The sequence below is a fragment of the Haliotis asinina genome, chromosome 14, assembly GCF_037392515.1.
Source record: "Haliotis asinina isolate JCU_RB_2024 chromosome 14, JCU_Hal_asi_v2, whole genome shotgun sequence".
NCBI lineage: Eukaryota > Metazoa > Mollusca > Gastropoda > Lepetellida > Haliotidae > Haliotis > Haliotis asinina.
Genome location: NC_090293.1, coordinates 3,258,292 through 3,402,470, shown reverse-complemented (window position 1 = coordinate 3,402,470; position 144,179 = coordinate 3,258,292). Strand labels below are relative to the sequence as shown.

The following is a 144,179-nucleotide window of genomic DNA, read 5'->3' as shown; positions in this document are numbered from 1 at the left end:
GTTTCTGGTAGTGAGATTTAGGTTCAGCACTGGAGGACCTTTCACACCACATCTGTTTGTAGACAGCAAAACCGTTATACTAACATGAATAGTTACACAGTACCTTTGAATTCATCCTACAGTGACACCTGCTGACACCGGCACCTGTCTAATTCGACACTGGCAAAACCGACATACAATGTTGGTCCCGCCATATTACAACGATAGTATAATCATTAAAACATACATTGTCTATTATTTCGGGCCCATGGCAATACTATACAGACGCACGCACGCACGTACGCACACATATCATCCAAAACAGTTCCACGGGAGATATTTCCTAGGAGACTATACAATGCCCTGACAATGCTATGACGTCTGAAGTTGATGACGTCACAGTACTATGACATCGCTGCACTGCAAGTCTAATGGTAGTACAGTGTTGAGAGTTGTACATATTTCACTGAAAACTAATGAAGAATGAATTATGATAATACATTTAAATCTCACTATCGTGTCAACTGATATGAGATATATGAACACGCGTTGGTAAAGTTAAACATTTCCTCGGCAAGCCTCAGATATTTGTAACTTGTTCAGCTCTTGTTGATATAATTGACATCGGTAGACAGTTGGGTGAGACTAAGCTCTAACTATGGCACTGTGGTAATATTTTCCATTTGGAACTACTCAGTAAACAATAGGAACTGTGTGACCTCGCGTCTTCGTCCTAAACACATAACGTGTGGAAACAACAAGTGGAACATGTTTTATAGTTTGACAATTCTGTGTTGCAATAGACGTCAATTTTGGGTCGTACATGGCACCACATGAGCCTCAAGAAAGCTGTTAGTGGAAGTTAACCAGCGACGACTGGCCGACTTCTGGCAGGAATGTGAATACGATTAATGCGAATCGTCTGTTCACTCTCTCTAACACATGTAGGTCTATGAATCTCATCTCAATTGTTAAGAGGCAATTTGTCCATGGTTCCCACTCATCTAAGACCAGTATCATATGTTATACTGCCATATTGCTACACTGTCATACTCCTACACCGCTATACTGCTACACTGCTAGACGGCTACACTGCTACACTGCTATACTGCTACACTGCTATACTGCTATACTGCTACACTGCCATACTGCTACACTGCTATACGGCTACACTGCTACACTGCCATACTGCTACACTGCTATATTGCTACACTGCTATATTGCTACACTGCTATATTGCTACACTGCCATACTGCTGCACTGCTATATTGCTACACTGCTATACTGCTACACTGCTATACTGCTACACTGTTATACTGCTACACCGCTACACTGCTACATTGCTACACTGCCATACTGCTACACTGCTATATTGCTACACTGTTATACTGCTACACTGCTACACTGCTACACTGCTATACTGCTACACTGTTATACTGCTACACTGCTATACTGCTATACTGCTATACTGCTACATTGCTATACTGTTACACTGCTATACTGCTACACTGCTACACTGCTATACTGCTACACTGCTACATTGCTGACCCGTGAAGGTCCCGGGGTAGAATAGGCCTTCAGCAACCCATGCTTGCCATAAAAGGTGACTAGGCTTGTCGTAAGAGGCGACTAAGGGGATCGGGTGGTCAGACTAGCTGACTTGGTTGACACATGTCATCGGTTCCCCATTGCGCAGATCGATGCTCATGTTGTTGATCACTGGATTGTCTGGTTCAGACTCGATTATTTACAGACCGTCGCCATATAGCTGGAATATTGCTAAGTGCGACGTAAAACTAAACTCACTCACTCACTCGCTACATTGCTATATTGCTACACTGCTAGACGGCTACACTGCTACACTGCTATACTGCTACACTGCCATACTGCTACACTGCTACACTGCTATACTGCTACACTGCTACATTGCTATACTGCTACACTGCTAGACGGCTACACTGCTACACTGCTATACTGCTATACTGCTATACTGCTATACTGCTATACTGCTACACTGCTATACTGCTACACTGCTATATTGAATCGTTTCCTAAATATACATCCAATAATACGTCTTGGCTCCCACATAATATCCTCTCAAACAAAGTATTCCCTACCTTGTACAGGTATACCGTAATTAACGGTTTATTATCTTTCCAAAATTCATATTTGAATCCACGACCATTTACACGTTTAAATTGCAACGCAAGCAGCATGTGGGATGTGTGCCAGCTGGTGTTGTCAGATCATTAGACGGTAGCCAGTCTAATGATGTGGTTGCTGTTCAGTGGTTTCAATACTAAGTCCCGTGAGCATGCGCGTATTGTATTTCTGTTTTCATTAAAACCTGTTCATACGCAACATCACCGCGAAGGACAGACACACGAACGATGTGTCTCAAAATAAGCTCACTTTCATCTCAAATGTTCATCAATGTAATATCCATACAAAACCAACAAAATTCACCATTAGTTGGTTTGTTGTTTATCTTTGCCAGTGAATACTTTTTAAGCCCTATAAATTGCAAAAATAGGTAAGTCATGTTTCTGATGTTAGCTCTGGGTTGCAAATTCACTGGAAGCAAGTCATAAGTTGTAACATGGACATATTCTATGACTGTTACATTCGTATCATTTACCACCGTAGTACACCATGCTTGTCATCTCTAATTACACTAACACCACCACTGTACACATAATGTCATTAACAAGAGGTCAAACGTACTATATGCTATACTTGGAAATACACTTTCTCAGTAGAGTACAGACTCTGTTACCCTTGTTGGGTTCGAAGTCCGCATGACTTTACCGAGAAAGTGTACTCTCAACTTTAATATGCGTTACACAGGACCAGCAGCCAATGAAGATCGTTACATGTGACAAGGATATTCACCTGGAAATGTTGTAGAAGCTTGGCTAATATTGCAGCTCGCTGAATATTAGGATCTCGCACTTTATTGCAACAACCCTGTTGTACAGTGCAATAATTAGTACTATAAATTTGTACTGCCACTAAATTGCGTACTGTCATTGTCATTCTTGTCATGAATTTCTACTGATTTTAAAACTTAGTTGATTTTAGAATGGCCAACAATTATGACACAGCGTTACATTGTTGTCATGGCGCAGTAATTCATTGTTTCACTAGATTCCATCAGATACAAATATGTTGTATTATGGTTGAGTCTAAGATATACACTGAATCTATATATGGTGTTGCGCCCTAAGAAGGAATCTTTGAAATGTAGGAAAAATATGTAGTTGTCTCCCTTCCCCGCCTGATAGATAAATTATTCAAGTTGTTCGGTTGCTGGGTCTCAGGTAATCCTGGTCCTGAATTCTCTTGGTAGGTTGTTTTAGGGTAAGTAGCAGTAAAGCTGCATTCCAGTCCGTAATCACTCAGATACATGAGGGATCACCGTGACGAGGACAGTGACGTCATTCGGGGTCAGCGGGTCTCACATCGATCTCCACATTTCCATATCGACTCGATCACCGTGCGTGGGTAGACATGTCCTCCAGCCATTGGTCGGTATCCGAGGCATTGACCAATCAACGCCATCCACTGGTATATTTACATTCCAAAGCTGTGCGTGTTTACCAACCCATTCATACATCACGTGACATCCTGGAAGTTTACTATCAGCTTGGGAATGTTTCTTATTGCATCATACAGGCTGGAAGGTTTCCATTACGCTCTAACTCGCAAATACGTTTCACACTTTTTGACCGCAGTTTATAATCGCCTTTGTCCTATATTGACTAACACTTGTACCGCCCCACCTTGGCGATAATCCTAAATTAAGAGTTAGGTGTTGTTCTTGCTGTCTACAGATCTAGGTGCGGGTTGATGTAAAACTATGTCAAGAGGTGAGACCACTGTAGTGTGTAGAGTGGCTTATTGCATCATGGTGTGATAGTCATACACCTGGTGTACCTGGGCTAATGTTTTGTGTACTACTCATAGCGTCGGGTTATGGTTTCTGACGGCAATTATTACTGAGATAGACATTGTGAAAATACTCGGATATGGCGGTTTGTGTATAGATTGTTTCCTTTATTCATCTATAGTGCGCCATGTTGTACAATTGCTACTGTGATACCCGTAAAAAGCTTAATTGTTCTTAATTGAACGTCCGGCACCCATAACACGAATAAGCAATTCTTGAGAAATTATTCATTTAAATATGTCCGCGTTGCCTAATATCTGCCTCCATGACTTAATGAGTTATATATACCCACACCCATCCCAAATATGCACTTACCTATTTTTCGTAAGCAGATCACCCAGCCAGATCATAAACAATATGTGTTATTGTATACAGACGTTTTCGGATAGCTCAGTGTTGAAGACAATTGTCAGGAACAAGCTAATGAAATGTTTCAGTTTGGGTGTTAGTTCAAATGAGCGGCTAGACATCAAATGGCAGTGAACGAGTCAGGGATGCCATTGACAACTTACGGCAGACATCCACCCAACCTGAAGATTTTAAATGCCACACCCCATCTAAACAGTCTGAATATAAATGTATTGATTTATTTACATTTTCCCCAACCAACCCTCTATTCATGATTGTTCTGTAAAAATGTAACCCATTTGAACCTTTGCTGCCCTGATTTGTAAAATCACGAACGTCATTTCTGGTCGTTGGTTTACATTTCAACTGACGATTAATCAACCTCTGAAAGTTTATAACTTGAAAATTGGAAGCATTAACGGTGATAGGGGTGATACAGAGGCCATGAAGAAAATGTACACTTCATCTGTTCAGGGCTTCCATATTACAATAAGGGCTGCGTAGCTACCGCGAGGTCCCGGAACAGTGAAGGGTTTACATCCGCAATAGAAACACAAATATCACGAAACAAATTGCCCTCTCAGTAATGACATGGGCAGTTTCTATCCGTTTCGCTCACCGTAGTGCCAACTGGCACCAGCACAACAGGCGCCATCTGGGACAGATGCATGTGACAGTTTGTCATTGGACATATGTTTTTCTAAATGCTAATCGACTAAACATGTCTTAGTCTAAACTAACTTAGTCTGTGTAAGGGCTTTAGGGCGTGCTGTTTTTGTTTCAGTGTAAATATGTCAGTGAGTACTCGTTTCCAATCATTGTTTTAACGTTAGTGTCTTGCCAGCTGTTTCATCAATCATGGGACGAAGATAACGATGTTTAATGTTACGTCAGGGTAATCTTTGTGTTTTGACTTAAACTCTGCAATTTTTGCCGCCTTTTTCTTCCAGTTGTTGATATAATTCACGGTTTAACTCATATGGACATAACAACAAATGTAGCTATCAGAATACATACTTTAAGGGATTAAGCACATACTATGGGGTAGGTGGACTGGCACTGAAAAGGGTGAACAGGACAGACTATTGACAGATAGTGCTGGACTGTGATTGGGCAGGAGATTGGGGGCTGGTGGACTGTGGCTGGGCAGGAGATTGGGGGCTGGTGGACTGTGGTTGGGCAGGAGATTGGGGGCTGGTGGACTGGTTGGGCAGGAGATTGGGGGCTGGTGGACTGTGGTTGGGCAGGAGATTGGGGGCTGGTGGACTGTGGTTGGGCAGGAGACTGGTGGCTGGTGGACTGTGGTTGGGCAGGAGATTGGGGGCTGGTGGACTGTGGTTGGTCAGGAGATTGGGGGCTGGTGGACTGTGGTTGGGCAGGAGATTGGGGGCTAGTGGACTGTGGTTGGGCAGGAGATTGGGGGCTAGTGGACTGTGATACTAGTCATCTAATTAGTAATTAGCAAACGTGTGTGAATACCAAGACGACGGGTGTACAAGACTAACCCAACCTCACTAGCTCTTCACAGCCCCACCGCCACCCCCCTCCCCCTCCCCCAAATCAATCAGCCCCAACACCTCCCCACAGGCCCCAACACCTGCTCCCAAGGACCCCACACCCCGACCCTTCTCTTCATTCATCCGCCTTGATCTTACATAACTGCACAGGTACTGTTGAGAAAATTCTTCTTCTGATCTTTCCTCCCGCTGGCACGAGCACTGTATCCCCGTCGCCAACACCGACATTTACAGCGCGACACCCACAACATCACTGCAAAGTGGCGACCTTCATCCCGCCGGATCGATTCCTCCCTTACACTAGTGTGTTATATATAGTACGGAATGCTATTTGTGTCTAAAATCAATAGTCAGATCTTTTAAAAAAAACCTTCAGTTCCCTCTCTTGATGTAATATTAATATTTTACAGAAAATGTGTCCACTGCAAAAGACAGCTTCAGCACTGTATCTTATGTACATAAAACAAATCTAACTAAACATGCACCTGTGAAGGACAGCTCACTCCCCTTGAAAACAATAACCTATGTATGGCATAGATCACCTCGATAACATATCAGAGAAGGAAGCGGGTATACAATTACAAAGGAAGAATTAACGGAATCCTCTGTTACATAGCCATAAACACCACCTTCGACAACAACAACGACGACGACGGTAGTAACAGTGGTGATGGAGTAGAGATCAATATTATTATACTTATCACCAGTACATAAACACGCATAATCATGCAACAATCTCTCTAATTTGGCATGACCTTGTTTACACATCTGAACACCATATACGGTAGGAAGTCTGTTTTTCCAGTCATCGTTCCTAGAAACGTATCCTAGATTATAGAAACCAGCTGTCACGAACTTGCATCAGAAACGCGCAAATAAATAATAAACATTAATCACCAAACCAACACTGTGTATCAAGTGAACGATGTTGTTTCTAAATTACACACCATCAACTGACGCGTAAATACCGTAGTTTTCATCATCAAAATAATGGCGTGTAGAAGCTTGTGGTAGAGAGTTCGTACAAAGATACCTACCGTGAAATGACAGTCTTAACCTATATACCTCCTCTCAATGCTAACCTGTCCTAAATAACCAGTTTCTCTTATTTCATCACATACTTGAAAAGCGACGTCCAAATTATACGCTCTTGGAGTAATTTCAATAACGAACGGAAAGGTACAGTAGATATGTCGTAATCGGGATTGTTTGTAAACATCAAAGAAGGTCGTGGTGAATGTAGTCACGTGGTCATGACGTCACGCCGTCTATATAAAGCCCACGCATCGCCATGTGTTTATATCGTAAAAGTCGACAGCCACGCGGGTTTGGCGCACACGAGTAGCTGAACATTCACTTTAAGGCTTCGTCTTCAGTGTTTTTGAAGTAGTATCACTCGAAATGTCTAAAGAACTGCTACAGGTTGTCAATATAGAAGAAGTGTGTGAACCGATGCTCGGTGGGAACGAGAAGGGACAAACGATAAAATATGTGTTTCATACAGTTCAGAAGGTAAGAAAGTTACATTTTTCTGTTCATAACAATTTCAAATGATAATATCGCTGTAGTTCTGCATTTGTTTCACAATTATTTCACAACATTTTCATTTTTCATGTTTATTTAAACAATTCGCTGTACTGTTTTCTCTTAGACGACCATTACTAGTGTAAACACATTCAAAAATTGAATTTTAAAGACAATATGGAGGCAGTTTTGTTGGAATGACATAATTTATTTAACTATTGATTTTGCGTATTCGAAAACACTTAACATGATTTTGTCACCGTGGCAACTACACCTACTGATGGCTGGAAGTGAGGGGGAAGCAGACGACATTTAGTTCAGTCTGGATTTGACCGGACTTGGAAAGTTGCCAAGGAATGGTGATTGATTTTTCTTCAATCCTGATTATTTTGTATGTCTTGGAGACAAAAATCGATAGCGCTAGGAAGCTTCCAGGGACGCGTAATCTTGAAGGAAGATTGTGACGTATGTCGTTGCCGTAGAAACCAATTCTTCAAAAACGTCGCCGATCGGTCTCTACACCGAAATATTGATTTTTTATTAAGGTGTTTGGCTGGACAGGATGAGGTTTCTATCACTGCGCCTCTAGTCATCTATGCCCGTCTGGGAATTAATTCCCAAGCCACACCTTAACATTATTAAACCAATACACGTGAATCTTCGCTAAGAGTGCCAGTGAATTCAGCATGCGCACAATTGTATTCATGTAGTTGATAAGTAGACACCTCTGATACAGGTGAGATAAAGTGCATTTACGTAGCAAGTGTGTGTTGGGGGGACGCTGGAATGGGTGCATGCTTTAGTCCGCACTAAAATCCGGTTTTACAGTGCTAATAATTTTTCAGGTCAACCCACTTGGTAGAGCAGATATAAAAAAACTGCTGCCATGAAGCGGAACTGTAACACTGCGTTTTAAAAGATATCATTGAGAGCACCTATTCATCTCTCCATTCTTGAACTTCAGAACTTTATATTGTTGATAGCTTTAATAGTATCGTAATAAGTTACAAATACATACGATCATGTCGCATATAGACATGTTTATCTGCCGGGTGTGTTTGGTTTTCCAAGTCTGCCTTTATAAATGTAAGTTTCCTGGTAAAATCCCACTTTATTTAAAGTCAGGGTGGATTGTGTGAAGGAAGTATCACAGTTAAAACTTCCTTGTTGGTCATGCAACAAATTTCAGAAGAGAGCCTCTCGTTAGTGTTGTCATAGTTACATCAGTTCAAACCCGCCACATACACCATTCCAAAACGTACGGGATATTGGATTTACAAGACTGAAAAAATTGCAAATGATGGTTGAATAAGTGAGTGAGTTTAGTTTTAAGTCGCAGCAATATTCCGTCTGTATGGCGGCGGTCTGTATGTAACACGCATAGTTGCCCTTTTACGGCAAGCATGGGTTGCTAAGGCCTATTCTACCCCGGATCGTCACGTGTCTGCAAACAATGAAGCCAAGGAGGAAACAGATGATAAAGAAACATCAGGGAAATGTGACAATTTATTCCATACCTTTGGAAATGTTTCATCTGTATGAATATATATTACCTTTTACTCATATGCATTGGCAATGTCTTGCGGTATGTTCTCAAAGTTAACTGTGCCTAGTCCGTTTAAGTTGGCAATGCAGTATGTTTCAAGTATTTATCAACAGCATTCAAGTGAGCATTGACCATTTTCCTGGAGGCTTATACACATTGTTTTGTAATGTGGAAGGGCACGTGTCTGTAAGGACAATATGTTGAAACCTGCAAAGACCTGGTATTTATATTGGTACGCTGACATATCTGGTGACTGTCCCGAAAAGAGTTTCATGCTGGGAGTAGATAAAACAAGTGAATGACTCATTATTATAACCTCTGACAAACTTGCCCGGGCCACTCATTACAGTGAGTGAGTGAGGGATCGAGTATTGTTTTACACCGCTTTTAGCAGTATTTCACCAATACATCGACGGGGGACACCGGAAATGTTTTTTACATATTGCACCCATGAGGGGAATCAAACCCGAATCTTCAGCGTGAGGAGTAGACGCTTAAACCACTAGGTTACCACATCGCCCCCTCATTACAGATAATCGGGGTAAATTATAATTCATTTGTGTCAAGGCTGGTTCTTCATGTTCCGTGCTTCCTTTGAAGAACTACCAATAAGATTTTGTCACAAAATACATTCGGAACTGTGAATTCATGGTCCATTTCTAAAACATTATTATGCATAAGGAAAAGAAATTTATATGTTGACATTTTCAACCCAGCCACTACAAGACACTCCTTGTAACGGTTCGTTGATGCTCTGATGCCATCCATGCCGCACTGTTGTCGCCATCGTTTGACTTATCTAACTATATTGACATACTACATCTATCTACCTAATTCAAAACATGGAAATACATCTTCATGTAACTGTGTTTCTAGTACATATACCTGTATCTTGGGTACATGCCTTGAGCATTTAGTTACCTAGGCGCGTCTCTCGTCGTCGAGTTATCCCCCTTAGTTGATTGGTTCTCAGGACTGTAGCTGTGTGCTTCGATGTAATTGTGTTAAACCCACGCAAGTGTATTGATCCCCCCGTGATCGCCCGTTAACGCACAAGCCCCCTCGTATCTGAGATATTTTCGTCAGCAGTTACTCCAAGCAGATCACTAGAGCTCACACGTTGGCATAGCGCCAGTGACGTCAGTTGATTCACTGAGAGCTCTCAGACATCACTCCGTTAAGTCAGTGCTGCCAAAGGTGATAAACGTTACTGGATATAGAAACATTAATCCATGGAAGAATCGCATTGATGTTAAACAGGGAAGTAACGTCACAGAGGCGATTGTTACATAGTCTGGGACCCATCGGACTAAGCCTGAAGCCAGGTGGTCATGAACTTTAATTAAATCCATATATGGAAAAGACGTTTATTTCCACATCGGAGAAATTAATCAGTGGATTCCATTTTTATTTGTACCTTTGCATATAACCGCTTGACTCTGATTGAGTTCGAACCACCCCCACCCCCACCACCACCACCCCAACATGCATGCACGCACGCACGCACGCACACACACACATCCCCACTTTGAAAAAATCCTGGATCAGCCTATGATGTTACAAACATTATCTGAATATTTGATGTATGAAAGTCATGAAAGGTCACGGCATAATTAGGGATTACATTATTACATCGCTGAACTGTACTGATGTATCACTGGTCAGTCTGTACGACGCTGTTTGATTGAAATCTTGCATTTAACGTGAAATCCATAATGGAGGTTTATCAGATATATACACATATACATGTAATATATAACTTGAATAAAACAGGGATGTAATTTACATCGTATACATAGTGCGTTAATTAATTTCAGGAAGAAAAAAAGGATGAAGTGGACAGTACTACGACGGCGGACACTGTCGACAGCAGCACGGACGTTAAGAGTGGTGAGGCGGATCGAGGTGCCTGGGGCGGCAAGCTGGAGTTCATCTTCACCTGTATCGGCTATGCAGTAGGACTAGGCAATGTCTGGCGGTTCCCCTATCTCTGCTACAAGAATGGTGGAGGTAAGACTGAATAAAGATAATAAAAATATATTTGCACTTAATAATTACCACACTACCAATTTTGTTAGTGAGTATTTTCGCACCATACCAAAACAAAACTTGTGTCTGGGCTCATCTTACTTCAAGCGCCTCATTTACATCCGGGTAATGAGTCACGACGTATTTGAATGACGTTATTGTTTTGTTTGTTTGTTGTTTCACGCCACGTTAACCAGACAATCCATGAGCATGGGATACGGGATCATATAAACCAACAAATAATTCATGGATATGTTTAAGGCAAGCATCACCAAAGAACAGGTTTCACCAACGACTACAGCCATTCTGTTGTCCATTCGATGTCTTTGTTTGTAAATGGCGTAATTAAGACTTGAACGACCCACTTGTAATGCGTGTTGTTATCACATGACCGGGAAATAATAGGAAATATGTAGCAGAAGGTAGGAAATTGTATTGATGGCGCGAATCGCCCTAGGCGACTGTGGTTGTTTAATTGAATATGTATTTACGTAAATCCTTGTTAGGAAACAGATGTACACTCACGACAGATCTCGCTCATTGAATTTCAGTTGGACATCCTCGTTCTAAAGGACGAACCAACATAGCGGTAGCTATACGTTATATTTGCCGGACATCACCTACTTAATCATGACGTATTGTGCCAAGGTCACATCTGGGGTTAATTTGTTGCTATAGCTACCGCCTCCAGATCAAGAGTAGAATTTTTTTATTCAATTATTTATTTAATTAGTTAGTTAGTTGACGATTATATCACATCGATCGAAAAAACGTCTGTATCATGTAAACACCGTCATTTAGATATACAAAAACAAGAATATCGACGAACTCTCCCAAAGATGATCAATATTCAATTATTTGGTGATTTGTTAACATTTTAAGCGAAAATGTCGTTTTAGAAACACAGAAATGATTCGAAATTGTATAATGTATAACACTGGATATCAACCGTTAGGATCGGGGTTTTAAGTGACATCATAGTGACATATAGATGTTAACGTTGTTTTGGATTCCGGAGGTGGAGGCGTTGTTGAATATATGAATGTTGAATAGCCGTTCCAGATTCAATATACCAGCAACAAAATACAAACAAACAAATACTTGAGACTAATCCTCCGCTTCATTCGCAGGAGCCTTCCTCATTCCATATGTCATCATGCTGGCGGCCGTGGGTCTACCTCTGTTTTACATGGAGCTGGCGTTCGGGCAGTTTGCAAGTCTCGGACCTATCTCTATCTGGAGAATCAACCCGCTGTTGAAAGGTAATGGATTTTCAAAATCTAACTGTTTTACTGTAACTATTGAGGGGATGTGTTTGCCCCAGATTCTGTTCTTCATGCCATATTGTTTAATTGTTCGATCAGCCTATTCTTTATTACTTCATAAGAATGTCAAAACAACCCCGTTCTTTCCCAGCCAGAAAACTGAATAGTCGACTCATTCACATTGATCTGATAGGGATATTTTATTAACATCGTTACTCCGACAACGTTATTTCCGTTATCACGAGAACAACAAATAAAATATTTATTCCATGAAAATGACAATACTCAAGGGTATGTCAGAACAATATGTCAATAAGATGGTGTCTGAAATACAAGAGCTTAAGTTGTCGACTGAACTGTCGCATCCGTTGGCTCATATTTCACACAGCAGCGAAATCGTGATTAAGATGCACTGTTGCTATGGCAACCGATGTATTCTTCTATTTGTATGTCTACAGCACTAATGTATGTCTCTGGGACACAGTGAGATAACGCAGGTAATATTAGATTTCCTTACAGAATATTGATTTGTATATTTCAGGTCTTGGGTACGGCATGGTACTTGTATCATGGCTGATCAGCTTGTACTACAACGTCATAATTGCGCATACGCTGTTTTACCTCGGTGCCTCCATGACACCCGTGTTGCCATGGACAACATGTGGAAATGCATGGAACACCAACAGCTGTCTCCCCCATAACTTCTCAGACAATGGTATGTATTCAGGTTTTACTGATATTGTAAAGATTGGAATACGCAGTGTCGAAAAAGATCATTTTTGTATTGTGTTGACAAATATAATAGGGTTATCTCCCCTTAAATTGCAGCCGTGGTGCCCCCATTACACCCCAGCAACGTAACGGTCAACACCCCTGCGGAGGAATATTATAAGTGAGTTATTGAGCAGCGAATATCATCGTACATTTCATCAAGGTGTTAGATCGGCTTGCGTCAAAAAGCAACCAAAGGTTTAATACGACCAAAAATGAATTTTAGCTCCAAAGTAATGTTACATGGTGATGTTTGATATATATGGAACGATTAGCTTAGCGCTGGTGTAGCGTTGTTTCAACAGCATCCAAGAAGTTCAGACAGGCTAACGCTGTTAATGTTTCATTAGATTTTAATAATTTGCGTGAGTGACTGCGTGGGTACCTTATGTCGTCCAGACTACGATTCAGGGGCTAGATTTTCGAAGCTCTCTTAGCGCTAAGAAAGTCGAAGTTGATGTTAATGTATGGCACTTACGACTATTTTAGCGATGAGAGTACTTCGAAAATGTAGACCCAGGTTCGCTTCCTGCGTTGGGTGCAATGTCTGAAGACTTTTCGTGCTGTTATTGTCTGGATATTGCGTGAAGTCGAATGAAACGTCTGCATCTACTTCGAGTGTCCCAGTAACGCTCTGACTTGTTTGTTTCAGATACTTCGTTCTTGAACAGAATGACAATATTGGGGAACTTGGGTCGGTTAACTGGAAACTGGCGCTTTCCCTCCTCGGCGCGTGGGTCATCGTTGGAGCGTGTTTAATTCGGGGCATACAGTCCCTCGGAAAGGTAATTGTTACAGTTTCACTTGTTATTCCTTTAGGTTATCTGTAATGACCCGATACTGTCTTTGGTTATTGTTCAAACTATCGTTAATACTTCACAAAACAGTCCTAACCGTTGCATGTACTGAACACTGCCTTATTTGCCAGGAACTCTTAAATCCCACCGCGAAATTATTTATGAAATACTTGAATGTTAATGAAATAATAAGGATGGCCCCCACATCTTGTGAGTGAGTTAGTTTAGTTTTACGCCACACACTGAGCAGTATTCCAGCTATGTGGCGGCCATCGCCCCTCACATCTTAGCTTTGTTGAAGAGAACACCTGTACGGCACTCAAACATGGGGACGGTTCAGTTTTGTTACCAAGTTGTCTCCCTTTGACTCTATGCGTTGCTTTTACAGCCGCTTGTGTCAATTACAATGTGGTCACCTTTCCTGCATGTGTTTCAGGTGGTGTATTTCACTGCTGTCTTCCCTTACATCATGCTTACCGTTCTTCTCATCCGGGGTGTGACGTTAGAGGGTGCCCTCGATGGCATTATCTACTATCTGGAACCCGACTTCTCCAGGCTTGGCGACCCGCGGGTAAGTCCTCGTCTTCTCGAGTTAGTGAATGAGTAGGATTTTAATTCAGCAGCGCCCTGTACAGAGAGTGTTGGATTCACATGAAAAATATGTCTGCGGATGAGGCAGCTAAATCAATGTCATGGCCCCTCAATAGTCGTTCCCTTATTTCTGCCTATCAGTATGTTTGTGAGGATATCCACCTTGGTAAGCTGCATGTGAAGTTGATCCTGTTGGGCTAGTTGTGATACTGTGTAGCGCCAGTAGGCAAGTATTTTGCCCCTTTCTGCTGGTGATGTTGGTCTGATGTGAGGCATGCTTGTATGTGCTGTAGGTGTGGAGCGACGCGGCCACGCAGATCTTCTACTCCCTCAGTACCTGCACAGGTGGGCTAATCACCATGTCAAGCTTCAACAAGTTCAAGAATAACTGCTACAAGGACTCCATCATCGTCGCCCTCATCAACTGCTCTACCAGTATCTTCGCTGGCTTGGTCATCTTTTCCATCCTTGGCTTCATGGCCAAAGAGAAGGGTGTCTCCGTTGCTGATGTTGCTGATGGTGGTGAGTGTAGATACTGTCAACTGTAACAGAGTCTATAATGGACGTTCTGGAGTACTTTCTGTCTGGTGTTGGCCCTGTAATTATCACCCCACCCCCGTGAAACAGAATCTCTTGTAACTGGATAAGCAACTGGAAATGCAATGTTAATATGCTTCTGAACTGTGCTCCAAGTTACTAGTTTTGCAATGGGAAAATGTAAACGTTGACAGTGACTTAGCGGGAAAAAAAAAATTTGTTTGTGTTTACAAGAATGTATTGAAAAAGAGTGAAGTATGTGGTTTGCCTCTTCTCCAGGTCCGGGGCTGGCGTTCGTTGTGTACCCAGAGGCTATATCCCGTATGCCCGTCTCACCTCTATGGGCGGTCTTCTTTTTCCTCATGATGGCGACTCTCGGATTCGGATCTCAGGTGATACATCTAATATTATTGATCGCAGTCATAAAGATAATTAATAAAACATAGCAATTGCATTAAATTTGTTTTATAATTATTAAGAATAGTTAATAATCAAAATGATGGTTCTGTTGAATGAATTGTGATCGTCACAATAACGCCAGCAGCGACGACATTGAGAAAATATTTGTAATGTTGATGAAATTATTATACACAGTAATTAACTTCAATTAAATAACGAGGGTGATTTTGACTATTCTAGTTTTGTGTCATGTTTTCGTGTTTATTTGTGGCCAAACCAAATAGTTTCACTTTGCACGTATATGTTTTCAGTTCTCCATGGTCGAGTGTGTGATGAGCGCCTTCATCGATGAGTTCCGCTCCTCCCTGCCCGGCAAACTGGCCTCAACAATTTTCAGACTCGCTATCGTCATTGTCAGCTTCCTTCTCGGGCTCCCCATGGTGTGCAAGGTACACAGCTAACACAATCACAATAATAATGAGAACGGTTACGTTAAATGAGCAATACGCATGCCCTAAAAGTTGTTAACGGACATGTGCAGTTATTATCCAGCCAAAGGAGAAATATATATATTTATATTGCATTCACAGCTCCAGCTGAATACAGTTAACAATTGAGATCAAAACCAATTGTGTTAATCAAACCACCCCGTTCAGAATGACTGATAAACGTGCTTGATTGTTACGTATGGTTAGGTGGACAAAAGCAAACGACTAGGTGGCGATATTCTTGCATATGCGGGCGGTGGCGGCGGGGCGGCGGACTTCGATCTGAATAGTTGTTATAGTCGACAACAACCAGTATTCTACATTTAGAAAATGTTGAATAAGTACAGTGAAAATTCAACAGACGTTTTTAGCGGAGTCATATCTTTTCAGGGTGGTATTTACCTGTTGAATCTGGTGGACTACAGCGTGGGCGGCTTCCCTCTCCTCGTCGTTGGGCTCATCGAGATCGTCGCCCTCAACTGGATCTACAGTAAGTGGGCATGCAGTCCTTAGGTTGTTATGGGGATCCTGGATACAATATGCCTCATGCGCCCTATGTTTGTCGGCATGGGGTACATGACGAATCAGTGAATTGGCCAGTGTCCTTTGGTTGTGAGTTTTTGCTCATCATACCAGCCACAGATTGTTGGCAGACCGTCACCATGTTTCTTGTAATGTAATACATTATAACATGTCCTGTTTCATTGTGAATGATAATGTGTGTCAGTGGCACAGTTATATATTATATATACAAATGACATATAAATGAAAAACGCACCGTCCTTGGTTCTCCCAGTGATGGGTTGCATACTTTAGGTAACAGGATACACAGTTTGTGGGTTCGAATCTGATTCCTCACTGTTATGAATCTCTGGTTTTCCCTACAATATCCCTGCTTGTGTGCTTCATCAAAGTGGTGATCAATATGAGGTTTCCGTCCACATTACTCCATAACCAAACAGCGTCAAACTCGAACCCTTCATTCATTCAACCGGGGCGTTCTGGTAGCCTAGTGGTTAAAGCGTTCGCACGTCACGCCGAAGACCCGGGTTCGATTCCCCACATGGGTATAATGTGTGAAGCCCATTTTCTGGAATCCCCCGCCGTGATATTGCTGGAATATTGCTAAAAGCGGCGTAAAGCTAAACGCACTCACTCATTCATTCAACCAAAACACTGTCTGCAGGTTCATACTGATGTACGCATTGTTCACAGAATTCGAGCGATTCTCTGAGGACATCGAAATGATGCTGGGCATGAAGCCAAACCTGTACTGGAAGATCTGCTGGAAGTTTGTCTCCCCGCTTGTGATCGGCGCCACCATCATCTTCAACATGGTGCTGTACAAGAGTCCCACCTATGAGACAGCCTCGTACCCCGCGGCCATGTTGTCAGTCGGCTGGCTCATCGTGATGTTTCCCATCCTTGTCGTGCCTCTCTACTTCATGTACAAATACTGCGTTGAGGGCGGATTCTCGGTGAGTTCTCTTTTCTTTCACCACTGGCTTGTCTCTAAGGGGCTCGACCAACAGCCGACCGGGTTGGTTTGACTTCCCAACTCAGTCAGTTTAACATCCAGTGTATGTAGAAAGAGCATGAATGTTGTAAAGAATGATGTTAACCTCAAGGGGTGAGTGAGAGACACTCCGAGGATTTGTGTCAGTCCGTGGACAGATGTATTTATAGCGTACAACCTGATCAGAAGCATTGATTATATTAGTGAAAGTATTGTCCTTATGTGATTTTCCATCTTCGTTGTGTGACCTTGCACCTCTTTTTCAGCTGCTGGTCTACAACATGGCACCTCTTCCCCAGTGGGGTCCCAACAAGCTTGAGGATCGTCAGAAACACAGTCGGTACGCCCCGTCAGAGGTCCAAGTCGACGATATTCAGAAAGCACGCCCCACCTTCCTTTTCGGCAGCAACGCTTCCACTATGACGGCCGACACGAGGCTCTCTCCGGCGTCCTCCGTCATCAACAGCCGGGTGTCACTCAGTCCCAGCGTCGCCAATGTTTGAGAATGGAACCGAAAAGAAGCAGACGACAATCAATGCAATGTCGGAAACGGCGGGAAGATTAGAAGGAGCTTTACTGGAAGTGGAAAATAGCAGAATATGCCTGAAACTGTTCGCACGGCAACAGGTTATGAATGAAGATAGCGCGATGCGCAAATAGTGGTGCTAGGGGGTATCCTTGGAGCGGCCAAGAAAGTTCCAGGGCATCCAGGTGTAATTAGATTCAGGCAGTCTGTGTTAGATTCAGACTCCCGAAGACGTCCTGACGTAGCCTCTGATCGTGACTGTGATAGATTCTCACAAGCTGTGATAGTATCGGACACACACGTTGAACAGTATGTGATAGTATCAGATTTTACAATCTAGGCATTACACTGTCTTGTGACGTCACGCGCATAGACGGTACACCTAATGACATATCTTTGTGTTGTGTGTCACGTGCGACGAGGATATGACTTTTATATCCATGAAAAGACTCCCACATTCCCGGACACCAACCGACATTATAGTTACCATAGAAACTTGTGCGATGTCAAGGAGGAGGAGTACAAGAAGACAGTCTCCACAGAACATGTTTTTGTTTGACTGATCTGTTATATTTTGATGAATTTATAGTGTGTCACATTATCCGGTCCAACTATCCGATCAATGACGGGTATTGAAATGCTTTTATGTACCTCTGAGAACAAATTTTCTTCGGATTGATGGATTTAACTGAGCAAAAACAATTTGGCAATGTCTTTTCACCACCTTACTAAATGAATCCAGATTCTAAAATGGTTGTGTTTGAAGTACTTTGCACAAATTGCGATCTGTCCAATGTATAGACAAGAAGAGATTGTTTATGTAGCCTATTTAAGAACATACGTAAACATGCATTTACAAATGACAAAAACCAGAAGCATTCCATAGTCAGGTGCTTTTGTACGCCGTACTGGTTGTGCCACGTGCAGAATGTACCAAAGCTATTATTTTTATATAGTTATTATACGCCAGATTATTTATGATACACACATGTTTGTGTCTTGAACACGGGTATATCATACGCATTTTGGAGTTAATGCATGGAAGTATGCTGTTCTCTCACAGATGGGCATTATACCACAACATGACCACTTTGCTGATTACTCAACAGATCTGCTGACTCTGAGACTCCTGATAATAACACTTCATTCACGGCCGTTCTCAAATTCTAAAATGTTGTTTACTTCTATTGTTTCCAAGACAAACAAATTCATGATGAGAATCCTTACAGCCATTCCATGTATGAGAACAGATATGTCAATGTTGAATCTGCCCCATATTTTTCCATGCTGTTACACTAAAGGCTGATGAAACCAGACCGATAGTAAGTGTCTTAAAAGGTGTAAATATGAAACCTAACAGACAAGTTTGTGACGTCCTAATTTGTTTCCCAACAACGAGTACACTGGTATGATTTGTGTCTGATGTATTTATGTGATACGTTTAGGCTGCTTTACATGTCAAGCACTGCCAGATTTGCCAAAATATTGTCAAACCATATACGAGAGGCGCAGCAGTAAAATCTGTCGAAACTCGCTAATCTGAATTCCTGTCTACAGCAGATAATTGTGTTGATTTCTTATTCATGTATGTAATGTCAAATACCATTTCGGTCATTAAGAAGCCCGTTTTGACAGATTACGCTGTAAGTTCTTTCACTGGTTCCATCCTATTGCTCGGATGGCTTTTATACCGCTATGTGTTCCCGTTGGCAAACTATTTACTGCCAATGTTTGGGTTTTCTTGTATTGAGAACTATTTTGTAATAAAACCAATACTTATATTTTAATTTTGATTATTCAATGTGATATTTGTTTTATATCTTTAGCAGTTATTTTCAGGCGTTGCCTTTCGAACTATATCCCATTTAGGGAGTTTACCATCTACATCCGAGGCATCATTTACACCATAACTACACCAATGTAACTGTATGCTAAAACACAATTCTTTATGGGAAAGTCGGCGAGTTATGCTTTCTCACACGTTTTAAAAAGGTCTTGGAATGCCAAGTAAAAGCTCTTGATAGGCACCAATCGAAGAATTGATCTCCATTGAAAAAATAAACTACGACCCATAGAATTAGCCACCAACCATGGGATAATTACTTAAAACCGGAAGCCGGTTAATTTCATGTTGACGCAGATGTTCACCAACAGCATCAAACGGTCTCATCGACTCTATCTGCATAATGTTGACACATCTACCTAGGAGATAAAGTATACCAGATGCCAATACGATTCTTCAGTTTGGGCATTTTATCTTTTGAGCATTTGTACTAAACGGTCTGTTTTATTTCCTTAAAGTTTATTTACAGTATTGTGTAATTTTGAATTCCTGTAACAATGCATAACAAAACGAGTGTCAGATATTGTGCCACCGTAACCGTGATGCCGCCGGAATTGTACAGTGAATATAGCCTATGATTGGACAGACTTTGTGACTTATATTTACAACACGCTCACTGTTGGCAGTGTCGGTGTATATGTGTATATATTACCATGTGTATATTGTGTATATAGCTGCGTTTAGATGCTTTTTTGCTATTGAACGTATGTACGTTTTACTGCTGGATATGTTCATGGAATAAAGTGATCAAGAACATATTTCCCATGTGCTTCTATTGTTGACGTTGTGGTGATTGGTTTGACATGGTCAAGGCCGTCTGTGGCTGATATGGGAGTCTGTGAGCCATCGAAATGTTTGTATATCATCGTATGATATAATAAAGTGAGGCAACTGAGGGTAAGAAGGAACTGCTAAAATATGTGGCATTACATGAACACTGGATTCCACACAATACCAAGTGTCAGGATTGTTATGTAATGTGTGCATGTAAGCGATGCAAGAGGGTTTATCAGATGAGTTACAGAAATAAACATCGATCTAAGGATTAACCGATAACACGCTGATTGATTAATCACTTCCACAGTGTCTTTGTCAAAAGGCAGTGTTCATATGTGTGGATTTACTAATCTATACTGACTACACCCTGTCGGAAAGTGCGAGTGTAAAAACAGCATCCTTCATTCAAAGAATTAACCGCCACTACCTTAATTGATTGATTGCTCATTATTGGCTAACTAATGGCGGACATCATGCAATTAGTTGACAGGTGTGCTATCCTAGCGTGACCAATGAGACTACAGTGTGAAAAATTCTGAAACGATGTGTCACTTTTTCACATATTGACTGCTGAACGACACAAGACATAAATCAGGATCATATTATAATCAAGCTTTTGACCCGTGTTTGGGAACTTGATTATACCTTAAGAAGAAGAACGATTACAGTCAAAAAGTTTACTGTCAGTGGTGTTGTGTGTTACAGAATTGGATACAATTGATAAACAGAAATACATGGCGTCTGGATTAACAGTAATATCAATGCATGAATTATACAGAAATAACAGAAATACATGGCAAGGCATATGGATTGACAATAATATGAATACATGAAATGGCGTCTGGATTGACAATAATATGAATACATGACATGGCGTCTGGATTGACAATAATATGAATACATGAAATGTATGCAAACAACTTAAAGGTCACATGCAGCGTAAAACAAAACTTTGCAGATTCTGATACCTTTCGGTATGCACTTACAGAATCAAACCATCAAAAATGCCAATTCAACCTATAAGGTTGAAAGAACGCGAAGAAAAAAAGACCGCGAAATCAGAGTTCAAACGATTCACCAAATTTCCCCTAGCGCTGTGTGAAACAGTGGTTTCGACACCTGTGCTGCGCTGCTCCCATAACGCATGCGCAGTGAATAGGTTCGCCGGTCTTGAAACAGTATGCATACCCGGAGTATGAGGTCGTGAGCAGTAGTTTAATCTTGGTTGTGTACACAAACAAGTAAATAATCTGCTCGTTACATTATACAAACTTGTTGATTGTTGTAAGCAGCCTGTCACAGAGAAAGCTCAATGTCTGGTTGTTGACGGTTTGGTCTACTAATGCCTACAGGGACAAATAGCTACAGGGAATAATAGCTACAAAAATTGTTGTGACAGCGATACGCTTACCTGCAACACGCGTGGACTTTACCGGTTAGTGTGCACTAATGCTTACAATGGATTAGGGGAGTAGAGGACAAAGCGCAGTTAGCGGAGGTTATACTCCATCTCGCACGGTTGAAGGGTAGAAAACATATTTAGGGATAGAACAAAGTGAGAAGGAAATGTTCTATTTATTGAGAGAGATTTTTCTTATTGAGAAGGAAATGTATTACTTTAGAATGCTTGTAACCAAAATCCTCTTTGCTAACCATGGCAAACCCAAAGAAAGTCGAGTACTTCCCATCACAGAAAGGACAGCAGATACTACTAGATGGCTACAGATACAGACTCAACAGACAGACCTGTGTACACTGGAAGTGTGTTCGTGGAGGCTGTCTTGGTAAGTGCACCACAGTAGGACAGTTTGTTCGAAATCAGTCCCCACACAATCATCCACAGGAGGATCAAGGTGCTCTGAAGATTGCCAGTGCTCTCCGGCGACGGGTTCAAACTGAGACAACGCCAGTACCGACTATCTACGACGAGGGGATTTCACGACTCAATCGAGATGAAGCAGCGCCAGTCAAGTCCTTCTATTCAGTGAAGAGCGGACTGAACAAACAGAGACGAAAGATGATGCCGCCACTTCCTTAGACACTCAGCGATGAGAATCCACCACACCGCTTCAAGGAAACTTCTGATGGACTGCCTTTCCTTTGCATTGTCAACGGAGACGACGAGAAGATAATCTGGGCCCTTATTCTCGAAACGTTCGTAGCCCTCAGAATTCCTGACATTCAAGTGACCTGGGCAGATCCACACAAACAGACTCGGGCCATCCTTAATGAATGCATGTAACTGTTGTGCTGTGACGACTGATGAATGCATGTAACTGTTGCACTGTGACGACTGATGAATGAACGTAACTGTTGTGCTGTGACGACCGATGAATGAACGTAACTGTTGTGCTGTGACAACCGATGAATGAACGTAACTGTTGTACTGTGACGATTGATGAATGAACGTAACTGTTGTGCTGTGACGACTGATGAATGAACGTAACTGTTGTACTGTGACGACTGATGAATGCACGTAACTGTTGTGCTGTGACGACTGATGAATGAACGTAACTGTTGTGCTGTGACGACTGATGAATGAACGTAACTGTTGTGCTGTGACGACTGATGAATGCACGTAACTGTTGTGCTGTGACGACTGATGAATGAACGTAACTGTTGTACTGTGACGACTGATGAATGAACGTAACTGTTGTGCTGTGACGACTGATGAATGCACGTAACTGTTGTGCTGTGACGACTGATGAATGAACGTAACTGTTGTACTATGACGATTGATGAATGCACGTAACTGTTGTGCTGTGACGATTGATGAATTAACGTAACTTGTGCTGTGACGATTGATGAATGCACGTAATTGTTGTGCTGTGACGATTGATGAATGCACGTAACTGTTGTACTGTGACGATTGATGAATGAACGTAACTGTTGTACTGTGACGACTGATGAATCAACGTAACTGTTGTACTGTGACGACTGATGAATGCACGTAACTGTTGTGCTGTGACGACTGATGAATGAACGTAACTGTTGTACTATGACGATTGATGAATGCACGTAACTGTTGTGCTGTGACGATTGATGAATTAACGTAACTTGTGCTGTGACGATTGATGAATGCACGTAATTGTTGTGCTGTGACGATTGATGAATGCACGTAACTGTTGTACTGTGACGATTGATGAATGAACGTAACTGTTGTACTGTGACGACTGATGAATCAACGTAACTGTTGTACTGTGACGACCGATGAATGAACGTAACTGTTGTGCTGTGACGACCGATGAATGCACGTAACTGTTGTACTGTGACGACCGATGAATCAACGTAACTGTCGTACTGTGACGACTGATGAATCAACGTAACTTTTGTGCTGTGACGACTGATGAATGCACGTAATTGTTGTACTGTGACGATTGATGAATGCACGTAACTGTTATACTGTGACGATTGTTGAATGAACGTAACTGTTGTGCTGTGACGATTGATGAATGCACGTAACTGTTGTACTGTGACGATTGATGAATGCACGTAACTGTTGTACTGTGACGATTGATGAATGCACGTAACAAAATGTAACAAAACAAAAAAGGAAAGGCATTGTATATTCAACTACGTATTCAGGTAATAAGATATACAAATCGGCAATGTGTATCTGCGTTATGTAAAAACAAAAAGCCATTGTACGTTCAAGTAATAGGAAATACAAAAAGGCATTGTACGTTCAAGTAATAGGAAATACAAAAAGGCATTGTACGTTCAAGTAATAGGAAATACAAAAAGGCATTGTACGTTCAAGTAATAGGAAATACAAAAAGGCATTGTACGTTCAAGTAATAGGAAATACAAAAAGGCATTGTCTATTGAAATAACACGATATACAAAATATAGCTAATACTATTTTTTTTTAAATGTTTAGATCTGAAATATGGAGGTATTTGTATCAATTCTGTTGGCAGATAGGTTGCGCTGTCCTTGTCTGCTGGGAGTGTTTATGTCGGCGGATTGGCACTGCTTCTGCCAGTTATTTGGTCATGCCCTGGAGGTCGTTTGATGTGATCCAAGATGGTCGATTTCCGGTCTAATATGGTTGTAGATGGCACCTGTTCTTTCATTATGAAGTTTTGGGAAGTTTAACATACATAGGCGAGTGACACTTGACTTTGTAGACAAAACTTTCTTGTTTTTTAACAATAGTCTTCCTACCACTGGGTGTCAATGGGTGTTTAAGAAGTGTACAGTTGCCGAAATGGGTTTCAGTGTCGACTTGTTCCTGCGGGAGACGGCTAATGAGTGATACAGATGGGCCCCTGCAATGTTCATCGTCATGTCAGCCAGGTTCATATCCACGCCAGCACCTTCTCCTGAAGCTCTGCCCACCAGTTGTCATCACTGTTTGTGTCCAGTTCCATGGCGGTGCCCTGGTCAAGAAGTTGATCCAACGCAGGCGGCAGGGACGTCCCCTTCTCCAATACGTCCTGGGTGTATAGAAGAAGGACACGTTTCGGCATCAGCGTTGTGGTGGAGTAGAGGGCAGACGACAGCGTAAAGAAACACCATTCATCTTCAAGGAAGTTTTCAGTTACAAATATCACAGTTTTCCAACTGTTGTTGATGCCCATAACAATCTCATCTGCTGTGGACACACCAACATCAAAATTGCGGTCAGGGATGCACATACGCAGACATCGCTTGTCCTCCATTTCCTGTTTGAAAGTGGTGAATATCCATGACAATAGATCATGATCCTCTGTTGAGGCGTAGTAAAGGAATAGATCAAACTGGAAATGCTTCCTGTCAGGCTTATCAAACGGTAGACCACACGTCCTCAAGACGAAGAGCTTCCACGGCAGAGCATAGCTTTTCGCAAGCTTTGCGATCAGGATCACAATCCATACAACTAGAAATGCAGAAACAGCAGTCGGGAGCCATATTCTGCTGTAACACGCACGCCAGAGGGTGTTGTAGTGAGTCCATTCGGGCATTAATGGGCCCACTGTGCCCGCTTCATCTATACACCTATACGTCAGCACGTCAACGAACACAACATCCGTCGTCATCATCCATTCAATGAAGCCAACACTATTGCAACCACAAGCTAAGGTATTTCCTCGCAACGACACACTTAAACGGGGAGATAACTGCTGTATGTCGTCTAGAATCTGTCTCGTTTGGGGTTGAAAGTGACTGATCAAGTTGTCTGAAAGTTCAAGATGTTGAAGACGAGTTAAAAATTTGACAGAAGTTGGGAGATCAGTTAGTCCTGTGTTGGAGAGTCTGAGATGCGTTACACTGCTCAGGTTAGTGAACATACTTTCATAAATATTTGGCTTCATATTTCCAGATAAATCCAAATACGTCAGCTTTGTCAAAGGTTCGAAGAGTGTTTGGTAGTCTGATCTGGCCAGATCCATCTTGCTGTCTTTCAACTTCAGGACTTCTAGATTGGGCAGACTATGAAACATATCAGAGGGCATGTTCCACAGGTCGGCACCAGAGAGATCGAGAGACTTTAGCGTGGCTGCTCCATAGAGGCGAGTCCCTTCCAAGACGTCTGAATCCGCAGCTACTAGTTCAGTAAAGTTTGGGTTGTGAGTTCTAATGTGAATTGAACTGAAACGTTTGCTCAGATGACCGTACATGTATGTTCCAGATATATTTAGAGAACGGATTGGACGGGGAAGAAGGATCATCAGGGAAGGTTTGGCCCTGACGTCAGCAGATGCCTGGAGGTCTGTTGAATGTAGTTTTCTTCTTTTGGACCCGTGGTAAGAAAATGAAGGATATGACACATCCATGACTTCTAATTGCTCAAAGAAAAGTAATTTTCCAGCCACAGATAGCTCGCCTACCATCATATTTCCAGAGGCATCTATGTATTTCAAACATTTTTTTAATAAACATGTATCGCAAAGATCTAAAACATCAGCCTCCACCATGACAATCCTATTTTGACTTAGGTCTATCTTTTCGACACATATATGATTTAGATATGTCATCATTCCTTTCGTGAGGACAAGTGTTTCGTTGTTTTTCAACTTAGACATACTATTCTCACCCGTCTCTAGCCCAACAGCACAGAAGGTGATGAGTGACATGTTCTTCCCAGCAAGGCCATAGAGAGATCGTAAGGCTGGCTTCAGACCAATTGACCTCGCCTTCTCTATGTATAAAACTCGGAGGCACGGAAGGTTTCCAAAGGTACCAGCTTCGAGGGTTGTAAGAAGACAACCAATGATGTAAAGTTCCTTCAAAGGTGTATCCTTTAAGGGCTGAAATGTGTCATTTCTGAGGGTTGTAAGTTGACAGGCTCTTGTGTGAAAGTAAAGACATTCAAAATGTCTCAGTTTACCGAACCCTGGTCCGAAGACGGGCTCTGATGGAGAGGCTAGCCACAATTCATTCAAATTTACCAAGTCTGCAAGTGCTTTATCTGGAAATGAGATCTCATGCGTTGTTCTGAGGTCATCCTGCAACTTCAGCTTGGTGAGTTTGAGAAGATGCCTGAAGACGCCAGTGGGATAGGCTGATGGTGGTAGGTTGTTGTAACTGAGAGATAACTCCAGCAGTGAAGTGAGGCCATGGAAGCTGTTGACTTCCATGAAACGAATCTCACTAGATTCAAGCAGTAACCTTTCAACATTTGCTAACCCACTGAAAGAATAGTTTTTCAGGGTTGTGATATTATTAAAGCTCATGTCGAGATGTGAAGTGTTCCTAGGGAGATTATTTGGGACTCCAGTCAAATTTCGGTGTCTGCAATCCACGTGCGCCCCATCTTTGTGGTAGGAGACACGACAAGGGATAGAAGTTAGAGCTTCAGTGACGACCACCACTAACACCATGACTGTCAGCAGACCATTCATCGTTAGTCCTGAAGGAATACCAGTCATGTTGCTATGACATTGCCAGCATGGATGCATCTGTGGGCATGGAACATAGGCTCTTTTATAATAGCGGTATCCATGAGGCAACATTCATAAACATGAAATATAGACGCTGTCATAATAGCAGTATCAGTGTGGCAACATTCATATACATGGAATATAGACGCTGTCATAATAGCAGTATCGGTGTGGCAACATTCATATACATGGAATATAGACACTGTCATAATAGCAGTATCGGTGTGGCAACATTCATATACATGGAATATAGACGCTGTCATAATAGCAGTATCGGTGTGGCAACATTCATATACATGGAATATAGACACTGTCATAATAGCAGTATCGGTGTGGCAACATTCATATACATGGAATATAGACACTGTCATAATAGCAGTATCGGTGTGGCAACATTCATATACATGGAATATAGACACTGTCATAATAGCAGTATCGGTGTGGCAACATTCATATACATGGAATATAGACGCTGTCATAATAGCAGTATCAGTGTGGCAACATTCATATACATGGAATATAGACGCTGTCATAATAGCAGTATCAGTGTGGCAACATTCATATACATGGAATATAGACGCTGTCATAATAGCAGTATCAGTGTGGCAACATTCATATACATGGAATATAGACACTGTCATAATAGCAGTATCAGTGTGGCAACATTCATATACATGGAATATAGACGCTGTCATAATAGCAGTATCAGTGTGGCAACATTCATATACATGGAATATAGACGCTGTCATAATAGCAGTATCGGTGTGGCAACATTCATATACATGGAATATAGACGCTGTCATAATAGCAGTATCAGTGTGGCAACATTCATATACATGGAATATAGACGCTGTCATAATAGCAGTATCGGTGTGGCAACATTCATATACATGGAATATAGACGCTGTCATAATAGCAGTATCGGTGTGGCAACATTCATATACATGGAATATAGACGCTGTCATAATAGCAGTATCGGTGTGGCAACATTCATATACATGGAATATAGACGCTGTCATAATAGCAGTATCGGTGTGGCAACATTCATATACATGGAATATAGACACTGTCATAATAGCAGTATCGGTGTGGCAACATTCATATACATGGAATATAGACGCTGTCATAATAGCAGTATCGGTGTGGCAACATTCATATACATGGAATATAGACGCTGTCATAATAGCAGTATCGGTGTGGCAACATTCATATACATGGAATATAGACGCTGCCATAATAGCAGTATCGGTGTGGCAACATTCATATACATGGAATATAGACGCTGCCATAATAGCAGTATCGGTGTGGCAACATTCATAAACATGGAATATAGACGCTGTCATAATAGCAGTATCGGTGTGGCAACATTCATAAACATGGAATATAGACGCTGCCATAATAGCAGTATCGGTGTGGCAACATTCATAAACATGGAATATAGACGCTGTCATAATAGCAGTATCGGTGTGGCAACATTCATATACATGGAATATACGCATTGTTATAATAGTAGAATCAGTGTTGCAACATTCATAAACATGGAATATAGACGCTGTCATAATAGCAGTATCGGTGTGGCAACATTCATATACATGGAATATACGCATTGTTATAATAGTAGAATCAGTGTGGCAACATTCATAAACATGGAATATAGACGCTGTCATAATAGCAGTATCAGTGTGGCAACATTCATATACATGGAATATACGCATTGTTATAATAGTAGAATCAGTGTGGCAACATTTATAGAGATATAGAAGTGGAACATCCCATTTCAGGTTGCGCTACGTGGGGTCAACTTAAACAGGGCGGTGGGGTAGCATAGTGGTTAAAGCATTCGCTCGTCACGCCGAAGACCCGGGTTGTATTCCCCACATGGGTACAATGTGGGAAGCCCATTTTCTGGTGTCCCCCGCCGTGATATTGCTGGACTATTGCTAAAAGCGGCGTAAAACCAAACACACTCACTCACTCAACTTAGTCAGCATGTGGTTCATTCAATCAGCAGAAAGAACATTACCAAGATGTGGAAAGAAGATCCCCCTCTTGTATCCTTACGATCAACGATGTGATGTCACCGTGACCAGGCCAGCCTCTGCAGGTTGTTGTTATTGAGAAACTTGTGACAAAAGACGTAATACACTACAAGATCAACACTGCACACAAAAGCCTGGATCACGTGGACGTACCGCGTGTGAAAGACCAAACTCACGGTGACGTGCACCTTGGAAAAACATCCGCCAGTGACCTGCTACAGTACTTCAATAACAGTTACGAGGAAAGAACAGCTGTCTGTAAACAGTCTGCACACTTTCCTCATCAGCTTCTTTCAAAATGTTCATCAGCAACAAGAAGGCAGTGAATTCTAAATTTATATATACTGTATACTGTTTTCTATGGGAACGCTGAAGTGACCTGATGAATTAAGGTATAAACTAAGGTAAGAGTTAGTATGTTGAGTCCACAAGTTAATATATTGCGCGCTCAACTTAGTATCCAGAGATACTAAATAGTTCATGTCTAAGCAGTGGAAGAGCGGAGTTGATTTTTGCACATTTCAGTCTTGGGTTCCAATACAAAAATATAACACATCTTGTCCAAATCATGATCTAGTAGTGTTAGTACTGCACTTGATGCGTATGCTAAGGCCTATGTCCCTCTGTCACCCCAGATACCAGATGTGCCCCAGACGTTATTGTGGACAACTTCTACAATCTGGACAAAGACATGGTTATCATAGGATGCATGACAAATGTATCCGATGCGGTCTATCTTTCCCAACAGTAATGGAGCCGGACGGTGTTTGACGTGGTTTTAGAGCTGAATTTTAGGCATTTGTTGCACATACAAAATATTATATATGTAACTTTATTAGGTTTTGTGTGAGAGAGAGTGTCTACATGTGAATAGTATGTATAGACATTAGTTGAGACATAGGAATCTGCCAGTCCCTGCTGCCACCAGGTGTCCGAGGCTGCTTTCCTAGGATTGTTGACCGCTGTGACATACCTCTGTAACTAGACCTATAGCCCAATTGTCTCTTGTGGGGCCTTACTGGTTCTTACCTGATCAACAACGATGAGTGTCCGACAGAGAATTTAAGATAGTTGAAACGGAAGGGTGTGATAAAGAGGGAGAGAGCTTTGGTGTGCTGAAGATCTAAGGGTAAGTTTTCTAAGAGAGTGTTATAAGATTGTGTATTCTAGGCTTAGAGGACATACGCTTTTTCAGCCTGTCCAGTCACTGTCCAGTCACTGTCCAGTCCCTGTCCAGCCACTGTCCAGTCACTGCATAGGCATTTTCTAGTCGCTGTCAACTTAATGTTTATACTGTAATTCTTTGATTGTGTGGACTGTTTAGAAGAGGTTGCATACGAACCTTGGAACTTGACATTAACGGACATATGTTGAAACCACGGGATCGGGTTGAAACTTTTACATCCTCTACCCCCAACAACGAGATAATTGAAGAATCGACACGTGGTTTTTTTAGTGAGAATTGTCGGCATTTGAACTACACTTGCACATACAAATGGATCAAATATTCTGGCCAGTTTGATGAGATAAACTGTCATTGTGCCCACTTTAGAAAACAGTTATTGATACCTGCAAACCAAGACTAAAGACTATAGTTCCCTAGTTTTATAATTATGTAACTGGTCATGCAATATTACATGAACATAATAAAACCGTAGCACCATCAGATTTCCAAGCGTGTTGATAATACTGTTCACGTTTAGTATATGTCGACAGGGAATTAACTCATAGTAAAGATAAACAATACGTTGACGAAGACGAAGGCTTAGTTGAGTCCAAACGTCTTCAGTTGGTTCCACAAGACATGACAAACAAGTATATGGATGAGGTGCAAGGAGTTTCCGCTCATCCCCTGTGCGCTTCCTACGAGGGATATTATCTTGCTCGCCGTCGTCTCTAGCTTCAGCAACCCATGCTTGCCATAAACGGCGACTATGCTTGCCATAACAGGCGACTATGCTTGATCGGGTGGTCAGGCTCGCTGACTGGGTTGACACATGTCGTCTGTTCCTATTGGCGCAGATCGATGCTGTAGATCACTGGAGTGTCTGGTTCAGACTCGATTATTTACAGGCCGCCGCCATATAGCTTGGATATTGCTGAGTGTAACTAAACTTATTCACTCACTTAACCAGTGCCCTCTATATATTAACTTGTGCGCCCTACATACTAACTAATGCTTTCAACATACATTCTATTTCATCAAATCCTTTCAGCGCTTTCGCTGTTTTCGGCCTCCTGAATGCAAAGGGTCTATTGAGGTCAATCCAGCTTACATTAGAGAACTGATAAACCAGTGACTATAGAATACCATAATTACATTGCCTCAGCATACGCCCAAATATTTATTATATCAACCGGCATGATCACTGGATGTGGCAACAGCCGGATCTTGCTTGTGTCCCAACCTGGAATACTCAGTGACTAACGCCTTACAAATTCCATTACCAACGATTTGGTACAACCTACTTGTCAGCATCAAAACTGACAAAAATATCAACGAATTCAAGGGGTACGTACGCTCACCAGTGTACGCGCACACAAGTACACACGCACTCACTCGATTTGATAATTATGTTAACTTACGTAGGTCAGCAGGTCTTGAAAGATAAGACTGTCTATATATCCGTGTGCATTAAACTTGCAAAACCACATACTTACGTCAAGGATGACTCAATGTACTTGAGTCATTTCATGAAATTTCATTTCTGATTAATCTGTATGTGTAGTGGACAGGGGTTTGTGACGTTAGGCCACTCTGGGCACAGCAAGTGCCCAACAAACAAGTGTAAATGCTTCAAAGCCAAACATAAGTGCAACAGTCGCTGCCACAATAGTTTTAACTGTTAGTGACAATAAATGATGTGAAATTGTGATTCAGTTATGTAGATTAGGCTACTGAGTGAAATTTCACGAAATCGTGGAAGTATATTGACTGTTATTACACTAATTTACATCAAATTTACATGACATGTTCAGTCATTGCACGAAACGACTTATTTCAAAATCTGATTGCAACATATATCCGGTGAATATTGATTAATACTCTATATAAGCAACTGTTGGAGACAAAATGCACCTGTGGACTAGATGAACCTTATGAGAGTGACTCCGACAAATCAGGGTGTGTTGACTTGAACGCCCTCAAGAGCACAAGAACCTAACAAAGAGGTGAGTGGTTACGGGTACAGAAAACACCGGGTACAGGAAAAGATGCTTTAAAACATCCACAAAATATAAATGTTCACGCAATGACTTAAAAATAGTTATTAGACTAAAAGGCAAGTGGATGTATCTATGGCTCAACCCGATAAATTTATAACCTCCCTTGGCAGGCATTTTATCAAATCAGGTGTCTACGGTTGGAAGTTGAGCGAACCAATCACGACTCGTTTTCGCTTTTCAAATTATCAATTAAACTTGGCAACACAGACTGTGCAGAGGTTCTCGGAAGCTGATTGGCTACTGCGTGAATGCGGAGCCGGCAAAAGGGAAGTAATAGAAGTGCACCCAGGGTATAGTGCAGGTTCATAGGAATGCATACCCTGGAGATACCGAGGGTGACACGAACCTGGCCCCGAACATAATCCGAAAGGTGTTCAGTGGAGTTTATATCGGGGCACCTTGCGGACCATGGTAATGTTAGGATGGAAATGCTCTCTAGCAAGGATGAAGACGGTCTTTCTTTGTCATTCGCGATTATCTGACGATTGGCAAAGTTAACAAAATGTGGCCCCTTGGCTGTGTCAAGTACTTCCTGTCAAAAACGCTGACCGTTGTGGTTCCCACGTTTCGTAAAGAGATCCAACTTGCAGCCATACGAAACGCAACTCCACACTATTCCTGGTGGGTTCAGCTGTATAGATCATCTCAAGATCATACGATGTAGGCGGCGTGTAGAGACATTCATAAGACCAGTGAACCCGACGTCATATCCTCAAGTTGAAGTTCATGGAGGTTGCACCACACCAGGCGTTTCTGCGTGTTTCTAGCTGTGAGGAAGGGACGTCTGATGCGACGGCGTACCTTCAAACGTCGCAGTCTCTTTCTGGTGGTAACTGGTGGACTGTCTGAGAGACTCCCACTTCCCATTGTTGTTCCTCGGTTCAAGCTTTATTAAACTGACTTCTTGCCAGACGAATTTACACCCGATCATCATGGTCACGATTCTTCCTCGACCTACCAGTCCTTCGAAGACACTTTGCTTCACCCGTGGCCACGTGGTTGTTCGTAGGCCGCAAGATTCCTCTTGCGTGGTTAATGTACATGTCATCCCCGTTGTTGCCACAGGACATCCCAGCATCATCCTTGCCCATGCATAGCATGCTATCATGTGAACGTTTGCGTTTGCATTTCAGAACAGCTAGTGCAGTGCACATGCTGCAGTTCTGAAATGTACACTCCACTTTGCAGGGTACCATGCGAAAACGAAACTCGTGGGAAAAGAGCATTTGGAGACCTTTACCATGTTTACTATGGAAATATTGTTTGGACAGAACAAAGACAAGTGACAGTATGGGTCATATACACGTTACTTCAACTTGATCACTGTCCAAACGTTGAAACCTGGTGCAGTCTAAGCGTTTGGTGAATATGTCTTCACTTGTCCCTTGTAGTCATCAAGAAACGGATACTTACGTCATTATTCATGTTGATCATTCTGCAAAACATGGCCATGAAAAGCTTATGTTACGGAACAGCAGCTACAGATGTTGTAGAGCTTGCAGTAACGCCTAAAACATGTCATCCTACGAACGCATGCAGCTCGTGCATGTCATGTTAAAACCCAGCCTTACCAGTCAGGGACACGTTTCAAGAAGTGATCGTAACTGTACGTTGATCGCAAGTCTATGAAGTAGCATAAGAGTTACGACAGTCGTTGCACTACGATCGCTTTGTGAAACGGGACTCAGGCCCTAGATGGGGTACGTCACTTTATCCGCACCCTTAACTCTGGGTACAGCTGGGACGTTGTGAATATTACCCAACACCGCAACACGCATTTATCAACATCTTGTCAGGCGATGGCATCTTGTGGCTGTAGAAATGGGTGTAACAGCATATACGAGTGGAAACAGTCCTTACTTAAATGCACGGGACTTTCTAGATGTGTGAGTGAGTGAGTTTAGTTTTACGCCGCTTTAGCAATATTTCAGCAATATCACGGCGGGGACACCAGAAAATGAGCTTCACACATTGTACCCATGTGGGGATTCGAACTTGGGTCTTCGGAGTGACGAGCGAACACTTTAACCACTAGGCTACCCCGCCGCCCTTTCTAAATATGTAACCAGAATACAAATGTATGTGGGTATTTATTGTTTTGGTTACCCGTGTTAGAATATTGGCCTTCCGAAACCCATGCTTGTCGCAAGAGGCGACTAACCTGGCTTGGATGGTCAGGCTTGCTGACTTGGTTGGCACATGTAATCCGTCCCCCAGTTGAACAGGTTGATGTTCAAGTTGTTGATAACGGGATTGCCTGGTCCAGACTCGATTGTTTACAGACCGCCGCCATATAGCTGGAATATTGCTGAGTGCGTCGTAAAACTAAACTTACACTCTCATTTATTATTTTGGTTAAAATTGATCTTCTGGATCCACGTATGTCGTGAGAGTCGACTAGCGGAATTGGGGTGGTCATCCTCATCTCCCAGGTAAAGGCCAAGGTCGTCAGTGGCGAACAGGCACGACACATGTCCGTTTGCTATGAATAAACGTACGTAAACTCATTATGACAGAATGGTGTAAGTGTCTCTGAAAGAATGGTGATTAGCGCGCTGGCGGCTGACATCAGTTCATGTTTTGGAGCACGTCATTTGTGTATAACACAAGAAAATGGGTGAGTTACTGCTACAAATTCTGAGCAGGGATTTTGGCTCGGAATTGAGAAATCAGGATGTTTTCGAGGTTACGGAGACCTATTTCGACTTTTGTGTTAAATGTCTCATTTCGTGGGTAAATCAATTAGCTAGAAATGTGTGCATATTTTTAATGGTATAGATACAGTGATCATTGTTGAATTCGCCCCGAAATGAGCTTGATGTGTTGACCTCGTTACATCCCTTTCCTTTTCTATAGTACTAATACCCCGTGAGTGCCAGTATACACCTTGATGGCGTTACAAGTCCCTGTATATGCGTGAAGACTCGTATATGCGTGAAGACTCATTTGTGAAACTCGAAGGATGTTTATGTCAAATTTTAGACCCATGAAGATTGGGTTAGACAACAGGATCAGGAGGTCAGGTAGGCTGCCTTGGTTGACATGTTGCATCGTATCTCATGTTCATGCTGCCGATCATTAGAACGTCTGGTCAGTAAGCTCTATATAGGCTCCCTGATTATACCCATATAGAAATGGTGTGCGTGTGAACTTTTGTCTGGTCTTCCCACCGCCATTGTTACGCTTGATGTCCAACTAGGAGAGGACACAATTGAACCAATCAGAAATGCCATAAAAACACCATTTGGACACATAATTATTTCGAGCGGACATCTGTCATTCCTACTTTACAAACTGGACACATTTGGCTCAAGGTCATGTAGTCAATAAGTAATGAAAATAGTTCCCGAAATAATTTGCGTTTCGGAGGTATGTTGATTTTTCACAAAACATTCCAGATAATGCGTGAGTCACAGGTTTCAATTCGATTAAGCTTTAATCTAATGCATAAACACTTATTAGGGTTCAAAGACAAGTTTGTATACCCGCAACCTTAACCCTTGTTTTCTCCACTTCTCCACCAGCTTATGCCTTCAAAACACATAGAGGCAAATTGAAGGATTTATATACGATTTTTGTGTAAAATATTGAGTCGTTAGTGCAGCCAATAGTTTCCGCCCGTCTCGGTCTTAACGGTCTTCATTGTTTTCAATCCTAGGTCTACCTAAGACCCGTGTTACAAGTTTATCGTGTCACCCTTTAACCTGTCTCATCAGATGCTTCTGTAACAGTGTATGTCACTGTGGAATATGAGACAAATCCATGGCAATGACAGTCAGGCTTGGTTAGATGAAAGTAAACAACATTAAACATTATTTGTAAAAAAATGAAACGTATTGGAAAGATACCACAGGTAGTAAGTTATGTCTTGCTCATGTGAAGCGATTAACGCGATGCGTGAACTCTACCGACTGACAAGTTGACCTATAACCCGGAAGTATTATCATAACGTGCAGATACACTTGCGCGTTGTACACTTCCGCTGTTTTCTAATGGTGGGTCGAAAACCTTGTGATGTGGAAGGTCCCAGCTGACACAGAAAAACAAGAAAGCATTCTTGAAACAAATATCAGTTAGTTTCTGACTGCCGTCGTTTGTAGTGCATCTGTACTTCCCAGTCGACATAATGATGGAGGTTTTAACATCTGCACAGCTGAAGCGACTGTCAGAACACAAGTATAGTTCCGAAGGGACATCCATTTTGGAACCACCTATGCAAGTGTTTTGGAGATGGCTTATAGAACAAATACCCACCACCTGGGCCCCAAACACTCTGACGATCGTGGGTTTGCTTGTCAATATCTTGTCTACTCTCGTCCTCGTTTACTACAGCCCCGATGCTAAACAAGACGTAAGTAGAAAGTCGAACATGTATTGTATATGTTAACCAGTATGGGACGCTCAGTAAGTTGAGTAACGCCTTCTATTGATGTGACATGGTTTACATAAACATATTGGGCATTATGATACCCTTTCTTTAACTAGCCGAGAAAAGTTCTGACGTAACTTTCAATTTTGAGTAATGTAAGTTTGTCACAGGGAAATATGATCTTGGTATGAGTCATCTGCTTTACATGTCAATGTGGGTTTCCTCAATAGTCATAATACCTGACCTTACAGTTGCTGCATTTATCTGCCAGATATATTAATATCACTATCTAGCCAGTAGGAATAAAGAGTCAATACCTCAAGGAGATACACAGGTATATGTATTGTTCCTTAGAAACAAATACATGTGTCTGAAAATGAAATCAGCTTATGTCGGTGGATAATATGGTGCTCAGCATTTGTTTACACAGAGGTTTCTGATTGGACATGTAAATACAAGCCAGGGTACAACTTTATTCTTTTACCACTTACACCAGGTGCAACAAAACCCTGTTGTCAACTCTCTTCAGCAGCAGACGTTTTCTTATCAGCTTACTGAGATATTCTTGAGGAACTTCACTATCACCAGAACTACTAAAAAAACTGCATACAGGAAAGATTTTTATTACTAATTGTTGCTTTTATCTGATATTTTTAGTCATTAATTCAATTTCATTTTCACTTGAACACTGCAAAATAATACGCTTTACCATTCCTCATATTATGACACAGTGACTTCCAGCGTTAGATGAAATTTTTGAAAATTTATAAATAAGCATGAATGCTGACTTGTTTACAGTTTTTATGTGAGACCCACCATGTTGATCTGTGCAATTCATACCAGTAAAACTGCCATGCAGTGATGATGAAGAAGGTTACTTGCATTGGGTGCAACATGACAATATAAAGTGATCTTCATTAGCTGTATATGGTGTGAATTTGTGCAGTATATACAAAGCAAAAGCAATCACTGTTCAAATGCCAGAGAGTTGTTAAAATGTGTCCAGTCTTGTGAGTTTGGCAAATATGATATTCTGTGAATGTGCTGTACTAAGAATGCCAAGATGGACTGATGACTGCAGAATCCAAACCACCATGCTTCACGCTGACAAGTCAGGAACTGGTCACCTTGCAACAAGATATATATTTGTTCAGAGTAATGACTGATGTGTGACAGATATGAACACACATGATAAACTGCATGATTATGAAACAATAATACATTACAAGGTGTAAAATGAAAGGGGATGTTTGTACTATGAACGTATGCTTTAATCTAATGATGTGATAAGTATTATTAAGAATCTAAAGAAGTTCATTATGCTCCGTCATCATGGTATGACATGTATGTGTTTAAACCCAGCAGTTTGGCAGTTTTCTGCTCTTTACAGATAAATGATTGAATTTTATATGGTCAAAGCAAGATGTACTAAATCAAATATGTCCTAACAACAGCTGGATAATACTAATAGTAAACACTCTTATCTATTTCATTTCACAATGGTGTGGTGTCATGTCATGACAAATAATCTCTGCCAACACGATAAAAAAATATCAGATAGTTTATTTTCTTACTATTTTACTGATAAAAATGTACAAAAGCCTCAGCTGGCTATGTGGTATTTGTGAAACATATTTGTATTTGTTACCATATATATTTGATATGTAACATTCACCTCCTTTAATTTGCTTGTAAGGACGAAGTATATTTCCAATCATGGGTGATGTATTTGAAGAGTATTTCTAATGTCCACTGCCATAATGTTGTTACGAGTAGAATATTGCCATTCCCTTAAAGTGTCACTCTTGGCATATTCATTGTCGCCTGAGTGTGCACAATATGCACACTCAGCAAATTTATCTCAGTATAGACAGATAGATGGACATATTGCCATTATGTGTATGTATGCATAATGTAGAAATTTTCAGTCTGCATATTGCAGTATTGGCTATTTGGAATGGGAATGTGTGTTCACCTCTCAGATTGGCCTTTTTGTCATGTTAATCAATTAGTTGCCAAATGGTCTTTCACCAGTCGCAAATAATCATCTTTCACCTCTGGAAAACATTTAGGAGGGCACAGGTGGCCTTTTCAAGTGACAGCATAGTTCACTGTGCAGAGTGATGTCCCTTGATAGACCATGGATTCAGTTCCTGCTTTTTCCCTGATCGTGTTTCTGTGTTTGTCTGCTCCGCCTCCGTGTGGTGTATTTTACCAAGATGCTTGATGTCTGAGGCCTGTTCTCCATGTTGCTTTTCACCATCAAGTTGGCATGAAGTGATTCAATTTGGTAAACGGAAATCATATCCACTGTTGATTATCAGAGAACTTGTCATGAATGATTATCGATTATATTCAAATTTATTATCAAATTTTTATGCGTTTTAAATGTAGTCACCAATTATATGGGTTTTTTTCTAGCTAATACTGTCATGCAATGAAAAAAACCCACTGGAATTGTTATTAAACAATAAAATTGGTTGAATATTCATTAAATTTAGTGGTTAGTTTATTTCATTTAACATGTTCAAGTGTGCCATACTAAAACAACACAATTTTAATTCATCAAATATGTTTTTTAAAATCGATAATTATTTTTCATACTATTTTTGATCATCAGAACACCACTAGCTGTGATACTGACAACTGAACTGAACTGGACAACTGTTCAAAGCTTCATTAAACCCGCAGAAGTTAAATGGATCCTGTGGTTGTTGAAGCCCTACAAAGGTTGATTCTAGTGAGCCCCTTAATGATGAGTTAATCTGTAACTTTATACATAGCCCCTTGAGTTGCATGCTAAACTTCAGCCACTGTGTAAACAGTATTGAAGGCTGTTAAAACTCTGTTTGAAAACATGATCATCATTGTTGATGATGAACAAATTGAATAAACAATGTTAATGGTGAATATGATTTGTTAGTGCTTCCAGGTGTTACCCAGTGTATGTTCATTTCAGCCACTAACAACAGCTGATGCACCAGCTGTGTTACAGTGTTAAGCTGCCCATTGACACTGACTAGTTGTTTACTTCACTAAGATGTAAATGTATTTTCACAGAACCAATTTATGACTAACAATTTATAATGTACATTGCAGATGTAGTAAATGGTTCTAATCATATTAGTCTGCAGAGACATGTTTATGTGTATTGTCAATGTCCTACTTTCCTACAACTTGTTTAGCTTACTGTGTGTGGTGCTGGCAGGAGATATTGACATGCATAACATATCGTCCATGACATTAGCTAGTGATCAGCCCCTTAGTTTGTCCGTGGGAGAGAGGTGATAGAACATACATCTATTTGTGTACAACATATGATATGATTTACAAATGTGTAATATTCTAGGCATCAAATGTTGAGATACATTAGTGTAAATGTAGCCACTTACTTCAGACAACTCTTATAAACTAGATTTGTAAAAGATTCAATACTGTTTTAAGGTACTGTTTACAGTTGAAATGATATATGGTAAAACACATTGATAATGTTGAAAATATTATTGTCACGAGTTCAATAAATGATTTTAAGAACTCAGCTAAAATGGGAGAATTCTTAACAAAACTGTGAAGATCAGGGGTAGAATATGTCTTCAGCAACCCATGCTTGCCACAAGGGTGACTATGCTTGTCGTTAAAGTGACAAACATAATCAGGTGGTCAGGCTCACTGACTTGGTTGACTCAGTCATCTGTTCCCAATAGCGCAGATCAGTGCTCATGCTATTGATCACCGGATTGTCTGGTCCAGACTCAATTATTTACAGAACTCTGCCATATAGCTGGAATATTGTTGAGTGCAGTGTAAAACTAAACTCACTAACTCAGCAAAATTTACTCCAAAACACAGCTGTTCACATGCATGATATTTGCACATGCTTTTTAGCAATTTGATGTATGATCCCCCTACAGTTCATCTGCATAAGGTTTGCGTTAACGTTTGAACTAAACGTCAGACATGTTAAGTCTGAGTTCATTAAGATTTAGAACTACATATTAGACATGTGGGGTAATTAATCAGAAACATATGAACATTGGCTGTTTCATTTTCTAAATCAGTTTATGATGACTTTCTGCTTGCCAAGATCCTGTGCTGTGCTTCATTATATGTATTAATGTAAACACTTTGTCTAACTGTTTAAAGGACGTGTCACAACACTTGTTCAAGATTTAACAGTTGCTGACATTCAGGAAATGTCACAGAAGTGCGAATGTCCAATGTGTCAAGTGTATGTGTATGGTGACCTTTGGCAACAATTCTTTTACAGTGTGTTATACCGGTTATATCCGGGTCAGAGATAGGAGCTAATCACACAGCTATTATATAACATAGAGATATTCAATGGTCATTATCAAGAATGTCATGAGTGTCATCACAGGGTCACATTTCCAAGTTAATTTATCTGGCTTTTGGTATACATGGTACGGATCTGCATATTTATGAATTTCAGGCTCCAATGGTAGTATTACAGTAGGGGGGAAAGTATTGAACATTTAGGGTATGACTATGGGATTCTTGGTAATGATGAAGTAGGTTCCAGGTATCGAAGAGGAAGTAAGAATGATTGAAAAGAGGAGTCCCTACCTCCACTACTCAGGTCATTGCACATGTTGTTACTTGTGGTATTATTGTAAGAAGTGACTGATGGTATCAGAGGGTCAGGCTTGCTGACTTGGTAGACACATGTCATCAGTTCCCAATTGCTCCAATGAATGTTCATGCTGTTGATCACTGGTTTATTGCTGAATATTGCTGAGTGTGGCGTAAAACTAAACTCACTCAATCACTGGCGTTGTTACATGTAGCTTTACTTGTGTATGTATTTGCATGACCAGCAGGGGTCTGATTCACAAAACATCTGTAGTGCTACAACATTTGTAATCTTATGATAAGACATGTAGTTACAGTAGGTCGTAAGTTCGTAACATTACAAACGCATTTTGGATTGTGTCCCTGAATCCCTTCTTTGGTCCTTACTTGTTATGTTTCATTGTTTCCATGTCCCATAAACATTACATATGTCCATATTTGTCTCTGTACTTGTATCCCAGCTTTGATCCCTCTCACTGGACCTGCTTCTTTGTGTATTTCCCTACTTGCAGAAAGTCTTTACTCTTGTCCTTACGTGAGACCAATATTGCTTCTTTACCTATGTCCTTATATGCATTTACTTGTGTTCTGAATTGCATGAGCCTTGTACCTCTTGCCATTACTTGTATCTGTGTGTGTGTCCTCTCTACAGGTCCCATCATGGGCTTACTTCCTGTGTGGTTTTGGACTGTTTGTCTACCAGTCCTTGGATGCCATTGATGGCAAGCAGGCACGACGGACTAAGTCCAACACACCACTTGGGGAGCTGTTTGACCATGGGTGTGACTCCGTGTCAACAGGTAAGTCTCAGAATCCACAAGTGTTGCGTGTATTCTCCCAATGTACTCGGAGGTAGATCATCACACGGTAGACATTTTGAAACTTTCTTCAACTTGTTTCTATCGCAACTGACGTGTAGTAATTAGTGGTGTAATGATTCGTCAATAGTATCGATTTTTACATCATCACCTACGCAAGACAAAACACATTAGGCAAAACATCAGGATATCTGTATCACAAGGGTCTATGGTGCATTGGGATATCTATATCACAAGGGTCTATGATATCAGGATATCTGTATCACAAGGGTCTATGATATCAGGATATCTGTGTCACAAGGGTCTATGATATCAGGATATCTGTATCACAAGGGTCTATGATAGTCACCATAGTCACAAAGTCTCAATTATTGTCACATCACCACAGTTACAAAGGGTCAGTATGAGCGATGCCTTACTTTTGTTAAGAGAGTACAAAGAGAAGTACAAAAAGCAGACTTACGAGGTTTTTTTTCAGTGATTTGGAATTCTGATATAAATTACATTAAGTTGTTTGTTAAACCATTTGTGTAGAAACAACATCCCAAAGGAAACTTGACTTTCAAGTTTCAGATTTATGCGTGCTAGATTAAGGTATACTGAATATGTTTGGCTGTACTTTCTTAAGCATTAACAATTAAATGCTGAAATGTTATTAGATGAACAACTGTTTAAGTGTGTGTGGATGTAACACAAGTTCTGCTGCATAACAAATGAAGTTTTAGGCATTTTGTCTATTATATCTGTACTGTTATTAGAAAATGTAAATTATCAGGATACATGTGACATCGCCACTATTGTACCTTGATGATAATTGTCTCGCAGGTTCCTTGCCAATGCTAGAATAGGTCTTCATCAGTTCATTCTTGTAAGAAGAGGTGACTAATGGGATCTGGTGGTCAAACTCGCTGACTTGGTTTACACGTCATCTTTTCCCAATAATGCAGATTGATGCTCATGCTGCTGATCACTGGATTGTCTGGTCCAGACTCGATATTTACAAACCACTGCCATATAGCTGTTGCTAAGTGTGGTGTAAAACTACACTCACTTGCTCATTTATTCTTTTGGTGCCCCGTAATGTATTGGTGACGTTTCCAAAGCTATAACTGTAACGACAAAAGGCAAAGTGGTATTTACCTTCGTCAATGGCAAACAGGCATGGCACAATCTTGTTTGTGATGAATAAATGTACGTGAACCCGTTATGACAATAAGGTGTAAGTGCCATTATGACAGTAAGGTGCTGAGTGTCATTATGACAGTAAAGTGCTGAGTGCCATTATGACAGTAAGGTGTAAGTTCCATTATGACAGTAAGGTGTAAGTGCCATTATGACAGTAAGGTGTAAGTGCCATTATGACAATAAGGTGCTGAGTTTCATTATGACAGTAAGGTGCTGAGTGTCATTGTGACAGTAAAGTGCTGAGTGTCATTATGACAGTAAGGTGTAAGTGCCATTATGACAGTAAGGTGTAAGTGCCATTATGACAGTAAGGTGTTGAGTGTCATTATGACAGTAAGGTGTAAATGCCATTATGACACTAAGGTGCAAGTGCCATTATGACAGTAAGGTGTTGAGTGTCATTATGACAGTAAGGTGTAAGTGCCATTATGACAATAAGGTGTTGAGTGCCATTATGACAGTAAGGTGCTGAGTGTCATTATGACAGCAAGGTGTTGAGTGCCATAATGACAGTAAAGTGTTGAGTGCCATTATGACACTAAGGTGCTGAGTGCCATTATGACAGTAAGGTGTAAGTGCCATTATGACACTAAGGTGCAAGTGCCATTATGACAGTAAGGTGCTGAGTGCCATTATGACAGTAAGGTGCTGAGTGTCATTATGACAGTAAGGTGTTGAGTGCCATTATGACAGTAAGGTGCTGAGTGCCATTATGACAGTAAGGTGCTGAGTGCCATTATGACAGTAAGGTGTTGAGTGTCATTATGACACTAAGGTGTAAGTGCCATTATGACAGTAAGGTGTTGAGTGCCATTATGACAGTAAGGTGCTGAGTGTCATTATGACAGTAAGGTGTTGAGTGTCATTATGACAGTAAGGTGTTGAGTGTCATTATGACAGTAAGGTGTTGAGTGCCATTATGACAGTAAGGTGTAAGTGCCATTATGACATTAAGGTGCTGAGTGCCATTATGACAGTAAGGTGCTGAGTGCCATTTTGACAGTAAGGTGTAAGTGCCATTATGACAGTAAGGTGTAAGTGCCATTATGACATTAAGGTGTTGAGTGTCATTATGACAGTAAGGTGCTGAGTGCCATTATGACAGTAAGGTGCTGAGTGTCATTATGACATTAAGGTGCTGAGTGTCATTATGACAGTAAGGTGCTGAGTGCCATTTTGACAGTAAGGTGTAAGTGCCATTATGACACTAAGGTGTAAGTGCCATTATGACAGTAAGGTGTTGAGTGCCATTATGACAGTAAGGTGTTGAGTGTCATTATGACAGTAAGGTGTTGAGTGTCATTATGACAGTAAGGTGTTGAGTGCCATTATGACAGTAAGGTGTAAGTGCCATTATGACATTAAGGTGCTGAGTGCCATTATGACAGTAAGGTGTAAGTGTCATTATGACAGTAAGGTGTAAGTGCCATTGTGACACTAAGGTGCTGAGTGCCAATATGACAGTAAGGTGTAAATGCCATTGTGACAGTAATGTTGTGAGTGCTGCATAAAACTAAACTCTCAACAGCCTTTATTTCCGTAGATTATGGCCGTCAAGGCCTGTGGTACAATGATGTGCTTAGTATGGGGAAATCATGATGACATGAGCACCTGTTCATAGATTCAAAGAGTAAACATTTTAGTCAGATAGATGGCAGTTATTATGCAATAACAGACTTTGGTCGGTGTCCAGATGTCAAACTATCTCTCCATTCCACTTGACTAACCAATATTTTGTTATTTCAGTGTTTGTCATGCTGGGAGTGAGCATCGCAATGAAGCTGGGGAAAAACCCTGGATGGATGCTGTTTGAGAACTTAATGGCTGTGTTTTTATTTTACTGTGCACACTGGCAGGCTTACGTCTGCGGCAAACTCAGGTTTGGCCCGTGAGTATTGGCTTTGTTTAGATAAAGTAACAGTTAGCCTCCATTAGTGTAAGTTCTTGAATACTGAAAGATTTTATTTGAAAAGTTGTTTTCCAGGAAGCGAGGGGATGTTACAGTTTGAATCAAACTGCTGTACAGGATCATGGTGTAGCTTGATATTTTATCATGAAGTAGATTTTGATTTTTAAGACTTTTGCTGGTCAAATATCCTTTTACTCAAATGGCGTATTGTATACAGTGTTTGAGTGAAGATAATCCAGCTGTAAGAACAATCCTTATGGTAATTAAGTCTGCCTGTGTGCAACCATGTCCCTGCTACTTGAAACACAGTCTTATAGTTGCTAGCTTTAACACAACCTTACAATTTATTATCCCCTTGGAAACGTTTACAATTAAACAACTCAAGATCAAGATACTTTATTTGTATTGTTCGTAAGGCCTATGGTCTGTATACATAGTATTGTAATGACCGGCAAAGTGTTGACGGTGCAAATGGTGGAAATCATCACAATTTTGTAGAATTAGTTACCAGAAGAAACCCGACTCTTCCTAAGTGTCAACTATGGCTGGCCTACAGCACCATGTTGGTCAGTGTTTCAGGTGATCCTGTGTAAGATACTATTTACCCCTGTAACCATGGTGAAATGATGTATTTCATTTCAGCCTGGATGCCACAGAGGGCCAGTTTACAGTTATGTTTGTGCACCTAGTGTCTACAATAATGGGGGATTCATTCTGGGATATACAGGTAGGTGCAGGATCAGTCTCCCTCAGGCTGTCTGGACACTTGTTTCGCTTGAACGAGATGATTTAACCAATCAGATAGTCAGGATGGTTCATTGTTGGTCATCCAATACCCATGCTTCAAACAGTTCCAAATTAATACAATACAATCAAGTTTCGTTAATCCACTGTCGCCCGTTACACAGCAAATTGTTGGCTTATCGAGCATGTCAGACTAAATAATTGTGACTAAATTACTTTTATTCTATTTGTCACCAACAAATGCGTCTGATAAAGCCGATTGTTGGATAAAAAGAAGATGGATTGATGAGACTTAACTGTACTGTGGTGTTCGGTAAGATAAATAGGTTGTTTTCTGGTCCCTCTGGGCCCATTATAACTTGTTCACGGGTCATGTATCATGAGGGGGCTTATGGACATAAACAAACATCAACCTGTGGACCCCGATAGGCCAGTGAACAATGTATTCAGCCTACCAAACACCTCAGTATTAATTTTGAACTGTTTGAAGCATGTGTATCTTACACTTCAGCCAACCGGTGCAAATCAAACGATTCGAATCTTGCATCTTGCTGTTTTTCCTGTAGGTATAGTCTTGGTAAAATTGCCACGGTATACTTCCGCTTCTTAATATTCACAGGGATTGCATCTGAACGTTTTGTCAAAATTTATTGATAGTCACAACAATTATCTATTTATTGACAGTAATTCATATTCCCAATCAATTAATTGCTATTGATTCCTAAACAATTGCAATGCATCGATAGTTCAAAATCTATCCTTACACCCATAATCATTTCCAACATATGATGTTCCTTGCAGATCCCAGTCTTAGGGGTGGAGATGAAGATTTTAATGATACTATTCAGCCTGTTCGGAGCATCAGTGGCGTTGTACCGCACCTACTTGTGTGTCATGAAGGGCGGTGTGGGCAAGAACGGATCCACTGTTGCGGTAGGCCTTTCTCATCTTGTCCCGTCATCCACTGTATATTGTCTTTTTTTCAAGGTCAATGACCCATCAGCCACAATAAGTAACACCAAACAAAATACCTGTTTCTAAGAATAACTTTGTAGATCTGTAGAATGTCTGCCTCGTCCATTGACTCTTAAGGTGGAAAAGACTTGTTCGTTTGTATTATTTTAATTGGGTATAGTCCTATTCAGTAAGACATTTGCAGTGGTATTTGAGATATCTTTCTAACAAGCGAGTCAAGTAGGGGTGAATGTGCATATGGTTCTTTTCCAGTTATTTTAAATTAATACAGGAATATATCAGCTCCATCATTATCCTTGTCATAAGGTCAGGAGTTAAACGTTTAGTGGGAACTGTTTATGACAAATGGTGGCATCTTTATAAGACTTAAATCTTGTGTAGCATGAAGTGTGCAGTATTATATTCTATGAGAATGACAGCAATGTTGATGATATATACCAGTACAAATCAGAGTAGCTTTATGATGATATTGTGTATATTTCCAGGGCACCAGTACAATATTCCCAGTGTTCCCCATCATCCTGGCCCTTGTCCTGGGCACCCTCATCCAGGCTAAGTCACCCACTCACGTGTTTGAGCGTCATCCATGTCTTTATATACTTAGTTTTGGGCTGCTGGCAGCAAAAGTCACCAACAGATTGGTGGTGAGTTGAATGTGTTCACATCATTTACCTTGTCCTTTAGCTTGCCATAAAAGGCGACTCAGCTTGTCGTAAGAGGCGACTAACGGGATCGGGTGGTCAGGCTCGCTGACTTGGTTGATGCGTGTCATCGGTTCCCAATTGCGCAGATCGATGCTCATGTTGTTGATCACTGGGTTGTCTGGTCCAGACTCGATTATTTACAGACCGCCGCCATATAGCTGTAATATTGCTGAGTGCGGCGTAAAACTAAACTCACTCACTCACTCACTTAGGACAGACCTCTCATAGTCATACAAGACTTTGCAGAATATTTAGCAGAGTTATGTTCCTTAACAGTGCCAGGAACTGTTAAACATGCAAACAGTTTCAGGGTTTGCTAGCGTAGTGATTTGAGTTTTATGAGATGATAATGGGATAAGATGACTGCAGTACTCATCAATGTGACTGTAAACTCAGCAATATTATAGTTTTAATGTCATGGTGACATTGGCTAAATTATAAAGATCGATAATCATTACCTGAGTATCTGTCTATTCATAAATATTTGAGTGTAACTTTGGAATTAATGGAGAAAAGAGAAATCAGCATGCTTCACATTACAGGTGAGGTGACATACCTATGCTTGGACAGCTGAGTCTGTAATAGAATTTAGAAGCATCACAGTTTATGTATATCATCAGTCATTATTACTAATCTAATACATGGGATGTTGCAGTCATTGCACTTGTAACTATACTAGGCACATAAACAAACTGTGCACACAAAAATTTAAAATCTAAATTTTTTACTTACCTTACCATAGGGCTTATGCATATTACCTCAAGACCTATGGTAAGGTAAGTATTTAAATATCTAAAATATTTAGATTTTAATAAAAAATTTTACTTACCTTACCATAGGTCTTGAGGTAATATGCATAAGCCCTATGGTAAGGTAAGTATTTAAATATCTAAAATATTTAGATTTTAAAAAATTTATGAAACCTGTGTAGACACATAAGGATTCAAACTCAGAGATTAATGACATGTATCCAACATGCATGCACATGTCAGAGTCCGTGACCTCGGTGGTTGTGTCCTTGCGATATGCAGTGTGTTGTTGCACGTGTATTCTGGGAAACAGAGACAGAGCAAATGAATGCCACACATATACTGTCACTTTGGAAAGCTCAATCCCTGCCCTTGCAGTTGTTACAAAAATTGAACAGCTATTGAAACACATATCATGCCAAGGCTAACGTCTGCACAACGTCATGAGGCCATTGGGATGGGGGAAAGTCTCAACGACAAGTGGATGCACTGCCTCCGGAACACCATTTCTGTAAAGGTGAGACGCTACAAGAACATAAATGACGTCATTCATCGGCCACATTCTGGATGTCCATGTGTAACAACACCAAGTCAGGACGGATGGATAAGGGTGACCCATCTTTGCCACAGGTTTCAGAATGCAGTGATAACAGCCCGGACCATCCCAGGACTTTGCTTTATTCACCCCAACACAGTTCGGCAACATTTACGTCATCGCGGGATCAGACTACGATGTCCCGCCATACAACCTGACCTGACACAGTGTCATCGACAAGCTTGCAACGTCATGGCCCTGGGTTAACATTCCAACAGGACAATGCCCACCCTCATACGGCAAGGGTTGCTATGGATTTCTTGCAACATCACAACATAGACTTACTTACTGTTTCTCTGCGACATAGCAAGTTTAGGAAGAGATGGATCTATGTCTGCGTTGTCTTCCTCATCCACGAGATAACGTCCATGACCTTGCAAATGAGCTTGAGAGAATCTGGCATCACATCCCACAAGCCTTCCTTGTACATTTGATAGGCTATGCATCGTCGATGCTCTGCTATTGTCAGTGCCAATGGTGGACAGAGCCCTAAATGAGTCATTTGACCTGTCTCGCTTGTGAACTTGTGACTTCTTTATGATTGACTATTCAGTTGAAATCCCCCGACTTGTTATGGTCTCATGATCCCTCCATTAAAGTTTATATGTACCTCTGACATTGTTATTGTACTTATCACCTGGGATAATACTTTGACAGTGCACAGTTTCTTTATGTGGCTAGTATATTTGGTAGAATACTGCAAACTTAACACATGGTGTCCATAGTTATGGACTTGTGTATTTTTCAGGTGGCGAATATGACGAAGAGCGAGATGAACTTGCTGGACTCAGGGTTGGTGGGACCCGGATTGATGTTCTTAAACCAGTACTTCAATAACTTCTTTAATGAATACTTCCTGTTGTGGATATGCTCTGTAAGTATGCATGACGTAATTGGAGACTAAGTTGTCAAACCCTCAAGACTGCTGGTTTGCATAAGCCTTGATAGTCTTTAATAATGTTTGATTATCCTGAAGAATCCTCAATAAGCCAGTGTATCTCTTTTCCATTCTGCTATAAAAAGATGCCTGGGAAAATTTACAAGGTGTCACCACTGCAGCTTTTTGGAAGTGACGTCATCGATGGGGCGGTGGTAACCAAGTTGCTTGTGTCACAACACCCAGATTCGATTCCCACATGGGTACAATGTGTGAAGCCCATTTCTGGTGTCCCTCACCATGATATAGCTGGAATAGTGCTATAACGACGTAAAACTAAACTTGCTCTCTCACATCCTCCTATGGGGCCCTTGTCATTGAGGATGAAACAGTACTCCACAATGTGTATCTGATGGTGACCAGTGTTTCAAGATATGTGATGTTTCATGGCCTTTGGTATTGTGGCAGTCTTGCATATCTGTTTGGGGTTACTTATGAGGTTGAAACCAACAACATTACCATTCTCAATACAAGTTGCACAAAGATCAACATTCAAATTCTTCAGGTTGTACAAGTGAGCCCTCTGGATATATTAAGTTGAATCCAATCACAAAACCTATTTATTTATAACAGTGACTTTCACTGTGGACGTTTCAGATCCAATTTTCTTTGGATACCATGGCAGTCATCTTGAATTTGTATTTTTTCCATGATCATATTGGCAATTTTCAGCTCGATAACAGGTGAATTTGAATGTAGCAATGTATACATGTTTGTCATCTGCCTGTACAATTAATACATTTCCCTTTTTTTCCAGCTCTACGTGACAGTAGACATTGTAAAATATTCTTACATTGTTTGTCAAGAAATCTGCGACTACCTTGGCATATACTGTTTCACAATCACCTCGAAACCCCCTCCAAAATCTACTACCAATGGCAAAGACAAGAAAAGCTGAGACACTGACTGACTGGAATTACCTCCCTTGTTATTTTCTTATATTTATTGAATTGTAGAACAGACCTGATGTTGTCACTAGTTGTTGATTTTAATCCAAACTGATCAAACATGCACCTTTCTTTTGTGTCATTCATACTGCTCATCCTCTAGTAGCTGTGTTAGTTGACAAGCTTGTCATACGTGCATGTGTTTTGCTTCATACATGTTTTTAGTCCTTAATTTATTGCTAAATCAAGATCAGATAAAAATTGCATCAACATAAAGTGTAGGAAAACTTAAAATATGATTGTTAAAGTGAAAATTGAAAACAAAATGGTTGTAGGTGTTTTGTTTCTCTGTTTCTTATGAGATATGTACTATGTAACTCAGAGGATGGAAGTAACTCAGTAACTAAGAAGGCACTCCCAACATGGGTGCTTGCTAAAAACAGATTAATTTGAAATGTTGCTTATTTAGATTAGTGCCATAGAAAAAACATATTCTTAGGCTTTCTTAGGCATGTTTGAAGAAGGTTGCTGTGGTTTCCTTAGCAGCTGGGCATAGCAATGTGAGAAGAGATTTTGTTGAATACAAGTGGTTCACTTCCGCGTAACCTTTTGTCCAGAAACATGCTTTTTCCTTTACATATTTAATTTGTACTGGAAATATTATCATACCCACCACAAATCTTGTTATTCATTAGAGCTCCTGGAGGAGTTGATTTAACGGTAAAGTGTTAAAAGCCACAAATTTAGAAATGCACTATTCTCATCCATATCTCAGGCTTTCCATCACAAAAATGTACCTCTTGTTGAACAACTGGTGAGAGGAGGTCCTTATTATCATGTTGGAGCCTTCTCTCTTAAACTTAGGAAACCATTTAACTTGACTTTGAACTTAACAGAATAACATCCAGCTCTGACAGTCTTCTACTCTGCTAACTTATGCAAAGCCAGGAAACAAACAATAAGTGTCTGTGTCATATCTGCACGAACAAAGCATGAATGTTGATCATGTGACCACTTCATTCCTCAAACGTTGTGTACTGACATGCTGAGAGTACACTGACAGTCAAACTGTGCGAGTTGCTGAAAGTTGTTTATGTCATCTACATTACTTCACACATGGTCTAATACCATCAAGCAATGTTTGTTGCATGTTGATTCTTAAAACAATGTATGGCCTCCATTCACAAAACACGAAGGTGATAGGTAAGTGTACAGTGTTAAGAAATGGGTGTTAAGGTCAACCTTAGTATACGTTGCTTCGTGTAAGGGACTAATTTCTGAAGTCAGCTGAAGGAACGACAAGCTTAACAGTGACTTTCTCCAGATTCTGATAATAGATAAAAAAATTATAACTTCTGCTAGTGGAGTTATTGAAAGCACCAATTTCACCAGGGGGACATATTGTTGCAAACACTGCAATGTGCAGTTAAACTTACTTAGTTTGAACAGCATGGAACCTTTGGAAGGTATTTACTTCAAGATGAGCAAGCAATGAGGCTAGGTGAGTGGTTTACTGTGAATGGAAACCTGCCAGTGCTTGCCATTTTGGTTTTATGTGAAATTATTGTAAATGTCAACATTTTGTATTCATGATTGATTGCTTATTTATTTATGAGTTTGTATAATGGAAGTAAATTTTGAAATAGTTTGTACATTAAAATACTTATGTATGGTTTCCATCCAATATGCTCTATCTGTTTTCAGCCTTTCCCTCACATCTGTATCCTAATTGCACTTCAGTCTCATGATAATCTCTCAGATACGATACCTGTCTGCAAGATTTGATTACAAACTTTGATCACTCAGTCAAAATGATTGCCAGCACTATTTTGAATTGTTCTCTAATGAAAACATTTATGACCTTTGTAAAAGAAATTTGTCTCAAGAAAACAGAACCTCAATAGTGCTCTATTTGGGGCATAGATTTCATTGTAGATATGAACAGCTCAATTCATGTGTGTGATCTGTAAAATGTTTTCAGAAAAATAGTAGCACAGGTTTTTCAGTATTTGGCAGTGCTAGTTATATTGAGACATGCAATTATGAATGCATGTACTAATGGCAGACATGGGTAAGTTGGATCAGTGCAGAGAATTCATTTATGAGAAGTAGGCAGTGTATGGCAATGAGTAATCTAATTTGATTTGTGAAAGGGAGAGTAGATGTGAGGCTAGTGCACATGCAGTGAATGGCAGTGAAATTAATTCTGTGCTTAGCTGCACACATGTTGCTCATAAGGCTCCCATGTGGTCACGGACAACATGGGGCCCTTTTGCTCACTATGGCAAACACCAATTGGCAGCACTCTTACATGCTAATATGGATCATTTGTCAGGTCAGTGTTTAACTTATCCTTGTTTGCCAGTAAGGATGTAGAAGTCACAGTTGCTGACTGGATGGTGTCAGTTATTCGAACTGAAGTGACCTCCTATGGAGCTGGCATCAGAATTTCTTGCAGAGGTATCATTTTTGAGAACAAAATCTGGTATCAGTCAGGTTGATCTTATAAGTTACTGTGTGCTTAATGTGTCAACCAAGACCATACTCTAATGTTCATGTTTTGTTCTTTCTATCATCAGTTAGAAGTTTGTTTTGATTAGATTGTAAGAATTATTAAGAGATTGTTAGTGAAGTCAAGCTGTTTGCCTCATGGAATATTGATTGCCTCATATGGAATATTGACAGGCATGGCATTAAACAACAAACCAGTGTGTGTTACCATGACCACAGTGACAGTGTTACCATGGTTACAGTGATCTCTCACACAGCATAATATCTCATTTCAACATAATAAACACATCTGATGATTGGAAAACTGAATAATGCGTGCACATAGTCGTAGTTACCCATTCATATGATTACTTATGGGGTTTTTGTATGGGATAAAAATGCATTTTTTCATATTGCATTTCAGCCTGTGCTGGCCAAGTTCAGGGGTTCTGTGTCATTGTTTAAACTTGTATGATATTTCAGACATATTTGTTAATTTTACATTGTACATGTATGAAGATGTTTTATCAGTAACATAATCTGTTGTATCTTGTGTTGCCATGGTTGCTAGTGGGAGGTCTGCAACAGGACATGGACAGAACTCCTGTTTTGAAAGGCATCTCAATTCACAGTTATGTCCCTTTTGTGTGGCAGACTCATTGGATCATACAAGACTGACATCACTTTTAGGGTAACAGTCTGGGTTTCATCAGGTTTAAGTTTGGGTAATGGTTGAAGTCAGGGTTATGTCCGAGGTCAGGATGACACTGAACTTGTTAACAGGGTAAAAGCAGTGAGCCATGTGGTTGTGTCAGGACAATAGGGGTGGTGGGGGTGGTCTCGTGGCAAAGGCGTTCCCTTGTCAAGTCGAAGACCCAGGTTCAATTCTCCACATGAATACAATGTGTGAAGCCCATTTCTGGAGTCACTCACCCTTATTGCTGGAATATTGCTAAAAGCAGCGAAAAACTCACTCACTCGCTCATGGCAGTACTTCCTGCCCTGTTATTGGCCTCCCTTTTAATAACAGCTTCTTAATGGCAGACACATTTTTGATTGCTGGTGGACACTTTTTCAGGGATGGAGCACTGCTATCATAATTATGTTCATAATTTTGTAAAAATATTTTTGTATTGAAATGGATCATTGATCACATGGTTTCCAATAATTTGTTATGTGCTTTCATGTGAATACTATCAGGTATGTATAGCAGTCTTTATGCAAGTTCCCCAGGATTCAGATTTTTCATAGATGAGAAAATAACCGACTTCTATATGTCTTTCCAGTTTTTAATCCCAGTGAAGGTAGAATACTCACAGATATTGATAACTGTTTTATGGAAGTATATTGTTGTTTTAGTGTGTGTTTGAAGTGAATTATACACTTATAAAATAATGATATAATTATGAGGAGGTGTGCATGCAGCAATAGCTTAATGTGCGCGTGTTTATTTGATGTTAGATGTAATATATATAGATATATGCCAAGAAATAAGTTAAGCACCACAGCTGCTGTTCAGGGTTTGTTTACATGACATTGATCTGCTTTTGACAAATCTGGAATACCACAGATAGGTAATGGGTTGTTGGGAAGCCAGCACCAGATGGGCAGGCGTATTGTATGAAGAAGTACAGGAGGCAGTTGGCGAAGCAGACAAAGATTGAGAGGGAACAATTACAAAGCATGATGGTAGAGTCAGATTCGGCTTCTATGTTGTAACCAAACTTAAATATTTCCTTGGTTTTTGTAAGATGCAGCTTCTTAAATTACTATTTGACAGTACTATTGGACAGTCACTGACAGTCCACGAATATATTTTACAGGTAATTTCAAGTCGGTGTATGAATTTGGTATGAAACTCGTCCTACATAGGGGTGTTCAGTTTGGGTTGATGGACATAGGTCAATGGTTCTCTAGTGGGAAAATAATGTGTAAGTGCAGGAAGTTATTTATATTTTGATAGGGGGTATATAACTGATTGTGTCAGTCTGTGTACAGTTAGTACAATCTGGAAACGTTATTTCATGAGACTTCAACTGTTATCAAAATTTTTAGTCATATATATGTAGAGCTTCATGAAGAACAGTGACAATTTTACCTCAAAAGTCTGTCAGAACATTTCCTTGGTCAGTTCATTGTTCCCTGATCGTGCTAATGATGAGTCTGAAATCTAGATAGTTAAAGAATTGGCAGAAAGACATGGATGATCAATGATGCATTGTATCTGATGATGTTTCATATGACACAGATATGACAATCTAGATTTCTTTCAATTGTTCACTCTATAGATACATCAGTTATAGATGTATTTCAGATAGTCAGCCATGTTCTATGTACAGGTCTAGCAATGTTGTGTTGGAGTCAGCTGATTCTTTATCACTATCAATTGATTAACATTAATTTACATAGTGCGAGTCAGAGTAACTGTAGGTTGCAACAGTTGGAACAGGTGCTTCTTGGGGAGTTCCTTTTTACATACAGTGACCATGGTGAGGGTTCTGTGAAATATATATTTTATTTCATTTTATTTATTAGTTTAGTTATTTAATTGTTGGTGAGGCATGTGGTCATATTCTGTGGTTTTACTACATACGTTTACATAAGGATGCTGTTCAACCAAACAATTCCAGCAGTAAGTCCCTTGTAGATTGTAAGCACAGATACTGTTAACACTATACCATGGTGCCACAGTTAACTCTACACCCATTGTGACACAATGAGGACATCAGTAGTCAAGGTTAATTGTGGTGTCAGAGTCAGTGTTAACACAAAGAATAATGGAATTCACTCTCACAGCAATGACAATTACAAAAGGTCTGATCCAACTTGCACGACTCTGACCATGTTAGCACTGAGACATTTTGTAAATTTTTAAACTTATCCTTTCTCACGTTATGCATCTCTCTTCCTCTCTTCGACCCAGTGTGGAAACATGCTGTCAGCTAAGTTGAATCAAACCTTCTTGGCCTCTGACCACCCAGCCTCTGCCCCTGCAATAGACATCTGTCAATCATCCTGTACGCGTAGGAAGAGAGATGCATATATAAATATACAGTTTATAGTTAAAATTTCCAAGTTTGTGTTAGGACAATGGCCAGGTTAAGACTGTTTGAGCAGTGACATTATATGATTATCATAGTGACGAATGTCATCTTGTTAGACGTAGGTAGATTCTGCGTTATTGTCTCACTAGGTTGGTTTCTGTCAGGGATCCCAAGTTAGAATAGTCTGTGATGCTAATGTGATACATATATTGCCACGGCAATCATGCCAAATTGTTGTCATGGCAGCTGGAAAAGTAGTCTTCAGTTGAATCTAGTAATAATTCTTTCAATCCATAACAAAGTATGAAAAGTCTTGTGTTACATGTGTGGAAATAGAGCTATTTATTTAAAGTGGTAAACATCCAGTAGTCAAGTAGAGAAGATGAATGGGAACAGTACATGCTTTGTTTGGTAGAAAAACCCTTATCTTAGTTTTTAAATTTTACATTCTTTTCAGACCAGTACCTGGGAAGTAAGCATGATTTTCTAAATACTACGATATGCCACACAACATGCCAAACAGCTGTTGCATGTGTTGCATGTGTTACATAACATACGATTAATGTTCTCATTAATGGAAGAGAGGTGGCCATCAGGTTCAAGTGTTGGCTCATCTTACAGTCAGTCAGGGTTTTATTCTTTTCTATGGTTAAGGTGTGATAAGCCCATTCTTGTGTACTGTAACCTACTCATGGATTTGATAACATAAAGCTGGGTGTAGGGTGTACTGAAGTGCATTTTGAAAGCCATCCAAATATTGTTCACTGTAAGGTGTGATTGCTATTTTTATTTCTTGACTGTTGCAGTGTAGATACAGTGACAAGTTTTTACTTATTACAGTTTTTGTATTTAGTACTTTACAAAGTATTTATTCCCTGACCTACTTTGTAGATTTTACCTATTTTCAAATGTCTTTTCAAATAATATTTCCTGTTTTTCTGGTGCTATTGGAAGGGTATTACTGTACTATTTTTTGGAGGAAAACGCTGTGAAGAGTGAACAGAATCACTATGACTAGTGCCATGAATCTGTAGAATTCCAAGATGTAGATGTGTGAGGCTAGAGATGAGAGTTGTAGGTTGTATAAAATGTCAGTTTGTGATTTTCATCCATGTGCCATGTTTACTTGTATTCTGTGCTGGATGTAGACAGGTAACTATGGACTGGTGATGGCTGGTAGAAATAGGGCATACAAAATGTATCTATATTGACAAGCATAGTGATCTCTGCTTCATATAAAGTTATAAATATATTCAGATTTATGTGAAATATGATGCATTGATTCCTGTTGGAAGAATAACTACTCTTTTATGTTTTGGGGTGTTTTGTTTTGTTTTCTTTTTTTTGTTTTAGCATTTGATTTCAACCAATACAGAATTTCAGACGAAATAAGCCAATTTAAAGATATGATGTCAAGCAGTGGATTTAGTGTTTTTTGTTTGGTTTTCTTCTTTTTTTCAAATCCTTGCCCCTGGCACATACAATATTGATAGATTGAAAACATACAAAAGTTATACTGTTCTCAGAGATCACATGGTAAAATTGGGTTTCCACTGTCCATGAAACTGCAGGGTATTTGATAATTATTAGATTGTCAGAAGATTTGTAATACTCACAAGCAATGCAAGGTTATGTCGTTTTTACTAGCTTAGTCCCGAGCACACAAAAACTACTTACACACTCATCTAGAAGCTGGTCATGGTGTTGCAGTTTTACATAGTGTTTATCAATGAAATTGTTGCTGTGTTAATGCATGTGAACCAGATGTAATTTTCACAAACTGTTCTTCAGACACTGATATGTTACAACTTTTTAAAGGTGAGAGGCTCATTAACATGTCAGTCAAATTGTGGCAAGAACTACAGATAACTCTGCACTTTGATGAAATTGCAATTAGACACTTCCTTAAAAAGAAAAAACAGAATGAAACTCAAGAAAATTTGAGTATTTATATAACCTATAACCTTATGTTTTATGCCCTGTGTCTGTGCTGTTTTATGTTGTGAGAACCAAGACAGGTTCGTCTTTTACTGGTGAAGTGTGTTTTTGTCTGCTACTATTGTGAAAGTGTAGTCGTATTGTTTTCACAACATTGTGGTTTGTATGACATCTTTCTAGATAATAGGTTGTCTGTGTTGTACCTACTATACTCTTCATTTTCTATATGGCACCTAAATTGAATCTATTTTAATAAAATACAATCAAATATTGATCGTCATGTTCCCTTATGTGTGACAGATGGTGACGTCAGGATAGAAACACATGGACTGATCAATATCTTGGGTAGCTACTGGGTGTTTAATGTTATATTCAACTATTGATGGATTCCATTTGTTCAGTGTCCGATAGCAATTAATCAATGGTAGAAACGAAAAACTGTTGATGCAACAATTGATAGTTACTGAATTATTGATGGTCACACTGTCTTCCGTTAATAAATGCTCAGCGTGAAGTACCAGTTTCGTTCACTTTGATTTAGAGTTATCTGCCCTTGTTACCTGTTACAAAAATGATCGGGGCTTCAGGTTACTTTACAGTCTTTAAGAGGGACTGAATTCAATAAGCTTTATTTCATACTATGAACAATACTTTCATTTGGGAAATGACTTCATTTGAGACAATTCACTTATATTGTAGGGGAATGAAGAGTTACTGGGTTTCCTCCAGTATCCAATGACCATGAGATATGAGGCACAATTTCCAGCTGTGACATTTGTATCAGCATATAAAGTCGGCATGCCCCATTTATCAGTGTTGTCTGGATGGGCTGTGATATATCTCTCAAACTCTGTGATTCTGGAGTGAAGGCCATTTGGTGTGAGAGTAACATAACTTTTGTGATTCAGCTATTAACTGATTGAAGAGCAGAGAGTCTTTCCCTCCAGAGAACCTACAAATGGGCACTGACAAACCAAAACTGAACTGAAGCCTTCACTTCATTAACCTTGATAAATGTCACACATATGGAGCAGAATGCGTAAAATGAGCAGGTATTTTATGTAGGATAACTTGTCCTTAATCTCTTTCACATTTGTGAATAAAATATGTTTAAATCATTTATATCAACAAAATGCCAGTTACTGCATCTTTTATTAATGAAAATAAAGTAAATTTATTTTTTTTAAAATGGTATGGAAAGTTACAGAAATTGAGGAAACAGGGTAGGTAGTTTCTCAGGAAGAGAGCTATTGCCAATGAAAATAAACTGTTTACTCGACACTGTGCAAAACATGGGATACATGACAGATTGCCATTGCAGCAGTGTCTGAACTCTCATATCATAGCAATAAAGATTTCAACAATGCAAAATTCACACATCTCAAATAGTTTCAACAACAAGCATTTCATATGTATTCATTTCATACATATTCACATTTTGCTGGTTACAAAAAACATGAAAATTCAAAGCTGCAGTTCTAAAAAAAACAATACTCTAATGTTGTCGTAAATTGACAACCTCAATGCTTTTGTTAACACATACTGAGAAAGCAAGTATGCAAAAGGGAGACTACCCCACGTGTGGGTATCTCCTCAATATGATTTTTCTTTGAGCAGGACGAGTGGTCTGTTGTTTTCTCAAATTTGACAAGAAGGTGCTAGGATAAGAAAGATGCACACTTTTGACAATTGAATGTTGTTTTAGTAAATAAAGGCTACATTTGAAATATTACAAGCACAGCAGCAAACTTTGCTCTTACTGGTTATCACAGAAATTTGACAAAAATAAATATTTAATGAAGACAGGAACAGTCCATGTTGGACACATATGCAAGAGCATAGTCTTACTAGAGACAAGCTATCATAGAACAGTAAGCAATGGCAAGCATAAACCTGGCTTTCCTGATTAAAATAAACCCGGTATTCATGCTTATTATTATCTACCTCTGTTTAAACATATGATTCTGAATAACAAGATCGATACTGGAGAATCAAGACATTTCCTATCAGTTACATAAATCAGACATATTCTTCAATCTTAAACTACAGACTTCAGAGTTAGTTTGTTGTTTGTGTAAAAGATACTCAATATCACCACTAACAAGACTTTTCGACATTTCAGTAAAACTAAAATCATTTTATCATGATTTAATCTTCCTCATACCTAACAGCTTCTTTGAAACATTAATTTGCATAACAACATCGTAAAGTAAAATCATGTAACAAATATGATTGATTTCCGATATAAACATCTCAAAATATAAACCAATTTATTAACTAAGTAGCAGGTGTCATCTGTCATGTTGTTGATGACGAAAGTAGTGACACATAGCTAGACTGGCATCCAATCCTAACAGTTGATGATGGCGTCACTGTCAGCGCTGAGATCAACCATGCCCACATCCTTCATTAATGATTATCCCATAGATGCCTGAGCCTCCTCACGCCAATCTGGAGACTTCATTCATATATGCCCCAAGAACCTTCACCTGTTGGAGGATGATGAAAGCCAGTAAAAGAGTGAGTGAGTGAGTATGGTTTTACACCACTTTTGGCAGTATTCCAGCAGTATTACAACAAAGGACAAAAGACACAGGCAACAGATTTTTTCATGTTAGTATAGTTAATCTGCCATGTTTGTCCTGGACGCCATCTGTGTGTGGTAACTGGAGCTAAACACTCTGCAATTTGATTAATCGAAGGACAAGGAGTAGCACTTGTCTCCTAGGCAGCATATTGTCATAAAAAACAATAATAGTAAAGATTGTTCAAAGTACTAAGATACTGAACAAAAAAGGCAGAAGGGCTGAACTTTAAGGATAATCACATTAATCACTCACCCCGTTAATGTAGTTTTCTCTGTTGATCTTCTCGTTCTGGGAGTGTGCTCCGTCATCACATGCACCAATTGGCAACAACATCACATTTTTGCCTGTCGCTTCTTGGAAGGTCAAGGTTACGGGAATGCTTCCTCCTTCACGAGTCATGTCAGGTTCGACACCGAACACTATAACATATTGAGTATGGATTAATCCTTGGGAACTCAGTCAGTCTTATGTTAGTAGCCTGTCAGCGTCTCGTCCGGAGCAGGCAAACCAGCATCCCCGTGACTGTCACCATCAGTCAGTCCCCGAACATATCTACTCAATCCATGAATCCTTTTTCATCTATAAGTATGAAGTATCTAGGTAGCTGATGAGCTGTGGGGTTCAGTTGGTGCACGGATTTGATCTAGAAAAGAGTACTGCTCTTACTCATCATGAGAAAATTCATGAAGCATCTGGAGTTACCTACCCTTTTTCATTGCCTGCCTGCCTGCCACATAATGGGGATGGTTGAAGTCACTGAGCCAGTACCTGCCACCATGGCCCATGGAGACTCTGAATAAACAGTTGATAAACATTGTCACATACAGCACATTGTTTGCTTGCTGGATGTTCAGTGCTGGTGAATATGACAATGGACAGTTTAAACACTCAGCCTGTGCTTGAAAAAACCAACCACAATCCACTGTCACCTAAGTCACTGAGCCTAACAACACAACCCTATGGTATTCTCTAGCAATACTCAGCAGGTACCCATGAAGATCTGGGTCAGAATTGATCTTAAGTAAGCCATGCTTGTCGTAAGAGGTGACTAACAGCATTGGGTGGTCAGACTCCCTGACTTAGTTGACACGTCATGGACTAACAGATCGATGCTCATGCTGTTGATCACTGGATTGTCTAGATTACTAGACTAGATTGTTGTACTGTGTGTACTTCCATTATATTTTAAGGATATCAATGAATGACATCTGACCCAATCACAATATACAGTTGCACCAACTATCTGCTGCATGACCTTATTTGCATGTTTATTAGACAGTGATATCCAGTTTTGACCACACTGAAACTCTTAACATCTTGAACTGGGGTATATCTGGGAAAATACAGTAAGTATTAACACTCTTTCAGCGAAATTAACCATATCCACCCTGTGCCTTACTTTATCTTGTTGGGGCTGCCGCTCTCCTTGTGGACCTTCTCCAGGTGAGCTACAACCAGCTTCTCAACCTGTGCTGGCTCCAGGTTGGGAACGATACGGATGGAGAACTTTCCGATGACCTTCTTTGGGATGACAGTCTTGGCTCCTGTTCCACTAAATGCTCCCTCCACACCTGTGCACAAAGATTGCGAGATATCATATCATGATGCACAGAAATAACATATCAATATGCACAGTGAGTGAGTGAGTTAATATTTAACATCACATCGGCAATATTTAAGCCATATCATGACGGGAACAAAACACTGAAATGGAATACATGTGTACTATAAAAACCTGTCAACAAAGGACAGTAAAACAACTAGAATATCACAGGAAAGAATGTAAAACTAGTAATTATACCTAAAACAATACAATGCAATATAAAAATGGGCTATAGATTGCTAACCACTGTCAAGATGCACAGAGATAACATACTACTATAAAGAAAGATAACACAACATGCTACCATGTACAGAGAGAGATGTCACAACATAAAGTTGTCCACTGGTCATGAGGGAACATTGTAACTCTAACTGGAGTGCACTTCCACCATTGGAATTTGTAGAGACACTCTTTGTCTTCTGGACCCAGACTTGCACAAAACTCTACCCTATTTTTTATGGCTGTGGTGGGTTGCAGAGGTCATTTGGAGGCCCCTAGCCCCTGGTACACCTCTGCAGTCCAGAACCCCCACTACTATACTACAGAGACAGATGACAACATATAACCGTGTACAAAGGGAGATATCACAACATATTACCATGTACAGAGAGAGATAACACAACATATTACCGTGTACAGAGAGAGATAACACAACATATTACCATGTACAGAGAGAGATAACACAACATATTACCATGTACAGAGAGAGATAACACAACATATTACCGTGTACAGAGAGAGATAACACAACATATTACCGTGTACAGAGAGATAACACAACATATTACTGTGTACAGAGAGAGATAACACAACACATTACCATGTACAGAGAGAGATAACACAACATATTACCGTGTACAGAGAGAGATAACACAACATATTACCGTGTACAGAGAGAGATAACACAACATATTACCGTGTACAGAGAGAGATAACACAACATATTACCATGTACAGAGAGAGATAACACAACATATTACCGTGTACAGAGAGAGATAACACAACATATTACCGTGTACAGAGAGAGATAACACAACATATTACCGTGTACAGAGAGAGATAACACAACATATTACCGTGTACAGAGAGAGAAGGGAAGCGCCATCTGGACATAAGTACTTGTTCCTTCTCTGAATGGATAAGCTTCTCAGCACCAAGGTCTTTTCTGTAGTCTTCCTGCATGTATCAAATGTACGGCAGAATCAGACTAAACTTAGGCATAATCCTAAGTTACGAAATTCAGAGTGTTGAAGCACATGAAAAACTGAAGGGGAATTGCAATGTATCAGTGGTGACAGTAATAGGACATCAGGTACAACAGTCATGAGCATGTTTGCTGTTGGTTGTTTAATGCCGAAATCAGCAAAGAGCCATACCTATGGTGGATGTCTGCAAGTAAGTCTTGACCACATAATCCAGTGATCAACATCATGTGTGTCAATGGGATAAATTACATGTAGTTGGGATACCACGGCGTGTGTTAATCAAGTTGGCGAGACTGACCATCCAGTCTGATTCTGACCCAAATCTTCAGATTTCCCAAGACCTTGTAGTTATGACAGTCGTAAGGCCAGACCAATTTTATTTCTTGTTTTACGGATTCACCTACCGTATTTTTTCAAGAATAAGACAAAAAAATTAAAATAAATTTTCCCCGCTCAAAAAATAAAATCCTAATGTTTTCATTGGCTAAAAACGTAAACTCACACCAAAATACTTTTTAGGTTGTTTTTGACCCATATTCACTTCATAAATTGCCAAAAGTAAAATATTTAGAAGGAATATTACTTTGATTGGAAATTTTATTTTATTTATTTTCCCACCTGCCTTTAGGTTTTCAGAGGACAAAAAATCAAGAAATAAAATTGGTCTGGCCTAAGCATGTAATGATGAAAAATATAAGTACCACATCAAAATCAATCGGCCTATAAAGATGTCTTTCCTCGTCTGTGACAGGGGCCACTCCCTCGTTGATGCCAGGGATGAGTATCTCTCCCTTGTTGTTGACCAGCGTCCCCAACAGGCCGACTAGATCCACCATGGCCTCATGACTGCAGTTGAGGAACAACACAATAATCTCATAGTGATGGTGAGTGCTCTACAACACTATTTCATGTGATCTAAATTTCAAGATTCATTTCTCTTGAAGACTTCAAATCGTTCATGTGTGTGTGAACAGTTTTGAGCCAATCTAGGTCATGTGAACTTTTCCAGAACTACTTTTCAAGTTTTCCCAGGATGCACTCTGTCCAGCTTGACATAAACAAAATAAATATTATTTGTATTCACACTCCCTTCAATTTCTACATACAAGTTACAGTTTAATGGATATTATACATCAAAGGAGCTTCAATTCAAATGATGAATTTGTTGTTATGTTTTAAGCAATATTTTGAGAATTAATTCTTCAAAGGTTGGGAAAATTGCCAAGAATAGAAACATTACGAAAATGTGATCTTGAACAGAATGGCATTACAACTTTTCACAGGTATTAAAACGCATCACTGTAAACAATGATCATGCAGACGTAGGTTAAAAACGTGTGTGTAAACTTCAAAGTACGAAATTACAAGAACTGAATGTCAGTTTGTGTGTCTGCACTGAAAAATGAAAGATGCCAAAGCGTTGTTCAAACTCCCTCATTCACACAAGTTTGAACCATGCTTTGACATAGTTCATTTTTCAGTGCAGACACACAAACTGACATTCATTTCCTAAATGATCATGGTCTCACACGATAAATTGCATGATGCTACACCTCCGAGGCATCTGTGTTACATTAAGAAAGTAGTAACGTCTGGGCTAGCAGTGGCAGTGATTACTGGTTCCCGCAAGTCAGGCAGACGTCGGATTCATGATCACAAACAAAATGTCACTTATTGTATTCATAAGCTGAAGCAGCAAATCACAGAATGGGGGAGAATTTCACTGTACCCAAATATTACTGTACCTAAAATGCAAATTTTACTCTCAGAAAAATGCACAGTTTCAGATTAAGTGTGTTTGTTGTTCATCACACCAGTGAGAAATACCTGAGCCACATGAATATGGCCAATAATTAATGGACCCAACAAAAATGTGACAGGGCTGTCCATGTTGGCACAGTACAAACTAGGGAAAGATTTATTGTAGGCCACTTACTTCGGATGACAGTGCAAGGACTTTACAAGACAGAAGCTACATTTAAGGACAAATTAATGTCATATTAAAGGCCTGTATAAACCCCTTGTTCAATTGTTATGCCCGATTGTAAGAAATCAACAGCTATGGTCAGAGCTCCAGATAGGCTGCATAATTTGCACATAATACGCCATAGAAAGGTTTCTTTAAACATGTCCTGTAAACAACTTATGATGTTGAGCAAATGTGGTCAAAAGCTGAAACACACTCAAATTAAAATATCTACTTTTGATGCTACAAACAGAAAACTATTACATTAGAGGACTGCTAGATAAATTAATAAACAAGTGATCAGATTCAATTGATGGTGAGTGAGTGAGTGAGTGAGTGAGTGGGAGAGTTTAGTTTTACACCGCACTCTGCAATATTCCAGCTATCTGGTAGCAGTCTGTAAATAATTGAGTCTGGACCAGACAATCCAGTGATCAACAACATGAGCATCCATCTGTGCAACTCAGAACCAATGACATGTGTCAACCAAGTCAGCGAGCTTGACCACCCGATCCCATTAGTCGCCTCTTATGAAAAGCATAGTCACCTTTTATGGCAAGCATGGTCGCCTTTTATGGCAAGCATGAGTTGCTCAAGGTCAATTCTACCCCGGGACCTTCACAGGTCTATATGATGGTGATATCATAATATAACATTAGCTGTTCGTGGCATCAAAACACTACATGAAGACACATACTATTTCTTTCAGAATAAGTGGAGAAAGCAAATATTAGCTATAACCTATGATTTATCATTAACAGGGATGATTTTGTCATATTTCTATAATGAAATACCAAAAAAATGTTGCAGCTCTTAAACTTGTTACTTGAAAAAAAACACCCAGATTTTAAAAATATTGTAGGTATCAAAAGTATAGACACCCACTTGAAATAGGAAGTATGGTTATATGGTTATCATACCCACATGGTCAAAAACTGGAGCTCTGTATGGTTTATGAAGTCCCAAATCATGGTCAAGGCTTATCCGGAGCTCTGTATGGTGTATGAAGTCCCAAATCATGGTCAAAGTCTATCTGGACCTCCGTATGGTTTATGAAGTCCCAAATCATGATGAAAACTATTCATGTCCCTCTGATTCTCATTTCAGAGCAACAACCTCAAAATGCATCATAACCTTTTGCATGGCAAGTGAAAACATTAGTACTTACACTGTTCCCCCAAAGACACCAGAATGGAGATCCTTTGATGCACACTCAACTTCCAGGAAGAAATAACAGATGCCTCTGGAAACATTGAATTTGGAGCATGCACATAAAATCTTAGAAATCTGCTATTCAAAATAAGGAACCATAAAACAAGAATCCTGCGGCTTTTTTAGCCATTGTAGTGCTGTTTGCTTTGAAAGAGAAAGGCTGTTGACCTCACTTATAGGAGGATATAGGGTAGAAAACTAATCATCCTCCAGTTTGAAGGTAACATAATCAAGATGACATCAACGGTGAAAATTTATGGATGCAATATTTACAGTATGAGCAATACATTTTGGAGTATATTGTTACTACTTCATAAAGAGAATAAAAACTAGGAATTAGATAGTTGTATGAGCCCCTGGAAGTTGAGATTGATAATGTGCGTTGATTGATGTACATTGATTGATATAAGTTGAGAATGACATCTGGTGGTCGAGGGAAAAAAAACCAACATCTTGAGAATGTTCAAGTTGCATGGGTATGTGTGGTATTTGGTTAATGTAATTTTCTGAATAAAATTGATGTTTTATACTTATCCTGACTCATGCTGAATTGCTTATCTCCTCTTCCTGGCAAAGGTAGTGGAACACCTGAAATCCTTTGAAGTTCCCTTCTAAAAGAAGCTGACGTAAAATTTACACTCACCCATGAGAAACCTCCCCTCCTGTGCACATGGTCAGCTGATCGCCATGATAATTGCCTGACAAGAGAATGTGAGAATATGAGGATTCAGCGTGTCCTGGAGGGGCAGCTGGGAGGGTTTTCATCATGAGTCAGGATAAGTATGAAATATCAATTTTATTCAGAGAATTACATATTTTTCCTTATCCTGACTCAGGTAAGCTTAACTGCTTACAGAAACCGACGAAAACGGCGGTGGGTCAGACCATGCTGGATTCTGCTGGCCGTTCAAAATTATGTCCAGGTATTTCTCCCCTTGATGGGAACTTGTAACAGCAATAATTTGGTCCTGTTCTTCTAATATTCATTGTAGATTCTGGGGGGATCACGTCCAGTCAAACTTGTCTTCCGTAAAAGGCATCGTTGACTGGCACGTGATGACATCAAAATAACTAGTGTCCTGCTAGTTTCTGATGCAACTAAATGTTAAGATATAGCAACTGAGACTAGCTGTGACCCTTCTTCAGGTACAAGTATCTTCATTACGAGTACAGGGTCATTAAAAAAAAAAAAATAATCACTCATGCTAGTCTGTTCAAGACTTGCGCATGGACTCTCAACCATTATACTCCGCAGAGCGTCTGGCTTCCATAAGTCACGTGATAAATCGGGTGAGTGAAGTCAGCGTCTTCGGGAGACTGTTAAATGCAGCCCAAACTGATGAATGCCAGTGACATCCCGTGGCTGTGTCACGGGTTGGCAAACACCATGTTTGACTCCCAAAAGCAGCCGTCCATTATAGTTGATGGCGAGCAATTTCAGCGCTAGCGTAGAGGCTAGGCTCTGACTTCATGTGGGTTAGAGGCTCGTGGAGGTTCTAATCCTGCTGCTTTATATGCTCTAAGTATAACATCTCTGATCCACACTGAGATAGTGTTGCAGGATACTTCCATAGGTGTCTCGGTAGATATAGGGATAAATAGGCACTTGAACCGTTGTCTTCTAGACTTGGTATGTGCAGGGTATATCTTCAGTGCTCTGACTGGACATAATGATAAGTCTCGTGTATCATGAGGTCCCAAGATTGAAGACAAGGTTGGTATATGGAACTGTCTGTCCGGTTGACCTGGCAGTTGATTCCTTGCGATGAAATCCCTTCGTAGACCCAGATGAGCCGTTTCTTGGTGACTTGTCTAGAGCATGAATTTCTGACATTCTTACAGCTGTAGCCAAGGCAAGTAAAAATAGTGTCTTTTGAATCAGCATTTCCACTGAGGTCCGATCGAGCGGCTCATACGCATCACTTGTAAGATGTTGGAGTACACTTAGATCCCACGCTGGAACTCTAGATCCGCGTTGTTGATTTTCCACCTTGAAGGGAGCGTAATAAGCTTGGTACTTTAGTCAACTTGGTCCCAGTTCCCATGGTGATGACTGAGCTGAGGGCTGCCAAGTATGTAGATAATGTAGAGCCTTTCAGACCTCCGGAATGACATACATGACATAGATAATCTAGATAATCTGCTATCTGAGGATGTGTCGCCTTCATCACCATGAATCCCTTCTTCCTGGCATTTGCCTCAATTCGTTTCCACTTGTCATCATGTAGAGTACGAACGGATTCCTGTAAGGCTAATTTGGCGGGTTTCGCTGCTCTCATCGAATATCTTCTGTTTCGACAGGTTTTAATACGGTCCATACATGTAGTCGCAACACAGATGGCTTGCAGTGCACCTGTTTTGTGTGAGGATGGACGAGAAGATTCTTCCAATCTGGCAATTGTAGCACTGGTTGTCCTAACTCTTCTATAAGTGTTGGTTTAAACCAATGTCTCGTTGGCTAGTAAGGTGCAACCAAGATCAGTTGTAGCCCCTTCGCCCCTGATTTTGTAGATGACTTTTTGGTAGCAGCACTGGAGGGGGAAACGCAAACGCGTTTAGTCCTTCCCACAGGATGCTGAGTGTACCTCAGACTAATAGATCTGGCACCGATGACACAAAGGTTGTGGTCTGTTTGTTGAACCTTGTTGCAAATAAGCCTATTTGCAGCGATCCAAATGTTTGGCTGATTAGTTGAAACGCCTCTCGAAGCAGCATCCACTCTGTTGCTGATGGACGAAGAGGAGGAGATATGGCGTCTGCCATGATGTTGCAGACTCCTGGTATGTGACAGGCTTTTATTTGGAGTTTCAAACTGTTGACCATGTCGAAGAGTCGAAACAACAGGTATAGCAGAGATGGCAATCTCATTGACCCTTGCTTGTTTATGTAGAAAGCCTTGGAGTCCTTGGATGGTGAGACTAAGTCCACGATGTAACTTCCAAGTCCGAGAAGAGGGCTTCCTCTGGTGATGAAGATCAGTAGTATCTGTCTTCATCCATCTGTGAGTGCAACGCATTGGATGGAGACCGACAATCCCTCTTTTGTGATTCCATGTCTGAAGGGGACGATGAGTGCTAACAGCGCCTTCGAGGAACTGAGGAGACTGATGAAGATCTTCTGCGTTGACAAGTAGACCTGTGAAAGCAGTCACTCACATGAGTGCAGTCACCCGTGCGGTTGCACCCACTCAACGTAGGTGGATCCCTCTCCGAACTGCGACGGGATGTGAGAGCACTCACCCGAGTGAGCATCCTCATTCACGCGAGTGTAGTCACTCATATGAGTGCACTCACCCATGAGGGGGCACTCTCTCGACGTAGGTGGATCTCTCTACAAACTGAGACGAGATGATAAGGACGATGGTGACGATCTTCTTGTTTGTCCCCTGGAGTGATTGTAGATCTAGTTGAGTGGTCACATGGAGCGGCAGTTGCAGCAGCCGGAAACGATCTTGTTGAACAGGTGCGTGCATACGCCTCCTCTTGATCCCCTGGAGTGAGTGCAGATCTAGATGAGTGCTCACACGGAGCTAGTCTTCATTCTTCTTCAAAACGACGCTTCCCCAAGCTCATGTAGCATGAGGGTGTCTGCGTGGAACGGCTGCGATGAGTGTAGTGATGGCTGACTCGTAAAGTTGTCTGCTGCAATAACACTGCAACCACGATTTCATCAACTGAATTACATGCTGTATAAACACACAAATTTAACTAATTATGATACATATTCATAAACCAAATGTTGCATACAACATAAATTAGTTAAAAGACCGAATTACTTGAAAAACTTATCGCCATAATCTGGACCCCAGGCCTCCAGCCGCAATCGTCGGGTGATATGGAGAAAGTGATTGTCATGGCGATCAGCTGACCATGTGTGCGGGAGGGGAGGTTACTCATGGGTGAGTGTAATTTCTATGTCCACTTCTTTCAGAAGGGAACTTCAAAGGAGTTCAGGTGTTCCACTACCTTTGCCAGGAAGAGGAGATAAGCAATTAAACATGAGTCAGGATAAGGAAAAATTGGATATGTGTGGTATATAAATATCCGTCAATAATATTTGAAAAAATAAAAAAAAACAATGGACAGATTATGACTGCAGACAATGGTAACAGGTCAGTGGAGGTAATATGCGATTGCAAATGGAAACATGGAAGACAGGAGTAAAGTTTGGTGGTAAATCGAGTTGTTAGCACCTCTGGTACTTATGTGCATGAGGGTTCTAATAGTCTTATCCAGGAATTGTTACATCCCTACATTATCACCTTGATGTGTATCACTTCAAAATGTCATTCAAAGACTAATAACTTTGAAACTTTGAAACATAAACAGTTTGGGAATATTTTCCTCCACCCAACCCATGACACATCCTGGGATTAGAACTCGGTATTACTGAGCTAGCACAGTATCATCGAGATGTTTTGACTAGGGTGACAGACCTGAGACCATACGTGATGCATGGCTTCTTCTTCCCCAGCCAGTAGTTGTCTGAGATACACACAAAGTCAGTGCCCTGTAAAACACAAGTGAGTGAGTGAGTGAGTGAGTGAGTGAGTGAGTGTGTGAGTGAGTGAGTGAGTGAGTGAGTGAGTGAGTGAGTGAGTGAGTGACTGAGTGAGTGAGCGAGCGAGGTTTAACTCTGTGTTGAACAAATACTCCAGTTACACTGCAAAGAGTCAGGTCAAAGTGGAGGGCAGCTTAAGGTTAACGTTGCAAGGACTGGTGTGATAAAAAGAATCGCAAATTACAATGATCTGAACCACAATTAATAGCATATTTCCTTCATTACATATGGCAATAAATGCAGTGCAACTGGAAGTTGGTTGTTGCAACAAGGTTATCATCTCAGGCTGCACTTAAATCGAACCCTGTGTGTGTCCTAGCTGTAGCATTTTATACTAACATTTGTATAGTAGCAATATTTGGTTCAACTGCTCAAAGGTGCTTTGATTTTCCCTCGATCAATAGATGTCCATCACAACAGAACATCATATTTATAATCTCAACTCCCTGTGGAAAATACAACTCTTGCAGCCCACTAGGTGCACAGAGTTAGTGGGGCTTTTCCATCCTTATGATGTACCCATTCACAGCTGGGAGGACTGGGACACATAGTCACAGTAGATTGTCTAAGTTTACTGCACATTGCTGCATGTATTCAAATGGCCACCATCTGGTCATCTACCAACAGATTCATGGGTTCTGTTAAGTGCACAGGGTTGTGTACTGTACACTAGAGGTTGTGACAACACAGAGGGAGTCTGCACACAAACTTGACTCCAAGGTAATTACACCTGGTCACAGGTGGGGACAATCCCAGCACCTCCAAGCTCACTGGATTACAAGCCTGGCGCCTTAGACAGCTTGTTCAAGACGCCCATTTCTGTGAATCCTGGTTTTTTGAGAGGTTTACCCATTCAAAAACTGGACTTGCATCTGGTGTATGTTAAACTAACAACCAGGTTGCACTGTGCAATATTGGGTTGCACCAGTCTAAGTAACAAAGCAGTAAATAGAGCCCTGACACATCCCACTCATAAAACATGAAAACTTTCAAATCATGAGGCAATGAGCTCTTCATATTTTAGATGTCAGATTTGCCTTTCCTACAGTTTTGCTCCATAAGCAGTTTCAAAACTGAAGTATAGGCACATTTATCAGGTAATTTTCCCCTTCTGTATGTCTATTTGCTGATCTCACCTTCAGGAAAGTGTCCTTCTTTGAAAACACAAGATCATCCAAACCCTCTGAACCTGATTCTTCCATCCCTTCAAAGCAAAACTGTCAAGAAAGAAGATAAAACAATAATTAATCATTGAAGTTTTCCAAATGAAGTTTCCATAATGGTAATATGTATGTTCAACATTACAAAGATGTCTTCAAATTTACTGATAACATGAAGAAATTGCTTGCTTGATCAAATGATTTGGCTCAAATGCATACAGGGAAAATACAGATCACAAAATACATATATTCAGGTATCATAAACTTTGTGTTGATATGGTTGTAGAACTAAACTGACAACAGACCAACAAAGAGGAAAGTGGTTTTAATGCTTTGTTTAACATTACTGAAGCACCTGTATAACTTTACACATGCATCTTAAAGTTTAAAATATTCCAATTTTGAGCAAAATTATCATTTACTTTTCAAACTCACCAAAACAGCACACAGTGTGTCACTGGATATTCAATAAAGATTAGAAACTATACGAGACGAGAAAACATACGAGATCTTAGGTTTACAAGAGTTTTGTGAAAGGGGCCCCAGGTCACAAGCCGAGCAGCCATACATAACTACAGTCTGCAGTCACACGACTCGGACAAGCAGCAGCCATACCTTCATGTTGACTGGGACCTCCATATTGAGTTCTTGCATTGCTTCGATACAGTTGATCCAGTCCAGCACAGGACCCTAGGGAGACATGATAAATACACATGACAGCTACATGTGGTACCTGTGTTGATGGGTTTCCTGTATCAGTATGGTCTTGTATTAGGGGATGGTTTCAGCAGTCGTGGTAGGGGACACCAGGAATACAACACGCTGTAATCATGATGGGAATAGAATACAGGCCTTCAGACACAATCTGGAGACAGAGAACCTGTTTCATCATTCAGGCTTAAGTGATTGAAGCATATTAATTCAAAGAGTCAGCTGGAGTTCTCAGTCAAATAGAGTTTTGATATTTGATCGACAGCATAAAGTATACATTGAACAATACTTGATGGAGCTGTTGATTAAACAAACAGGTTACCATATGTTTATGATGAAATAACCCATATGTACAAGGCATATGTCAGCACTTACAGATACATATTTGACACATCAAGAGTTTTACATGCCACAAACAACTCATCCATCACTTCTCTGCTAGATTTGCTACGTCTTTGAATCAGAAAATAAACTTGTAGTAGTATATACAATGGGGGTTCTGGACCACTTTCAAGAAATGTCTCTACAAAGCCTTATTTACTAAATAAGGCTTTGGTTGCGTCATTAGCTCTTGCTACTATTACCCCTACTACAAAAAAGTTGGCGGTAATTACTATGCCTACTTTGTGTTGGTAGGAGGTAACACTGTGCCGTACGGTACGATCAATAATTCTTCTCTTACAAACCCCCTACCCGGCCCACCCCTCAAGTAGTACAAGTTAGGTTCGTCGGCTTTCATATCCACTTTATCTATGTTGTAAGTTCTGACTGACCATATAGGATCGGTGGCCCGCTTACGGCTATCGCCCTCGTGTTCCCCTATGTTATGTTTATATCGATGAAACAGTTTAACGTGAACCGCCTACGATCTCTTTGGTGTTCATAATAAAGGCTTGCTGGGCTTTTTGTATCCCCTGTTCTATGTACTTTTTTTTCTCGTCCTCGCTGATAGCAGACTTACGAGACTTGGATCGAATATCTTGTTTCATTCCGTTATATTTTTTGAGTTCAGAGAGGATTGAACGAAACTCCTCTTCTGAGATCTTACTATCAGAGAGTGCCGTGGAAATACGCTCACTCACTGTGTTCAGCTTTGCTTCGGCCAGAACCCTGATCTCATCGTGTTTCAATGCCTTACGATTAAGTCTGCGTGATACTAACTTAAGCGCCAATCCTGCTAACCCTGCCACCCCTGCCGTTATTTCAATACCTAGCACTATAGGTGCGGCCACGATGGTAGCCAACAACCCAACACCTGCCGCCCCTAGTCCCATGCTGGTTGCCATAAGGGTAGTGTCAGCCCCGTCCACGATATTGAAAGCTCTATTGTACTTTTTACATAGTGCTTTCCGCGTGTCACGGTCTTGTTCTAGTTGGCGTTTCACATCACATAACTGCCTCAAGCGGAACCCATCTACGGTTTCCAACGTCTTCGCTACTTCCTCTACGACTGGGTACAGACCCATCCTATAATATATATTTTGAAAGATATTTTAATTGGGTTTCATTTAATAGTCCTTCAATGTATTTGAAGTCTACAAGTTGTATACTAGTATTCAGGGTAATAGGTGAGAGTCTAATAGAATTTTCTGTTGTAATAAAAACCCCACTGAGATTTATTAAGCGGTTTATAGGACCCCCGTAGGTATCCCGTTGTATAATACGACAATATTTTCTTGTGTGTTCGTCAAACCAGTGTATTGACACCCCGGGTAAAATTTGGTGTACTTTTGAGGTGTTTTCATTACCTAAAAATACAAAGAAGACTTCTATGATGAGTGTGAAAGGGGAGGATGTATTAAGACTTACGTTAGGATTATAATTGATAAATGCTAATTTATTGTCTTCTCCAGGCATTAACCTATTTTTTTCGGTCTCAGAAGTTGCTATGAATACCCTATCCGGAATGAAATCCCCGGTCCAGATACCGTTGTTCCTAATCTTAGTGACATATTTTGTATATGTATCCATTGTGATATAAGGTGAGGCGAGTGTTAAGTTGAGCAGCCATTTTGGCTCTTTAAAATCTGATAACGGCACCCGTCTGTACACGTTGTCTTTGAAGTGCAGGATATATAATTCATCTTCCTCACCAGGCTGATCGAATCCCTCCGTATCTCCCAGGTCGTTAAGTGTAGTGTTGGGATGATGATTGGTCATTATTATACTATTACGATATAATTTCCAACTGGTTTTCTGATAATAATTCAGGGGTGAACTTCATACCCATGAAGTGTATGTTGTCAGGCAGGAAGATATTGATTAGTGATATCTTGTTTTCCACGATCACGTTGACCCCCTGCAGACTGGTGTTGGAGCCGACACCCACCCGCACGTAAACGTTGCAAACTTGATACTGGTGTCGTTTCACCCACCCGAGTTTGATCCCCTTCACGATCTCGATATCATTCCCCGATGGTTCCCCTAAGTAGACTTTGATGATCAGTGTTGAGTTTGCCGGTAGACTCTCTAGTATAGTGACCACACCTTCGAATTCAGACACCAACTGCAATTTCACGTTTTGTATGGCTGGTTTACTCGATAGCATGTGGGCTGCCATAGTGTTGAGTGGGCTGACGACTACGGTACGTCTCTGAGTTGGGACGTAAGCCACGAGCAGGGTTCCATTGTTCACGACTTTGTTTAGGTGGTTGTCTTTGTTATCAGTAAACACGTAAGGGGAGACGAGTCTAATATTAAGAAACCAGTCGTTATCGGGTAACAACACCCACTTGTCATCTTCGGTGAAGACGAGCATATATGGCTTGTTTCGGGCGACGGTAGTGCTCTCAACATCGTCTAAGTCGAACAGTTTACCCCCGAACGATGGGTATATTATCCAATTATTATCACCGGTGTTGACAAGGGCGTACTTAGTGTTGACTGTTGCTCTTGTGGTATCTACTATATCACTTAGGGTTCCACCGGAGGGGATTTCAACGCGTTTGTAAATGTTGTTTTTCAGTTGCAAGGCGTACGATTTACCATCTACTCCGGGAGCGTCGAAACCGCGCGTGTCTCCGAGGTCGGAGATCCCGATATTGACGCATTTTTTCACTCCGGGCCCTTGTGCGCTGGTCATTTTACATGAAGCGTTAAGCTGAGGTATCCTATATTTACAGGATTATGATTTATATCTAACACCGATATTGTCAGCTCAGGTATGTTGCCCTGGGTTAATCTCTTATACTGCCGTGGTGAAAACGACTCGGTTCTTCCGTCGTTGTATTTCTCAGTTTTCACCGGCACTGCTCTCAGTATAGTGGAAGGGTGACCTCCTTGAATGTTGTACGTTGTGCTCACCTGACCGAGATGAATGTACAGCTCTCGGTACGGTACTAGGTCGGGTAACTTCGTGCCTGTGACGGTTGTTGTTGGTTTTATTTCGTCAGGAGACATACCGAGTATCCTCGCTAATGGTCGGCCGAGCCTCAAGGGGTTTCTTCCGTTGTTGATTAACACCACTGTACCGTTTGAGTCGTTCATCTTGAGTTCGGCTCCCAGGGGTTTGAAGACCTCGTCGTTTAGAGAGCACACGCTGTAGTAGCCGTCAGTTATCTGGCTGCGAGTTCCACTAACGAACAGCTTATTGTTGCTGATATTGATGTTAGTCCATTGCGGTAGGTAGGTGATATCGCAGAGTGCGACTTCGAGTTGGCCTGACGTGTTATCGATCGCGTGCGTCAGCTGAACGGCCTCACCGCTCGTTATTCCTGGAAGTGTTATGTACATATTATAATATATGAATTATATATTATAATATGGATTTAGCACACTTGAAAATCGTGGTGAATGCAGATGGTACGGGGTTTAAAACAACCTTTATTAATATCTTTGAAAAATATGTCGTGTCCGTTAATAACGCGCAGGCGGTGGTAAACTGGAATCAAAACCCAATGCAGTTTTGGCAGAACCAACTCAACTTTGCTGTGTGGTGTGCGACGACAGGGTCGGGTGTGACACCAGACTACGGTATAGACGAACTGAATAAGGCGGTTATTTTGTTTCATATTTATTATCAAACGAGACGAATATTAAAGGAAATAAAGGCTCCTCTTCCCCAAGATATAGGGTGGAGTATGACGAATAACGGCTATGATAGACGCGCTTATGAACGTATTTGTGGGGAGTTTGAGATTCCAACGAATAAAGACTTTCGCCTTCCTGGTGTGAACCATGGTCTCGGTATAGTTCTCGTGTACTTCTACAGGTCCGGAACATATTATGCCGGTTCTAAAGATGGTTCATACAACCCAAACCGTCATACATTTACAGGCCCCACAACGAATGAAAAGATCCATGTCAGCTGTATAAAGCAAACCAATCCTGATGCAGCCACAGCCTGGACTAAAATGATCTCAAAAACATCGAAAGGATTCACTCGTGCTGGTACAATACGCTTGAACGACTCGATTCGAACGTACGTGTGGGCGCTGTTGGGTGCGCAGTCGATGACGCGTTCCAACATCCTCGGTAAGGGAACTGCTTACGACGCTCAGACACAATTCGTTTCCAACGTTGAGGATGCTATCAATTCTCCAGTTGATCTCCCGCGGGCCATCGACCGTTACCAAAACGTGTTAGAATACGCCAGATCGAAAGTCAATTACGTGTTCGGCGTGGGGTTGTACATGGCTCCGAGTGATATGCAACTGAGAATAAAAAAAGTGGTGGGTTATAACAACAAAATAGTCATAGCCACGGCGGACCAAAAGTTGGGTATCAACCCCGATATTAACACCCCCTATATCCCACACATCCCACCACGTGAAAAGGGTATAGTGGCGCCACCCCCGGAGTCTAAAGTTCATGTGCCCCCCACACACCCCCATATACATGTGGGGGTACCCCCCTATCAGCAGCATATTGATAATAAAACAGCCCTAGTGGTTGGTGGGGTAACTTTGGGACTTATTTGGTTAAAGATTTCTTAGCCGCTACGTACACCAGACCCGCCACGGCGACGATGGCTGCCCACAGGTTTTGACAGAGCCACATGGCAGTTTTAGACAGAGCGCTCAACAACCACGAGACGATGCTACCCAGGATGCCGGGAAGGGCTTCGGCGGCTTTACCAGCCAGTTTAGCTAGGCCTTCCCCGAGTTTTTTTATCCAGTCTTTAACACCACCGCCTGTGGGAGTGGGAGTTCCCCCGCCGGCAGGTGTGGGGGTTCCCCCTGTCAGTGACACCACCAGGGTTGATATGATGAAACCCAATGCAGTTAGAATGCTGACGATGGTGATCCCTTGCTCCCGGAACAATATCCGAATCCTGTTGGCTAAAGTTGTATCCTCATTCAGTATTCTATCGATTGTTTCCCGAATACGACTGATCTGGGATCGAAGCTGTTCACGATTCGAGGAAGCGGATTCCAATCGTGTACGTCTCTCGTCTTCTAAATCGCGTAGTCGTTCATTGATACGACGCTTCATATCATCGTTTTCAGTTTCGTTGAGTTTGGTTTTTTCCCTAGCGATGTGCTCGTCGATTTCGTTCAGTTTCCCCATGTTGTTCACGAGTTCTCCACGCACGCGTTTCACGGCTTCGTCTAAGCCGCGCAGTTCCCTTACCGTAAAGTCAAACCCCGGTAACGGTTTGTCCCAGTAGGTGCTCAACAGTTTTTCTATGCTGTCCGAGGCTTCTGTAGCACGCTGTGGTGTCATTTCATCTCTAATGGTGAGGTGGGATCTGGTAGCTTGTAGATCTTCTTTAACGGCCTTAGGTATTGCACCACCGTAATCATTCATGTTTAGATTTTTACGGATAAATTCGACACCATGGCGGCTGGCTAGAGTTGACAAGGCCAGTGGTTTTTTATTGCTCTTGTTAAAGAGGTCAACCCCTGGGTCAGACTTAAGGCGTAGAACACCCTTTGTATCAATAAAAAAATTCTTATGGTATCGACCCTGTGGTTCAACGTAGTTTTTATCTCTTCTTAAACTTTCGTAATAATCATTTACCGTTGTTTCCAAGAGTTCTTGGTTCAATGGTGAACTAGTAAATGAGGTCTCCTGCTCATCATCGAATGCCTGGGCACTAGCGCCCGGCATCTCCGTCATATCTATGTCTTCATCCATTAGTATTAAAAATATATTTCTTTTATATAACAATGTACGGCAGAAAATTAGATCCTTTCAGAAGATTGAGAGAGCCATTAGGGGCCAGAGCCGCGCGACAGTCGGTGACCATCACCAACAATCCCAGCAAGATAGACCAGAATCAAACTCTGCTGGTTAGATTTCCAAACCTTGGTGAGAATGACCTCATTGTACCAGGCACTGTTCGACTGGCGTTCAATATCACGTTGATCTCCGACAACGACAAACGCGAGCTAGTGCGTAACGTGGGTCGAGCTATCATCAAGAAAACGACCGTCAAGATCAGCGGTAACGAGGTGCTGAGCATCGACGACAGCGACGTGTTTCACTGCTACAAGGATCTCTGGAAAAGCGAGGGAGAACGAGTCAATGATGTGTACCAGGGTATCAGCAAATCAACCCGGGCGCGCATAGGGTATGTCTTCACGCAAGACCAGCAAGACAAGCTATCGGACGGTGAAAAGGCCATCGCTCGAGCATACGGGAATCGATTCTGCGTGCCGCTCGACTTCGAGTTGCTCACGGGACACGCGCCGTTTTACCAGGCCGCGCTGGGTGATAGGCTCGAATACGAGCTCACGTTTAACGACTATAGCAAAGTAGTGCGTACGCCGAACGGTGATGAGGCCAGTTATGCCATAGACAACATCTCTCTGGAGTTCGACATGGTCACTAGCCCGGAGCTGGCCAGGCAGGGTCGAAGCCAGTACTCTGGGAAGATGGCTATCCTGTACGATCGCGTACTGAGGCATAGATCAGTCGTGCGAGAACCTGAACGTGCCGGCGCGATCGATGAAAGGTATCCTGGTCGTCCCCGTGGAGGATTACGATCCATTCCGGAGGGACAGCGAGAAGTTTTTCAACCCCGAGATTGAAAAGGTGGAAGTGACCATTGAGGGCGTGCCCAACCAGCTGTTCAGTCATGGTATGAGACCACACCAGCAGTGGGATGAGATAAAAAAGCTACCAGTGGGGGATTACATAACAAAGGACCTGGACCTCGGCTCCGTGCAGATCGGTGAATACTTGACCACCAAGTACGCCCTATGGTTGGACATGCGATCCACGGATGATGATAAACTGCACGGTAGCGGGCGTCGTATAGATAACGGCAGCGAAGGGATAACCATCCAGATTACTAAGAAGGCTCAAACCGCTGGTAAGTTGAAATTATATCTGTACGTTATTATGGACGCGCAACTTAATATAGACAATGGGAGATTCGTGCAAGCCATCTACTGATGGGGGGTACCCCCACACCCCCCAGGGGTACCCACAACTACCCACTGACCCACACTGCGCCATAGTGTGCGGGCAGACTGGCTGTGGGAAGACCGTTTTCGTGTTGGATATGTTGGAGGGTTACTACAAGGATGTGTTCGATAACATCGTTATCATGTGCCCTACTCTGAGCATGAATAAAACGTACGCGCGACCTTGGGTGATGACGGACCCGGACGTACACAAAATCGACCCTGGAACACGCCTGCAGGACTGGTTGAAAGCTCTTCACGAGAAATTTAAAAATTGTTATATTATAAGATGGAGTGTGAGGAATTGCTCGAACAATTGTTGGTACCTGGGGGTGTGGGGGGTACCCCCACTGTGGGGGATTCCCCCAAGCGAGAGAAACTGGTGGCGTTGGCTGTTGGCGGCAAAGCCAAACATTACTTTGGAGACTACACTCCGGATAAAATTCACAAAATGTCAGCCGAAGAAATCGATAAGCTGTACGCTAGATACGAGTCCCGGCTCGGAGCAGAAATGACAAAGACAATAGGATCGGCTATGACCCAGATATACACCGGTATTGTGTCACATTTCCTTCCCATTCCACCAGAGCGCCGACTTTACCTGTGGGAGGACCTCGAGAAAGACCCTTTTATCGAACACGCCGTGAGCTCTATCAGCTGCGGGCTGTACCACAAATATGGTATGTTGTTGGCTCCAGTGACGGCGGCGATTATCACGGCAAAACATTGTCAATTTGAGAGAAAGAATAATAATAATAGTATAGATGGATGCTGCACAGGAAACCCCAGTGGAGGTACCCCCAACAGTGGAGGAGACCCCACCCCCAACAGTGATGGAGGAGACCCCTTCAGTGGGGGTACCCCCAACAGTAACCAGGCAGAAGAATCCTAAGAGAGTAGCTGCCGGTAAAAAACGGTGGTGTAACCAACATAAAGTGACCAACCCCCGACTGTTGTTGGCTGTAGGCGTAACTGCTGCCTTGGCTATCTCGTGGTTATATACACGTGAGGGAAACCCTCACCATGAGGTGGTAACCCCCAACAGTGGGGGTGTGGGGGGTACCCCCACCGTCGACCCGCATATCATGTTATAATTTTAATATTTTATATCATATACATAATGTCTGAGGGGAAAACGTTCGTCAACGACGCATACCACGCCACAGTGGTAGCCAGTCTAGCAGTAGGGTACGCTCGGTTGACTAAAATGGTGCTTAAACAACCAACTATCAAGCTAGATTTCAACCTGCAGGATATGGATATGCTCATAATGAACCTTGGTATGGCGATGGCCACAAAAGACATCCTAGTAAAACAAGGAATAATACCTGATAATATAATGAAATAAATATAAGGATGGCCACGATAGCTATGATGGTCGGTGGGGCGTTAGTGAATGCCCTGGCACTTTCCGGGAGTAATTTCCTCTTCTCGAAACTACGAGATGATCACGCGGCTGAAATACAGGAAGAAAGGAAGCGACACGATCTCGCTACTGAGAAATTACAAAGAGCACAGGACGAGTACGTTAAAAAACGCCTCCAGAGGATCGATTTTATTAACGAACAACTCAAGCGTGAAAACCATGCCATTAAAACATTCTACGATGTCGATGAAGCAATGAAAGAATACTATCTACTAACTGGTAAACAATTGGAACCGCTCAATAAACCCACACTCGCTCAGTACTACACACCATCCAAGGGACAAATGAATCGTGAACTGGGCTTCATAGTGTTGGGTATAGCAGCTACTGCGTTGGTTGCGAAGCAATTAAATTAAAATACCTATATAAGTAAACATGAGACCCGCTCCATACCGATGCGAATACATACTTATGGGGAAGACCGAGGCCTGTGGTAGGAAATGCAGGAATCAGGGGTTCTGTTGTTTCCATATGGGAAGTCCTAACTACACGTGTTCTGTGTGTGGTATCGGGGTTAAAGGACACTACTGTCTATGTAAAGCTCACGGAGCGAACGTAGTCAGACATCAACTCATCTACGAGAATAAAAAAGGCTACATAAAAGAACGTAGGCGACTACTCAAGATAGACTCCAGTGCGTGAAAGGGTTACCTCCCTTTACTGTGAAGCAATTAGACATTGGTTCTCTTAGGTGTAAACACTATGTATACTGTACGCGAGCTGAAGAGGGTCGCAAAACAGAGAGGTGTGATCGGGTATTCTCGAATGCGGAAGTCAGCATTGTTGGGATTACTAGGTTTAGAAGCCCCTCCTACAGTAAAACAATTAAAAGCTCAAGCAAAACAGCTTGGATACACGGGTTATTCAAACCTGGGGAGAGCCGGGTTAACCGCATTGTTATCACATGCCCCCGTAGCACGTCCCACTGTAAAACAACTGAAAGCCGAGGCACACGATTTGGGTTTAGGCGGGTATTCCCGTATGAGAAAACCACAGCTTGTAGAATTATTACGACAGAATAGAGCTATTGACCTACAGTTCGTGCGCACTGAGCGCGCTGTAGGCAACTATTTGAGAGGTTGGCGCATGCACGTTGATAGAAACATAGACATTACAGATATCAAGCCTCTGATAGCTGATAAGGTCAACCAGGAACTAAATAACCTAGGAAGTATCAAGTTTCAGATCACAGTGAAAATGTCGCTCGATAAGCAGGTTGGGGGCCCCACAGGGGCCACTGAGTATGTTCAGCCTTACTTCCGAGGTCAACAAGAGGTCGCCACACATACAGAAACCATTGACGCATCAATCGATACCAGCTTTCAGCAGATACGAGAATACCTAGAACGCTACACACACTTGGGGTCCGGGTGGGCTGTAGATAAAATCGATAATGTCTATCTAGACATAGCTAACTACGTGCCGTTCAGAGGCGGGTCATACCTAGCCTTGCCTCCCTACTATAGGAACAAACATGCCATAGTAAACGTTAAGAATAGAGGAAACGATTGCCTGAGGTTAGCTATCAGGTCAGCCTTATTTCCAGCTGGCACTCATTCAGATAGGCTTTCTAGCTATCCCCAAGACGATGGGCTCAACTGGGATGGTATAGATGAACCCACCCCCATATCCCAGATCACTAAAGTAGAAAAACAGAATAATCTGGCTATAAATGTCTTTGGGCACGAAGGTAACACAACAATAGTACACAGGGTCAGCCCGGTGAAGGATCGCCAAGTTATCAATATATTCATGATCCAGCGAGGTGACAAGTATCACTACACATGGATAAAACACTTTAGCAGGCTGTTGTATGACCAATCGGCACACAGAGAAAAGACCCACTTCTGTGAACGATGCCTACATGGCTTCACCTGAGCTGATTTATTAGAATCCCACCGGGATGATTGTCAAGGTGTGGGGCAGACGGCCATACGAGTCGACATGCCTAAGGAAGGTGATAATATCCTAAAATTCAGTAACCACAAGAACCAAATGTCTGTGCCTTATATCATATACGCCGACTTCGAAGCCTTAGTGGTGGGGGATTCCCCCACACCCCCCAGTGGTAGCTTCACCCACAAGACACAAGAGCATAAAGCCTGTTCGTTTGGATACATTGTCGTCCGTTGTGACGGGGAAACGAAAGCTCCGGTAGTATATAGGGGGCCTGACGCGGCTGAAAGGTTTCTAAAGTGTTTGCAGGAGGAAGAAAAAATTATTAGGAATGCATTGTATAAAATCGCTCCCATGCGTCTGACCCGAGTCGACAGGCTAGCCCACGCTAGTAGCACTAACTGTCACGTGTGTGAATCACCACTTAACGGTGATTCGGTGAGAGATCACTGTCACATAACTGGTAAGTATAGAGGCGCCGCTCACAACGCGTGCAACCTCAAGCTTAAAATCAACCCTAAGACAATAAACATCCCCGTTGTCTTTCACAACTTGAGAGGGTACGACTCACACTTGATCATGCAGGCCATCGCGAAAATCGATGGTAATATAACGTGCATCCCCAACAACATGGAGAGATACATCTCCTTCAGCTTAAACGGACTTAGGTTCATTGACTCGTTTCAGTTCCTCCTGTCGTCACTCGACAGTCTGGTCAAGGCCAACAATACCTTCCCTATCACCGATCGATACACAGACGCCGAGACTAGACCCCTGCTTATGAGGAAGGGTGTGTACCCCTATGAGTACATGGATAGTTGGGCCAAGTTCACCGAGACCAGACTACCCCCTATTGACTGCTTTTATAGCAAGCTGAATGAGGCGTCCGTCTCACGAGATGATTACTCGCACGTGACTAACGTATGGAATAAACTGGGTTGTAAGAACCTGGGTGATTATCACGACCTGTACTTGAGGACAGATGTACTGCTGTTAGCCGACGTGTTTGAGACGTTTAGGTGGACATGTTTAAAGCAGTATAAACTCGATCCCGCATGGTATTACACCAGCCCAGGTCTGTCGTGGGATGCCTTGCTTAAAAAGACCGGAGTTAATTTTGGAATTGCTCACAGATTACGACATGCACCTATTCATTGAGAAAGGCTTGCGAGGTGGGATTTCCATGGCATCCAAACGATACGCGAAAGCAAATAATCAATACGTGAAAGGTTACGATCCTAACAAACCAACCAATCACATTCTCTACCTAGACGCAAACAACCTGTACGGCTGGGCCATGAGCCAGTATCTACCTACAAGGGGATTCGAATGGGTACCACACGTTGATGTTATGGGGGTTGCACCAGATTCGAACAAAGGGTATATCCTCGAGGTTGACTTAGAGTATCCCAAGGAATTACACACATCACACAACAGCTACCCCCTGGCCCCCGAACGTATGAGGGTTAACCCAGACTGGATGTCTGAGTACCAACATAACTTGTTAGGTGGGCGTGTGACAGACGTTGAAAAACTCGTTCCTAACTTAATGAATAAGACCAAGTACATCGTTCACTATCGCAACCTACAGCTGTACCTGTCGTTGGGTATGAGGCTGACCAAAATACACAGGGTGCTCATGTCGACCAGAGCCCATGGATGGAGCCCTACATCAGAATGAACACAGACCTACGAAAAAAAGCCACCAGTGATTTTGAGAAAAATCTCTACAAGCTCATGAACAACTCGGTGTTTGGTAAGACTATGGAGAACCTGAGGAAACGCGTGACCGTGAAGCTGGTTCGGTCGAGTGAGGAAGACAAGCTCAGGAGATTGATAGCCAATCCAGCATTCAACCGTAGTAAGATATTCACAGACAACCTGGTTGCCCTACACATGAAGAAAAGCCACATAAAATTCAACCGGCCTGTTTACGTGGGGATGAGCATCCTCGATTTATCCAAACACCTGATGTACGACTTTTACTACAACGAGCTCAAGAAACAGTACGGTGACAGGTGTGAAGTGCTGTACACTGACACGGATTCCCTGCTGATGGAGATTCGAACCGAGGACGTGTACGAGGACATGAAAAAACACCTCGATTTATACGACACCAGCGACTACCCTAAGACCCATGCCATACACAGTACGATAAATAAAAAGGTCCTAGGTAAGATGAAGGACAAGTGTGCTGGCACGCCCATAGCCGAGTACATAGGTTTGAGACCTAAGATGTACTCCATACTGAAAGCCGACAATAGTGAGATCCGGAAGGCTAAGGGGGTTAAGAAGTATGTGGTGAAACAACACATCAAACACGCCAGATTCAAGGAAGCCCTGTTCAAGACCCGTACCTTTAGGCATAAAATGAACACACTTAGAAGTGATGGACATAAGATATACGGACTGACTATAAACAAGACGTCCCTGTCGCCTATGGACACGAAACGTTGGATAGCTATTGATGGGATAAACACATACGCGTATGGACATGAAAAAATTTGAGGCTATTTACTACAGCCCGCGTGGGTACTGGAAAGGAGCTAGCGCAGTAGATAAGCTAGCTAAAATAGCGCGAGTACCCCCGGAGGAAGCCAAAGCGTGGCTTGAAAAACAAGCCCTGTGGCAGATCTATTTGCTGGCACCACGCTACGTGCCTAGAAGGAGGTTCGGTATTAACATACCTAATAGCGTTCACCAGGCAGACCTACTGTTCCTACCACACGACAAGAGGTACAAGTATGCCTTAACCGTAGTGGACGTAGCCAGTCGTTACAAGGAAGCCGAACCCTTGACCACGAAAGATTCGGCCCAGGTAGCCAGAGGATTCGAACGCATATACAAACGCAGCCCGCTGACGTGGCCAACAGAGCTGCAAGTTGACCCCGGACGGGAGTTCATGGGTGCCGTGTCACAACTGCTAGCCAAACACGATACAAAGGTCAGGCGTGGCACGGCCGGAGCCCATCGCAGCCAAGCCATAGTTGAGAGATTTAATAGGACTTTGGCTGAGCGCTTGTTCGGCCATCAGTATGCTAGGGAGATGGCCACCCCTGGAAAACGATCGACTGAATGGGTCACGAGGTTACCTAAGGTGGTGTCGGCAATCAACCATGAAGTCACCCGTCTCACCGGTAAGAAACCGGCAGACGCTATCAAACTAAAATCAATAGTTGCAGAGTCGGCCGCTCCATTGCGTGGGAAGGAGAAACAGATACCAGATAGGGCCTTAGTGAGGTATCTATACCAGCCGGGGGAACACGAGGGTGATAGCCGTAAGCGAGCCACCGATCCTATATGGTCAGTCAAAACTTACAACATAGATAAAGTGGATATGAAAGCCGACGAACCTAACTTGTACTACTTGAGGGATGGGCCGGGTAGGGGGTTTGTAAGAGAAGAATTATTGATCGTACCGTACGGCACAGTGTTACCTCCTACCAACACAAAGTAGGCATAGTAATTACCGCCAACTTTTTTGTAGTAGGGGTAATAGTAGCAAGAGCTAAGGGCCCAACCAAAGCCTTATTTAGTAAATAAGGCTTTGTAGAGACATTTCTTGAAAGTGGTCCAGAACCCCCATTGTATATACTACTCTTGTAAATCTTCACCTTGTCATCTGTAGATCCCCCTACCTTGTAGAACCCCTCCTGTCTCACGTTGTCATCTGTAGATCCCCTCCCGCCTCACACTGTCATCTCTACATCTCCCCCACTTGTAAAACCTCTCCTGTTTCACGTTGTCATCTGTACATCCCCTCCCACCTCACCTTGTCATCTGTAGATCCACGGCCATACAGTTTGCCATCCTTCTCAGTGAGGACAAAAGGTTCAGTGTCCCAGCCATCTTCCTGTGTACAGAGCCCCTAATCATCAACATTGCATTCTCAATGGTCAAAGTTGTATGAACAATAGGTTAAACTGACCTTGGCACTGGATGTATAATGCACCTGAGTGCATAAAGGTGCTAAACATTTAATCATAATGAGCACACATTTAAGTATTTTCAGATTAATCAACATTTCAAAGCTTCCAAAACACTATGGTAGTTGGTTCTTGGTGTTGATGTTGGTGTTGGTGGGTAGTGGTGTGTGTAAGCATGTGTGTAGCGAGCAAGTGCGTGTGCTGTGTGGCACTTTCTATCTGCATGTGTAAATGTGTCTCAGTAAGCTTTTTTTCATGTCGGCTCAAAGGAGAAAAAGTAAAAAATATGTTACTGTTTCAGCTAAGGGGGCAATATGTGATCTTGTTTTCACTGTCGACATGTCAATGGAAGATGAAACAAACCTTCTCTGCAGGTTGAACATCAAGATGGCCGTACACCAGGATCGTTTTCTTGGCGGGATCCTCACCAAGCTGTCCAAGCAGAACTGGTGGGAGGGGGATCTTTGAACCATCTGGGAGGGTCTGGTCTCCTAGTTCCTCCAACTCACATGTGGCACCAAGTTTCTCTAGCTCCTGTAGTCAAACAGAATATTCGTTGGAATACACAAGCCATTATCTTACCTCACACATGAATGTCGCTTTCTGATTATCTAAGCGCTATTCTATTATTTTCAACGTACCCCGCTTACAGGAGATGTATTATTTTAAATGTACACCACTGGGAATTCTGAACTCTTCTGGTGCTTAATGGTAGTACTTTTTTGTCTCGAATAACATTGAATCACACATGAAGCACGGAAATTACTGATGTTTTGCAATTGAAAATTGATGTAAGGGAGATAGCTCTAAATCTGTTTACCTTGTATCGTCTGCAAAATGGAGATTCGCCTCGCATTCTACAGAAGGGCTTCAAACAGTTCAAAATTACAATTCAGGTGTTTGGTAAGGTAAATACATTGTTCACTGGTCCCTCGGGGGGCATGGGCTCATGTACCATCAAGGATTGTTTATGTTCCCCTTGCCCTGCGGGCGCCTCGCCTCGCCCTCAAGTCCACATGGTACATGAGCCCATGGCCCCCTCATGACCAGTGAACAAGTTATAATATCTCATGGTTCTGTAAATAATCGAGTCTGGACCAGACATTCCAGAGATCAACAACATGAGCATCGATCTGTGCAATTGGGAACCGATGACGTGTCAACCAAGTCAGCGAGTCTGACCACCCAATCTCCTTAGTCGCCTCTTACGACAAGCATAGTCAACTTTTTTGGCAAGCATGGGTTGCTGAAGGCCTATTCTACCCCCTGACCTTCACAGGTAACATTTCGCATCATAGATGTTCAGTAGTATTAGTATTTTATCAGCAGGTAGTTCTCTAGTGGCGATGGTCGTAAGTGCTCGAAAGTTCTTGAATTGATGACTGAACGTACATAATGTATAAAGGCAAGTTGTCGTTTCGCGATACAGAAATACACACAGATGTCAACGTTTGATCTTCGTAGTCACTGTCTGACCACTCACTGTGTTACATTCTACATAACTGTTTCTCACTCTCATATCAAGACTTAAGTGAGTTGACATTATATTTGTGACCCATTATTTTAGAACTGATTCATTTGCATTGTATTCTTATCTGAATATCTTGCCTTTGTTTTGCTGAATACAAATATATTGAAAATTTCAAACTTCTCAGTGTAATATGTTTTGCCGGTTCTAAGGGGATTTCTTACACCTTTTGTCAAAGCAGTTTTAACCGTAACATAAGAATACTTAACACAGAGAATGATTCAGTTATCAAACTCTATTTTATTGATATTGGTAAACATGCATGAGTATTTCTAAGTTCACAGAAATGCATTTCTTGCACAGAAAAAGGAAATACTTTCTCTTTGTGTAATCCATTCCACTATTAAAAAAAAAACGAAAGAAATTATTGGAAATAGCATTAAAACAATGAGAACAATATTTTGCGTTCCAGGTGTTAAGATCAATACCAACAGTACACATGTTAAGAAACTATAAATTGTATATTTATATACTTATCCTATCTCATGTTATGCATCTCTCTTCCTCTCTTCAACTCAGTGTGGAAACGTGCTGTCAGCTAAGTTGAATCAAATCTTCTTGGCGTCTGATCACCCCACCTCTGCCCATGCAATAGACGCCTGTCAATCATCCTGTACATGCAGCCGATCACGTGACGTCCTCTACTTGTCATTCTCTTCTTTTTGAACAAAGTACATAAGATATGGATAATATCGACATCGTTTATTATGTACATAGCAAGACCAAGAACGCGGAGATGCTTATCTGCGTGGACGGGTTGAAGACACCTGATGCGCCAGGACCAATGGAGCAAATTGATGAAGGTTTTCAACGTCCGTGACTGATACATCCCCTACGTAATGAGCGGCAAACACAGAATCTGACTTCCAAAAGCAACCTTCCATAATGGCTTGCAGTGAACAGTTCCTATAAACCGCCATGGTATAAGCAAGCGCACGTCTCATAAGGCTTTGCTGACAAAGGTGGTGGCACCTTCGCAAAGGTGTACGCTCGCAGGATCGTGGATCTCAACCAGAAAGCCAAGGTTGTACGCGATACTTCTGCTTTGGAAGCCGCCGAAAGCGGGATGAAGAGCCTCTTGCGTAGTCTGCGGCGGTCCTTAGAGGCGGCTAAGTATATCCTCAATGCCTGAAGTGGGCACAAGGATAAATCTTCAGTGTCTTCTGGACCCAGGATAGATGACAGCGGAGGGATACTGAAGGTCCGATCTGGCTGTCCTGGTAACTGGTTCTTGGCAAGGAAATCCCACCTTAAGCCTAGGAACACTCTAGCATGTCGAGACCTTTCAAAGCGTACCCGCGAAACATCCATCGCATGTAACTCAGATATACGCGCAGCTGTAGCCAAGGCCAGAAGGGAGAAGGTCTTGAAAATGACATGCTCAAAGTCTTTCCCAGTAAATGGTTCATATTCATTCTATGTAAGATGAGCCAAGACAATGGACAAATCCCAAGTCGGGGCTAGAAACTTCCATGATTGATCCGCCAATTTATATGATCTCAACAGAGACTGGAGCTCGGGGACAGTAGACAACTGTACTCCCAACGCCGCTGGAATAACTGTTAAGTGCGGGTAAGCAGGTAGATAACATAGCACCCTTCAACTTCCTAGTAGACCGTAGGCGTTGAAGATACTCTGCAACCATCTGTGGCGATGCTGTCGTGGGAGACATTATGCCTTTCCCTCTGCAATACAACTTGAAATTCTTCCACTTGTTATAAAGCGACCTCATGGATGTACGATGCGCTGTAGTAATGGTAATAATGACACGTTTAGAATAACCCTTGGAAGTTAATGACTGATGCAAATGCGCCAAACGTGCAGATGAAGCGGTAGTGGAGACCAGTGTTGTTGACTGGAGTGCGGATGCACCAGTAGATCTGTCCAAACAGGAAGTGGCACTGGACCTTGATTGGCTAGCTCTCGAAGATCTACAAACCAACTTCTTGTTGTCCAAAAGGGCGCAACCAAAAGCAGTGTCATCTGTCGAGTCGAACGCAACTTGAAAAGTACACGTGGAAGATGGGCTGCTGGTGAAAATGCGTGAGCGTTGAGGCCGTCCCATGGAATTGCGAAGGTGTCTAGTCCCCAGGCTAATGGATCCGAAATCAGAGACACTAACAGCAGCAGTTGATGACTGAATCTGGTGGTCTATAGTCGGCTCTGTCACCAGGAGGCAAACATGCTTCGGACGTGACAGAGAGTCCGCAATGACATTCTTTACCCCTGGAATGTGATTGGCTCAAACTGCTATGCTTAATGAGTCTACCGGGTTGAAAAACTGTTGAGTCCACCTCTGAAGTTGTGTCAACACCGTCAATACCAAACGACCGCTGCATTGTTCGACCTCATCATGAGAGACAAACCTCTTCGTTGCTCTCGCCAGTGAGTGATTGCCAAAATTACTGCCCCGAGTTCCAAGACATTGATGTGGCACGTGCAGTCTGGGGGAGACCACTGCCCTGCCACTTGCTGATCGAGAAGGTGAGCTCCCCACCCATGTAGTGACGCTTCCACATATAGGTGGTGAAACAGCGCTAAACAAACTCCATCGCAAACATTCAATTCTTGCATCCACCATAGTAGATGAGAATGAAGCTCCCTGGGTAACATGATCAATGCGGACAGGTCACCCTTCATGATGAGGAGCAAGACACATTTGCAAGCCTGAGTAGATGACAGTGCTCCTGGCATTGCCGGAGCGCCCTGGGCTGAGTCAAGACAAGGGGAATCAGATGTAACATCTTGTCGAACCTCTCCCTCGGCACAAAAGGTTTGCTCACCTGAGTGTCGAATACCACCCTGATGAACTGCAGACGGCATGTAGGGATCAGTTCCAACTTCTTTAGATTCACCAACCAGCCTTATTGGCGAAGAAGCCGCATTGCAAACTCCATGTGAAGTAGCTGAATGCCAGCGTCGTTCTCAGCCTGGATGCAATCGTGTATGTAAGCCTCAAACACAATCCCCCTGCGATGCAGAAATTTGGTGATCGGCCTTGTGACACGTTAGAATAGCCATGGGGCCAAAGAAATTCCAAACCGAGTGATTCCACTCGGCACACCCAATGCACTGGAATGGGGAATCACTGGAGTATGATCGATGCAAGGAAGTGCTGAAGCATGCTGGTGAACAAGTGATGCCCCAGAACAGGTTGTTGATGCAACCACCGGAGGTAAGGTGAGCACTGTCGCATTGTGAATCGCCGCATCGTTTCCAAGAGCGAATGCCACATCATGTTGTTGAAACGTTTCCCCGTGAATCAAATCGCGACCACGCAGACGATGGGATAATGCTCTCAAACGACTCCCTTACGCTCTGGGTTGTCACAAGCGTGTGTAGACAATCGAAGCACATTCAAACGGTAAAAGAATGCCGATCCATCTGCTGAATTGATGAGTGATTCGGGATCGTAACGACCGACATCAGGTGGGAAACGACTGGTGGTTGAGAAAGCACTACATTACGTGGTGGTGACGAAACTACACTAGCATCCCTTAAACTCCCTGAAGTTGACAGACGAAATAACTGTCTGAGATCCTCACTAAGACAAGCATCTATCTCTACCTGACGTCCTCCTCTTATTTACCCGCCGGTACAGATCAAATTCATCGTCATCTAATCCCATACACAAACTACATCTAGATGACCTCTCACACGAGCCAATACAGTCGACACAAGAATTGTGTGGATCTGCCGACGAAAAGTTGCACTTAATTCACCACAACGATTGCGTTTTTTAGAAGTATTCTTATCTTTAGAAACACCCAACGTCGAATCACAAAATCAAGTTATCAATTCTCTCGCAAAACAACACATCCAGCCTGTGGTGTGACAAGAAAAAGAAAGATATGTATATGTTGTCACATGATCGGCTGCGCGTACAGGATGATTGACAGGTGTCTATTGCAGGGGCAGAGGTCGGGTGGTTGGGTGGTGGTCAGAGGCCAAGAAGATTTGATTCAACTTAGTTGACAGCACATTTCCACACTGGATTGAAGACAGGAAGAGAGATGCATAACGTGAGATAGGATAAGTCTAAAAATTATGTAATTTAATATGATTTCTGCACGAAAAGGTATTAGCAACAACAAAAACTAATAATAATAATAATAATAATAATAATAGTGCTTTTCCACACACCTATGCACTCTCAAAGCAGAGACAGTCTAGAGTCAAAGATCGTTGTTGAACAGGTAGGTCTTCAGGTGGGCTTTGAATGATGGAAGAGAGTCAGAGTTTTTTAAACAGTCAGGGAGCTGAATCCATTTGACAGCTGCTGTCACACTGAAAGATCTGCCTCCAAATGTTTTCTGCTGAAATTGGGAATGTCGAGGAGTTGCTTTGAACTGGACCAGAGACATCTAGCTGGCTGGTGCTACATCAGAAGTTCACATAGATACTCACAGCTTTTGTCCATTCCACCATTCTGCGGATCTCCCCTCTTTTTTCTGGCCATGCTGAAACACTCTGAATGGCGACTGTGTCCGCAAGTCTGTTGACATACTTTTCTTGGTTCTTGTCAATGTGTCTAGTAAAACCAAAAGAAATGCATCTTACAATAAAAGATACCTTCATCTTTTTCCTGACATCCTTCCACCATACTGAAGAAGAAAGCATGCAAGTTCTTTCAATACAAATTGAGAAAGTAGCTGCCTTGCGAAAGCAACAGGGTTTGGTGTAGATGGTAAGCTCATTGTACATACCATTGTCAGCCTTCGGAGATGCCAAAAATACTTAAAATATTGTGACCCTATAAATACCACTGATGTTATTATTGAACATACTTGTTAATAATAATAATAGTCCATTTCTAATGCACATTTCTCCATGCATAATGCATGCTCGAAGCGCCCAATGTTAGCTATATTCCCATGCTAATGTGCATTGTAAACCAAATGTCATTGTGTTCTGCAATCTGATTGGTTGAAAAACGTGATCAAATGGTATTTGATTCCTGGAAACTGCAAGACTATTTGCTGCATATTGACACGTAGAAACATTGCTAATGACTGTGTTGTGTCATCAGCAGTGGTGACGTCATTCAAATCATATTGTGACGACATGACAAATGAAAAGCTCCAGATGCTACCATGGGAACCAGCTGAAACGGCCAGCTGATGACACTTCATAGTTGAACCCATATTCAGTGTAAACGAGTGCAGACAGTAAAACCCTTTGGTTTACTTTTCTGTTTACAATGTCTATAAACATCATGTGTAGGCCAATTTCCAGGTGTTATTGTTGGCCAATTTCTGGCTGACGCCATCAGTTACCTTCATCAGGTAAGTATACTACACTATAAACCGGCATATAGAAATCTTATTTCCTGATGCATTCCACTTCTAAATGCCCTTCAAAGACTTGATTTAATGCTTACACTTACGACATTTCATGTGTTTCTAAAATCGTGTTTCTGTTGCTGTTCAGTACATTTGATTCTGGAGCCGATAAACCTGTGGTTGATATAACAGGCAATGGCATTGAGTCTGTGTTGCCAGATATCTACTCTACCTATAATTAGTGTTAAATTGGTTAAAATCTCATTATTGATGATCGGGTCATCACAACCGATCAATCATTGAAAAAGATTAGTTAGCATCAGTTTTCAAGATTTTCCCATTCAGGTTGTTACTGCACGACAACATTGTATGACATGAAGCAACATAGGCGACAGGGACGTCTTTAACATAGTCACTAATCTCTCATGAACATAAACTTTCTGGGTTCTTCAAGAAATATTCAGTCATGACATTTCAGTTGATGAAGTGAGTTTTCTATAAAATCAAACGTTTTCAGGCAGAGACAACTTTGAACATGTGTTCCACAGTCAAGTGCTTCATAGACTACAGTAGTTGCAAAATCATTTGTTTGATTATGAGAAAATGTGATTGAATGTTTGATGGCTGCAACCATTCTTCGATTATTTCAATCAATCAGAAAACCAGTACCACAGAATCTCTAGATTTATCCTGTGCTCACACCACAATCTAAAGTCCACAGACACGTTCCTTAAAGTGATCGTAGCATTATGACAGTCATAAGTGTATCAAAAGGTTCGGGAGCTTAGTGCTACGGTCGCCTTGTGGAAGGAGCTCTGGTTCAGATGTTGTCACTACAAACAGATATGACACATAAGTCTTCTACGCTGTGACTAGCAAACATGAATGAACATCACATTCTTAAAGTGGAGAGGTTTATAAGTTCCTGTGCTTGTTGATAGCTGTAAGATAACTTACTGAATCAACATGACTGCCACAAGGAAGCATTTGAAATCAGTATTATCGCTCACTTATCTGACTGATAACACATTTAACTACCAGTAGTGCATGCTGAAAGATAACAATACAAGACAACAAATAGCAACCCCTACAATCTTGATTCAAGTCATTCAGTGCTCTTTATTCCAGAGCTCAAAGAAGCATAATAAAAACTATCTCACACTATCATATCATGGTTAAATGACATCTTTGATACGCATTCTAGAAGTGGAGTAGATGACGAGTGAGGACTATGATTTATGGATATACAACTTCTTTTATTCAGTGAGTGCAACGCTTCGAGATAGATTCTAATGTCGTTGTCTAACAAATGGTACAGGGTAATAAATTTTGGTGGAATATATACATGAATTGTTGTTACAATAAATGAGAAGAAGATGAGTTGATTATACACTTAATGGGGCTGATGTACACAAACTGATGGGAAGCCAGAAGTTGATAAGTAGTATGGTGTAGGAGATAGGAAGCCAGTAGAGTGTTGTGATAACATCATCCCCATCTTTCTGGCCTGTGGCAGAGATACTATGCTGGCTCGCTGCATGGAACTCTGGGTAGGAGAGTGTAGTCAGCTTCAGCTGAATGTACTGATCTGAACTTTCGTTAGTAGTAGAAATGAGATGGTCATGTGTCATGTGACGGTCATGTGTCAGGATTCTTAATTTAGGTCACAGACCTATAGATTAATCGAAATGAGGCTTAGAAATTATTAAATATGGCATCTTGGAAAAGAAATACAGTTTGTTCGTCCTTGTGCTTTAACTATAATAGTTAAGGGAGAAAGTGTGCTTTATTACACTATACATGGAGGTAGAACGAACTGTATTTCTTAATTATTCTTAGTTGTCTTACGCTAACCAGTGTGTTCCATCCCAGTGTTTATTTCAACATTTCTACACAGTAACCCCTGGCCCTTCAGCCCTCAGTTGCGTCGGTCAAAAAGAAAATATTGTGGGTCATGTCAAATAGCTGCAAATTTTTAGCCATACACTCATAGTTACTAGTATGAGTTCACTTCCTTTTATCAAACTTTCAATCCAGGGTACATCACCCATAAAAAACCAGATTAATAAAACTGCTACCATCAAAAGGCATTTGAAAAATATGGAAAATATGAACATGTAATAAACTAGATATGAACCTAGTCTCAATGTTCACTGACAACTCAATTAAACATTCCAGTACTGACTGAACAGATTTCATAGTCCAGCTTACACCAAGTCCGACTTTTCAACTTGAAATTGAGTGAGTAAGTTTGGATCTTCACCACTTCTAGCAAATAATCCAGCAACATCACAAAGGGGGACACAGCGGGCATAATCATATGCATCCCACATTGTACCCATGTGGGGAATAGAACCTGGGTCTTTGGCATGACGAGCAAACGCTTTAACCACTAGACTACACCCCTGCCCCCTACCGTAAACTTAAAAAAGAACAAATGGACACTTTAACAGTGAACAGTGATCCTAATGAATATGATCAGCCTTTCGGTGACTAGCACATTTATGTCGTCGGATTATGTTTTTTTGTAAATTAACATGTTTTACAATTACTGTTGTTTACAAAAGTTTAGCAAGTGAATGATCAAATGAGTGTGTTTAGGTTTACGCTGCACTTGGCAATATTCCAATATGGTGATGGTCTGTAAACAACCGAGTCTGAAACAGCCAATCCAGTGATAACCGCATAAGCATTGATCTTAACAACTGGGAGCAAATGACATGTCATGACCAACAAAGTTAGTGTGCCCTCCATAGCAACAAACGTGAGAAACTGCAACATGCAATGTGATTGGTTCACCTACCTATCACAACCAGTCGTACAAATCGCTTTGCTTTTTACTTATTACACCAATTTGCACATTTCAAATTATCATTCTAAACATGGGTTGAAAGACGTGAGCGAACTTCATATTACTCAAAAATCATTTCAGCAAGAGTAGGCATATTGTTGTTCTTCCACGACGTACTTGAGTTTTGCTTCAGTTGCCATGCAAAAACTTGTAACACATTTCAGATTACAAGCGCTGACATGACTCCCCCCCCCACCCCTGCCCCCCCGTACACGTAAGGTGTGACCCGTGAGGGTCCCGGGGTAGAATAGACCTTCAGCAACCCATGCTTGCCATAAAAGGCGACAAGGCTTGTCGTAAGAGGCGACTACCGGGATCGGGTGGTCAGGTTTGCTGACTTGGTTGACACATCATCGGTTCCCAATTACGCAGATCGATGTTCATGTTGTTGATCACTGGATTGTCTGGTCCATACTTGATTATTTACAGACCGCCGCCATATAGCTGTAATATTGCTGAGTGCGGCGTAAAACTAAACTCACTCACTCGCTCACTCACTGTAAGGTGTGCCATGATAAATATTCATGTGAGGAAAGCGCAAAGGATGGTCTAGAGCAGACACTGGAATCATCATCATAATATAATACGTAATCTGGTATGCTGGGAAGGCGTGAGTGTGTGTGGTGCAGGTATGCTGATAAAACGTGCATGGTACAGGTATGCTGGTGAAGTGTGTGTTACAAAGGTATGCTGGTGTGTGCTATACAGGTGTGCTGGTGAGGTGTGTGTGTGGGAACAGGTGTGCTGGCGAGGTGTGTGTGGTGTAAGTATGCTGGTGAGGTATGTGTGTGGTGCAAATATGCAAGCATGCTTGTGAGGTGTGTGTCATACAGGTGTGCTGGTGTGTGTGTGTGTGTGGTGCAAGTGTGGAGGTGAGGTGTGTGTTGTACAGGGGTGCTGGTGAGGTGTGTGGTGCAGGTGTGCTGGTGAGGTGTGTGTGTGTAGAAAAGGTGTGCTGGCGAGGTGTGTGTGGTGCAAGTATTCTGGTGAGGTATGTGTGTGGAACAGGTGTGCAGGTGAGGTGTGTGTTATACAAGTATGCTGGTGAGTCGTGTGTGGTGCAAATGTGTAAGTATGCTGGTGAGGTGTGTGTTATACAGGTGTGCTGTGAGGTGTGCGTTATACAGGTGTGCTGTGAGGTGTGCGTGGTACAGGTGTGCTGGTGAGATGTGTGTTGTACTGGTGTGCTGGTGGGGTGTGTGTGGTGCTAGTGTGCCGGTGGGGTGTGTATCTAGGGACCCCGAAATCTGTAACAGTATGACCAAGAGCCCCTAAATCTACAGCATTTAACATCAGACTCACGATAAGGACCCTTGACCTGAATTCTTGATTCTGAACAATGACATTGTGGACTTCCTCATTGTGTTCTGAATAAACTACACATGACTAAGCGATACTTTACACAGGAACAGAATATGCTATTTTGTCTTTCAACCTCAAACCAAGTCAATTTTCAGGGAAATATTTCAATACACCTACTCTCTAGTCTAAATACATCATTACACATATGGCATATAAATACACATATTTCTATGAGAACAATCACATAGCACATTAACAGGAGCAGTTATCATTGATGTAAATCAGTTCAAGACTCACGACTATAGCAAGAAGTGCGCAAGAGTGTGAGACAGCTCTAAATATTGTTTTGGGTGTCAGTGTGCAGTATAAGCATGGGAAACCAAATGCAAGATCGGAAGATTAAAATGGGGATTTTCAACCACAAAATTGTGTTATCTGCCAATTGACATAACATTCCTGGGTTTCAAGATGTACCCATACTTGATACCGCCAGAGTATACGTTCCGATAAATCTGCACTATACCCTGGATGTATCTATGCCACCTAAAAAAATATCATTACCTCCCTTTGCTGGCTCCCATTCTCACAGTAGCCAACCAGCTATGCCTTCGTTACACATGAACTTGTCAGCGCCAATAAAGATAGTGTTCGCAGCTATGAAGGTTTGTTGCAGTGCATCTTAGATTTGGGGGAAATGACTAATTGTCTGGTCCTAAAATTTATAAAAGTATATGTAAGAACTCCTTTCTTCTGTGATGATGTGTTCTACATAAGGCAACAGTGGGTAGGCTGCCAATGTTGGAAAGTAGAACTGGGTTTAATTTCCACAATTTTATGATTACAGCAATAAACAGAATTTATATTCATGCACGTATCATACTTAGTTTATGACACTTGCGTCTGAATATCGATATATGCCTCTCTCGTGCTGGGGAAATACCAACATTTAGGCACTCATGTAGTGTGACATGGGCACTCATATGATACTGACAGACAGACAGACAGACAGACAGTTCTCAGGGAAAAGCTCTTTGACTCTCTATGTCAACTGATGGTACATACATTAGCTTATGCTGTACACATGCAGTAGATACTGCAAACATATTTTAAAGAAGCAGTCATTCACATATTCTATTACTTCAACAGCTCACCAGCAGTATGCATTACATTTTCTCTTGTCATAATTCATCACATGTGCCCAAGACATGTTGCATAATTTATCTCTGATGTTTGGCCATATTTCCTTTCTGTTTTATACATCATGATTAAATTGTGCAAAATGATTCATGAATATCACTGGGTATCATATTTTGTGAACAAGTTGAAATTAATATTTCCAGAATACAGTAACAGTGTTAATCTAAATTTCTCCATAAAGAAGGTAGATATATTTGTAATATCTAATATTCTCAATCGTACACAGTCATGCATTCAGTGTTCCAGTGTTTCTCAATCTGAACCTCAGGTTGAATGTCATATTCAAGGCTCTTTCAAGGAGTGAGTGAGTAAGTTTGGTTTTACGCCGCTTTTAGCAATATTCCAGTGATATCACGGCAGGGAACACCAGAAAATGGGCCTCACACATTGTACCCATGTGGGGAATCGAACCCAGGTCTTTGGCGTGACGAGCGAACGCTTTAACCACTAGGCTACCCCACCGCCCCTACAAGGAGTGAAGCAGGTCTTATGTGTTTACAGGATAACAGTAATATTCTAGCAGTATGATGGGGGGCGCTAGAAATGGGCATCACACATTACACACATGGGAAACCAAACCCAGGTCCTTGGTGTGACGAGCAAACTTCAAGACGCTTACACTGTCTATTTGATTGGAATTATAGAAGTGTGTGAGTAATAATAAAAGCAGCACACTTTTATTAAAAACAAAACAAAGTCACTGATACTGCTTGACAAGTATTGGGTGAGCCAGCACAGTGAACATGTTTGTGACAAGCAGGCGGGGCAAGTAATCTGGACGAATACACTTGGTTGCTACAGGTAGATTGGCGATTAAGCATGTGCAATAAATGCAGACCATGAAGTGAAATCAATACCGTTATTGTTTAACTTAAGTCTCGTAGAGTGATTTAATTCAGGAAAACACCATCAAGACACGATTAGCATGAGGAAATTGAACTTTCCAATATTTAGATGACAACCTCTTTCCCACTTGTTTCAAATGGAATGGTCTGGAGGGCGTTTCCATATATCCAAAGCAAATTCTGGATTATAGTGACAATATTTACATGGTGAAACGACTCAGTGTTTTCTGAAAGGTGCAACCTTCAGATACTTATCCAGAAACTAGACTACATCTGAGTATCCATGTATTTGGAATTAGTTTAAATCAAGGCAGACGATGACATATGGAAATAACATATGACAAGAATGACTGAACTCATTTCAATGTATGTTTAAATCCCTTACAGTTATTGCACAGATATCCATGCCAGGTTTTCCAGTTATTTATTCTAAAATATACAATTTTAGAAAGCTATCAACATGTTAATGTTTTTATATTGCAGGTATCTGTGTATATTCAACCATGTACACAAAAGCCAGAAGTGGCCAGTTCAGTACTTGCGCACATACATCATTGGCAGATACCTTGGTGTCGATTTCCTTGTTCATTGTGAATTCAAATCTGCTGGGTCAAGTTAGTAATCAATTTTACGATCAGTACAAAACCTAACAAAACTTGCGCACATACATCATTGGCAGATACCTTGGTGTCGATTTCCTTGTTCGTTGTGAAATCAAACCTGCTGGGTCAAGTTAGTAATCAATTTTAAGATCAGAACAAAGCTTAAAGAAAAAGCAGGGAACAAAGAAACAGATCTCATGATATGAACATGCTATTGTGTTTATTCTGGTTTATGTGTGTTATATTTATATTTCATTTTTTTACTGGTAGGATCACTATAATGGTTTTGCATATTCTGTATTCCCAGGTAGTCATTGGAGAAAATGTTGTTGTGGCAGTGGTGACTCATTTAAAGTCACACCCACATTAAATTCTGAACAACAATAGCATAGGAAAAAATCATTTTAGTGACCACTTTTGTTATGGAAATGTATTACAATAGAAAATATTATCTGTTTTCATTTCAAACACATACATTGGATACATGTAGTGTAACAAAGATAAATGTTTAAAGAGATAGAACAAAATTCAAAAGGGTGTGTTGCTAAACACATGAAACATGAAGTGTTCGAAGGGACAGTATGCCAACAGTTAACTGTGTTTTCAAATCATGCATTATTATTTCAAAATGCACGCTTCCATTCTCAAACAAAAACAATAAAACTGTGCGGTGACAACTGGCTATTGTCATGTTCTATACATGCTTTTCTTGTGGACTATTTACAAAATACTGTAATACTAGGTAACTGGCATACTGATCAGATTTGAAGCTGTTTATCAAAGCCTTCATTTACATACAAATGCCTATCTATCTAGGTCTTATGGGGCCAATCCCTCCCCTTCCCAGTTTTCAGGAAAACCTCCTATCTCTGCCATATCACATCTTCTGCACATTCATATCATCTGCAAAATTAAGATAACCAGATGACCTGAAGTATTAAAATTCATTACGAAAATGTCTTCAAATTTTAAAACTATTTCCACTGGCATATTCACCTACCACGTGCTGTCAAAGGAGTACATGATGTTGCATTGCTCTTTAATTGTTTGTTTAGGCCAAAGGCTTAATTAAGACCTTTTACCACTGTTCACAATTATGTAAAGATATCACCTTTATTTCGTCAGTCTTTACAAGCAGCAATCCAATTTCTTGCATTAGCCTGCTAATCAACTGCCAGAATGGCAGCTTATTATCTCTAGCAGGCTGTGCTAGACAACAGGGCATAAATTAGAGTCAAATCCCCTTTATCGCCCTCATGATACAAACTACCTTAGCAGAGGTGAATTAAAACATTGTATTGTTATATTATCTTTCATTTGTTTTGACTTAACTTCATATATTTGCCTCCCCAAACCATCTTACACTTTTTATTAATCATTTTTGTGATAAATCACTAGGACTGGGAGCTTAATGTAGTGTCATGAAAATATATCTTATAAACAAGTACTGTAAATTGCAATACAAATTTTAATGCAACAATAATTTATGAACAAACTTAAGAAACCGCATAAAACATATTTGCATAATTGCCATAACATTCATGTAAAGTTCATGCATTTTAAATATTAATGGGTGTGTTTAGTTTAGTTTATACATTCTATAGGAGCAAGGACGAGGAACTGAACTGACTCCATCTGAAATATGTATTAGAATATGACCAAGTATTCTTTCACACAAATCAACATTGAAAATCATCTTTCGTTTCCACCCAATGACACGTTATGAACATACCACTTTCTGTGATAACTGTGAAGAAATACTGGCATGACGGATGTCATGTACTGACATCATTATTTAGGTAAAGACTCTGTATCACGTTGTGATAAATGCGGTTATTTCAAATGCAACCTTACTAGCTGGCACGTAAGTTGCCCACTGACGAAAACCGATGTCTTACATACTTACTCAAACAACTTATCCAAGTCCATTTCTGCCAAATCTTGTTCACTTCTCCTCACTGCAGTGTTCAACTTGTACTGAAGAGCACGCGACGCTTTCCCCGCCCCTTTCGAGACGTGTGCAAATGCAACTTTACATAGGGGCCCAATTCATGTAACGAAAACACTGTTGTTAAAATTCATAATCACCGTACATGTTTGTTTTAATTTTGGTTAATTTTAATATCTTCAAATTGCGTTTCAAGCATCATAATAATTCGAAACTTCTTTTAATTGGATGGCTTCATCCGGGCACCTGCACTAAGATGGCGGATTCTGCAACATGGCAAAACTTGCCAAGAATGTGCCAAGCTTTTGGATAAAATTAGCGGATATTTTACTTATATCTTGAATACGGACAGATTACGGGTAATTGCTGATGTTTGCTTGTGTCTGTGCAACTAGATGCAGTATTGTTTGATGAGTTTTTTGGCCCAAATTTGTAATTACGATCAAAGGGAAGGGGTGTGGAGATCATATATTTGTTCAGTCGGTGATTGCTCTGTTCAGTTATCGGCGTTTGAAGTGTCGAAAATGAATGTGCAGTATGAGCCAGATCAAGTGAGAGCACTTTTGTTGAAACATGTTGAGAATAATCAGTTGAATTGTATGATCCTTTGGCTTTCTGCGAGGAGTAAGATAGCGGAAGATGTCCTTATTCAGTTGCCTACTCAGACTACTGTCAAACTGCAACCACGATTCACTTTCTATTTTTGATATTTTGGCTAAACCGAAACGACTTAACCGTGAATCGAAAATAAGAAGGTGTTGGTGGAGAAATTGGGAATCACTTGTGTTTGGTATGATTTTCAGTTTAGAAAAACATGTAACCCTGAAGACAAGGATAGGGATTGCATCTGCCATGTCTTTGTTACAAGTTCAAACCTCACATTACCTTAAATGTCCAAGGTTATGGCATATTAAGATAGTTTGCTTTGGGTTAGACAACAGTTTCAGTACGAAAATTCCTTGTAAGTTTGTGTAGATATTGAAACAGACATGAATCACATGTATTAACTACTGTGAAGATTGTAGAACCAACATTATCATTGCATTACGCAGATATGTTTGTTTTGGGACTGAATAGAACATATTATTTACAAAAGATGAGAGTATTGTCAGAAAGAGGAATTCTTGGTTAATGGTAGTAGTAAATATGATATGAATTTGGCTAGTTGGCATCTATTTGTGATATGGGAGGTAACTCTTATTTTAGTTTTCCCATATCCATGCAAAAGAATGAAATAAGTGTGTATTCCACATGGTATGTATTCCACTGAATCAAAGCTGTCTCTTACCCTTGTTATGGGAAATTAATCATTTCATTCAATTGCTTGGAAATGCAAGATTTGATTTACATATTGTAACATTTGTGTTGATTGTATGGTCTATGATACTTTCACTTGCAGATTATATATGATATTTACATATGTACATTTTTCTTTAAATGCAAAGCACAGTGTCTATTCTAGAACTGAAATTCTACGGGGAAATTGTCGCCCCATGACAAAAAGGTGTGGGGGATTTGGAAAATGTAGGGGGAAATACAGAATTGTTTCTGAAAAACACTTGGTTTTTTATTTTATGAGTCGGAGAGACTGGGGTCAGTCTCGGGGTTTTGCTCGCCTTTCGATTCCTCCTTAACAGACGTATCGGTCTACCATCTGGGGAGACGTGGCTGACACTGTTGCTTTCTCAGTATTTTGTGAAAAAAAGTCAGTTATTTTCATTCTTTTGTGTGACATTATTCATGCCAAATTACCGCAAACCGTTGTAAACAAGAATTTCGTATTCATTTGTCATCTGCAACTTCTAGTGATAAGATTGTCTGATTTTAAAAACAAAGCTAAAACGAACTGATGTTCTATAAAAGATCGACGAAACTGTGTCTTGCAAGCGCTGTACACATACACTATGTTTAGAGTTCATAGTCTAACGTTGACAATTAATTAGTTAAACAAATCATAACTTCATTGAAAAATGTGATCTGTTTTCATACTGATATGAATGGGAATTCGTTTCGTCAGTGCCGATAGTGGTTTTAACCAAGGGAGGTTACTCTGTTATGTTTACATGTTGTCACTCAAACATGACTCTGTGGCGGTCTCCAATTTAAAAAGTCATTCCTTGTCAATATAAAACTTTTTTCGTATGTTTTTTGAAAGTTAGGTACGAAGCAGATTACTTTGCGCGACAGTTCACGCTCTGTTGTTTTTGTTAGGGCGATTTAATAATTAGTAGCTCACACGTCCAAGAGGAGACACTGAAAGCTGTCGTTTCTATCATTTGTAAGACAAACATTGTAACTTTGTACATTATATTTGTTAACTTGCATGCCTGAAGTCTGACTAGCTTTTATCTTGACCGGCCTGTTGTCCATCGCAGGCATCTTCTTAGAGTTAGAAACCACTGCCTAGGAAACTACTTACCATGCTTCATCCGACCTGTGATGAAATTTGAATACTTTAATTTAAAGAGTATTGAATTTGATTAGTACTATGGTTACTATGTCAGTTGTGTATCATCCAGATGACTTTATGTGAACATGTTACAACAAATATTTTATCATTAGGTGATTATTTTCAACATGATCATAGCATAGGCAGTCAGTTTTGTATTACGCTGGTTTAAGTAATAATCCAGTAATATGACAGCAGGGAACACCAGGGCTTTATACATTGTACAAATGTGGGAAATTGAACCAGAGTGTTTGGTGTGATGAGCAAATGCTTCACCCTTCTTCATGTCCCCCAATAGCATATGGTCATTTTGCTGCAAATATGTACTAATGAATTGATGATTACAAGGAGTAAAATGTGTCAACTGTTTTCACATCTTATTAGTTTTCCTGTTCCAACTTATTATACAAATTGGGAGCACTGATGTAAAGTAAATCAAAAAGTTGTTTAACAAATTATTATACGATTGCTGTTGTTCTAATCTGTTTGGTTACATGGGAGTCGGTACAATCGCTGTTATGGGTAACAGCTGAACACAGTTGATTAGTCCATGGGACAGTCTCAAAACTATATTCTGAATATTTGCTGTCACTTTGGTCACTGAGTAATCACTCTGTCCAATGTCACTGTCTATTTAGCTGGACTGTTGCATGGTGTGTACCATCACATGTCCAGTATGTGGATTCCAGATATCTCACAGCTAATGCTGCACACCTGGCCCAAACCACCTGTGAAATTTTTGCAAGACACAGAGTCATAGGTTTCTTATCTCTTATGTGCCTGTTGTAGTTTTTCAAAATTAAGGCTGCATGGATTTACCCAGACTTTGCTTTGATTCAATTTTTGATATTAGACATTCAATTTGATCATTTTAGATTAGATTTTGCACACAACAAAAACATCAGATTTCATTAACTCTCAGAGTTTGAGTGAGTTGGCCATTTGACTTGAAATCCATCATCAATTTGTCTACAAACAACAATTCTCATTTGATTATTAGCCTGGCATCAACCAATCATGCTTGTTACAACACTCGCAACTGCTTGAGTTGGAGTCAAACTTATGTTCTCACTGCATGGACATAAGTTAGAAAGACATTCAAATATTGAATCGAAGGTTTTCGAACATTGAAACTAACGTGTCAGATTCAATGAATCAAGCCAAATCCTTGCAGCCCTATCCAACGTCATCTCTTAAAATAACCTAGATCACCTTGATTGGGTCGAGTGACAGTGGTAAAAACAAAGAACATCTTGCCCATGCCAGGATTTAGCATGATTCCAACATTTGAGGGGCCCTGGGACTCATATTCTTAATTTTCGGGGTCCTGGACTTCAGAAGGGGGTCCAAGTTAAACTTAGTTATTATTATTAATACTATGTTCTAATTCAGTTACTGTTATTGTATCTTGATCATCATGTTAATCGTTTCAGTAATTAAATTAGTACCACAGCCCAGCTGGTAGCAGACTCTTTGATAACTTACTGTTACTTATCAATATTTTACAGAAATTATTTTGACTTTTTCTGCATCCTTGTGGATCTGCCAATAAATATTGATGCTTCTATAGTTCTTCTATTTTTCTGGATATAGGACACAGGTTTTACATCCTGTAAGCCCCTGTATCCATTGCAACAGTTTGTCCTTTGTTGTATGCAGGTTTGGTCTTATTTAGCTTGATGACATCATACTGTACAGGCTTCGCACTGGTATGAAGGTAATTGTTCATCAAAGAGACAACATCTCAAATAAAACATGGATTGTTCTCGAAGCACTGGGAGGGAGCGGTCATTTTAAGTTGGATAACTTGTCCCCAATCCCTTTCACATTTGTGAATAAAATATGTTTAAAAACAAACATGGATTTCACATTCAGCCCTTCACCTGTTAAAGTGATTTTTAACTAGATGTATTAAAACAACACCAATCTTATGATAACTTGTAAAACAATTTTTTATTACTTTATATCAGTGTGCCATATTTACATCATGAGTTTTGACAGTAAAACAGATGTAAAAATTGTAGACAGATTTTACTTGTGACTCTTTGTGATTTGCAATTTATAGGTATTATAGGTATTATAGGTACAAACAGACTCTAGTTTGTATGGTATAGGTTACCTTGCAAATCTTCAGTGCACCTTTCTTAATGCAGAACTCTGTTTATTCTTGTTACTCTTAGTCTTATTATCGTTTAACTGACAATTTGAATTGTTTATGAAATAACTGTTTTGTACATAATATGTTGTTTGTTACAATATGTAGAAGTAAGAAGGGGCATCTTGGGGATCTTACAAATGTCATTTTTTGTTTGACTTGCAAATTCAAATTCAAATTAGTATGTTTCAAATGAAGCAATAAATATTATGTATGTTTCTGTATTCATTTGTCAATAGTTATGACAAGCAATCATTTTTCGAATAATCAACTAATCTATGCAGCATTAATCAAAATAGAAAATTTTATAAACATTACCTAAAGGTGAAAATCTCATAATACACGGTTGTTTCTATTGCATAATCACATGTGAAGATCTGAATTAGAATTGATCTTCAGCAACCAATGTTTGTCGTAAGAGGTGACTAATGGGATCAAGGTTGTAGAATGATGCTCATATGTTGATCAGTGGACTGTCTGGTCCAGACTCCGTTAAATATATACAAGGGCCACCCCAAAATATAGCTGGAATTTTGCTGACTGTAGTTTAAAAAAAAGACCAAAAACAACCATCACATAATCACATTTTGCTACCAGGTCATTTGAAATTCAGTTGTTTGGTGATATTTGGTGTAGCATAATTCACTGACTTAGCACAGTAAATTATTGTAACTTTTCTATATTTTTTTCAGGTCCATATCAACATTTACGGATTTATTTTACAGGAATACTTTGAACTTTTAACAAGCAGAATGTAAACTTTACAGCATAGATGTGAAAGAGATTAGATCATACACAACCATGAGTAAGGTTAACTTTGAGATGGAGGGGATGATGAGTGCTGATTCGGACTCGTCAGATGAAGGCAGAATGCAGATAGACGAATCAGCAACAGCATCATCAGGGGGACCACAGACAGCAGAGGATGCAAACTTAAAAGAAGAAGAAGAGGAGGAGGAAGGCAGTGATGATGAGGAAGATGATGAAGACGATGAGGATGACGATGAAGAGGATGATGAGGACAGTAGTGGGGAAGTCGATGAGATTGAAGGGGAGGATGAGTCAGATGAAGGTTAATTTCTTTCACTAAGTTAAAATATAAAAAAACATGATATCTGCTATTGAGAATCAGATCCATCTACTATTCAACATGAAAATACGAATGAAACTGTTTTTGAAATTTTTGTCTGACATCCATGCCTCATTGGACTATGCATACAGTGTTTGGAGCATCAAGTTAAATTGTATCCTGCCTTCTTTTTCCCATGTAACACAGTTAGACATTGGCCATGAATCCTTTTGTTAAAGTAGTAACTGATGTACAATAACGTAATGTCAGTTCTTGCATGTCCAGTTTGAACAGTGTGTCGTTGCTTGATATAATTTGTTACGAGGTGATGACCATGAGTAAGTGCAGGTTTCAGTGAGTCTTCACTGTTTTAGAGTGGGAGTCTGAGGAGGAGGAGGATTCACAAGCTACTGGCCTAGTGGTGGAGAGCGAGTCTGACGATGAGAATGCTGACAATTGCCCCATCTGTCTCAATCGCTTTAAAGATCAAGATATCGGCACTCCTGAAGCTTGTGATCACAACTTCTGTCTTGAGTGTATTCAGGAGTGGGCAAATGTACGGAAATTCTCATAATGTTCCTTTTGATGTATTCTTTGAGGTCATTACAAGAGCTGATTTTAACAGCATCTTAAAATTACATTAAGATTATTTTTCCTATGTCTTGTAATGCGTGGAGATATTGTCAACTTCGCAATCATATTGTGTCCGGAGCACAACTTAAAAAACATTCAATATTGTTTAACAAAAATTGGTTGATACATTAAACAGAACATTCAAACAATTCAGACTTAGTCTCCAAAGGGAGAGTAGGGTTTCATTTCCAGAATTTGAGTCAAAAACATTTTAATATCATTTCTGGAGCACAACTTGAAAACCTTTCAGTATCAAGACTTTGCAGACCTATCAGACAGAACTTGAAGTGGTGCCTTTTGCTCTTTACAGATTTTTGGCATTCATATTTTTGGATGATTTCTATGAAAATGACTTATTCTGAAGAAACATCAACTTTGACTATAATTAACTTTCAGATGATTTGTTCTTTCAAGTATGTAGGGGCTAGGGCATTTGTCATCTTCTGATGGCCCTTGTTGAATACCACTATATGTTTATTGACAGAATGTGAATACCTGCCCCGTTGACAGACAGGTGTTCCGCCTGATTCTTGCCAGACATCCCAGTGAGGACAAGGTTTACAAGAAGGTGGGTGTATCCATGGAAATGAAACTGTTTCTCCAGCAAGATCTTTAGCCGTTCAGTGGTTTAGCCACTTGCTGACCAAAGGGTATTGGCCCTGATATGTTGTGTGTATTTCCAGTAGTTTGTCACGGTTCATTCTAGTTTGGACCCATGAAGATTCGGGGTAGATTAAATCTTCAGCTACCCATGCTTGCCACTATGCTTGTTGTAAGGGGTGAGTAGATCAGATGGTCAGGATCACAGACTTGGTTGACACGTCATGGGTTCCCAATTGCTCAGATTAATGCTCATGCTGTTGATCACCAGATTGTCTGGTCCAGACTAGATTATTTACAGACTGCCGCCGTATAGCTGGAATATTGCTGAGCGTAGCGTAAAACTTAACACACTCACTCATTCTTGTTGTGCTGATAAACCAAGAATGTTTAGGTGTTGTCATTAGATATGCAGGAACTGTTTAGTTACAACTGCTCTTCAGGGATTTGTGTATTTCAGGGATTACACATTTAAGTCACAAATAAGCAAAATATTAGTATTTTTGAGTTTTTATCCATGGTGTTCTTGTTTGTAGATCCCTGTAGAAGATAAAAATGCTCAGGAAGAAGAGGTCGAGGAAGAGCCGACATACTGTGAGGTGTGCGGCCGATGTGACCGAGAAGACAGACTTCTGCTGTGTGATGGCTGTGACTTAGGGTGAGTGCTGGCTTGTGACCTGTAGTGGGTGTACAGGTGGTGTGGACTATGATCTGAGCTGGCTCACAACAACCAATAGTTGGTGTACAGGTGGAGTAAACTGTGATCGGGGATGGCTCACAACCTGAAGGCGGGTCACTAGTAGGGTGAATGGTAGTAGGATGGACTGTAATCTGGCATAGGTGCTGGCTCAGAACCTGTAGAGGGAATCCTGGGTGGGTGGTGGCTCATTGCCTCAAGGGGGTTGATGTTCCCCACGTCCTGGAGTTTACATGGACAAGCACACTTGTGTAAATACTGGAGTCTGTATGTGGTTACTGTTTTGCAGGTATCACTGTGAGTGTTTGTCACCGCCTCTAGCCAACATCCCTGTAGAAGAGTGGTTCTGTTCAGACTGCGCTGCAGCCAACAGGGAAGGTAAGGCTTATAAAACTGTCTCTGAGTGGTCAGAAAAAATTCACTTATAAGTTTATTCGTTTTTACATGTCTGTTACCATGAACTAGAGTTTGAAGATGGAATATTTGCGATAGCATTGACTCATGTTTACCGTAATGGTCAGTTAGTGTTTAGTCAGGAAGTATGTTTGTTCTCGCTATCAACCATATCCACTTATATTCATGTGGATGAGGGGCCAGATTTGCAGGTTGAGTTAGAAGTGAAAAAACTCTTGTACAGCTGATGGGCAAGTCATGTTTCATTAGTATGAAACAGTTTAAGACACAAGTTTGTACAGTCACAAATATTATTGGAGGTTGATTGAGGAAATGGTAATAAAATCCAAGGACGTAAAAAATTATTGAATGCATGAGGGAAAGTGAAAATACTGCAGGACATGTACAGAGTAATGTCTCACTGTATTATTAAGCAAGGTTTTTTTTAACAACAATTATAAACGGACAGTGATATCACTCTAGTGTTAGGGACACTTTTTCTCATAATATCCCTCAAATCTGATACAATCTCGCTTCCTCATGCAATTATCTAAACAATATCCCTACGCTCTGGGCATTATCTTATTAACGTCCCTCTGCTTACTTTTCAATAATTCTGGCAGGTCATGTTATATCCTACACTTATGCCCTGAGGAAAGGCTACAAAACAGATGAGGATGTCGGACTCCATGAATTGGTAGGATGCATGACATATATGCCAGTTGAATGTATCATGCACGTCACGTCAATCATGTGATTGTCCGGTACTGCCCTTGTTACTGATTCTTTCAGCATAGCTACAATTTTGCTGATGGAGACATGTTTCTTCAAACACAGACACTGTTTTATTGATGCTGTAGGTGCTGTTGAAGAAAGTGAAGAGGAAGATGTAGAAATTCGCCCCCGACGTCGCCTCATAGCTCGTACTCTAGTCAGTGAAAGAGTGCGGACACGGATCAGACAAACCCGTGTTGAGAGGGCATTACGGATACCACCAGAACTCATTTCATCTGATGTAAGAACAGGATGTTTTCAAGACACTTATTTCCTCACTCTCAGTATCTTCAATATGTAGAGAAATACACTGTCGAGATTTGGTGGAACAGATTTGTCTTAAAGTGTTCCCATCCTTACATACAAGAAGGTTCAATCAATAAACGGTATTCATAATTCTGTTTCAGCACCCAACTTATATCTAAATTTGGCATTGGATCCGCTTCAGCGGAAAATGTCCGTTTACAGTAATCTACTATCAATCAACAATTGACAGAAAATGCATAGAATTCAAGTCGTTACCTCTATAGAGTTTAATGGTTAATGTCACCATGCTTAATGTTCTGAAATACAGGAAGAAGGTGTGTCCACTGCTTCAACAAGTCAAACCTCAGCATCACCTGCAAAGAAAAAATCTCCTATCAAACGCCGGAAAAAGATCATTAGACGGAGAACCCGAAAACGTAAGAGTCCAAAGAAGCGGAAAACTAAATCCACAAGCACTAAAACTAGTAAGAAAACAGTTGGCAAGCGGAGGAAGCGGAAGAGGAAGGGCATAAACAAGCGAAAGGTGAAACATGGCGTCTTTTTGTATGTTCTTGTGGTCAGTATTTATATGAAGAGGCATTGAATACCTGATTATCATAGGAAAATAGGACATTTAGTAGGCTGTTTAGTTCCCACTTAAGCATCCAGTGAGAAGTCTTGAAATGTGGCGAAGTTGGATGGTCAAAGCAAACCATTACTGAATGTAAGAGGCAACTTACATGAAATTTAATCTGAAACTTTGACTTGACTGATTGAATGACACTAGGTGTGGTTAACAAACACTCACTTTCATAAAAGCTGCTTCAACCTACCTAAAACAATGTCACATATAACAAAAACATACATTTCTTATTAATATCCTCAGAAATTAGAATGTGTATTTTTTTTTTTTTTTTTTGCGGGGGGGGGGGGGGGGGTGTGGTTGTCTATTCCTTGGAGTTTGAAACTAGTCCTGTTTGAACAAAGCGAAACTATTTACCATGTTGACATTTTCTGTCAGCCATATTAAGTGCCAGTATCAATTGGTAGCAAAATTAAAGCATTGCGTACGGAGTTGTAATTTCCTAATGGTAATAGTCTGTGAGGCCTACCATCTTTGGACTTTGATTCCCCTGGCATGTAGTGCAGGGAGGATATAGTCGACCCCTCGTCTATCCGTCTGTTCAATGTTTTTCAACAAAAATTGGTAGATATACCAAACAATACCTAAGGTGGTGCTTTTGTTATTTACAAACTTTTGTTATTTTAATTGTTTGTTAGTTTCCATGGAAATCCTTCAGACTTCATCTCAAAAGGGAGGAGTGGGTTTGATTTCCGGAGCACAACGTGAACACTTCTTGATATCCTTAAGCAAAACTTAGAACTTAGCAGATATGTGAGGCTGGTCCCAAAGTGGTGCCTTTTGCTGTTTGTCATTTTCATCTGTCCCTGTTTCCATGGAAACACTTCGGACTTAGATTCAGAAGGGAGAGATGGGCTTCATTTCCACTTCACTTGCAAGCTTCTTAATATCTTTCAGAAAAATAGACATATTTATGAGGCATATCTCGATGTGATGCCTTTTGCTATTTTCAGATTTTTAGGCATTTATGTTTTTCATGATTTATGGAAATGATTTGGACTTAGTCTCAAAAAAAACATCGAGGTGGACTTTAAGTAACTGTCAGATGATTTGTTCTTTCAAAATTGTTGGGTCAGCAGGAACATGTCATCTAATGACTCTTGTCACTTTTCCTTAGTGCAAATTAGAAGTGTCAGTCTAGCAACTACTGTTTCAGCTAAAGAGAGGCAGCCCGCGAACAGCAGCCCCAGCCTCCACCACGGTTAAGTCTCGCATCGCAGGCCGTCTTGGTCTATCCAAACCCCCATCGGGTCTCTCTATACCTATGCAGAAGTTGCCCATGGAGAAGACTCTGGCACAACACCAAGCTGAGTCTGGTGGATTCTCCATTCTTGGCCATAAGGATGATCTAGATCATTTCCAAGAGTAAGTAGAGTCCAGCCTTGTTGATTCACACATTTCACCGTCAGGACAAGTCCTTTCAAATGGAAGTCGCAGTGGCTCAGCGGGCTAGACTTTGTGTATTGGCGATTAGGTGCAGGTTCGAATCCCAGATGGGACTCAACCAAAAAATACTAGAATTTGTACTTCACTTTGAAAGTGAAATCCCAAATTTAATATATGTTGCAAGTCCTTTCAGGACAATGCCTTATGCAACTGCACTGTAATGACATTATGTTTTTAAATCGGACGGTTGAACAGCTGCAGGATTACTGATAATCCTGTAATAACAGTGGTCTAGTTTCGAAAGAAAGTAGTTGTAGTTGTCTTTTATCCAATTATTACTTGCAGCGATGATGTATCGACTGAAGTTCAGCCAAGTGGAAGTGGAAGTGGCAAGGTCGGCCGTCTCACCAAGTATTCTGTGTTGTCATTGAAGTCACATCGCCCTGTTGGTAGGGTGAGAATACCCAAGTAAGTTCAGATGACTTTTACACTTAAAAACTTACATATAAGTCCACTTAAAGCTTAACTATAGGTATGCTTAAAACTTACCTATAGGAAGTGGAGTAGCTTGCTTGTTAAAGTGCCCATGTGTCACAGCAAAAGACAGGGTTCAATTCCCAACATGGTTACAATACATGGAAGCCGATCCTCCATGTTACTTTTGGAATATAAAGGGAAGTGAAGTAAAACCCAATTGACTCACTCATACACTCACTACCTTTGGGATAGCCCTATATGTATCTTGGGCTTATTTTGGGCACCTTTCATGAAGCCTCCTTTCCTGAGGTTAACCATTACTCTCATTCTTTAACATTGCATTAAGGTTATCTTGATGACTTGCTTGGTGAAAGGAGGCCCTGGCCCACAGTCAGGTGGCCAGGTTTGTGACTTACTTGATGACATGTCAGTGTCAAATGTTGTTCCAGTTATCAATCAGTTTTTCTGCCCACAAGTATTTCACCATTCTGTTCCCACAGAGGTTACTTGTCATATCTTCCTACCTAACTTCTGTTCTAATACGACCCTTTCATGGTGCGAGTGTTCAAGACTGGTGATTGGAGGCAATCAGATATAGTTGTGCAATCAGCGACCTTGTTTCAAAAGTGATCGTTCCCAAGATCTCAGTAATTTCTGGATGCATCGTGAACACTAGAACCTCTTCCCGAGCGCGATACTCAAATGTTTCTTCTAGACAGAACTCAGTCATGAAGTATTTGTTTCTCCACATTGCTTGCATTTGTCAAAGTTGAATCTAGATCGATGTAATACATGTTCTGATTGGACAGAATAAAAAGGGAGATAAATCTGCTGCCATTTTTTGCCGCTAGGGGATTTTATGAGAACCGCGAAATATGGCCGTATTAGAACAGAGGTTCGTAGGAAGATATGACAAGTAACCTCTGTGGGAAGAGAATGGTATTTCACAAGTAACAAACAAGATCTTCCTTCGAGTACTTTTAGAGTTATCTCCCTTCTTAGCAAGTGTTCATGTTTAGATCAGTCAGTAGAAGTATTTGCATATTTACAGAAGCAGATATATATTATTTCAATGTACATTTGTATAATTCTCCAACTGATGCCATTAATGTATTTGTCAGAGTGTCAACTCCGTCCACCCATGTGGTCGAGCCTGCAGCTGCAAGTAGCTCCACCTTTGATATCCTAGGCTGCATCATGCAAAGTCAGAGCATGCTCAACATGAAGAGTGGGGATGTCACAATCAAGAGAGATGGTGGGTCCTCGCCTTAAGGTTCATGCTAGTCATCAACAAATGCCTCATAAAACCATATTTTCACTCAAAATCTTATCAGACTAGTATATTAATGGTTGACTTTAATAAATAACCAAAACATTCCTGAATCGTCAAGGACACTCACAAGTCCATCATGTAGGTGATTTGTTCCCATTTTTTATTGTATTGTATGTATGAGTTGCCATGATGAACAAATATTATCTGTTTCTTTCAGGTTCTCTTGTTGCAAACAAACCAGTCCCAAAGGCAGAAGTTCGTCTAAAAGATAGCCACACTTTTAAGTTGAACACATGCTCAAAGAAGGATATTGATGAGTATGATCCTTGTCACCCAACAGGTGAAGCCCAGGATGAAGGTCCAGCTGAAACTCAGTCCTCTAGTACTAGCCACCTAGTTCCAGAAGCCTCCATAGGCTTTGAGTACGATCCGTTTGACCCCACAGATGACTCGCCAGCCTCAACAGGAAAACCTGAGGCTGTGTATGATCCATCCTCACCAACAGAAGTGGAAGCCGAAATGGACATTGCCAAAGACAGAGAAGATGAGACGGGTACTGCTATGGAGGATATTGGAAAGGAAGATGCTGTGGATAAGACTGAGCAAGATGGTGATTGTTCTAATCTTGATGGGGATGATGTAAAGGAGTCAGTGAAAACAGATAAGAATTGCGTGAAAGAGGATGAGTTTGAGGGTGACTCCATGTCAGGTATCAAGAGCCAACGTGATATTTTTGAGGCCAGTAGTGAAATTACTGAAGCAAAGTTGGACGAATGTGATGCTGAGTCCCAAAGTGAAGTAATGGAGTACGCCCTGGATGACACTTCCATTGACTCAGAAAAACCTCTGCAGATCGATGAAGGTGGAGACGATGAAGACAGTCAGAAGGAAGAGGACGACACTGAGGAGAATGCTACTGTGGAGGAAGTAGAGGAAACTGAAACAAATTCACAAGATGCCAAAGAGGGTCAGGAAGAGGAGGTAGAAGAAGAAGTCGAGGAGGAAGAGGTTGCTGAAAATGAGGAAGAAGAAGTGGAGGATGGTGATGGTGAAGAAGAAGAAAATGATGAAGAGGAGGTTGAAGAGGAGGAGGAACAGGAGGTAATGTGTGATGAAGAGGGTGAAATTGAAGAAGAGATCCAAGCTCGGTCAATGGGGTCAAATCTAGGAGGATGGGACACAGATGAGTCTGACTTTGAAATAACCAGGGAACAGGAAAACAAAGTGCCCATTTCTGAATTTCCACGTATTCCCAAGAAGAGGAGTTACAGAAATAAAGATGCTGCTGCTGACTTAAGGACAGTTTTGTCACGTTTAGATGAAAAAGGCCATGGTCACCGGGCATTTGAAAAGAAGGAATCTGTTCATAAGAGCAAAGAGTCAAAAGATAGGTCTTCTAAGTATGATAAAAGAGAAAGAGACTATGAAAGAAGGGATAAAGAAAGACGTGATGATCGAGAAGAGCGATCACGTGATAAACATAGCCGAAAAGAACTGTCACGAGGTGAATATGAAAGTTCATCTCGGCATAAACGAAGGAAAGACACTAGATCTAGAAGTAAGTCCCGAGATAGAAAGGATAGATCTGGGTCACATGACCGTAGAAGGTCAAGGTCACGTGAAAGATCATCTCGCAAAAAGCGTAGAGAACGTTCATATTCTCGTGAAAGATCATATGAAAGAGAAAAGTCACACAAGAAAAAGAGACGTGATCGTGATCGTAGTAGAGACCGTAGTAGTGAACGTAGAGGTCGCAGAAGTCGTTCTCGATCTCACAGTCCTAGAAAATATTCTGAAAGAGACAGCTTTTCTAAACAAAATCGTGATAGTGAAAGATCTTATAAAAGAAAGAGTGAAAGGGAAGGTTCAAGGAGTGAGTACAAGAAGATTCGATCTGGAGATGAAGCGGAGAGGGAAAATACCAAGTATTCCTCGGTGAAAGTCAATCATAGTGCACCCAAGTTAGTGCCTGTATCTTTCACAGATGACCCTATAGTTCTTAGTGATGATGAAGATGAGCAGGACCATGAAAATATACCTCTGCCATCCTTTGGGCCAAGCGGAAGTGCAAAGCCCGACTTGGCAAAGAAAACTGAAAATCTGGACATTAAAGATGATAAGCCTGATGTTAAAAGTGATAATTCAGAAAGCAAAAGTGAAAAGTCAAAGAGTGATAAACTGGCAACTAAGAGTGAAAAGTCAGAATCTAAAACTGAAAAACCTGTCCGTCTTCAGTTGAAGCCCATTAACACTAGTAAGGTGTCTGAGCAGTTGATAAAGCAGGGTGGTATATTTGGCAAAGAGCCATCTGTGTATGACCCTGCTCACCCAACAGATGAGGAGCAGGAAGTAGATAAGGGAATCTCAGTGGACTTTCAAGGTGCTGTGCCCAACAGTGCATCACCTGACCTTCCGCCACAGCTCATGCAAAATGCTCATGGACAGGGGCCTTTTATAAGTGAGAATGCATATATACTGACAAGTGAGCCAGGGGTTATGCAGCCACAAAATATTCCTCTGCCTGCTGTGACGTTCGGCATGCTACATCCCAGACTTCAACCAGGTTTGCCCCAGAGACAAATTCTCATGAACCCAGTTATGTTAAATCAGCCACCCCCTTTTACACAAGCCCAACCAGGTAGATTCCCACGCCTCCCGACGGGGACCATGCCTCGGTTCGGTTGGCAAGTCAATCCCCCCGGGGGCATGATGCAGCTACAGCAGAACAGATTTGGTGCACGTATGCCCCCTGGCCCGGGGGGAATACCCACGGGGGGCAACGTGATGAACGGTGGCTTCGACCCCATGGGTCCAGAGCATTCACGTCCTCCCTTCCCACCTAACATGCACCTCCCGCCAGATCCCAACCACCCACCTCCAGTGCAGGTGAAGATGAACCCTATTCGCCCTCTACTGCCAAACCCACTAAGACCACCACCTGGGCCCCAGGCTCCAAAATCTCAGCTGGAACAGTTAGAAGAGATCTCAAAATTACTAAGTGCTCAAGCCCAGCTTGCGGCTCTTGAAAAAGACAAATCTGCAATGAATTCCCCCAGTGGGAAAGGGAATGGCATCTTTAAGGTGCCACTTCCTCCACAGTTGTTTGGGAAAGGGGCTTTACTGAAAGCACAGGAGTCTGTGGAGACTACTGAGGTTGTGGACATGGACATGTCTCCGCTAGATGATGATTGTGAACTGGAACTGCCCACCCCACCTGACTGCATGAATACTGACCCTGATGAAAAACCTAAGAAGAGGACAGTTGACTTAAAAACTTTTAAGAAAACCGTCCAGGAGCTGTCCTCAACTCAGGATGATCAGCCATCATCAGCTGCAGACCTCACAAATAAAGACAAGGTATGACTGACTGAGTATATAAGTATAATACACACACTTACAAAGCTTACCAACACATGTTTTATTACATATTCCATGATTTACTGGACAAGATTTTCTAGATCATGGGTTCAGGTTATTCTTCGGTATTGTTCTCAGTGATACATTACATAATAAGTGATAAAAAGTTTGAGCAACATAAATGAATAAGCACATGGCATTAGCAGGATCCAAAATACGCTTGAAGCATTTCCTGTATGTACTAATTGTCATGCACAATGTTACTCAAATAAGTGGAAGTTGCATAAGCTGGGAAGACCATAGATTGATTGGTCACCTCCCCGGATAAGGATACAAGGCAAGTAAATAAAACGAGTTCAGGTAAAAGAGTTCTTAAGGTGCTGATACGCATGTTGGAATTTCAGTATTTAACACCTGTGCTTTTGTTTTGAAAGTATGGGATTCATTCTATAATGTATGTAAATCCTCACTTCTATGTAAATGCCATATAGCTGGAATATTGCTGGGTGCGGCGTAAAACTAAAAACCAATTCTATGTTAATGTATATCCATCAGCCTTGATTTGCTGATTGTACCCAAAAAGTAGGATATCAGCCTAAACATAACATCCAAAACAATAAGTTGTAGATTGAAAAAGGCAGCATATATGATTTGGTGGCAAGGTTCGGTGACATGTTTGATAAATGTCAATGTGACCCTGTTTCATTGATCGATGCTCATGTCTATTACTTGATTGGCTGATCCAGACTTGATTATTAATTGACCACAAATATAGCTTGAATTTTGCTGCGTACAGCAATAACCAACAGTTAGACACTATATTGTGTGTTGTAAGAAATATGATGACATACCCTACTGCCCAGATATGTTACTTACAGTGTTTCCAATTGTTTAGTACTTGAAGAAGCTGCACCTCCAGGAACGGGTTGTTGATGAAGTGAAGTTGGCCATCAAACCCTTCTACAGTAGCAAGAAGATCAATAAAGATGAATATAAGGAGATTCTCAGGAAGGCTGTGCCAAAGGTAACCACTTTCTCAACAGTGATTCAAAGCCTCCCTCTTACAGGTAGAGACAAAGGTAGCCTTCCTCTCACGGGTAGAGAGACACAGATACCCTCCATCTCATGGGTAGAGAGACACAGATAGCCTTCCTCTTACAGGTAGAGAGACACAGATAGCCTTCCTCTCACGGGTAGAGAGACACAGATAGCCTTCTTCTTACAGGTAGAGAGACACAGATAGCCTCCCTCTCACAGGTAGAGACACAAATAGCCTTCCTCTCACGGGTAGAGAGACACAGATAGCCTCCCTCTTACAGGTAGAGCGACACAGATAGCCTCCTTACAGGTACAGAGACAAAGGTAGCCTTCCTCTTACAGGTAGAGCGACACAGATAGCCTTCCTCCCATAGGTAGAGAGACGCAGATAGCCTTCCTCTCACAGGTAGAGAGACACAGGCAGCCTCCTTCTCACAGGTAGAGACACAGGTAGCCTCCTTCTTACAGGTAGAGAGACACAGGTAGCCTTCCTCTTACAGGTAGAGAGACACAGATAACCTCCCTCTTACAGGTAGACACAGATAGCCCTCCTCTCACAGGTAGAGAGGCACAGGTAGCCTCCTCACAGGTAGAGAGACACAGATAGCCTTCCCCTCACAGGTAGAGAGACACAGGTAGCCTTCCTCTCACAGGTAGAGAGACACAGGTAGCCTCCCTCTTACAGGTAGAGAGACACAGGTAGCCTCTCTTTCAGAGGTGGGGATGTAAGTTGACTCTGTAACTGTTGGTGTGTAGATCGATGCTCATGCTGTTGATCACTGTATGGTCTAGTCCAGACTTGATTATTCACCGACAGCTGTGTATTGCTGGAATGCTGATAAACTGCTGCGTAAAACTATTTCCACTCACTCACTCACTCACTCACTCTTACAGTTGGGAACACAAATAGCCTATTTTTCACAGGTGAGATCATACACAGATGGCCTCTTGGCTTTTACAGGTAGAGGTGCAATTATCCTCCTTACAGGTGGACAGAGGTATTACAGGAATTAGTGTGGCTTCTGTCAAATGTTGATTTTGAGTAAATCTGTTCCAGGTGTGCCATAGCAAGAGTGGGGATGTTAACCCTGTGAAGATAAGGGCTCTTGTGGATGCATATGTTAACAAAGTGCGCAAGGGTCGGAAACCACACAAAGAAGTTAAGAAGAAATCCAAAGACGATTCAAAAGCAAATGGTGAAAGACTAAAGGGGAAACCATCTCGATAGCATTAACTTATTGTATCATATATTGATGTAGCAAATAAATGTGTGAGTGCTCGGTGACATGATATGACTGCCTCTCACCTATGTGACATTTTGGACTCGTCCATTGCTGTGATGTGATCAGTCGACATGGTATTTGAAGGGGTGACAGGCACCTGGTAGGCAGTCACTTTGGAACCTGCCAATATCATAAACTGTTACTGCCTGTTTGGTCACATCTTATACCATGGTGAAACTGTGTGTGTGTAAATATATATATATATATAAATCAGTGTTGATGCCATTCATCCAGGAAGATATTGTACAGCACAACTGCGATGTAAATTCATCAGTTCCTTTAACCATGGTAACGGATTGGTTTACGACTTTATCCAGTGTGGAACTAGACCAACTGACAACTATGGAGTGAGAGTATGTTAGTTTTGTGCAAAAACATTCTTGCAATTTCATTTAGATAATCGATCATTGTTAATATTATTACTTGGAGTTGTTTTCTAGGAAGCATGTTACCACGTCAGACATGTGAGATAAATAGATTTATCATCTACCATTGTTACCTGCAGGGTCACATGACCTCCATTTCCAGGGCATGAAAGCATGGCTACATATCAGTTTGTTGATGAAGTTTGTCTGTTTTCCTGGGTGGAACAAATTTATTCTTGTTCAAAACACTGCAATCCTAACTCTAGCCACTGGTCTTGATGACATGTACCAGGACCTCGTTCCACAAAGTGATCTTAGCACTCAGGTGGTTGTCATTCGCATACTTTAACCATAGGCTTACGATCATCGTGTTCTCCATGGAACAGGGCTTAGGCAGTAAGTGGTGAACTATTAAATAGGCCTGGATTTTCATGTGGAACTGTATTCCAATCATGTTTCTAGTTTCATAAAACTATATTCCATACTATAAGAAATTATTTTTCCCCCTCCCCCATCAGTTTTCTTTAATCTATGCTTCACTCAAGCAGTTTATCCTGGATGAAATATTGAAGTAATTTCCTTTTGCAGATATAATTCCTTTAAAAATGTCCAGGCCACATTTGATGAATGGGAATTCTGAAGGCAATCACAACTCATGTATGAATGGATTCTACTTAAATGTTAGTTTTATACAAAAGTTTTCGGTCATGACTCTCATGAGTTTTGTTCAGTGTTTATTAAATCATGCAAGCTGATAAGTGAAATAGGGATGTGTAACTTGTATGGAATATTTTTTATCATTTTCATTAAACCTGTCATGTTGTTGAAACAAACAGATTTGTATCCTTTGCTGTGTTGTGAAAATGGCAGCTCATGGCGATAACGTAGTGAGCAAGTTTATCCAACTTGATCATGGTCAAAGGGAATTGAGAACCTTAAAGGACCTGACATATACTGGCAACTTGATTATATTCCTGTTTTGTCCTCATAGTAAAGAGTTTCTGGAGGAAAATAGTTTGCACCTTGCTAAACCCACAAACAACGAGGTAGTACTTAGTTCACGTCTTTCTCAGAAATATTTCATTGTCATTTCTTGAACTTAAAAAATATGTAAAATTCAGCTGCCAGCTAAGCAGGACATTTGCACATTTGTCTCTGTCATATTGGGATTCATTTTTCTGTCTGATAATATATATATTATTTTTTTAATAAAAATTCAAACTTTTTGTCGTCTAAACGAAAAATATTTATCCTTCGTGAATATGCCATTCAGATGATGTCATCTGGTCCTATTTTTCCTGTTCTTTTGTGGAGCCAAGATAGCAGAAATGATGCTCAGTACTATAGAAATAGACCCTGTTAGAAATACAAGGATATGTATAAATCAGTTGATCTTTGGGTTCCACATAAGAAGAGGAATCTATCCTGTATCTGAAATCCCCTAGCTCAGGAAACAGTCATTATACTGACAGAAAACTTTACATGAGTTCAAGATGCTTCCAACTCACAGTGATGAAATACAAGGCTTCTGTAGTCTGATAACAGCACTGCATTTCAGATTTTGTGACCATTCCAGTTATGTTATATTGACAGCTGTAGATAAAAACACTCAAGCTAGTCAATATATTTGATAGTCATGCTAGAGTAATGGACTTGTCTGTATTGCGGTAAGAAGTTAGGACAAATTTAGCCATTTTTTTTTTCTTTTTTCTTTTAGATTTTTATAAAGTTATGCACCCATTTCTATATCTTGTTTATATTTCTATTAATTGTCAGAGGCTCTTGTAATTTTAAGCTATGTTTATTTTTCGTTTATTCTACAACTTCAAGACAGACGTGCCAGTATATTGTCATGCTCCAGTACAGTTCTTCATCCTGCCAAAGCCTTCCATTCCTGACATTTTAATCTTCCAAGACTTAATTCCCAGGCTTTTGTGTGTGATTGCTTCTAGTGACACGCCCTCAGTTGATGTTGAATGTAGTTATAGAGAAAGTGTTCTGTACAGATATTGCATTCGTTTCTTAGTAAAGTGTTGTGTTCAAACTAAATGCAGCCTCTTTGTTCTGGAAAAGGTTCAAGTCAGGGGTGAATTACTATGATGATATACAATGAAACATTGATATTAGTCATCTATATCATATTCCAACAAGTCACTAGTCCTTTTACTCAATATTCAAAATGTTCAAGACAATTTTGCACCATGTTCAGCTTTTGCTGTCTTTTCTAAAAGGATTTTGAGCTCAGAAGCACACTAGGCAGCTCACATCACTGCAAAGTTGTTGAAACTTGGTTTGTGCTACATCTGACTTATTGTACATTATTGGGTATTAGCCAAAATCCCAAGACTTTTTGTCCCCCTCCCCTTAAAGTAATTTCAAAATCTGTATTTTATTGAAAAATATTGTGCATAGTTTGAAAAAGTGTCAAATGGTAACATGTCTGTTGATTGTTCTTGTGAAGCCCAATTCTGGTTTCACTTGCTGAAATATTGTTGAAATATTGCTGGAATGTTGCTATAAGTGGCATAAAAACAGACTCACTCACTCACTCTTGTGAAGCAGTGAGTATAGCCCTATGTATGGGGATTAAGATGTTTGAAAGTAGTATCATTCATATTTTCAAAGTGATATATGATTTCAAGAGCCTGATTGGGATAGGGTCAGCTGGTTTAATGTCATGGTCGGCTAATACCAAATAATGTGAGGTAGGAAAAGTTTGTGGTCTGTATTCTGAAGTCTTTGATTCACCTACCCATGATGTACACAAACCAAAATGCTGAAACACAGTTAGAAATAGCTGGTCTATTACCAACTGTCAGTGTGACTGACGGTCATCTTGGAAGAACCTGTACTGTTATTGTCATGATCAGTAACTGAAAATCACAATCATGACTTTAATTGAAGACAGTGCAAATATGTTTTAATGCATTTATACCTGTCTTTGCCAAGTTTGTGAAGAATGACATTCAGAAATATTTATTTCAAGGTAGTCTCATGTAAACACTGTTTTTCAGAATTGTGTAATACAGGGACACATTTCTAGGATTTTTTTAAACGTGTTTACCACATTTTGTGGTCTTTCTTTGTTCATACATCCAGTATTGTTAAAGTATTTAGTGAAGTCAGTGTCACTGATAAATGTGAAGATCACAGAACAAGGATAGTTATGGTCTGTTGTCAGTTTACAAAATAAAACAACATATAGGGTATTAAATAGTTTCCAAGCTTGGCCAGATTTAGTACAGATTCAATTTCCTTCATTAGGAAAGGAGAGTATTGCTCCAGCTGTTTGTGTGAGTACTGTCAATTTTCCATCTTATAGATGTCAAGGTCAAGAGTTTTGCCAGAAATAGGGACACTAAATATTTTGGAGTTGATGGACATGTGTTTGTGGTTGAAGGTTTGTTTGCACTGGAAATGGAACATACTCCAATGTTTGTTATCTGGGTTTTTGCCTCTAAAGTCAGACAGTATTTATTGGTGACATTCAGCTGTGGTAAGACCAAGTCAGCTGTTCCGTGGTTTATGAACTACAACCAGATGTACAAACTAATCTTGGCTTTAAAAAAAACAAAGAAATATCCTGGGCAAAGAGCAAAAAACAGGTTTGTAGCCCCAGTGGATAAATTGTCTGGTTCTGTTGGAAGTTTGAAAGTACCACATTTGAGAGAATGGAGGAATGAAATTCTTCACAGATATGAAGCAAATGTTAGGTTTAGTTTATTGTGTGGCCCCTCACTATAGCACATACAATGGGTGACATGTAAGATTTGTTCATAATGAACATGTATGAATCATAAATAACTGTAAGGAATTATGAAGTGTTAGTTCACCCATGTACATTGCCAGAACAGCGCATCCTATGGCGACAGTTGTCTTCAACAGCCGGCCTCTTAGCTTATATGGACAGAAGTTCATATGCTCTGTCCATTTCTCCCTGAAGATGAATGAAAATGGTTTTATATTGCTTTTAGCAATATTCCAGCAGTATCACAGTGAGGGGAAGTCGAAATGGGCTTCACGCAATCAATCCATGTGGGGAATCAAACCCAGGTCTTTAGCATGACAAGCAAACTCTTTAACCCCAAGACAACCCCACCATCCTCTCACCAAAGGAATACACTGTTTGCTCTTCAATTCAGCATCCTATTGCTGTTGTAAAACCATTGGCTGGAGTTGTTCTGAACCATGTTTTTCTCCCATTTTTAAACTTTACCAATTGATACTGACATGCCCTTTTGGAGAAATTGGTGCATGTTTGATGGCTGGTTGAGGGCCATGCTCTTAACAGCAGTGACATTTTAGCAACTTTCAAATAAATGCACATCAGGCATCAAAAACGGTATAACCATGTGGGGAACTGAAGCTGGACCTGCCTGGCAGAGATTAACCCTTTAACCTTTAGGCTATATGACCACTACATTCATGGGTAGAACTGAGGGATGTATCAGTCATATCTTCCATGCAAGGACACCTTCTCTACCCGTGTTGTAAGAAGGTTGTGCAGTTTTTAATTTTTTGATAATGTTTTGTATTCTGACTCTGAGGCTGAGTTAGTCTGATGCATTGTATTGGCAGTGCAATGTTGTGTGTTGTAGTGAGGGACTTTTGTATATGGATTGTGCTATAGTACATGTTCTTCTCTCATGTCTACATGCAATAAACATGATCAACCCATATGCCTTGTGTCATGCTTTTGTCTTGGATGAGATATAAGGACATAAACATATTTTGGATATCTTGCCTTGGTATACACCAAGTAGGATGTTATGGAAATGAACTCTTGAGGGACATTGTGATGAAATAGTGCTCTGGATTGTAACTAGAATGCAATATGCCAAAGTATTTATGGTCTCTTGATGGAATGTTAAAAGTAGGATAAAGATGATTAAAAACTTGCCCGCTCCACAACTGTACATAAACATGCTTGTGTAGTATTTAGGAGGATGACAGTTAAAAAGAAACATTTTGATTAACCCATTGGATTAATACAAATTTAAGTCTAGTAAGTCTAGTTTACATACATTATTAGATATGTACACCTCTAACAGCTGTTGAGACTATCTATGTATTACTGGAAGTAGTTTTGAGGTAAATAGTACGTTTTCACAGGCGAGATGGGAGTGTAACCAACCCAGAAGATGAAATCTGTATATCCAAGACTAGCACTTGAGACACAGTATGCAGTTGTTGAAGATACGAAACATTACATACTTTCATGCATCATAGAACAACTTTATAATGAAATGCAGTAGAGACAGAATGTTTCTTTTGAAATAATTTTCTCCAGAAGAAGTCTTAAGGGAACCTTTCCAGTAAGTACAGTTTATGTGGGTGACATGTTCGCCCTGAAAAGTGGGTTGAACTTGTCTTAATGTGTATTTGTACCATCACAAAATGGTTGCACAATGGTTAAACTGCAAACAAACAATATTTCCATGTCACGATGAGCATGTGGCTGAATATTTTAGATGTGTATTAATGTCAAATTGTAGCCCATCTATAGACCCACACAATGCCGTTCCTAGACTATTGCAGTCGGAGTATTGAGCGAAAAAACAGGTATCTAAAGTGTGGGTCACTGCATACAGATGTACATGCCTACAACTTCCTTGTAACTGGTCAATTCTATATATTGACACTTCGTTTTGACTTCACCAATTCATGAAAACTACTAGCAGTACAGATATGTTTTCTTAAAAATATTCTTTAAGAGTGTGAAATATATTTGCGAGATCGTGAGATGACTTTTTGAAATATTAAAATCCATATGGAATAAACGTCTTTTAGAAATATTTCAGTCATATCCCTGTACAGAGACACGTTTGTTGTGTCCACTTTGAACCGCACAGATGCTGCTCCCTGTTTCTGTTTGCTTTCATGGCCAACGACACACTTCTGAAGGATCCGTCCAATCGAGTCGGGAGCGGTCAATCCAGTAAATTAGACGTTTTTGGAACCATACCAATTAACGTAAACAAAACGTTTTTAAAATAAATTTCAATCTTTTTTGATATTTTACCACATTTTGTGTACGCTTAGTATTTATCTCACTCCATGGACTTTAAGATCTCTTGGACTTCAAGACTTCTAAGCTTTAAACGTTTGCCTACAGGTCCTTTGTGATGAGTATAAAACAAATCATGGCTGACTTGCTTGATTGTGTCTCTCAACACAAGGGATAGACAAAATTGAGGATCCTCATCTTTCAATAAATATATTCATGAGTTACCAGAGAATGAATTTAAGTCTGCGGACCTAAGAATTACCACTTCAAATCTGGACTGGCACCACATTGAGATGCATCCGATTGTTGGGTTTATTCCATGAAAATACTCCCGTTCCTTTTGAATTAGGCCTCTGATATAACAAGGTAAATTATCATCCTACGTGATCTAAGTGACACCCTAAGTGATGTCACAGATTCAATGTTGTGTTTCCAACTCTTTATACTGGCATGACGTACCCAGCAAAGGGCTACAAAAACAGCTACGACTTTGAAACTGAGAACTTGCAATAACCACTTAATTTTTATAAAGGTCTTCAAATTAATCGTACACTATATCACACAAAGGTTCCCTTCGTCCAATAAAGTATTGGTTAAAAACAATTGTCATTTTTGCAAAAGAGGGCTTTCGTAAGCAAAAATTGAAGCACAACAATATGTGCCAATCATACGCCTGTCTTGAGTGTGTGCAGCCAGTACATTGTTATACAAATTCAAATGACGCCACGCTGCTCTGCAACATTGTGGATTCTATGTACACAATTAATCATCTAAAGTACTCCTGAACTACGCACGACATGTATACGTATTTTCAGTCATTGCACGAGAACATTTTCTGTTTGCATTAGCGATGAATACCAATCGAATTTTATATGAATTAACACATGTTTGGCTATTTTTCTTGAAATGAGACATTGAGAGACTCACTTTTTCTCCAACAGGTGTTATGAGAAAAAATATATTTGTTTTATGCACATATGGCAGTCTGTCTGTTTTGATGTCGAAATACATTTATACGACAGTAGACATGCAGGACTATGAAGCGTACTTCAACAGTCTATGAGAAGTCAATTTTGTTTTGTTTTGGGGTTTACTTACGATAGATAATCACCCGAATCGCATATTTAACAAGGAGTATTGGTATAAGTTTATTTATGTTGTCGTAAAATATAAGTGGCCAATAATATTTTATTGCGGTTGCTAGTGCATGTTTTTGGTGCTGCCATTCTGTTCTGCCAATTTCTTCTCGAAATAGTAGATTGAATGTGAAGACTTCTGTATTTTGACTAGATCTACTATCGGTCAAAATCGTCAAATGTCAATCGTCTGTTAAAAAATCTACATATTTCAGAATAAATAGAAGTGAATAAATTATATGTCTGAAACACTTTTTTTTTATGAAATAGTCACTCAAAATATCCACTGGTCACACTGCCCTCAAGTCATATTCAAGTCTCCCGCGAAACAATGTTTGTACATTGCAGAGGATCGTCTGCGACCGAACAGCATCACGTGGGATGCACATTAAACCAATCAAATTCAAATACATTACGTCACACGGTCACATGATGCAACTGTCACTATCCGTCGAACGAAGTCGTGTCTGGACGTAGATCGTTTGTAGGTAAGATATTGCTTTTTCAATGTTGGTAGTTAATGCTTATATTTGGGACGTGAAGATGTGCCTTTAATGTTTAAACATATGTAATTAATGTTCTCTTTTTCATCATCTATTATGACAAATCTTCGATAGTATTATGTCTTGGTTAGCGTATTTTAACACCGTGGGAACCTATGGCACGTGACCAGCAGTCAGTGCTCCCTGTTTGTAAACACAAACTGATTTTTGTGAAATGTCTGCAAACAGGCAGTGACAGTGACTAATTGTTTACCAGTGATGTAAACAGCCATTGATGAAGAAGTAACTTGCTGGACGATGATGATTTAGTGTCCTGTGGAATCTTTCGTGCAAACATTTTTCAACAGACGACCAAATTTGAATTTGCCGCGAAAGTGAACATGCCAAATTTGGGCAAGTCACACGTCGACGTTTCACATATTACGATGTGAAAGGTTTACACTATGCAGTTCTTTCATAGTGTTAAATGGATGGAAACGGAATAACGAAAAGAAACAGTCTTCATTTTCTAAAGACTTAAAGAATATTTTCAGCCGTGTAAAAAATTTCGGTTCGACAGTAATTAAGTTTAGACTACCGACTCCTCGGTCCTGTTATATGGAAATAAAATTAGGGTAGTCCCGTTCATATTCCGAACATTATAAATGCTGCTATGTTCGTACAAATGTTGTTTTCACATTTAGTCACATAAGATTACTTTTCCCAAATCGTGTGGTTTAAGAATATTAGCCTAAACGTCTAGATAAGAATAAAATCAATCTCGGAAGCTGCCATTATTAAGACCAATACTCATTATACTGTGTAGTTTCTCTCTGTAGTCGAAGGACTTTGATCCAGTTAGACAAAATATGATAAATTGAACGTACCGATTCACCCGTAATATATCACATGTTAATACCTTTTTTTACAAATATATGGAAGCATTTCGTATCCTAAAATACATGTATATAACGCTGTTTTTAGTTTTTAGAGAAATGAAGTGATAGGTTAGTTTTAAGAAGTGTATTTATTAATATATAAGACTGAAGGATGTCATGTTTAGAAAAAAAGGTAGTTTCACCGTCGTGGCGTTGTTTGGACAAGTTGTTTTGACAATGAGTGTGGCAACAAATCATGCATGGACCTTAATTATCGACAAGTCAGAAGGTAGTTAATGAACATCGCCTGCCGATACTACAATGGAAAAGATACATCACTTGTGCAGTTACAGGTCTGAATTGTTAAGGGAATATATAAGTTTTTCTGCAGTTAGATATTTTAGATAGTTATATTTCTTAATATTGTATAAAAATTCCCTCTGGCGGGGATCCTATGACTTTCACCCTTAACTTGGAAACAAGACCAACACTGAAAACGTTTGGCATTTCAGGTGCAGGGCAAACTGATTAATTACAACATGAGAATGAAAAGAGGTGCAAACTCTATGCGAGTCAGACGTCGCCAAAGTGATGCCAAATGGAGAGCTAGTGTTTCAAGTTGCTATGACACGCTAAAGTTTGTCATCCCCGACAGTTGTAACCTGCCAAGGAGAAAATTTTCAAAGGTAACTTGGAGAAATTATCGTTGCACAAATTCTGGATGCTATGATAATTAATATTATGTTGCATGTATGACCCCTCCCCCTCCTCTCTCTCTCTCTCTCTCTTAATCGGTCAACCAATCAGGAATCAGAATATTTCAATCAACCAATTTGACTGAAATGTTTCAGTCCAGATTTGACAAAATAATGCTCAAATCTCGCATGATGCATTTCTCTTCATTTCAGGCTCTAATTCTGCAAGAGACTGCAAAGCACATTAGGACATTAGAAGAAGCTGTGTCAACTCTCCTCACGCAAGAAGGTATTTTGAAATATAAATTACAAATTATTTGTACATCTGTTTTGTAAATCTAGAAGTACTAGTCAGGACAGTGAAATGAATAGATTTTTAACTGGCACCAAAAAAAGTTATAGACATGTATATCTCAATGGTTATAATTTTGACAAAAATAGGTTAAGAGGCTTTCAAGTCCATTGGTACCTTGCAGAAGTAAATGTCCTCTCAACATCTAAGCCTGTTTTCTCAGGTAGTGAACAATCCTAACTATATTACAACTATTAAAAAACCCTTTAAAGGTAAGATAATATATATTTAACAGGATTTGGGTTGTTTTCAGCGAAGTTACTCAACAAGAGTGTACTTTGGAAGACTGGTAAGCAGTGGGCTCCAGCAACCTTGGCACACATCAGAAAGGAGTTTGAGGAACAGCAGGGTCGACTATTTGAGCAGTAAGGCAGCTGTAGTGTGAAGGCAAATTTCAGTCCAACCACTTTAAGGCCAGTTTCGTGATACAGATGTTAGGAAACAACTATCTATAGGTTTCTTGGATAAACATACTGCGTCTTACGTAGAACTTGAAGGTCCATTCTCTCCTCACACCCTGAAAATCAGGCTAGGAATTTAACTGCTAGATAGAATCTAGAAAGAAATCTTTGGTTCAATTAATGAGAATCCTGAAAGTCTGCATCTAAAGAGTTTATTCTACTGAGAAGAGAAGGTAGTTCTAGAATCTGAAATTTACTGAGAAAGTGTAATCCAGAATATGTTACACTTGGCAACTTGACTTTGTGTATTCATGAACTTCAGTGTACAATGTTTGTTTGTTTGTTTTTCAAAATGCATGCATGGTGACAGTGATGGATATATATGTATACATGTACAATTGACATATATTAACTAAGAACAATTTGTGATAGGTACAGGGTATGATTTGTTTATCTAGAGGACATAAAGCTTTGTTTAAGGAAAGAACAGGATTACTTAACTTTTTAAACACAGATTGGTTTTAGGGTAGGAAATTTTAACTAATTGGGGGCAGCAATAAAGTATTATGACTTTTTTCTAAATTCACTTAAGTAATTACAGCACAAAAGTTCAAACTATTTAATAGCAGCAAATGTTTTCTGGTATAGATTCCAAGTTCATTTAATTAGAGGTAAATATACAATTTTTACCTATTTCAACTGGCAAATTGAATAAGTGGATACCGCTGGCTTTCACTAAGGTTACTAGTATACAGTACTAATAACTAATTCTGTGTGTAGTAGCTTTGCAAGAGCTATATATATCAAAAACTGGTTTGGACAAAGTGCGCTTTAAGTATTTCCATCATCATTTACTACAAGTATAAACTAATCTTGGGAATTCCAAATGTACATTAGCCTGGGTTCTTTTCAAGATTCTAACATAGAAAAATTCACTTATTTAATTTTCCTGACATATATTACAGCAATTTATACATATTTGAGATATGTTTCTTGATAAAATTCCATCTCAGAAAGTTTCTCTCTTCCAAACTCCCTGTATATCATGTAGACAGACTTGCTTGTTTTTAATGGAAGATGTTCATGCTAAAAATTCTAAATGTGCCTTCACAGTACTTCTCAAGTCATCAAAACTCCATGTCCATGATATAACTGAGATAGTCTTTTACATTGAAAATGTTACAGTTGATAATTGCTTCATTACCAACTGATCAATCATGACCCATGAAGGTGCCGGGGTAGAATAGGCCTTCAGCAACCCATGCTTGCCATAAAAGGCGACTATGCTTGTCGTAAGAGGCGAATAATGGAACAGGGTGGTCAGGCTCGCTGACTTGGTTGACTCATGTGATTGGTTCCCAATTGCTGAATTGGTCCAGATTCAATTAGTTACAGACCACCACCATATAGCTGGAATATTGCTGAGTGCGGTGTAAAACTAAACTCACTCACTCACTCACTCACTCATCAATCATTGAAAAAATTGGTTAACATCATTTTTCAAATTTCCCTTTCAGGTTGTTATTTTAGATAAGCATAACATGTAACTTGCTACTTTGAAGGCTGATATATCATGAACATAAACTTCCTTGAGTTTTAAAAAAATATTCAGTTAGTAAAGTGAGTTTTTTTCTATAAATAAAACATGTTTTCAGGTCCTGACATCATCGAAGATATTGTTTTCCATCGTCAAGTGTTGCGAAATCGGTTATGGGTAAATGTGATCAAATGCTTGGTTGTTTGGTCACTGCAACCAATCTTCAATTATTTCCATTAATCGGAACACCACTGGGACTGATAAACTATTAGATCCTGTCTTTGAGAGATATGATGTGCAAGCAAACCAACTTCAGTTTGTCAAAGTGTAATTAGGGAAAGGTTTATGTAATGAATAAATAATGAGACATTTTGGTGTTACTTGAATATCAACATTTAGCCTATCCAAATTGCTGCAGATCAACCCAAGGTCGTCGACGTTACAGTATGCTAGCAGACATAGAGGAACAAATACTCCACATGTCTGTTGATCCAAGCCATGTTACTGTTATCTCCCTAAGTGCTGGAGCTCAAGACAAGAGCAGCAAGGCAGGGAACAGCAAGAACAAGGGGAAAGAGGTGAGTGTCCTTGTGTGTGACAAAAACAAAAGCATCAGTGTGTTATACTTGGAAACACAGTTTTCAGCCTTGTCCACTGAGAAGAAAATTAATCATTCTGGTATCAGAATCAGGGGTGGATCCAGCATTTTGGAGAAGGGAGAGCGGTGCTCACTCCCCATCAGGATCCATACCTGATATTATATATCGTTTCCTTCTTATATTTCTTGTGTTCCTGCTCTCTTGATAAAATCTGGTATTTTAACAAGTTTCACCAATTTCTTCCAACATAAATTCTAATCTTTATGTTGTGCAACTGATCACATGAAACTTAGTTGTGACTTGTTGAAATTTATTGGGAATTATTTTTATGGATAGGCTCGAGTCAGGCGAAAAGCTAAAGTGTTGACGAAGGAGTCAACCAAGGTGTACGAGGAGCCACAGGCACATTCCACTCCCTGCCCGAAGAAGCAGAGGACACACTCCTTCAATATTCATGACTTTGCGACCCATGAAAATATCCCTGTCATTTGTGAAAGAGTTCCAAATGCAGACCTGCTCCAATCTATAGCTCTTCGTCCTGACTACAAGTATGACATGTCACATGATGTCCCTCTCAGTACTCCGAGTAAGCTGTGTTACCAAGGGAATGAGGAGCTGTTTAGTCCTGTGGTTGAGTGTGGTTTCAACACACCTGTCTACATGAACCCTAACCCCCACAGGGTAGACACCAAACCACAGATCACTTCGCCTCGCTTCAGCAAAGTTGCCAAACAGGTAGAGATTTTAAATTTATAGAATCAAACTTGAAAATATGATACAGCATAAGCTAAGGGGTGAGGATGGGTGGAGGTATCACCAGCAAACTTTATTACAACTGCTACAATATGTTGGTGTGCCAATTGGCTGTAAGCATTGTATCCTCCCCAGGGAGATGAACTTGATAATATAATGATGTGCTGTTGAGATTGACTTGCAATGACCAAGGGGGAAATCATACCAGCGCCTTGAGCATGTACTAGTTGCATGAATATGTGCGCTGTATAAATGTCCTATAATAGTATATACATGTGGCATGGAAAAAAAGAATGACACACTTCTATTTTTACAAGACCTGTGAAGGTCCAGAGTAGAACAGTCCTTCAGCAACCCATGGTTGCCATAAAAGGCGACTATGCTTGTCGTAAGAGGCAACTAACGGGATAGGGTGGTCAGGCTTGCTGACTTGGTTGACTCATGTCATTGGTTCCCAATTGTACAGATCAATGTTCATGGATTGTTTGGTCCAGACTTGATTATTTACAGACCGCCGCCCTGTAGCTGGAATATTGCTGAGTGTGGCATAAAACTAAAGTCACTCACTCACTATTTTTACAAGATATAACAATTACAAAATTTATTATTATTTCGGGACAGCTCCACTGTAGTATATGACCAATTTCTTCCCAGTGGTTACAGAAAAATAAGACCTGAGACTCCAAAAATTTACAAAAGCCTTCACAAAGATTTTTGTCTTAACTGTCCATAAACTTACTTTCATCTGTAAATGTGCTTTTTTCCCAGCTTGAGTTCACCAGTGAGGATGTTCAGACCCTGAGACCATCCTGTCACCATGACAAGATGAGTGAGATGTCTAGTGTGTTTGGTTTCACGCCCATCAAACTCCCTCCAGAGCCTGGAACCATGCCCTTCCGTCTCCCGCATGATCAAGTGACACAGGCAACACCCACCACTCAGGAAGCACATGGCCTCACTCCAGCACTCCAGAGGAATTCATACCCACCTCAGGTTTGGATGGAACCATACATGCATCATTCTCGATAATCTCCATTCCGGTAACTTTCCACTACACCCCAGAGGCATCCACTGTTCGGATGATTTTATTACCTCCCTTTGCTGGCTTTTTATCCTATCAGGTGTCTATGCTGGGAAGTTGAGAATTCCAATCACAGTTCATTTTTGTTTCTTGAATTATCTAACTGATTAAATGTGGATACACAAATGATGAAGCGATACCCTGATAGAGGTAGGATTTCTTGCATATATTTTTTTAAAAGTTTCTCACTTGTCAATTTGTCTGTATGATTTAACCAAAACTCTGAATTGCACTGCAAACAAACCTTCAGTCACTATCTTTGTTGACACTGGCAAGCTGAGTTGGCTTAGCAGATTGGCTACTGTGAGAATGCAGCTGTAGATGCATCCAGGGTATATTTGGAGAGTTATTGGAATGTATACCCTGGGGATTATCAAAGAATGTAAGTGCAGTTTTAACCACCATTGTCATACTTTAAACAGACTAGCACTCTCTTGAAATCATGGGACAGAGTATCACTGTTTGGCATAAGTTTGGATATTTTGGCATTTGTTGTTGTAGCATAAATGTGAGTTTGCATGCTGCTTTTTATGCAAGCTTGGTTTTTGTGTGTATTTTCAAAAATATGGTTTAGAGTAATTTTATAAATCAATCTTAGGAATTTTAAAGGGCAACTAAAATTTTGTAACTCAATATATATTAGATAATGTGTTATTTTTTGCTCTATGTTGAAGAAGCAGTATATTTATCTGATGTGGTGTCATGTGTTTGTGTTTGACCTGTTAAAAGCATAATACATTGCCTTTCTTACAGAACTTATCCTAAAATGTTTGCATAGCCAATGTTCTAATTTATCAAAGAGAGCCAAGCGGTTCTACTTATCAGATACCCAAAATGGGGTATGAGTACTAATAATTAGAAAAATTCTCCCATTGTGGTTCTAGTCTGTCATGTGTCATGTGTCATCTGTGATCTGAAATTTTAAAGAAAAATTACCTTCCTGTCTTTTCTTGTCTAGAATTCTTTCAGAACTTTGGTTTGGGGATGGCAACGAGATGACCATATATGTAATTAATTCATTTGTCTGTCTTCACCAGACTCCAAAGAGTGATGGTGACTGTCTAGAGTATGGAGATGAAGAAACCAAGAGCCTTCTGTGTTTTGAGACTTTTGAAATGGTTTCTGATGATGATGATGGTGTGCCAGACTGGGAGAGGTATGTAACGTACAATCTGTTCTAATCTGTCTCCAACAATACTCCACTGCCTGCAAGTATCTCATTAGAACTTAACTCACTCCAGGGTTGAATACGTCCGCAACAACCATTGCTAGGCATGAGAAGCAACACAAACAAATGAGTGGTCAGATTAAGTGTCCTGCTCATTATTTTTGGTGTATTTTAATTGGAGTCACTCTTAAAACAGGAACACATGGAATATAGATGAGAATGGAATGTAGATGAGTTAGGTATTTATGACAACAAAACAACCAAAATCAAATAAAAATGCCAGTGGGGGCAGAAATGTTTAACTTGCATTTGGGGGGTGGAGTGGGGGAGTACTACAGTCCTTAATTAGTTCCAATATTTAATGACTGTACGTCATGTTCATTTACTCCACAAAAGTAAAACATTTTTTAAAAAAAAGAACAAACTAGTGATCTAAATTCCCAGATTTACATTGTAAACAGGTAAATTCATATTTAATATTGCAATACAATACATTCCCTGCTAGCTTCAAATTTCTTAGGTTGTTAGTGTATGAATAATGTTATTGATCAGTGCACCCTAAACTATGGACTGTCTTTGTCTACTTGTGTTTTTGTCGGGAGGAAATTTCACAATTATGTCAGCTTTTGATAAAACAATTTCCTTAATATCTTTTCACAATTTTTGTTCACAAATTTTCAGGACATTTTTGGATGACAAATTATAATCTAAGGTTATCGTTTACCTGTGTGAATTGTAACAACCCTGGTATGAATTATGGGAACTTTCTTAACATTGATGATGTTATATTTTATTTTTCTTTAGGACACCTGATAAGGTCAAACACTGTGAACAAACAGCTCCTGTGGAAGAAGATGAGAAAAAAGATCAGTGCAAGAGAAAAATGTGAGTTCCTGTGTACAGTCTTGTAGAAAGGCCTGTATCACCACACATGTAACCTCAAGGAGGGAATACCTCATTTCATTTGGAAACTGATTCAGATTTTCAGACTCTGATAACAGTGCAAGATTTAGAATAACATGGTAAGATCTTATCTGGAAAATTATTGCAAGTTTTATTTCATTGGTTTATATATATATCTCCATTTGTGATTTGTGCTCCCTTGTAGTGAATGATAGTGACACCATATATTGATTATATTCTATATGTTGCAGCCCTTCAGGCAAAGGGACAAAGAGAGTGAGGAAATCGAGAGACAGGATTCCAAAGTGTAGGAAGAACCTAGAGAAGTAAGCATCTGGTGTCGCTTTGTGAACAGAGTTAGTTCTAGATGTTAAGACGTGAGAATCAAGTCACTGAGAGTTTGTCTTGGATGAATATGCATCTGTGTATCACTTGCCCCACTGGTTTGTGTCATATAGCATCATATATATTTTATGTAAGAAAGGAGATTTTATGGATATCAACTTCTTTATGAGAGAACACAACGTTTCGGAGTTAATGCTTACTCCTTCATCAGGTGATTGAGAAAGGGATACAGAGATTTATATGTACAGGTAAAACAATAACAAAGTAACAAGTGGAATGAGTTAACGAAAGCTAGTATAAACAAGCACTGATAGGAAGCCGATAGTTAAGATAACAATGATGGAAGCCAGTGGTAATGCATTACAGTTGATTGGATATGTTTACATAACACAGATACGGGGTAAGGACGATGTACATGATTGGGGATAAGGATGGAAGCCAATGGTGATACATACATAACACACGATAGGGGGTGAGCATGTTTACATGAGGGTTGATGATGTACAAACACAAGTAGGTAAGGATGTACTGGGGTAGATTGGCTATACATGAATTACATAGATAGAATGTACACAGGTAGATGAGATTATAATCTGGTGTCGGAGGTAGTGTATTATGATATTCATCGGTTGACATATGAGATGGATCAGATATCTCCTGTATGCACACAGAGGCAGGAGCTTTGAGGATTTTATGATTCTTCATTGTGGCTCAGTTATGTGCAGACTGAAAATGAATCACAACATTCTATTTTGAAAAAAAACATTGTTAGAAGTATCAGTTGCAGGGTAGAATTTCACCTACTTGGTGAGTCAGTGTCAAGTAAAATACTGTTGATTATATTAAGCTGTGGTAACAGTCCTATTGGATAACATTTACTGAAAATCACACATTGATCATTCTTCAGGTTTGTAACTGCAGAGTTTTGTCCAAGTCTATTTATTGTGGGGGGAGGGGACCAAGAAAACATTTAGTACCCAAAATATTTTAGACAGCAGGGACTTTATTCTCAAAATATTCGTAGCCCTATGAATTCATAACTTTGATTGAAACCAATGTGTTAGGAATGGGCTTAAGAAAGTTGTAGGGCTATGAAAGTTTTTAGAATAGCTAACAGATTTCCAAGTGCCTCTTTTGTTACCTGCTTTCATCACTTTCTAGTGATTGAAGAGTCATTTTACATGGATATGTTCACTGACTGTTTCCACTTTATAACAGACTGTATGCAAGCCCAGAGGACATTGATGAGGAGCTACCTGTGATCACTGGAGTCTTTGACAAGGATGCAACTGGTTCTGACTTTGATGGGTATGTCTTCTTACAAACCAACTAGATGTATCAGTTGTTTACTTAAGCAGCAATGCTGAACCACGGTTTTGTTATAATCACTTACATTAATAATTATTATCCCCCGCAACGCATTTTGCATGCGGTATTAAAATGCACCTTATCTGTCCGTGCACCCGTCTGTCCATGCACATTTATCTTTTCTGGAGCAGAACTCTAAAACCGTTCAATATTTCTTCACCAAACTTGACACATAGGTTGGTCTAGTGGTGTACTGGTGCCTTATGATAGTTTTGGAATTCTGAATAAAATATGTTTGGCATTCCCATGGCAACAAATTTGACTTCGACTGAAATTGGAGGTAATATGGGGGATATTGATGACTGTGTCTTCTTGTTCTAATTGCTCTGATGATTCCGGTTATTATCTCATGACAATGTACATCAAAGACTATTTGAAATCATTTTATTTATATTGATAATATTGGTTTCCGCTTTTAACAAATCCAGATAAGGTAGTCTGGGTTTTTTATTTCTATTTATTTTGTTACATTTAACTACCTGATATGATATATTGTATGTGTACTTATGAAACCTATAATGAATTAATGTGAAACAGCTTGACAAGAAAGAGACATCCAAGCATTACGGTGACAGTTCATTATTGAATCTCTCACTGCAGGTATTTTCTGTTCTATCGGCAAGTGGCTGAGGTGCTGCAGCAGCACATGAGTCGGACTGAAATTGCCTCGCCATCAGTTGCTGTCACAGTCTCCCAGATGTGGAACGATATGTCCAGCGATGACAAGGAAACCCTTGCTACTCTGGCTGCTTTGGAAGGGAGTCAGGATTCTAATTCCAGCTCAGGTCTCAGTGATGATTTACAAGAGCTTGATGTCAAACCACTGGACTCTTCACATTTCATTGATGGTACTATTCTTAAATGCAATTACTTACTACCTTTTGCCTCATGTAGCTGGAACACATAGCCAAACGTTCTTGAAACAACACACAATGCAAACACTACCTTTAATACTCAGCTTGAATTCCGAAAAGCAGTATTGCTTTCTCATCGAGTTTTAGTTAACATTAACACTCAGGAGATTAACTATTTCTCTCTTGGTCAAAGGAAGTTTGAATGTTTGATGCGGGTTGTACCTTTGTGGTAGTTTCATTTCTTATCAAAATTAAAAGCGTACGGTTAAGTACACTCAAAACTATCTAGTTGTACTACTACCCCTGATACATTCCTAACCCTCAATAATGAATATATTTTATGAAAACCTTCAGGGCCCTTACTCTCAAAATGTTTGGAGCCCAAAGAATTCTTAACATTGATCATAGCAAGCATGTTAAGAATGGGATTAAGAAATTTGTAGGACTACAAACATTTTGAGAATAGCAAACCAGATGTGTTAACAGATGTAATTCTTAAATGGCCAGTCTTAAATCATATACACATAAAAATAGACAAAGAGGTTATTAGAGATGCGGAATTTGACGTTGCAGCTTCAAAGATTGGAATTTTCAAGAGGAATCTCCAACATGTGCCAAATGTCCCAACTGTGACCGAAGCTGCAGAAAGAGTTCTGGGATCAGTCCCTGATATTCAGGACCTTCAGAAAGTACCCAAGAGTTACCTACCCTCCGTGAATGATCGCGTTGGCTCATTAGACAACACAAGTGATGAGATGGCCATCATGAATCTGGCATATGAAGATCAGGGAGCAGTTCCACAGCTTGGATTAGAACAGTCTGAGGTAAGCATGGCTATTTCCGCCCATGTCTGTACAGTTTGTGTTCAAGGTGTCATCAACAACGTCTTTATTGTTTTTCGAAACATTTTTTATTTATGTCTTTGCCCTACATTTGCTGATGGTAAAGTGCAGCAGAAATCTCCATGCAAACATAAAAGTTCTTATCCCTAAAACTTTCATGACCTTAACTGACTGTTTAAGTCACTGACCAACCCACCACCATGAATCAAGTATGTCATTCTGACTGCTTGGGTTAGGCGTTCATGTATGTACTTGTCCCTTGTAGGCTGATGGAGAGTTTAAGACAAGCATTGGCACAAGCAACTATTCATGCTGTGAGAGTTCACAGATAGTGCCGGACATCACCAACATCATAAAGAGGGACGTTCTCCTCAGCTCCAGTCAGTCACCCACAGCTGTAACAGCTTATACCCAGAGATGAAGCTTACTCAAATAATCTTGTAGTTGTAATGCGAATCAGCTTTCATATACAGGGATGAGAAATTTCCGCGGATTCGCAGAAATCCGCGTTTTTTTACATCCCCAGGGTCATTTTTCTGAAACGTCTAAATATATATACAGTGTTAATATTGATTTTAGAAGCCATATTTAGTGTGTAAAATGCCAAAATCCCCAGACCCCCGACTAGTTTTCAGCTGTAAATGAAAATTTCCATTCTCATCCCTGCATATAATGATGTTACAATCGTGTAAAGTAAATTGGTTTATTAGCTATTAGCCTCTCTTTTTGTGAGAGAGTTTTGGTGCCAGGACAAGCCCCTGTGTTTATCAGTTTGCAGACAAGGAAGTGGTCATGGCATTGTAGTTGTCTGAAGTACATGTTTTAGAATGGAAAGAGAGTGGCAGAGAGTGTAGAAGGCTGTACTGGTCTTACAAAAGTAATAGCATTTCCGTTTTAATAGACCTGAAATAGTAATAAAGACTATTTATAATAAGACTAAAAACTGGAAAATAGTATTTTTTACCGTCTGTCACTGACAGGAAAATTGGGTTTTGAAAATCAGGTTTGTGTTGCAATCACAATTACAATAATTTGTTATTCTGTTTTGATCTCATGGATGTTATATTATGAAAAAATGGCATAATGTGCTGGGTGTTTTTCATGTTATATTGCAGCAACCTGTTTGCAGTTGTTTCCAAATAAGCTTACATTGTAAACTTGAAGAACCCTTCTTGCACAATAAAAGGTATCACACTTTCAAGCACCGTGAAAAATTAAGAGATGTTGATGGAAATGTAGTGCTCGTAATCTGCAATAAATATTATGGTTGTTTTGAGAGATTGATAATGATTCATAGCAGGAGACATGATCATGAATAATGGTACACAGTGAGACCCCCAATACACGACGGACCCCAAATATCTGGAAACCTCACCTTCCAGTCAATATTTTTTTTTTCTTTTTTTTCTTTTTTTTTTAAATCAAGCCAATCTCTTCAGTTATAAAAGTGACTGTTTGTAATGGATATGCGGTTTCCACTCCCTGATGATAAATTTTACAAACCAACCATCTATATCATCACAAAATTAACTCACTTTTTCACATGAAGCTTTGATTTACGGCTGATCAAGTGAACCGCAAATCCAGATTACTGACTGATCAGCAGGATACTGGTGGTGATTAGTAGACCTATCTCACACTGAGTGATTTGTAATTGGCAAATCAAAATGACCTTACTGTTTTAGAAATGATTTGAAACCAGAAGTGTATACTCGCTACTACTGCTTCAGCACTTAAGTCTAGATGAAAAACATCCAGATATCTGGGTATTCAGTTATCTGGACAATTTATGTAAAAATGAATATGTCTGGATATCCAGGGTCTTATTGTATTAATTTAATAATTTTACTTGTGAACCTGTATGTTTGGTGACAGAAATAAAACAAAAACTTTCCAGATTTTACAATTATTCCACTTTTCAGTGATTTCATAAACAAACATGCTCTGTAGTTGACAATGCAAGTTGAAATAATTTGAACTCTTTATACTGCCAGTTTCCACTAAATATGTGTAATAACCCACACCATCTGTAATTAGCATTAATTTAATTGAAATTTGGGTTAGTATATGGATTAGAATCAGTTGATCACTAAACATCTGACTAGAGACCAATCCTGGCCCTTTAATCTTATTATTTTTTGGGTAGTCAGATTAGTGAATGAGACATTGAGTTGTGCTGACACTGGTGTCAAACTGTTATTGTTGATCCTTGTTACAATAGTTACGATGCTGGGCAAATGTATCCTCTGATAATGATATAGTAGGTTTGAGTGGGTTAGGGGGGATTGTCTTGGATACATTTGGTCAGTGTTATT

The 144,179-nt window shown here is 40.4% G+C and overlaps 6 protein-coding genes across 6 annotated transcripts; 4 read left to right on the top strand and 2 right to left on the bottom strand.

Moving 5' to 3' along the window:
* Positions 1–6,788: 6,788 nt before the first annotated feature.
* On the top strand, positions 6,789–20,380 carry LOC137261273 (sodium- and chloride-dependent glycine transporter 1-like). The gene is made up of 13 exons (XM_067798994.1): positions 6,789–7,305; positions 10,681–10,873; positions 12,022–12,153; positions 12,698–12,871; positions 12,985–13,048; positions 13,580–13,712; positions 14,161–14,295; positions 14,609–14,837; positions 15,132–15,244; positions 15,563–15,700; positions 16,130–16,229; positions 16,955–17,217; positions 17,522–20,380. The coding sequence occupies exons 1-13, from the start codon at positions 7,195–7,197 to the stop codon at positions 17,756–17,758; spliced, it is 2,022 nt and encodes a 673-aa protein (XP_067655095.1). The 5' UTR covers positions 6,789–7,194; the 3' UTR covers positions 17,759–20,380.
* A 4,322-nt stretch (positions 20,381–24,702) lies between these two features.
* LOC137262009 (toll-like receptor 4) lies at positions 24,703–27,255 on the bottom strand. The gene has a single exon (XM_067799808.1). The coding sequence runs from the start codon at positions 27,253–27,255 to the stop codon at positions 24,703–24,705; it is 2,553 nt and encodes an 850-aa protein (XP_067655909.1).
* Positions 27,256–36,500: 9,245 nt separating this feature from the next.
* LOC137261400 (cholinephosphotransferase 1-like) lies at positions 36,501–51,481 on the top strand. Its single transcript, XM_067799146.1, has 8 exons — positions 36,501–36,882; positions 42,143–42,290; positions 45,240–45,381; positions 46,045–46,129; positions 46,948–47,079; positions 47,607–47,765; positions 49,918–50,043; positions 50,864–51,481. The coding sequence occupies exons 1-8, from the start codon at positions 36,658–36,660 to the stop codon at positions 51,002–51,004; spliced, it is 1,158 nt and encodes a 385-aa protein (XP_067655247.1). The 5' UTR covers positions 36,501–36,657; the 3' UTR covers positions 51,005–51,481.
* An 8,117-nt stretch (positions 51,482–59,598) lies between these two features.
* LOC137261399 (cytosolic non-specific dipeptidase-like) lies at positions 59,599–103,691 on the bottom strand. The gene is made up of 14 exons (XM_067799145.1): positions 103,584–103,691; positions 94,006–94,129; positions 88,434–88,604; positions 87,917–87,997; positions 73,375–73,449; positions 72,736–72,816; positions 71,475–71,548; positions 66,996–67,070; positions 64,563–64,707; positions 63,733–63,832; positions 62,453–62,624; positions 61,760–61,845; positions 61,306–61,472; positions 59,599–60,954 (listed from the first exon to the last, which is right to left on the bottom strand). The coding sequence occupies exons 1-14, from the start codon at positions 103,604–103,606 to the stop codon at positions 60,907–60,909; spliced, it is 1,422 nt and encodes a 473-aa protein (XP_067655246.1). The 5' UTR covers positions 103,607–103,691; the 3' UTR covers positions 59,599–60,906.
* Positions 103,692–103,855: 164 nt separating this feature from the next.
* Positions 103,856–122,133, top strand: LOC137261397 (PHD and RING finger domain-containing protein 1-like). The gene is made up of 14 exons (XM_067799143.1): positions 103,856–103,984; positions 108,922–109,301; positions 109,673–109,854; positions 110,416–110,499; positions 111,068–111,189; positions 111,518–111,606; positions 112,482–112,636; positions 112,970–113,185; positions 114,441–114,649; positions 115,016–115,138; positions 116,269–116,402; positions 116,638–119,777; positions 120,673–120,801; positions 121,873–122,133. Exons 2-14 carry the CDS (start codon positions 109,031–109,033, stop codon positions 122,041–122,043), a joined length of 5,025 nt encoding a protein of 1,674 aa, XP_067655244.1. The 5' UTR covers positions 103,856–103,984; positions 108,922–109,030; the 3' UTR covers positions 122,044–122,133.
* Positions 122,134–131,505: 9,372 nt separating this feature from the next.
* Positions 131,506–142,285, top strand: LOC137262007 (uncharacterized). The gene is made up of 13 exons (XM_067799807.1): positions 131,506–131,652; positions 131,875–131,950; positions 132,267–132,378; positions 134,370–134,535; positions 134,887–135,285; positions 136,072–136,296; positions 137,422–137,540; positions 138,357–138,437; positions 138,707–138,781; positions 140,019–140,108; positions 140,769–141,016; positions 141,596–141,846; positions 142,130–142,285. The coding sequence occupies exons 1-13, from the start codon at positions 131,506–131,508 to the stop codon at positions 142,283–142,285; spliced, it is 2,145 nt and encodes a 714-aa protein (XP_067655908.1).
* The last annotated feature ends 1,894 nt before the right edge of the window (positions 142,286–144,179 follow it).

Coding starts and splice junctions, on each gene's coding strand:
- LOC137261273 (XM_067798994.1), top strand. CDS start 7,195: ATGTCTAAAGAACTGCTACAGGTTGTCAATATAGAAGAAGTGTGTGAA. Junction 10,874..12,021: donor CTGCTACAAGAATGGTGGAG/GTAAGACTGAAT, acceptor CTTCATTCGCAG/GAGCCTTCCTCATTCCATAT. Junction 13,049..13,579: donor CCTGCGGAGGAATATTATAA/GTGAGTTATTGA, acceptor TGTTTGTTTCAG/ATACTTCGTTCTTGAACAGA.
- LOC137262009 (XM_067799808.1), bottom strand. CDS start 27,255: ATGACTGGTATTCCTTCAGGACTAACGATGAATGGTCTGCTGACAGTC.
- LOC137261400 (XM_067799146.1), top strand. CDS start 36,658: ATGATGGAGGTTTTAACATCTGCACAGCTGAAGCGACTGTCAGAACAC. Junction 42,291..45,239: donor GTGTGACTCCGTGTCAACAG/GTAAGTCTCAGA, acceptor TTGTTATTTCAG/TGTTTGTCATGCTGGGAGTG. Junction 46,130..46,947: donor ATTCATTCTGGGATATACAG/GTAGGTGCAGGA, acceptor TGTTCCTTGCAG/ATCCCAGTCTTAGGGGTGGA.
- LOC137261399 (XM_067799145.1), bottom strand. CDS start 103,606: ATGGACTTGGATAAGTTGTTTGA. Junction 88,605..94,005: donor TGGTGGAATGGACAAAAGCT/GTGAGTATCTAT, acceptor GTTTGACTACAG/GAGCTAGAGAAACTTGGTGC. Junction 67,071..71,474: donor TGCATCACGTATGGTCTCAG/GTCTGTCACCCT, acceptor CAATGTTTCCAG/AGGCATCTGTTATTTCTTCC.
- LOC137261397 (XM_067799143.1), top strand. CDS start 109,031: ATGAGTAAGGTTAACTTTGAGATGGAGGGGATGATGAGTGCTGATTCG. Junction 109,302..109,672: donor GGAGGATGAGTCAGATGAAG/GTTAATTTCTTT, acceptor TCACTGTTTTAG/AGTGGGAGTCTGAGGAGGAG. Junction 114,650..115,015: donor GATCTAGATCATTTCCAAGA/GTAAGTAGAGTC, acceptor TATTACTTGCAG/CGATGATGTATCGACTGAAG.
- LOC137262007 (XM_067799807.1), top strand. CDS start 131,506: ATGAGAATGAAAAGAGGTGCAAACTCTATGCGAGTCAGACGTCGCCAA. Junction 135,286..136,071: donor TCAGCAAAGTTGCCAAACAG/GTAGAGATTTTA, acceptor CTTTTTTCCCAG/CTTGAGTTCACCAGTGAGGA. Junction 141,847..142,129: donor TTGGATTAGAACAGTCTGAG/GTAAGCATGGCT, acceptor TGTCCCTTGTAG/GCTGATGGAGAGTTTAAGAC.